Consider the following 144,179-nt stretch of genomic DNA (forward strand, 5'->3'; position numbering starts at 1 on the left):
AAGGCCCACTTGACTTCACATTCCAGGATGTCTGGCTCTAGGTCAGTGATCACACCATCGTGATTATCTGGGTTGTGAAGATCTTTTTGTACAGTTCTGTGTCTTCTTGCCACCTCTTCTTAATATCTTCTGCTTCTGTTAGGTCCATACCATCTCTGTCCTTTATCGAGCCCATCTTTACATGAAATATTCCCTTGGTATCTCTAATTTTCTTGAAGAGATCTCTAGTCTTTCCCATTCTGTTGTTTTCCTCTATTTCTTTGCATTGATCGCTGAAGAAGGCTTTCTTATCTCTTCTTGCTATTCTTTGGAACTCTGCATTCAGATGCTTATATCTTTCCTTTTCTCCTTTGCTTTTCGCTTCTCTTCTTTCCACAGCTATTTGTAAGGCCTCCCCAGACAGCCATTTTGCTTTTTTGCATTTCTTTTCCATGGGGATGGTCTTGATCCCTGTCTCCTGTACAATGTCACCAACCTCATTCCATAGTTCATCAGGCACTCTATCTATCAGATCTAGTCCCTTAAATCTATTTCTCACTTCCACTGTATAATCATAAGGGATTTGATTTAGGTCATACCTGAATGGTCTAGTGGTTTTCCCTACTTTCTTCGATTTAAGTCTGAATTTGGCAATAAGGAGTTCATGATCTGAGCCACAGTCAGCTCCTAGTCTTGTTTTTGTTGACTGTATAGAGCTTCTCCATCTTTGGCTGCAAAGAATATAATCAATCTGATTTCGGTGTTGACCATCTGGTGATGTCCATGTGTAGAGTCTTCTCTTGTATTGTTGGAAGAGAATGTTTGCTATGACCAGTGCATTTTCTTGGCAAAACTCTATTAGTCTTTGCCCTGCTTCATTCTGTATTCCAAGGCCAAATTTGCCTGTTACTCCAGGTGTTTCTTGACTTCCTACTCTTGCAGTCCAGTCCCCTATAATGAAATGACATCTTTTTTGGGTGTTAGTTCTAAAAGGTCTTGTAGGTCTTCATAGAACTGTTCAACTTCAGCTTCTTCAGTGTTACTGGTTCGGGCATAGACTTGGATTACTATGATATTGAATGGTTTGCCTTGGAAACAGAGATCATTCTGTCGTTTTTGAGATTGCATCCAAGTACTGCATTTCAGACTCTTTTGTTGACCATGATGGCTACTCCATTTCTCCTAAGGGATTTCTGCCCACAGTAGTAGATATAATGGTCATCTGAGTTAAATTCACCCATTCCAGTCCATTTGAGTTCAATGATTCCTAGAATGTTGACGTTCATTCTTGCCATCTCTTGTTTGACTACTTCCAATTTCCCTTGATTCATGGATCTGACACTCCAGGTTCCTATGCAATATTGCTCTTTACAGCATCAGACCTTGCTTCTATCACCAGTCACATGCACAACTGGGCATTGTTTTTGCTTTGGCTCCATCCCTTCATTCTTTCTGGAGTTATTTCTCCACTGATCTGCAGTAGCATATTGGGCACCTACTGACCTGAGGGGTTTCTCTTTCAGTATCCTCTCATTTTGCCTTTTCAAACTGTTCACGGGGTTCTCAAGTCAAGAATACTGAAGTGGTTTGCCATTGCCTTCTCCAGTGGACCACATCCTGTCAGCATTAGCAATAAAAAGCATTAGCATCCGTATTTGCAGAGTTGAGGGTCCGTGGCCTAGAAAATCTAGGAGGTCAGAAGGGGGCACTCTTGACCTCTAAGAATCAAAATGTTAAAAGCAGCCAGGTAGTGGAAGGTCACTGATGTATTTAAGCAACATCCCTAAAATAGGAGTGAAGAATAGGCTCCTTGTACCTAATTACAAAGTTGGCCGGATTGTTTTCAGCTCTTCAGTGGATCTGGAAAGACAGGAGGAGGGGAGGGGAGAAGATAAGGTAAGACGGTTTGCTTAAAGTGCCCAAACTGACTGAATCAGAAAGAGATTCTGAGGACTGGAAGTTAAAATGTAAAGAAGTTTCAGGAATACCTGCTTTTCCTTCTTCTGTATTGCTGTGATATGATTTTTTAAAAATTCATCCTTCTATGTTTTAATAGGTTTTAGGAAGTTTAAGACAAGAATCTTGGGTAATGAAAAAGCATTGTGCTATAGTTTAATTGACGGTGCTTTTTCGTTTCTTAAGTGGGCTCCCCTAATAGATGGGCTTTGCTGGTAGCTCAGCTGGTAAAGAATCTGCCTACAATGCAGGAGACCCCGTTTTGATTCCTGGGTTGGCAAGATACCCCAGAGAAGGGATAGGCTACCCACTTCAGTATTCTTCCTGGAAAATTCCACGGACAGAGAGGAGCCTGGCAGACTACAGTCCATGGGGTCGCAAAGAGTCAGACACTGAGCAACTTTCATTTTCTTTTCTTAGGGGTACATAAAACAATGGGGCAAATTATAATTAACGCATCTTAAATTTAATGGAACATAAGGTTTCTAAGTTCAAGATCAAGTGACCTCTAAAATACAGTAATACTAATAACTAATATTTCCTAGAGCACTTATCTAACACACTATACTCAGAATTTTATGTTTACTGCTTATTGTCTCTCTGTTAGATTTCACATTCCACAGAACAGGAATTTTCATCTATATTGTTCTCTGTTGTCTCCCAAGCCCCTAAAACAGTGCCCAGCACACAGTAAGTCCTCAGTCAACATTTGTTGAGTGAGTGAATGAATGAATGAAATCTTTGCATGTGCTATTCTAAGTGCTTTGTTTAGAATAGTCCATTTAACTTTCACAAGAAACCTAAGTAGATATTCTAATCATCCACATGTTCAGTTGAGGAAACCCATGTGTATATAAGTTCAGTAACCTGTCCAAGGTCCACAGCTTGACATTACTGGCAGGGGGAGTGGGTAGAACTCAAGCCTAGTCACACTCTTATCCACTGAACTTCTGACAATGCCTGTGTTTCCTTTCTTGATTTAATTCCTATTCCAGGCTCCCACTGTAGTTGGTGCATACCTTTACCATAGCCCTTAATACTCTTTATTAGAGGGAAGTATGGCTTATGTCCTCCCCAAGACTGAGCTTCGCAAGGGCCAAGATCTATCCTTATTTATCTTTGTATCCCCAAGGCCAATCACGGTGCCTGGCACTGTGCAGGTGCTTAAAACCTGTGAAGTAATCTGGCTATGTAAGTACAGAACAAGGAGCATGAAAGAAGAGTCAACAGTTTCCAACTAGAAGCCAAAGGACTTACAGAACTGATGAAAAGAACAGCTTATGAGCAGAAGCTGTTCTGGAGAAAGAATACTATGTGTTCCAATTTTAACCTTATTGGAGTGATGGAAGAACAAACAGATGGAGATGAACCTTAGAGACTTGGAAAGAGAGAACTGGCACAAAGGTTCTTTTAGGACTAAAACACAGACTTGCAAGTCTTTCTGGAAAAAAAAAAAAAAGCAAACTAGAGCTATGATCAGCTCACCATGGAAAACAGAATGCAAAGAAAAGAAAAAGAAAAAAAAGGCAACATCTTGGAGCATCATCATGTCGCGAAGTTGCTCAGTCATGTCTGACCTTTTGTGACCCCATGGACTGTAGCCTACCAGGCTCCTCTCTCCGTGGGATTCTCCAGGCAAGAGTACTGGAGTGGGTTGCCATTTCCCAGGCAAGAGTACTGGAGTGGGTTGCCATTTCCTTCTCCAGGGAATCTTCCCAACCCAGGGATTGAACCCGGGTCTCCTGCATTCCAGGCAGGTGCTTTAACCTCTGAGCCACCAGGGAAGCCCCTACCTACAGTTAAGCATACCTATAGTTCATAGGAGGAAGAAGACAAGGATTCAGCACAGAGATCTAAAAGAATTCCAAAGGATCTCTGCAGCAACACTGAAGTCAAAGAAATCTTTCTTGTTTGTGTCCCTGAGTAGGAGTCTGTGATGACTGCTTTGTAAAACAGTACAGATTATAAATAAAAGTCAGTGGGCAGCAACAGAAAAACAACACATACATTTTCAGTGCTACTGGATCTGTCTGGCCCTGCCCACCACTGGTTTGGGGAGCTACTTAGTTCAGACTGGAGAACGCCCACACGAAGCTTCTCTCGATGGTAATACGACATGCCTTCTACCTCTTCACCCTGACTTCTCTTCGCCTCCTCTCTTATCCAAACATAGGCGGGAGATTACACTTCCTTTGGGTCAAAACAGCACATGTGAAATCATTTTATGGCACCCTTATTCTTTTACTTGCCCACAGTCTTCAAGATTTTTTAAGTGAATCTGGCCTCTGCAATTCTTATCCTGCATTATTGTTTTTATTATTTACCATATCAACACCTCAAAATTTCTCTCTTCTAGTTGTTTTTGCTCTTGGCTAGACCACAGAGCTTCTTGAGAATAAGCAGGGGTGGGGGAAAGGGCATTATTGCAATTCATTGAATCTCTTTGGTAATATTCTCCTTGTCTGTGCACCAGGCATGGACTTCCCAATGTGTTGCAACTGGTAAAGAATCTGCCTGCCCATGCAGGAGACACAGGAGACCCAACTTCAATCCCCAGGTTGGGAAGATCTGGAGGAGGAAATGGCAATCTACTCCAGTATTCTTGCCTGGAAGACTCCATGGACAGAGGAGCCTGGTGGGCTGCAGTCAATGGGGTTGCAAAGGGTCAGGCACAACTGAGCACATGCACAGGCACTGTGCCCCAGGCCTACCAGCAGGAATTGCTTGGCAGCCCAAGTGGCAGTTAGCACTGTTGACTTTTGACCTAGAAGAGCACATAAGATGGTAAAGTCATTAAAAACTTAGTAATCACACTATAAATATTCTGAATTACCATTATTTTTACCTTTCTGTGACTCAAATGTACTAAAGATGACCTTTATCTGGCCAAATAACTACTCTACTTAAAAGTTATATATGACATATATTCATTCTTACTCACAGAAGAGTGTATAAGATATATTGTACAGTTCAAAGAATAAGTATAAAACAACATCCAGTTTTAGAAACAGAACATTGTCAGCGCCTCGGAAGCCCTCCTTGGTCACATCCTGTATCTCTTAGCAGTTTTATTATTTAATGTATGTATCCTTAACAGTAGAGCTGAGTTTTGCATTTTTGAATCTGATGTAAGTGGAAACGTATTTAGTCTTTTTTTTATATATTTTATTTTTTAACTTTACAATATTGTATTGGTTTTGCCATATTTGCCTCCTTTACTCAGCACTGAGATTCATCATGTTATTATAGATGGCTATAATGGTTGTCAATTTTCATTGGTGTATTATATTTCACTGTATGACCACATCACAATTTATCCATCCTATTATTGATATGTTTGGATTGTTTGTTGTTTTTAGCTATTACAAAGATGCACATATATGAGATTCTGAACAGAATTGCTGTCATAGTGAATGTGTATCTTCAACTTTACTAGATAAAGTCACAGTTTTCCAAAGTGATTGTATCAATTTACACTACCATTAATTAGTGTTCGAGAATTCTCTTTGCTTTATCCTGCTTGAAAGTTTATTACTGTCAGACTTAATTATTCTTTGGTCTGGTGGGTGCGTACTAATATGGCATTGTGATTTTCATGTTCATGTCTGTGGCTACTAATATGGATGTGCATATTTTCTATTGTCATTTATATTTCTTCATAGGTGCTGTGCCTACTTAAGCTGTTTGCCTATTTTTAGTATTAGGTCATCTGTTTCTTATTGATTCATAGGTGTCTATATATTTTGGGTACTAATTCCTCATTATATGCTTTGCAAACTTCTCCCATATTGTGGCTTTTCCACTCACTTTATGGTGGTATTTTGTAAACAAATGTCCTTAATTTTAATGTAGTTGAATGTATCGATCTTTTCCTTTATGGCTAAAAAAAAGTTATTCTCAAACCTAAAGTCTTAAAATCATTCTCCCATATAGGTCCTAATTTACCTGAAATACTTGGAGTCAGATGTGTTCTGGAATACAGACTTTTCTGGATGTTGGAAAGGTACCACAGAACATGCAGTGTACACTATATGAGAAGAAATGGGACAGTACCTATGATCAAAAATACCAATATTTCCACAGCAAAACATATCATCAGCTAAGTGATATATAAGTGATTATCAGGTCACTAAGTCACATTTTTTTTTTTTTTTCACCAAATGAGTTCCAAAGAGTTGGGTTTTCAAAGTTTGGAGATTCTGTAATTAGTACAAAAGTTATGGTAGCCTTATATAATAAAAAATGGAATTTTTCAAAGTTTGGAGGAATTAACTGGTGGAAACATGAACCTGGAATTTGTGTGTGAGTTCTTTACTACTGATTCAAATTATATACTGGTTTGGGACTATTCATATTTTCTTCTCTTGAGTGAGCTAGTTGTTTTTCTTGAGATTTGCACAATCATCTAAATTATATTTGCATTAAGTTGTTTATAAGATGTTCTCTTTTGATTTCTAAAATACAGTTTCATTACTGGTATAATTTGTTAATATCTCTCCTTTTATTGCCCAATCCCATTAAATTTTTGTCAATGTTATTAGTCTTTTCCCCCCAAAAAAATCAACTTTGGATTTTAAAAATCTACTGTATGAAGTGATGTGCTAGTGCACTAAAACAAAACAAAACACTATTGAACAGAACAAAACACTATCTTGTTTGATTTCCACAGTGTGAAGATTCCCATCAGAGGCAATTTCAAGCTAGCAGTATGATACTATTGATCATGGAATTGGTAAGATTTCTGCTTTTAGCATTAAAAGATTTCTGCTTTTAGCATTATTTCCCTCCTACTTTCCTTAACTTTGCTCTCCTTTTTCTAACTTCTGGAAAGGGGATGTTTAGCTGAAGATCTTTCAGCCTCTTTTCTAGTATACTTACTTAAGATTGTAAATTTTCCTTAAGTACTTCATTAGCTTTATTCTACAGGTGTTCCTATTGTATTTTATTGTTTGGCTCAAAGTAATTTCTCATTATTAGCATTATGATTGGCTATGGGTTATATGGGCTTATTTTTAGAATTCTTTACTGATTTCTAGCTTAACTAGAACATGTGCTTAAAAAAACACATGCCGATTGACCTTTAAAATTTGTTGCGAGTCACTTTACAGCTAGGTATGTGGTTGATGTTGGCAGTATGTTCGCTTTCCAAAAAACCTATGCTCTGACTTTGGTTGTTTTTCTGAGAGTATTCACTAGGTCAAATTCACACATCATTTTATTCAGATTTTCTATATCGTTTCTGATTTTCTTTTGCTTAATAGTCACTGGGGAAGGCTTGTTAAAAATCATCTATAGAAGAAAGCCGCAAGAGTTCAAACAAGGAAAAGGTGATGGATGATGTTAAGAGATGTAACCGGATCAAACCTGAATCTGGAAACCGGGAGTTTGGTACCCTGGATTCTCAGCTTAGTCACTTATTTGCCATGTGTCCTGGGGCGTCACCGCCTCTTTCTGGGGGCCATTTCTTTTTTTTCTTTTAATCTAAGAAGCGAGGAGTTAAGCCCTTACAGCTCTTTGAGGTTTCGTCTCTTTCTCGCCTCAGGTGCCAACTTCCACACAAAGTCGCCGTTTCCGGCAGGGCTTGCACATGAAATCTTCCGGCCGGCGCTTGGCGCAATGTGTATACAAATTTAGATTCACGAAAGGAGCACAGTTCGTTAAAATCACGAAAAACTGTAGGGTGACAGACCCTGAGATATTAATAAAGCCAAAGCCACTCTGAGGAGTGACCAGATCCCACCCACTTTTCACCTCCACGACCGCTAGGACCCGGTGCCCTAGCTGGGGCAGGCACGGAAGTCACTCCGACACATAAGAGAAGGGAACCGGAAGTCCCGTCCTCCTGGACCAGAACGGTAACCTGTAAGGGTCATTCCAAGGCCAGGGAATTCGCTAAGTGAATTGTTTCCTTGAGGTGCTGGGGTCTACGTGACTTGCCCAAGCGGGCGAGGCGACAGTGCGGCGCCAACTCGGCCCCACGCCCTTCTTCCCGGGTTGTTGGGCCGCGTGATTCTTTCCTCCCGTCGGCGCCGAAGGGAACCTTGTTCTGGGCGGGCGGAGAGGTGGGCTTGCTGGCGGGGCCGGGTGGGGCGCGCCCGAGAGGCTATGGACCCGGGAGGTAGCTGACTCTCCGCGAGCCTCGGGCTTCTCTTCTGTCAGACGAAGTAGCTCTCCTTGGCCTGCCTGGTGATTTTGCCCTCCTGCATTTTTGTACAGCACTTTGGTTCGAACAGCAACCCTTTAAAATGGGTAGTGCTACCCTCGTTTTACCAATGGGGAAATAGTCTCGAGAGAATACACGCACTGGCTTAAGCGACAGACCATGTGGGAGCCAGGAATCTAACAGCGGCTTTCTGAGGCCAAGCTGCTACCTCAGCAGCGGAGCAATTACATGGAGTAAGAGATAAGCTTCCCCTGCGAGTGCTCTTATGATAACGTTCCTGTAGAACTGATTAGTTGTGGTCGCATCATTAAAATCCGGAGGCAAAGCTTTAAAAAGAGGGGGTCGGAGGGAACGACAGTATCTTTTTCTTTGGCTTGCCTTCTCTGGTATTATAAGTCCCTTGTTAATATCACATATTTTGGTTGACAGCTTGAGTCCGCTAGGAATGGCAGCCCCAACTATGAAAGAAAGGCAGGCTTGCTGGGGAGCCCGCGATGAGTACTGGAAGTGTTTAGATGAAAATACAGAGGATGCTTCTAAGTGCAAGAAGTTAAGAAGCTCATTTGAATCAAGTTGTCCCCAACAGTGGGTAAGTTACACTTGCACATGTTGCTGTTCACTGTCAAAATACATAGAGCTTATAGTGAGTGGTGAACTATGAAATGAAGGACCCTCTGAGGTGTATCAAGTCAACAGTTTCTGTGAGCAGCAGAGAAAACCTTGTCCGGTAATACAGGCTTGTTTTATGTACATATCGCGCAGACCTTTGGCAAATGTCACCAGACTCTTTAAAGTTCCTTGAAAAACAAACTGCGGTCTGGACTCAAGACTACTGTGATAAATAACCAAAAAATTCCAACCCCCTAAATTGGTAGATTTTTGCAGGATCTTCTTCTTTTTTTTTTTTTTTTAATATTTATTTGGCTGTCCTGGGTCTTAGTTGTGGCATGTGGGATCTAGTTCCATGTTGTTGTTAGAAGGAAATGGCAGCCCACTCCAGTATTCTTGCCTGGAGAATCCCATGGACAGAGGAGCCTGGCAGGCTATAGTCCATGGGGTTGCAAAGAGTCCAACATAACTTCACTTTCACTTTCTTCTTTACAAGCCCACGGATTGTAGCCCTTCAGGCTCTTCTATCCATGGAATTTTCCTCCTCCAGGAGATCTTCCCCACTTAGGGATCAAACCTACATTTCTGCATCTCCTGCATTGCAGGAAGATTCTGTATCTCTGAGTCACAGGGAAGCCCTCTAGTTCCCTGACCAGGGATCAAACCCAGGTCCCCTGTGTTGGGAGCACAGAGTCTTAGTCACTGGATCACCAGGGAAATCCCTTTCCAGGATCTTCTGAAAGGATAGTATTTAATCTTGGGCAAGAGTTGGCAGGTTCATCTTCCTAGAGCTCCTGTCAGAAATAAAGCTTTCCCTGTTGGCTGCTCAAAATCATGTGATCATATACCTGAAACACAAAGGAGCTCAGGGAGTAGAAGAAACAAAATGATCGCATGGGGGATTCTGCCACCAGCCCCTCCAGACGCCTCGCTGACACATGCTCATGCTCTGTAGGGCCTGTCCTTCAAATGGGATGGGGTGGAAAAGGCACCTCCCATCACCAGGCTCAGTAAGTGCTTGATGCTCTTCACTAACACCCTTTGAGTTGCATGTTATTGCTGTCAGTTTCTGGATCAGACAGCAGAAGCCCAGAGCATTGCAATAACTTGCTTGCTCTGTATTGGTCAGTAAGTGGCAGAACCATAGTTCTAAGTCAGGTCCAGCTGGCTACTGTGAGGTTTGAACTTTGATTTGATTTCTTACCATCATGCTCCTCCAAACTTTACCAAGCAGTTTGAGAACAGATCATTTTAGAGATGAGATGGATTTACGACCTTCACCTTTTCACACCTCAAATGTTTAGATGAAGAAGCTGAGGCTTGAAGACCACAAGAAGGCTGTGATGGAGGGTAGGGATGATGGCATTGAAGAGATAATTGCTTTAGATGAACTCTCTGTGTGTAAAAGCAGCACAGTGTAACCTGTCCCATGGGATTACTACGACAATCAGATGTCTAACTTGCCATATAAACTGAAAAGTGATAAATCAGGAGCTTGGTGGTTGGGTAGATAATGACTTAGGCAAATATTATACATCTCTGGTTTTCCCATTAGATAGATGCACAGAGACTTAACTCCTAGTTTACAAAGTAGGTGGAAAATGGGGGAGTTTGGGCCAACATCCAATTCCTTCAAGGCCTGGATACTGTTCCTGCCTATGCAACAGGCCCTTCTTCTCACTCTCTGCTCACTGGCTCTGTGGTCACTTAGAAACAGGGATGTAGGATGAGAGTGATGAAGCCATTTGAGTTGAGTGTTGGCAGGTTCCATGTCCACCCTTCCCTACCCGACATTTTCCCAGGAGAACCTCTTCACCCTGAGACATGTCTTTTGACAGCCTAGCCAGGATTTTCCACTCCAGGTTTACATGTCAGAATCATGTGGAAATATAAAAAAAAAGACAGCTATGTCTCAGACCTCATCTCAGATCTGCAAACTTCTGGAAGCTTCTTTTAAAAGGGCTCTGGCTCAACCGGTGATTCTGGTGGATAACCACAGCTGGAATCACTGTCTTAGCCCCTTTGAAAAGTTGCACTTCAGTCTTTTTTTTTTTTTTCCTCTTTCTCCCCACCAAAAGACACTGCTTTTTCTCCATCCTAATGGCTAATGGACCTTCCCATCTCCCTGATTTCAGGACAACTTCTGTTCTCAGCATCATAAAGGGTTTTTACCATCAGCCAGTGCTTCTTTATTGATGTCTCCTCCACTCATACATAGGCCGAGTGCCATGGCATGCAGGCCCACCCTCTGTCCAGGTTCCCGCATTCTAGTCACAGCTAACATTTATTAGTACAGGCTCTAGGCACTTCGGGTGCATCATCTATATAATTTATTCCTCACAGTAGCTCTGTTACCCCATTTTACTTCTGAGGGCCCAGGTCATGTGTAAGTGCAGAGCCTGCATTCAAGCTGAGTAGTCTTGAGTCCAGACCTCATGCTCTTCTCTGATCCACATCCTTCTTTTTGTCCCTGTCATGCAAGAAAAGAACCCGTGGATTAGACTGTGCAAATCTCATGTTCTGGAAACTTAGTCATAATGCAAGTTTATTTAAATACAAAAGCATTACCTTCTTGGTGGGCTTCCCTTGTGGCTCAGCTGGTAAAGAATCCACCTGCAATGCTGGAGACCTGGGTTCGATCCCTGGGTTGGGAAGATCCCCTGGAGAAGAGAAAGGTTACTCACTCCAGTATTCTGGTCTGAAGAATTCCATGGACTGTATAGTCCATGGGGTCGCAAAGAGTCGCAGACAACTAAGCGACTTTCACTTCACCTCCTTGGTGGCGTTCTTCCTTCATAATTCACTCCCCTAGTTTTCCTTGTCTCCAGCAGCCATAGCTTTTTGGCAGGCTTTCTTGTGTCTGTTAAATCATACCCTGTAGAGTTCCCTTCTATGCTGCTTAACTTTCCCAAGCCAGTCTTACCTGCAGCCATGGCTTGAAGTACCACTTAGGTGTTGAGGCCCAAATCTACATCCTCTCTAACTCCAGAGCTCTCTATTTGGATGTTCTCAAGGACCAACCTTGACCTCTGCATATACACGAATGAATTCTTCCTCATCTTGTATCCAACAGGCCCCTCCTCACCTGCTCCCCATCTCAGGCAAAGATACTAACATCAATACAGTCCCAGAAATGAGTGTCAGGCTCCACAGTGGGAATTGTTGAAGGACTGGTCTCAGGAGTGAAGCAGGGTAACACAACACCCCTGCAATAGGGTCGGATCCAGTGTGCTTAAGGAATAGCAAGGAGAGAATAGAAGTTAGGATATTCAGCACTGAGAAGCCGGGGACAGTGGCTTTTCCTCTGAGTGACAGGGGAAGCCACTGAGAAGCTTTGGGTTCAGGGTAAGGAGACAAGTGAGGGTATGAGGGGGATGATGGTCAATGAAAAGGTAGTGTGATCAATGGATTGTTGGCATCAGGGTCTTAGAAAGTGAAGAGTGGGCGTTCAGAGAACAGAAATGTTCAGAATTGGGGTTATGGCATGGCTATGTTTGTTGGTAAGGACGAGGGCTAGGCTTTGATCCTGGCAGTGAGGTAGGTTGGAGGAAAAGATCATTGAAGAAAGAGGTCAAGGAGCTGAGAGGCCAGGGTGTTGAAAGGATCAACCACATGGATACTGAAACCATCTGAGTTATGACATGAGTGTTGTTAGAGAAAATGACAACAACCTGAAAAGTTATAGATACCTCCAAGAAAAAAGGGGTGTGGGCAAAGTAGTCAAAGTAACTTCTGCTGCATTTGACAGGGACACACACCCCTGGAAAACCTTTGTCTTCTGCAGACTCAGTCCATAACTGAGCTGTTTTCTAGCCTGTGCCCTCAGGTTTTTGCTCCCTTTTCACCTTTTCTTTCTACTCAAGACTTGTTGAAGTCTTACCCAATTGCCATAGAATAAAAATGAAAGATATTTCCAGAGATGTGTATGAGAAGGTAGAGAGGGTGACAGGGAGGGAGGTGATGGGGTGTCCTCTGAGTGCATTTTATGCAAGATGTTGTGTTTGCATTTGCTTTAATTTTCATTCAGTCTTGTGAGGTGCCATTGTATCTCTTTTATATAATAGGAACTAAGGCTCAGAGAGGTGAAATAATTTGTTCAAGATCAGCTAACCAGTAAAGTGGTGGGGAGAGGATTAGAACAGAGGTCTCTCCAATTCCAGAATTTATATTCTTTCACTTAGCTGAAGTCACAGATGAATAGTAAAGATAAAAGTAGAACCAAATAGAGATTTACAGTGAATGCTTCTATCGTAAAACACTAAAAAAACAAATTTGTTACATAATATGTAGGCCATAAAACTAATATGTCATCACAAAACCAAATTACTTTTCCCTCCCTCCTTGCTTTGAGCTTCCCTGGTGGCTCAGTGGTAAAGAATTTGCCTGCCAAGCAGGAGACGTGGGTTCGATCCCTAGCCTGGGACAATCCCCTGGAGAAGGAAATGGCAAACCACTCCAGTATTCTTACCTGAGAAATCCCATGGACAGAGGAGTCTGGTGGGCTACAGTCCGTGGGGTTACAAAGAGTCAGACACAACTTAGCGACTGAGCAAGCATGCTCACCCCCTTGCTTAGCCCTTCCATCAGTTTGCCTTGTATTATGGTCCCACTTAAAGTCTCCTATTGGTTCTTTAACCGAGGAAGTAGCAGGGATCAGGTCTGTCATTCTAGCATCATCCAACGCAGGCTTCCATGAATAGAGCAACTGGACAGCGATATCTGTCAATTTGGATGGCATCACCAACTCAGTGCACATGAGTTTGAGCAAACTCCGGGAGATAGAGAAGGACAGGGAAACCTGGTGTGCTACAGTCCATGGGGTTGCAAAGAGTTGGACATGACCTAGTGACTGAACAACAACGTCAACTTTGGATATTATCTTTTCCCTGTCAAGCTTTGAAATGTCTCAGAAATGCCAGTATTTTGGCATTCATGCTACTATACTGCATCTCATTTAATGGCTTAGAGGACACTGGCATTGTATGTACAGTGCTTTTCAAGGAATGCCTGTTGATTTGTTAGCCTTTTTGGACATTAGCCTCGTAAATGTGCCTTCCACTGTTAACTGAATCAGGTGGTAAAGACTAGAGAGAAAAGATTTTCAAGCAGAGTATGACATATGAAAGGCATGGAAGCAAGATGCATGAGAATCAGCACACTGGGGAAATGGGGTAGCTCTGGGTGGCTAGCATTTCAGGGGTTGGTGGTACGCCCAGAGGATAGCCAGGTGGGCAGAGATTTAGTCTTGAATGACCTCGTTTGTCTTACAAACAAGGAGTTTGGATGTTGCCCTTGAAGGCAATGAGGATACCTTGAAAGATCTTTAAACAAGCAGTGACATGATCAAATTGAGATTTCCAAAAGATACTTGGCAGTGGCGTGACAGGTGGATTGAAGGTGGAGAAACCAGTTATAGAGCTGTTACAGCAATCCAAGTGAGAAATGATGCCGGCCTGTATTGTAGCGATCAAGACGGGGAAAGAGATCGGAGCATTTGGGTGGATAGTGATGCAGTCACTGAAATAGGGGACAGAGGAGGAAAAACATGTCTGTAGAGAAGTAAGTTCTGGACAAGTTGGGAGTGAAATCTAAGTAGGACCATTAAGTGGAATTATCCCTTAATTCCATTTGAAAATGTAACAGGAGAAATGCAAAGATCTATTGATCTGCCACAGAAATGTTAAGGACATTGTCTACTTCTTCATCTGATATCCTTTACATATGACATCCGTCCCAGCTCAGTCAGCCTAAGGCCACCAGAGGTATGTAGTCTGACAGTGAGATTTATTAGCATGCTGTGACCAGGGAGCCCATGCATTGGAGTTGCTGTGGGCCACTCACCAAGTGGAAAGGAGTTATCAGAGGGCTTGGGGAAGGATAGGGTTTAGGTGAAATTGAAGTGAAGTGATGCTTTGATGGGCTCTGTGTATAAGCAGGCCGTCAACTCCGGACTGAGAAGTGGACCCAGGGTCCTGTTTCCTACAAAGATAAATGCTGAATGTCATATGCTCACAAGTCCCTTACTTGCAGTCCTGCACCTGAGCTGGCGATCAGGACTACTTCTTTGTGTCAAAGTGCCAGCCAGATCTCTCAGGTAAAAGTGGGGGTGTTTTATTTTTACCAAAGTAACTTCAAAGAACAAATTTCTGATAGTTTGATTTTGGAAAACAGTTTTTTGGTGAATAAGAAAGCAGGCGTCACTCAAAGGGGTTTCTTAGGACAGTCTTTGCCTGTAGTACATCCTCTGGAGGAATGTTAACATCTTTTATCCCAGCTCGAGACAGGGCAGGGCAGATTTTTACATTCTCAGTCTAAGCTCATTTTTACTTACTTGGGCTCCACTGAAATATTCAACAATTAAATCCTAAGAAAAGTTTTTCTATTCTGATAGTGAAAATGTGTGTCGTATCCTGCCTTTGCCTTGTCTGCAGAACAGCTCAGATAAAGACTATGAAGATTTTGTGTCTGGCCTTGGTTTTCTACTTCTTTGATTTTACTGTTTCAGGATATGGGGCTTTACGATACTCCAGACTACCTGTGGCAAGAGGAGGATGTAAACAGAAATAATAAAATGAAATCTTTAAGTTATTAAAGCTTTACCATCAGTTTCCTTATTCATAGTTCATACATATAATTTTTAATTATGTGTGTCTCCTTAAATGTATGTTTCTGGATAAGATAAACTTAATAAAAATATCATGACTGATTAGGTATTCCCTGGTGGGCCAGTGGTTAAGACTTTGTGCTTCCACTGCAGGGGGTTTGAGTTCAATTCCTGGTTGGGGAACTAAGATCCCATATGCCATGTAGTGCGGCCAAAAATAAATAGAAATACCATGGCTGGTGAATTATAAAGCTTATTGAACTCATAGTTGATAGGAAAAACTTGTACAGTGCCTTAAATCATGAAGTCTTATGACCTGAGCGTTCTGTGCACCCTCGTGGCACATTTTACATGTCTAAGCACAGATACGCTTCTTGAGAAAGGTGCACAGCACACTCAAATTCTCAGCAGGGTTCATAACCCAAGAAGGGTTAGAATTCACTGGTCTACACTCCCTTTATAGAGACTCTAGAATATAAATTACTTAGGCTACTTACATAATTTATATTGAATAATTAATTACATTTAAGTCTGTTCCTTGTGTTTAATCTGTATAGCTTACCCTTATTTCAAACCCTTTTTTCTCAACAGATAAAATATTTTGATAAAAGAAGAGACTACTTAAAATTCAAAGAAAAATTTGAAGCAGGAGATTTCCAGCCTTCGAAAATGACTGCAAAGTCCTAGGCTGTTCTGAACACTTCAGAAAGGTTGAAATTACTTTTTCTGGACATTCAAAAATGCTTTGACTCTGGGACAATAGTAGTTTGAATGATGGCAGACACCAAAGCCTGTTTCATATATCTGGTTCTTAATTTAAATGATCAAGTAACAAGATTGCATTATTCAAAGTATGAAGAATTGAAGTAAAATGATATGAAATATGCTTAATTTAGTAAATATATATTTTAAGAAAAAATTAAACATAATTATAAAAACGTGTACCTTTGTGCTGTTGGAGGGTGGGGAGTAGCCAAATACCATTTTAGAGATATATACTGAAAAAAGTAGATAGATTTCCATTGTCCTGGGAGTTAGCATTTTAATACAGCCACCAAAAAATGAGGAATTGAAGGTTCAACTTCAGATATACAGGTAATATAATCAAGACCATCTACAAAAGAGCCTTACAGCTAATATAGTTAACGATAAGACAATGAATGGCTTCCCAGGTGACTCAGGGGTAAAGAATCCTGCTGCCAGTGCAGAGATGCGGATTTGATCCCTGAGTTGGGAAGATCCCCTGAGGGAAACGGCTACCCACTCCAGTATTGTTGCCTGGGAAATCTCATGGACAGAGGAGCCCGGTGGGCTGCAGTCCATGGGGTTGCAGAGTTAGACATGACTTGGTTACTAAACAACAAGACAATGAATGCTTTTTCCCTAAAATCAGCAACAAGGTAAAAATGTCCCCACTTGTCCTATTCAACACTGTATTGGATTCCCAGCTACTTCAGTTAAGACAAAAAAAAGCATACAAATGGGAAAGAAAGAAGAAATAAAACTGGCTCTATTCATGGACAATATGATTATCTCTATAGAATATACCAAAGAACCTACAAAAAAAGCACCTAGAATTAGTGAGTGAATCTTAGAAAGGTGGCAGGAAACAAGGTCAATATACAAAAGAAAATCGTATTTGTGTATACCACCATGAAAAACTGGAATCTAAAACTTAAAATACACCATTTACAATAGCACTAAAAAAACAAAGGAATACTTAGATATAATCTAACAGTATGTGTAGGACCTACATCCTCAGAACTAAAAAACATTGAAATCAGAGAACAACTTAATTGGAGAGGTACTGTGTTCATGAATTAGAAGATTCAGTGTTGTTAAGGAACTGTTAAATTCTCCCCAGTTTATTCTATGGGTTCAAATTAACCCCAGTAAAAATCTCAGGATTTTTGGTATATACTGACAAGCTGATTCTAAAATTTGTATGGAAAGGCAAAATAATTCTGAAAAGAACAAAATTGGAAGGTTCACATTAAATGATTTTAATGCTGTAAAGCTCCAGTAATTAAGGACAATATGGTATTGGCAGGATAGACACATGGTTACAGAACAGAAGAGAGTCCAGAAGTACAGCCACACAGACGCAGTCAACGGAGCTTGGACAAGGGGGAAAGGGGGTGTCCACGCACAGTAAAATGAACGCCGGAACAAACTGCACTTTGTTAAATAGATACAAAAAAACCTCAAAATAGAGCACAGACTTAAATGTCAAATATAAAACTAACAGAAGAAAGTATAGAGAAAGTCTACATGATTTTGGGTTTGGAAGTGAATTTTTAGATGATGACCTCAAAAGCACAATCCATAAGAGGAAATAAAGCTAAGTTGGACTTTATCAATATTAAAAATTTCTGCTCTGTGAAAGACACTATTAAGAGAATGAAAAGATAAATTACAAACTGGGAGAGAATATTTGCAAGTCATAAATATAGAGAATTTGTATCTAGAATATTGAACGCTTATTTTAAAAAATCACCCAAGTTTAAAAAATGGGCAAATTGTGTGTTTTCAGGAATCTATTCAGTGTTATAAATAATACTATGAAGACACTCCCTATTATTTGTAGAGTAATGCAAACTAAAGCCATAACAGTTTATCACTACATACCTATTAGAACGGCTTAAAAACATTGATGGTACCAAGTGCCGACGAAGACGCAGGGAAACAGAACTGGTATTCACGGCTGGTGGAGAAGGAGGCTGCCTCTGAAGGGGTCACAAAGGAAGTTTTAGGTGTGGAAGCTGCTTTGTATGGCATTGAGGTGTGCACTTGTCAGAACCCACAAGTTATAATAAGAGTGACTTTGTGCACACTAAAATCCAATAGGACTTTGGGAGAATTCTAGTTTGGAATGAAGACTGATAAATCAGTCTAACTATTACAAATATATGACATAAACTCACTGAAAGGAATGGCTAAGAAAGGAACTGACCCACGTAACTTGGTCAGACATTGGAGGAGACTATGGCGTAGAACCAATACAGTATCCAGGATGCCAAGGCCAGTGCTCCTGGGACAGAAAAAGGATCAGTGCTAAACGGGAAACCTGGACATGGGTCAGAATCGTTTGCTTAGTCAACAGCACCATTATCAATGTTAATTTCTTAGTTTTGATGAATGTCTATGGTTATGTAAGATCCTATTAGAGGTATCTGGGTGAAGTGCATGTGTACTATCTTTGCAACTCTAATGCAAAACAAAAATTGTTTTAATAAAGCTGCAGAAGAAAAGCATATATACAGGTAACAGATTCTGAAATCTAAATATTATTTAAACCGACCCAGACAATGATTATGTTCACTGCTGGAAGGTGATAGTTACCATTAAATAATAAAGTAATCCTAATAACAAAACCCTCTGAAGAATAGAAACAGAAAATCAACACTTGAGGGTTCCAGTCTTACTTTTGGTAACAATGAGCAAAAGTCACCTCCTCTGGGTCCTTGTAGAAACACTGAGAATACAGACTACTATCTAGTCATTATTTGAACCCTGAGGTGACAGAGGAAAGGTGACAGAGGAAAATTCCCTAAAAACTTTATCTGAATGATTATGGCAAATAGATGGGGAAACAATGGAAACAGTGAGAGACTTTATTTTGGGGGGCTCCAAAATCACTGCAGATGGTGACTGCGGCCATGAAATTAAAAGATGCTTGCTCCTTGGAAGAAAAGTTATGACCAACCTTATTAAACCAAGCATATTAAAAAGCAGAGACATTACTTTCCAACAAAGGTCCTTCTAGTCAAAGCTATGGTTTTTCCAGTAGTCATGTATGGACGTGAGAATTGGACTATAAAGAAAGTTGAGTGCCGAAGAATTGATACTTTTGAACTGTGGTGTTGAAGACTCTTGAGGTCCCTTGGACTGCAAGGAGATCCAACCAGTCCATTCAAAGGAAATCAGTCCTGAATATTCATTGGAAGGACTGATGCTGAAACTGAAACTAATACTTTGGCCACCTGATGCGAAGAACTGATTCACAAGAAAAGACCCTGATGCTGGCAAAGACTGAAGGCGGGAGAAGGGAACAATAGAGGATGAGATGGTTGGATGGCATCACTGAGTCAATGGACATGAGTTTGAGTAAACTCCGGAGTTGGTGACAGACAGGGAGCCTGGCGTGCTGCAGTACATGGGGTCACCAAGAGTCGGACACGACTGAGCGGCTGAACTGAACTGATGGCCTATTTCATGGCTTTAAAAATAAATCACGAACTTTACAGGAACACTGGTTGACACCTTGCCAAGCACATTTCCTCCCTGAGAAATGGATACAAAGCAGCAGCAGGAGGCCAGTGACTTCCTCATGGGGAAAACTTTCTTCCCACCCCACAGCCCCAGCCCCTGTGCTTCCTCCTGGCAAGGAAACAGTATTCATAGATAACTGCAGCGGCCTTAATCCTGCCTTCTCCCACCATAATCCACATTTCTGACAGTACTAGTTTCTAGGAAAGAAAAGATCTTTCTAAAACTCATTGTTTTATTTCCACAATTAAAATATTTTATTAAAGAAGCAATACAACTTAGCTAAAAAGGTTTATTAAAGGGGACAACATATATAGTAATGTAGTTAAGGCACATGACAAAGTTTTGGCATTAAACTGTGAATAAAAAAGACAAACTATCCCAGTCGATTTCAGAATCTATCTCATGAGTCCGGGTAGTTTTAAAACATGTCAGCAGCACCGACAACAACCCGTCTCAGGTGAGGCACAGGCGTCAGGCCGTGGAGACCCCCTGCTTCAGCAGCTGCTGCCTGGTGTACTCCCAGATCAGCAGCGCCCCACTCACATGGACGTTGAGGGAGCGGATGATGCCCTGCTGAGGAATCTCCACGCACACGTCCAGCTGCTGGATCAGATTCGCTGGAATCCCTTCACGTTCGTTGCTGATGAAGAGAAATGGAAGAGAAAGGTTAGTTTTCTTGTAAAAAACAATTTTTTTTCTTAGACATCCTGGATATTACTGGAAGAGACAGGTTAACAAAATGAAACAAAAATCTATGGTACCAGAAAAATAAGAGTGTAACAAGGTTTATGGGTTGATTCTGTGTTCACCGGACCATCCCCAACAGGTAAAGTAAAAGGAAAACCTGGGGAGTGGGGGTGGGGGGGGTGGCACTTTTCATAAACCTTGAAGTCAGAAGTCGGATGTGGGTGTAGGACCAGGAGCCCAGGTAAAATTGTAAATCTTATGAAACATTTTCAAGACAGAGACTCAAGACAAAGTTCTTACCCCAACAAGAGTAAAGACTTCTCAGGGAAGCAGTACCGGGTTAGGTCTAAACTTTTGGCAGTCTGTTCCACACCCACGATGGTGTAACCTTCTGCCTTTTTCTGTTGTAGATAATCGATCAGCTGAGGTGGTTTTACCTTAGTTTAAAAAGAGCAGAATATTAAATCGTTCATTTACAGCCCTGCTGGGAGTAAAAGCAGTAAAAAAAAAAAAAAAAAAAAAAAACTTCTGATGAAACTGAAATTTGTTAACAGGAAAAAGACAGAATTATACACTATAAAAAAGAATGCTCCCAACATCACATACATTTATAAAACCAGAGTGAGTTACAACAGGACACATTTTACTAAAAAGTCTACATTATTGATGATTTCTAAAAATATAATAGTGTGAGAGATAAAAAAAAGAATGGGAGAACAGAGTGGGCTATATTTTACTTTTTAGTATTATTTTTAAAATATGACAGGCTGGACTACTGCAAAAGGATGGACAGGTGAAGACAGAGTACTATAAAGAGTCTGGTGAATGAAAATTTTAATAATCATGCACTTTCCACCCACCTCCACTAAAGGAAGCCACTGTTCTGCTGAAACACTGAGGTGCTGAAACTGCTTGTCTCTGACACACTGAAGGCTGCCCATGACCAGCGCCGCGGCCCCGAACACCTCACAGGTCCGGCACAGCCCTGCACGGGACAAGCAGGGATGCTGCCGCCAGTCCAGGGCCAAGCCCACCAGGACCCGGGCATTCCTCTGAAGCTCCCGGAGAAGGTGGAATGTGGACAGGAGGCCCCAAATGGCACTGGGTTGAGTATAGATTTTCAGGATCAAAAGACCGTAAGCAAGCCCCCTGGAAAACTGCCATTTTACCTCCTAAATTGGTTGGCTTATCAATGAGTGAGGCCACTACAATCAGTCTGCTGATTGACTTTCCAAGTTTGGCAGCACGATCCTGAAATACCAGCTCCAGGTCAAAGTCTGGAACATGGTTCTTCCACGGGATAATCTTCTTCTGAACATCAGTCCACTCTGACTGGTTATCTGCTTCACCTGAGTTGGAACCTGGGAAGGAAAAAGAAAATATAAACCTCTGTTTATTTACATGCATATATATACGTGTGTGTGTATATAGAGATAAGATTTATTTTATTTGCTTTTGGCTGTGCTGGGTACTTTGGTTGCTACACACAGGCTTTCTCTGGTTGTGCTGAGCAGGGGCTACTTTCCGCTGCGGTGCACGGGCTCCAAACCGCACGGGCTTCAGTAACTGCGGCTCTCAGGCTCTAGAGCGCAGGCTCAGGAGCCGTGGTGCAGGCACCGGGGCTCTCGAGAGCTTCCTGGATCAGGGATCAAACCTGTGTCCCCTGCATTGGCAGGAGGATTCTTAACCACTAGACCTCCAGGAAAGTCTTATATATACTTTTTAAGAGCTTAAATGAACAGTTTAAAATGAGATTTCTAACTAAAGAACTTTAGCTGGATTCAGATACAATTGCCATTTTCAGTAATAGTTGCAAATATTCAAATTCAACTCTACTAAGCAAAATACAACAATTTGTGAAAATAAAAGATGCACCTTTTTTCCATGTTAGCATACCCCAAATTTGGAAGCATCTTAGAATCCATAAGGCTCACCTCATAGTTTGGTAGCATTTTTTCTTAGATATACAGAAAATAATGCTGTATTTTGCAAACAGTGTTATTAGATTAGAATTTTCTGTAGGAATACTGTATTCCAGAAAACAACATAAACAGCTTTTATCTTATTTTACAAGTACTTGGGGGCCCTTTTCTAAAATAAGGACTATTCTTTGAAACAATTATCTCTTCACCAACTCGCTGAGCACACAGAACACACTGACCTGTCTAACTGTGTGTTCAGGACTGAGATCCTCCTTCCAGGCTCTTCCTCAACCCTGTCCCACTCTGAACCTGACTGAGCAGACGGGGGCACTGAGGTTCCTGGGGACAGAAGAGACCTGAACAGGACGGTGATGCAGTCCTATACTGATGGCGTGCTCACATAGGGAGGCGTTACTAACGCTGGGGGAGGGCAAAGAGCCAGACCCAGGAGGGCTCAAGGGAGGGAGAGTTAGTCTGCGGAGCAGAGCATGGGAAGGGCAGTGCAGGCTGCGGACACAGAATGCGCACATGCAGGCTGCAGCAGGACAGGGCTCGGGCGGCGGCGGCGCTTTCAGTTTGACTGCGCTCTCACAGCAGTCAACTGATGGAGGCACGTGACTCACACCCGGTCCTAAGGACGTTGTGTATAATGATAAAGAATTTATCATATAGACAGGAGGCAGTACAGGGTTTTAAGAAGAGGTTAACAGTACTGGTTTTGTGTTTTAGAAAAATCCTCAAAAGTGATGTGGAGGAGGAGAAGCTGGGGATGGAAAACCATTGAGCGTCTTTTGCACTAGCCCAGCAAAGACAAAAAGTCTCAAATAAACAATGCGAGAGGGGCTGAAGAGGAAAGGCAGAGTTGTCAAGCTCTTATAACGGATAGACATGGCAAGGGACAACAGGAAAAGAATGACTTCTGTGAGAGCAAGCAACCCCACTGACAGAAAGGGAACACTGAGGAGGAGCCTCTGGGTGGAAAGCTAATGTGGGTTTGGATACTGAGTTTAAAGACCTTATAGAAGAGCTGGTGTAAGCATCCAGCAGGCTTAGGAAAGAGGCTGGGAGAGACAAAGATCTGAAAGGTGCAGTTACACAGGTGGTGGTTTCCAGCTGTAAAAAAAGTAAAAAATGTGCAAGGAGAGCAAACAGAATGGGAAGAAAAAATGAAGGCACCCAGGGGATCCTAGCATTTAAGTTTCAGCATAGAAAGAGAAGAGGAACTAAAAACCCTCTTGATGAAGGTGAAAGAGAGTGAAAAAGCTGGCTTAAAACTCAACATTCAAAAACTAAGAATATGGCATTTGGTCCCATCACTTCATAGCAAATAGATGGGGAAACAGTGGAAACAGTGTCAGACTTCATTTTTCTGGGCTCCAAAACCACTGCAGATGGTGACGGCAGCCATGAAATTAAAAGACGCTTGCTCCTTGGAAGAAAAGCTATGATAAACCTAGACAGCATATTAAAAAGCAGAGACATCACTTTGCCAACAGAGGTCCACACAGTCAAAGCTATGGTTTTTTTCCAGCAGTCATGTACGGATATGTGAGCTGGACCATAAAGAAGGTTGAGCGCTAAAGAACTGATGCTTTCGAATTGTGGTGCTGGAGAAGACTCCTGAGAGTCCCGTGGACTGCAAGGAGATCAAACCAGTCAGTCCTAAAGAAAATCAACTCTGAATATTCACTGAAAGGACTGATGCTGAAGCTCCAATACTTTGGCCACCTGATGTGACTCATTGGAAAAGACCCTGATGCTGGGAAAGATTGAAGGCAGAAGGGGACGACAGAGGATGAGATGGTTGGATGGCATCACCGACTAAATGGACATGAGTTTGAGCAAACTCCGGGAGACAGTGATGGACAGGGAAGCCTGGGGGTTGCCAAGAGTGGGATATGACTTACCAACTGAACAACAACATAGAAATCATGTTGCAATATCTCTCTTTACCCAAAACAAACAAACAGAAAGACCTCTGCAGGCTTTCCCCATTCAGTAACTCCTCATCCCTCTCCACAGTGGAACTCGAATCAGACGTCAGGAGGTGCTGTTGCTCCCTTCTCTCCTTCCCAGCAGGCTGTCCCTTCCACACAGAAATGGCTCTTGTCGCCAGTCTTTTGCCCACAGATCTTCACATGTGCTGATCTCTATTTTAGGGAAGCTCTTCCTCCAGGCTTTGCCTCAGTTGTTCCCACTTCCTGTCTGCCTCTGCTCAACTTCAGCTCCTTGGTGGTGGTTTAGTCACTAAGTTGTGTGGGACTCTTGCAACCCCATGGACTGTAGCCCCCCAGGCTCCCCTGTCCATGGGATTTTCCAGTCAAGAATGTTGGAGTGGATTGCCATTTCCTTCTCCAGGGGATCTTCCAGACCCAGGAATAGAACCCGGGTCTCCTGCCTTGCAGGTAGATTCTTTACTGACTGAGCTATGAGGGAAGCCTGAAAAAGGTCTTTTTAATCCTCTGTCACACCATTTCTTTACTCTGCTTTATTGTCTCCACAGTACTTTTTTGCTGTGGCATCTTATCCATTTGTGTGCGATGGCACCCCACTCCAGTACTCTTGCCTGGAAAATCCCATGGATGGAGGAGCCTGGTAGGCTGAAGTCCATGGGGTCGCTCAGAGTCGGACAGGACTGAGCGACTTCACTTTCACTTTTCCCTTTCATGCATTGGAGAAGGAAATGGCAACCCACTCCAGTGTTCTTGCCTGGAGAATCCCAGGGACAGGGGAGCCTGGTGGGCTGTTGTCTATGGGGTTGCACAGAGTTGGACACGACTGAAGCGACTTAGCAGTAGCAGCAGTGCTCAAGCAGGAATTAGTGCCCTGAGGGCATGGCCTTTGTCTTAACTTTCAGCCTGTAGCAGGCAATCAGTAAATCTTTGTAGATTGAGTAAATAAATTTAAGGTGATAGTATTAAAATGCATTCATGAACATCCACAGTATTTGATTAAACAATGCACATTCCCAGAACTGTCCTCCAGAGTTAAAATCTAAGGGCAGGATTCAAGAATCTGCACTTTTAACATGTTATCCAAGAGATGCTTAAAAACACTCAAATTTCAGAGAAGTATAAATTTAAGGGACAAGTGGGAGAGCTCAAGGAGCGGAAGAAAAGTCAGACTGAGAAGGAAAATCAGGATAGCAGGAAACAAGCAAATAAATGCTACATAAAGTCAGGTATAGTACAGAAGTAGATGAAGACAATTTCTGCTTTTCTGAAAGAAGCTGCAGGGATGGTCCTGGGTTAGGGGAAGTGAAGAGGACAATGTGCGTGACAGAAATTCTGAGAACACAGATCATTACTACACATCTCTTAAGGTTCATTGTGGTTTTAAAAATGGGTGGAGGACTTGATCCTAGGTTTTGGAAGGGCAAGCCTGACTGAGGGGAAGAAGGAGCAGGAGGTGAACAGGGAAAGGCAGGTCCTAGAGAAAGCTGCAGAGAAGTGGGGCGTGGCTGAGGGCTGGAGCCTAGGCGAAGATGTAAGAGTAAGTGATGTCCAGTCAGAGAATGGGACGCAGAGCTCGGCTTCATTCCCAAAAGGGACGAGAAAAGAGACTGCTTAATTTGGCCCTTAAAAAAAAAAAAAAATCTCTTTTTTCAGAAATATATAGTAGAAGGCAAAGAAGAGAGAAGACTTTAGCTTTACATAGTAAAGCAGATAAGGCTCTCTTTGGCTTTGAAGAGCAAAACCAACTGACATTGGCTAGATTAAAGTACTAGTCAGGGGACTTCCCTGGGGGTCCAGCAGTTAAGAATCCACCCTCCAATGCAGAGGACATGGGTCTGATCCAAGGTTGGGGAACTAAGATACCACATGCCTCTGGACACCTAAGCTCCGTGAGTCACAACTAGAGAGAAAGCCTGAGTGCCGCAACGAAGACCCAGTGAAGCCAAAAATAATAATAATAAATAATTTTAAAAGCCTACTTCTAAAAAGTAAATGAATGAATAATACTGTACTTCTAAAACTAGAACAGAAGTACTAGTCAGAGTGACACCACACACTCTGTCTTTTCTCTCACAGGGGGAGATGAGGTCAGCACATCAATGAAAAAGTGACCAACTATCATTTCTGAGTAACACAAATCAGGCAATCAGGCAACAGGGGGAAAAGATAACAAAAATGCTTACCTGCGTCCTGCTGGGACCAGTCACCTGGCTTTAGTTCACACAGATGAGTTGTAGAAAGGTACCACTGAAACCCTGCACCTAGAGGAATGTCAGTGAACCTGGTAAATTTACCAATGGCAATCCATTCATCCTCAGTAAGGCCGGAGAGGCGTGGAAGGGTGTAAAATATCGTCTGAAAGGAGAATTGTAAACTCTAAAATTTTTGCCCCTTAAAAATAATAAAGAAATACATGATAAAATGTTTGAAGTACAACTTATTATTACTGATGTATCCTCCCAAACTATCATGTCTGGTCAGATTACATACTTTCATTTAAATCTTATAGCAATTGTCTTATCTAAATTTATTATCTTCTCTAAGAAACTAAGGGATTGATTTGGAAATCCTTGAGAGCAGGCAGATCTTCCGCTCCAGTATTTCTTACTGTATGCACTACACACCATGCCGTTAACACAAGAAGAAAGTGTGTGGGAACTAACCGGCATTAGTGTTGGAAGGTATTTGGATACATACTCTTTATCGACAAACAAATACCTCCACAAGCAAACCAATTCAAGGTCCTGTGATGCCAGATCTTTACCCTCACTGTCATTATACAGATTTGGACTCCGGATTTGCATCAGCTGTATCTTAGCTGTGTGATGTCAGATAGGCCATTAGCCTTTCTTAGCTTCAACTTCCTCATTGATAAAATGAGGGTAAAATCAGGTTAAAACAGCACATGGAAGTGATTTGTAAACAGCAGTTATTCATTCATTACATAACAATCCTCCTTCCCCTTTCTTACCTACCACAAGAAAAGTGAGATCCAGAAATCCTCAAAGGTGACAAGGCGCGTAAGAAGCAGAAGCACAACAGGCAATTTAAAAATGAAATAACAAACTTCTAACATTGTGCAAGTCTTCATAAAAGCTTTTAGAGTGAATACGGTTTCTTTGTTAACAATATTCATGCAAACTTTAACTGGCTTGGATGCAGCTAAGTGTTTATTAAGCAGCTACTAAGTATAGCTCCAAATGCATAAACAGACAAGAGTTCTCATGAGCCACTATTTTATTTACACGTACACGGTTATGATTCATATAATTAATGGACAATAAAATATATTAAATATATGAGGGTGAGGCAGTCAAAGTCAGGATGAAGGAAGAGGGGAAGCAAGGGACTTACTCCTGCTGGAGAAGTGAATAGAAAAGGCTGACTTAGCACTACAGAGTTATTAAGAGTCCTTCAGAAAGATGTCAAACAAAGCATTCTGGGTGCTAAAGGACATAGAACAGAGCATGTTAAAATATTTGAAAACTCCTAAATAATTTTTGCAATTAAGCAACAGAAACCACACAATAATGTTCTATGATGAATATCTCACAATAAACAAATCTCTATATTTCTTTTTTAAAAGGCCAGCTTATTAGTAATCCACACACAAAAATAACCCAACAGCAACAACAACTCTTATGCACAGTAGCTTAAGTTACTGATACTTCCAAGTTCCTTAGAGGAAAGGTCCCAGGTTGTGTGTGTGTGTGTATTTAAATTTAGGTCACACAGTTAAAAATCAAAGGCAAAACATGATAATTACAGTTGAAAAAGGAAGAAAGTAGTAATCATTTACATACATTTTAATAATCTCTATATTGTTAATTTCACATGCTAACTGTAATAAATAAGTTTATGGTTCTTAAAATTACGTAAGCACATTATCTATTATGATCAGTGAGGTGATAGATCATTTGCTATACAATTTCAATCATCCAGAACCTAAAATACGCACTTAAAAGAGTAGATCTTTTTGATCTTTCATAACAATGGGCTTCATACAACAAATCTCACCTGCACAAATGTTTTCACTCATTTCCTTTTAATGTCAGAACAGATTTCTGTTCAGAGTTAAATATTCCCCCTTCCAGTGTTTACAAGCCAGACACTGCCTGAGAAACAGAAAGTGAAAATGACTAGCCAATTTTCACTGCTCAAGAGCGGAGCGCGAGCAAGCCATCTGCACACGGTGACAAAGTACACTGAGAGCTTTACGACGTGAAGGCGGTGCTGCAGGGACGGTTATTATGTAAGGACGGCTGCAGGGACGGTTAACCTCATCATACAAGGGAGAAAATTCACACACGCTCTTCTCTGCTCACCTCCAGACAGTAATCCTTCAGCGGGTGGAATGCTGTGAAAAAGAAATGCTCCTGGATGCGTTGCCAGTTCTTCTTCGCGCTCCTAGGGGTTAAAAACACGTCTGAGGAACAGAACTAGTGAATCGCCTCCGGTAAGAGTGAAAACCAGTTAGGTCTTTTAAGCAGGCACTTCGGAATTTAGAATGTGTAGAAAATCTGTGAATTTCGCCCCAAGATTTGTACACCTCTATCTTCAAGACTGAAGTCTTTTAACAGCTGATCCTAAATGCGATATTTTGAAATAAAAACTGAAAAACAGACAAAGAAATTAAACACCTCTCTCCCAGTCCTACAACAACGATTCAACAAGAATGAAAACCAGGTCTCTGCTTCCTCAAAGAGATGGTGGTCAGTGGATTAGAAAATCGCATGATAGCTACCACAGGTACACCTCACATGCCGGGGGAAAAAGAATCCTTAAAGGGAACTGTGTAAGAAATCTAGGCTGGGAGTCTTACATCCCCCTCTGGCCATAGAGGCTTTTAAATTTTTGTTCCAGGAGAAAAAATCATTACATAGGTCACTTTTTCTACTCTGAAGATTCATGGCACACAGCCAAACAGTAGCAGTATTAAGGCAAACAGAAGTAATACAAGGGTTTACTTTCTTAACTTTAACAAGCACACACACAATACAACAAACCAAAACTCTGACAAGGCTGAAAAGGCAAAAGAGGTAGGAAAAAAATGATAAAACATGGCCACCAGAAGGTTTTGGGTTAAATTCATGATCAACAAACCCCAAGCTAAAGCAGGAATTTCAAGACGCCTTCTCCGCTCCCACCAATGTGCCTTCTTCACCCCTGAGTTCCAGTCCCTCTTGTCACTGACGACCAGGCCTCAACACCAGTGGGGTAACAAACAGGAGATGTGAGATGGGAGATCAGCCCCCTCCTTACACAGCTGCTGGCTTTGCCCCTTGGCTTTCCAAAGCCTCTTCAAGGGACAACACCCCAGTACATGTCCAAGCTCCCATCCCCTGGGTTCTGCTCTGCGCTGTGCACCCCTCCCAACTCTATCCACCACAGCAGTGTTTTATCTCTTTGATATCAAGCATGTGAGTAGGATTTTGTTTGGGGCACCAAGGAGTTCTCTTAGAAAAGAAAAAGGACAAGCTCCCAGCTTTAGCGGGGACACTGGAGGGGTGACGAGCACATGGCTTTGAAGTCAGATCATGCTGCTTCTCAGTGGTTCTTTGATGGTAGAGGATGCTAACATTCAGCTGCACTGAAGAGAAACAGCTCAAGATAAAGACCAAGAGTTAAAAAGGCCAAAAAAAGTCAATGATGGAGCTGATGGCACTTAGAACTGTAATTAAACTGCACATCAAACAGTGAGCGGCTTAAATGCTCCCTGACCCGGGCTCTGCACACCTCAGCCAGTTATATGCTTAAGAGAAGCTGCTATGGCCGGGCACCCCGACACCTCTCCACACTCTCTGCTGGACCAGGCACCCCCGACTCCTTGGCTGGGCACCCCCGACGCCTCTCCCCATGCTCTGCTGGACCAGAGACCCCCGACACCTCTCCACATGGTCTGCTGGCCAGGGGAAAGGACAAGGCCTGCTTACCCTGCTCCGTGCATGTTTTCCACTTGACTCAGACTGGATTCAATAACAGAAGTTAAAGCTGCAAGTTCTTCAATGTGTAACCCCTTACACATGCTCCAGATTTTCTTAAGAGCGACTAACGCATATAGTCGAATGCTAAAATTGTGATTGAAGCACCACTGCAGCACGATAGTAAGGGCTTGCTTCAGAATTAGTTTCTGAAAAGAAAGAATCATTCTTCATGTATAAACCAGGACCATTTGACCCTCTACTGTAGGACCAAAAACAAGGTTACAGACGGTGAAAATGCTACACAGTAATTATCTTTCACTGGCTTTGCATTGTCATTCTCAGACAGGTTAGAGATACACTGGCCTGGCCCTTTCCTCAAGAAGGAAAGGATCCTCCCAGCTCCTCAGTTCTTATTTATGATGCTGCCACACATTTCCCCCACACTCCAGTACCAAGGTCAACCTGAACAAAGCACTTTCATGCTAACTGTAATATAACCCATATTTAAACAGTCTCCCTCACTTATTACCTCACCATGGGCTGAAAAAGTTAGACATATTCTTCAAGAGCTCTACTTCAGGTGAACCGGAAACTACTTCTAAGGCAAGCTATCCCATCAAAGTGCTGTTTCCCCTGGTCTTTGGTCTGAACCACCGTTTTCCCTAATGGTGACTTTGGACCCACATAACATTGATTGGTGGCAGGAAAATTAAGAAGTGGGGAGAAGAATAGTAAGATAACTTAAACTTTGCTATAGTCTTTTTTAGTGAATTCACAGATTTTTCCATCTTCACAGCCCAGAGATTTTACCCAATAATAGTCCCTAATCTGTAAAACCACACAGTTCAATAGATACTGAATAGCAAAGGAAGTGATGTGAAATAATGTGGAAGCCAGATGGAGTCAAACATCTGATAAAATATCAGGAGCTACCTTAATGTTCCTACTAAATGGCTCACCAGAAAACGCTCCTGGCTGCACCAGGCGAACAGCCCGGCAACAGTGCAGTTTTTTGTCTATCTTATTTCCCTCAACAGACTGTAAGCAAATCTCTTCCCTGCACATATTTAAAGCAGAAAGATAACACAGGACAGTATCTGATGCTAGCGTTCCTTACTCTTACCAGAAGGTGTTAGCATAAATTTTCACATGACTGCCATCTGGCTGCCAGACACTGTAACACACCATTGATTTTAAGATATTATGATGGTTTTTCAGGTTAAAATGTGTTGGGGAGACAGGTCTGGCTTAAGATTGATGAAAAAAGGTTAACCACAAATTTGACTGTGACTGTGTTAAAGACCAAGACTTTGAAAAAAGTCTAGGAAACATATTCCCAGAATATTTTTACCTCACTTTCAAACCTACACAATATTTATTTCAGACAGCTGACTGTTGAACAACAGGGGTCTGAACTATGCAGGTCCACTTACACATGGATTTTTTCACTAAATGCTTACTACAGTGCTACCTGATCAGCAGTTGGTTGAATCTGCAGATACAGGTGAGTAACCCTGTATTATGGTGACTGTAAAGCTGTGTGCTGATCTGCCACTGGGCAGAGGGTCAGTGCCCCTAATTCCTGTGTAGACTGAGGGTCAACTGTATTTTCCCCCAGAGTTTACAACACTGCAGTGCATTCTCTGCAGATTCAATAATACAGAATCCTGCTCTAAATCTTAGTTAGTTAGTTCAGTTGCTCAGTCATGTCCGACTCTTTGGACCCCATGGACTGCAGCACGCCAGGCTTCCCTGTTCATCACCAACTCCTGGAGCTTACTTAAACTCATGTCCATTGAGTCAGTGATACCATCCAACCATCTCATCCTCTGTCATCCCCTTCTCCTCCCACCTTCAATCTTTCAAGCATCAGGGTGTTTTTCAATGAGTCAGTTCTTCGCATCAAGTGGCCAAAGTATTGCATTTTCAGCTTCAGCATCAGTCCTTCAGTGAATATTCAGGACTGATTTCCTTTAGGATGGACTGGTTGGATCTCCTTGCAGTCCAAGGGACTCTCAAGAGTCTTCTCCAACACACCACAGTTCAAAAGCATCAATTCTTTGGCACTCAGCTTTCTTTATAGTTCAACTGTCACATCCATACATGACCACTGGAAAAACCGTAACTTTCACTAGACAAACCTTTGTGGGCAAAGTAATGTCTCTGCTTTTTAACGTGCTGTCTAGGTTGGTCATAGCTTTTCTTCCAAGGAGCAAGAGTCTTTAATTTCATGGCGGCAGTCACCATCTACAGTGATTTTAGAGCCCAAACAATAAAGTCTCTCACTGTTTGCATTGTTTCCCCATCTATTTGCCATGAAGTGGTGGGACCAGATGTCATGATCTTAGTTTTCTGAATGTTGAGCTGTAAGCCAGCTTTCAATCTTCCTGGCAGGCTTCCCTGAATTTTTCACAGTTGCCACAGTGATGAGCCGGAATTAGCTGGGATCTCTACTTATCTAGGGAAGATGCTCTAAACCTGAGGAAGATGGAAGAGCTGGCCTTCACACTTTGAGTAATGACAGCATTTCATATAAACCTTCAAGAACACAATGGCTTGTAAATACTCTGACCATAAGTTTCTTTGTACAAGCATGTGTTAAGTAACTCCACTGGCTAAAGAACAGTTACATATAATGAGGGAAGTCTTATTTAAATAATTTTACACAAATGCTTATATAAAATTAAGAACCCTATCATTACAAGCTGCCCATTAACATGTGCTGAGGCAGACCTCAGTGTGTGTGTGTGCCTGTGGGCGACACCTTAGTATGCCTCTGTGTCAAAGCGCATCTGTCATTAGTGGGAGGGTGGAAGCAGAGAAGCTGCAAAACACACAAGGAATACGCCACATGCAAAAAGTTCATACAGATATATAAATTCTATTCTGATGGTCAAGCCTGAGCTCTTCTTATAGACAATCGATACTCACCTTTTCCAGGATGGTTTCAGTAATGACGTCCAAGTGTGACAAAACTGATAAAAATGTACAAATGCTTGTTTTAAGGTTTTCTTCACCCTGAAAATATATCAGATACACCAAACCGTCATTCACAGCTGCAGTGAACCCACGTCCCTCAAGGCACCAGGATGGATGCCATGGGGTTGGTGATGAGAGGCCAGCTCCTCTCTGATGCAGCCACAGCTTAGAGGGGAACAGACGAGCACAAGCAAATAAAGGACAGGAATGACCTAAAGCCAAATGCCCACAGCGCAACCCTCGGCAGACACAAGGGCACCAGACACTCCACCAAGGGTTAAGCAAGGGCGGAGGTGAGGGTGAGCTCTGCAGAGTCGGAAGGGTGGGGTGTGGCATGGGAAGCAGGAAGGAAAGGGAACAAGTGCAAATGAAGACGACAAACAAAGACACAGGCAAACGGGAGGCAAAGGTCCCCAAGCGGAGTGGGGGCAGCAAAGGTGAAACACGGGACTGTGCAGGCGCTTTAAAAAGTCACGAGGAAAAACTGCTTGTAAAAGTGTTAACCCGGAATTTGGAAACCTTCTCGGTAAGTGATTTGGAATTACACATTATTTTTAAGAAAAACTGATGAACGCCAGGTAGACTGCAGACTATAGACACTACAGTTCAGAAACTGCTCCAAGAGGAACATTTGATGATTAATAATCCCTTTATGTAACAAGTAGTTACTGAATGTCTTCCATGGACCAGTAACTGTTGCAGAAAGAGGGGAAAAGGAAAATAGGTAAGATTCTTGCCTTCATGGAGATTAGAGTCTTATGGGGAAGAAAGATAAAATCCAATCAAACAATAAATTAAAATTCCCATTATAACAAGAACTATTTCTGTGCTTCAAAAACCCACACTAAGGAGATCCAAAGTACTCAGGGAGATGGCTTCCTTTAAGAAAAGACACAAAGCACATGTGAACTTCAATCTGGAAAACTTTGCTATGCAGGCAGAGATGAAAAAGAAGACCATTTCAGGCTGGAGCATGGTAAAACAGCCTGGTGATGAGGAGGAAAGGTACTCAGGTGATGAGAGGGCTACTCAGTCTCCTAGGGGTCCCCAGTGAAACAAGCTTCCCCAACACTCATGCCCTAACCCAGACCCTCCCCAGGCTGGGGGCTTGGTCATGCATCTGCTCTGGGCTGATGAGCCATCAGAAAGCAGGATGTGATCAGAGGCCGGGGGAGCGTGAGAACACCGAGACGCATCCTCCAGAAATGCTCATTCTTGGAACCTTGTGCACCAGAGAGAGGTCTGGCCTCCCAGCCGGAGACATGCTGAGAGAGCGGTGCCTGGCACCTCGGCTGGCCCCACGACTGCGGCCGAAGTGAAAACACATGGGGGAAGAAGCCGTTTGCAGTCCCCAGCCCAACAGACACCACATGCAGAATCACCCAGCCTGGCATAACCAGGAAAAACAGTCGATAGGTGGTTACAGGAGAGGAATGAGCAGCTCAGCATCATTACCAACAGGGGATGAGAAATCATTTGGTTAAGGAGAGACTGTGTATAGAAGGCAGACTCATCGTTCTTATCTCTAAGATCAAACAAAGACACCGCTCGGTAAATAAAAATATAGAAGGCACCCATTTCCCACATGTTTTAATAACAGAAGCCTTTTCCATCTTTGTTTCATTGGAATAGAAAAACTCTCAAATAAAAATTATGCTCTACTCAAGATAAATGCCAGAGCTTTCTGTCTCCTAAATTAATTCAAATCCTGCGAACACAATTTAGGATGTCAGTATATTAGGGGCAGGGCAACGGAAAAAATCTATAAAGTGAAACAATCTCCCAACATAGGCCAAATCTTTTTTCATTTAAAAAACATGAAAACAATTCCTCTACTTACATAAGAAAAGCAGTTCCAGAACTTCGGAAGAAATTGAGGGAATTTATGAAGAATCAGTATAATAATCCATTCTATAAAATATTTTATGGATGCCTGATTATTGATGAAGCCAGCCTGGAAAATCTTGTCAATAATTTTATTCAAGAAATTCTGAGAAAAATAAAGTTGACAAATTAAACTGTTATCATTATTAATTTTAAAATTTGAGCTATAATTAACATATAACAAGGGGAAGGTTTACAGAATGTTGATGCAATGCATTTATTTACCACAGTATGACCATCTGCTAATGGTCATTAGCAGACCATTAGCTAATGCCTCTATCATGTCACATAATAATTTCTTTTTTTGTGATGGGAACAATTCAAATCTAGTGTCTTATCAACTTGGAAATGGCTATTAATTTTTTTTTTGGCCATGCTGCATGGGTTGTGGGATCTCAGTTTCCTGAACAGGGATTAAATCCAGGACACAGTAGTGAAAATCTGAAGTCCTAACCATTGTGAATGGCTATTAATTTTAATTAAGAAACAGTCACTATTAAAAAAAAAAAAACACAGCTTAAAGTTTTATTGTGGCATAAATATATGTTAAAATATTATAATAAAATACTAATGGAAGAATATATTAAGTGGGACCATTTAAATCAGTTTCCAATTTACTTCCATGACACCTAACTGTCTTAATATTCTATTTAAAAACTTCTGAATAACTTTAAGAACTGAAATACCTATTTTAAGCAGCTTACTTTCTCAGTTTTAAAGAAGCATATAACAGGTTCCATATGAAAACATTACGCTTAGAGGTACAAATACACTTAACGTTATACCTGATCAAATTTGGGGAAAAGTACAAGCAGAATCTGCCAAATTCGGTTTTTCACTCTGTGTTGTTGAGAGTTGACATAGTATCGAGTTCTTGATTTGGACACCAGTTCATCCTGGGAGGGAGGGAGGGAGGGAGGGATCAATGTTAAACTATCCACTGAATCTGTAATGAAAACAAAATCAATGACAACTTCAAGTTTAAAAGGTATAAACTGGGCATAGGAGCCTATTATTTGAAAGGTAGAAGGATAAAAAAGACACTTTCTTATGACACTTTTTATTTTTTCTTATGATATTTTTTAAAGTTTCCTTTCAAAACAATGTATTTACCCACTTTTGTTTTTTTTAAACTTCTTTTAAAATTAGAAAAGGAACCATACACCTGTGCTTAATCTGAAAAGTACTTGGAAATGTCCTTCTCTCTCCTCGTGCCCAGTTAGGGGAGGTGGGGGGTCACGTGGGCGAGAAGAGCCTGAGATGTTAGCCACACACTGAAAGCGAAAGCGTTAGTTGCTTAGTCGTGTCTGACTCTTTGCGACCCCGTGGACTGTAGCCCGCCAGGCTCTTCTGTCCGTGGGGTCCTCCAGGCCCTTTGACTACGTAAGTCTGGAAAAATGGGACCTGCACTGTGACGCAAACAGCACTAAGACAGGAGTAAATGAACAGGTGAGGGCAACACCGGACACGGGAGAAGCGCAGCAGCGAGCCCTTCTGCGCCATCAGAGCCCTCTCCTGCTTTAATGGTCCGTTTTGCCTAAACCCAGTCAAATGCTACGTTTACTTTTGCTATGTCACTGCCAGTGCTTTAAGTAAGTTAAGATACTTAAAGGTAAAACAAAGCATATTTACTTTATCCAATAGCTTGATTGCAAGATCTTCCATAAACAACTTATGAGACATATTTGAGCCATCTAATAAACACAGGAATTTGACAGCACAAATTCTCACATAATGGTCTTCTCTTTTGGTACTAAAATATATAAAATGATAGATGATGTTAATACATCTTCAAAATTAAAAAAAAAAAAACATGTAAGATGTTAGTTTTGAAATATCAAAACTTTAAGTAGCTTCATATTTAATGACAATTTAGGATAAACATTTAGGATAAATGTAAATTTAGGATAGACAGTGGAAGATAAACAAAATGCATTAACAGGAGTGCCTGTACAAAAAGTCTGAAAGAACCCAAATTTACCCAGACTTCTGGTAAAACAATGCACACACTGATACTGGGTCAATAATATCTTGTCTGTGGACAAAAGAGATCGCAGCTCATGACACGGCTCCTGGAGGACCACAGACACCTCCTGCCCAGAGGCCAGAATGCACATCAGCATCATGCTGTTCTCACTTTGTGCTGTGAATGCACGTCTCTAAGTGAACGGCAAACTCAGGAAGCACTGTGTGCTGAGCAGCCCAGCATTTTCAGTATCCAAATGTGGAAAGATAAACTCACTGAAATTCTTAGTGAGCATTTCCAAGTCCATTAAAACTGTTATAATGTGAACAAGTGTTATTTTAAATTAACTATGCCTGTCTAGTAGAAATCAAAATATTTTGGAACCATCAACTGAAAAATTTTACTTATGTTATACTAAGGCAGCCAAGAAAACAAAAAATTAATTAAGACAATGAGCAATGACAAATGTATATATTTAATGAAGAGTGGCAGACGGTTTAAAACACAGGTATGACTCTCAGAATAATTAACACGTTTGGTAACTAGACACAATTATCATTTATTGTCCTAAACTCTAAACTCATGACAATACTATTTATAAACACCTACACACACACAGTTTTGAAAATTACATGAGTAAATAAAAACTTTTTAAAAACCTCAATGATTTCAGCGTTAGATCATTGGTTTATCCCAGACATCAAAAGTTTAGAGTCTATTTCAACTAGTTTTATTTTTGCGTGAGCATAGGGACTGTTAAATAGTGATTTTTAACCCAAAAAGAATAAACTTGTGCTCTGATGATCAATCTTCCACCCAGAGAAAGAAGGGAATAGGGATTGTATGCTTCCCATAGTTATTTTCTTATTTATGCTGGACTTCTGCACTAATTTTTAAGTTTATCAAATTTCAGTAAACAGTGACAGATCTGAAGAAAATATATTAGCAAGGGAATATAATTTCTAACAATTGTGAAGGCTCATGCAATATCTTACACAGAATATCTCTCATATGTTACATTTTGAATATTCCAATTATAGCAAGATGGGAAGACCCACCACACTTACTTTTCAATGACAACATTTGCTGCGCACTCATGTCCAAGATTTTCTATGAACGTCTGTACATCCTGAATAAGTCTTTCCATAAAAAACATGCAACAAAGAACAAGTTTTAGAGGAAAAAAATTAAAGTCCCAAATAAAAAGTTAAGTAATATTTTTCTAATTGAAAATCTTAATATAAAGGCACTGCTGCTGCTGCTAAGTCGCTTCAGTCGTGTCTGCCTCTGTGCGACCTCATAGACGGCAGCCTGCCAGGCTCCCTCGTCCCTGGGATTCTCCAGGAAAGAACACTGGAGTGGGTTGCCATTTTCTTCTCCAATGCATGAAAGTGAAAAGTGAAAGTGAAGTCGCTCAGTCGTGTCCGACTCTTAGCGACCCCATGGACTGCAGCCCACCAGGCTTATCCATCCATGAGACTTTCCAGGCAAGGGTACTGGAGTGGGGTGCCACTGCCTTCTCCGCTAATATAAAGGCACAATTCTACCCAAACAGATACTTAATATAAAAAATTATGAGAGGCTGCAATAATGGCACCTTTTACCTTTGATCACGCCGAAACACGGTTCCAAATATACATGCCTCAAGGACAAGTTCACTGTAATTTTTAGCAATTGATAAAGACACATTTGAAGCAGAAACTACCCAAGATCTGCAGCAATAACTTATCAGTATATTGAAGACTCCAGTTTTTATAGCAGACATTTCAATTATCCTGTACATAACCTGGAATGAAATACAATAGTTACTTTATCATTTGATCAATCAAGTTTTTTCTTTTTAATCTGTGTTGCCAAAACTTGTTACTTGAATGGCTTCAAATGATAGTTTCATCATAATCATAGTCTAAAAAATTAAAAACTTTATCGTTTGAAAGATGAAAACCAATCACAGAATTCTAATTTTTCATTTCTTAATACTAAAAGTAAGTGTTACTGATACTGATTTCACCCAGAACTTTCCCAGAGGAACAACTGTCCAAAGTAAATAGAATGAAAGGCAGAAGAAACACCTCACCCTTGACATGTTCAGTTTTCTTTACACTTGCCAAGGCTTCCCTTTCCCCAAAGCAAAAGAAGCCACCATCTCTGAGTGTGCACTGTGTGGCAGGAAAGGACAGAGGCGGCACAGTGACGGCAGGGCAATATACAGACTTATTTCCCATCGGCCCCTCTGGATCGGGAGTGTATGTGCATCCCGGGCACGATGCAGTCCCATTGCCTCGTGTCCCCTCCTGTGCATCAGTGATTGTAAACACAGATGGCTCCAGAAACCAGAAAGACCTTTCAATAAGGTTATATTCAAAAAAATATTTCTTTGTGCGAGAAAAGCAAAGGCACAGATGCACTGACAAATGGCACCTGGATTTGCCCTCAGGGTCCAGAAGAAATCAAGCCGAGGTTGGGGTGAAGCAGCAGAAAGGGTGTGCCCACCTGGATGAGTCAAGTACTAGGCAACACCCAGCCGCTGCTCTCATGTAGAAATGACCAGGGCTGGCCAATCATGCAATTTTCCAAGAGAAGAAGAAATAGAGATTTTTGTGCAAATTTCCCAATTCTTAAAAGCTGGCAACTATTTAAAATTTTTTAACTTGATTAGATGAACCAAATTATTTGGAAGGCAGATACGGTGCATGGGCTACCATTTTGCACCTACTCCTTTACATCTAACAGATTTTCTTGTTCTTACGTATGACACTAAAAGAGATTCAAAATATTTACTGACTGAATGAAAAAATAACAACAAACTAATATGGAGTTACAAATATACCTCTCCTCTTCCTCATGTGCTACAGGCTACACAAATTAAAATGAAAACAAAAAGTTCCCTCTTTTCTCTAAAGTGATTAGATTCATGGAAACCAAAAGTAGAATGGTGGCTTGCCAGGGGCGTGTGGGGAGGGATGGAAGGGGGAGATGTTTAACGGGACAGAGTTTCAGTTCCACAAGATGAGAACATTCTCGGGATCTGTCACAGCTATGCAAATAAAGTTAACACAACTGAAAAACAGTACACCTGAAAACGGTTAAGATGCTAAATCCTATGGGCGTTTTCATCTCAATTTTTAAAAAGTTACCTCTTTTATTTTGAAGTATGCCTGGCCCTTGATTTTCGCAGCGATGGTAAGAACTTTGGGATCAAAAACAAACTGAACAAAAGCTTTAAAATTAGACCAGAATATCAGCTGAGTGTTGCTTAAAGAGGCTATGATTTTCCATGCCATGTCAAAAGATTCTATGCAGAGTGATTCAGAGGTGGTCAGAAGCTGGTAGGGGAAAATAAAAAGAAAGAAACACACGATTTATCACAATTTCAGAAACTGATGTCTGTTCCAATGGTTATTCTTCAATTTATGTCTCACTATATCTTACCTTGGGAACCAAGATTTTCATACAATGGAACACAGGTAAGACCTGCTCAGAAGGAAGAACTGTGAGGGCTTCCAGTGCAGACTGCAAAGTCCTTACTGCCATTGGAACAGCAGGTAGAGTGGGTTCCAGAATTTCACCCTCTGAGGCTGGTATAAGGGTGTGACATTTTCTCAACAAGAAAGAGAGGCAGACCCACTGATCATGAATATATTGTGCAGCTATTTTCCCCCATCCTTGGGAAGATGATGACTCTTCAAAAAAACTGAGACAAAAAAGTCAAGTCACAAACCCCATCCTTCCTTAGGTCTGTCTCAATTTCTTTTGCATGCAGTAGTACACTATCCTTACAAGCTGCTGCTACTGCTGCTGCTAAGTCGCTTCAGTCGTGTCCGACTCTATGCGACCCCATAGACGGCAGCCCACCAGGCTCCCCTGTCCCTGGGATTCTCCAGGAAAGAACACTGGAGTGGGGTGCCATTTCCTTCTCCAATGCATGAAAGTGAAAAGCGAAAGTGAAGTCGCTCAGTCGTGTCCGACTCTTAGTGACCCCATGGACTGCAGCCCTCCAGGCTCCTCCATCCATGGGATTTTCCAGGCAAGAGTACTGGAGTGGGCAAGGGGAGAAATTAAACAGCCATTATTAAATCATTCTGTCTACCAAAGAACAAGGAAACCGCAGAAAACTCAATTTCCTAACTACTCTGAAAGCAGGTGTTTTCACTCACTTTAAATGATTCACTGAAAAGGAAATGCGTAAAAATTAATGGGTTTCCACTAATAGAGATAAATAATGCGATAATATATTATCATCTGAATGAAGCCTGTTCTCAAAGCTTAAATAATTCTTTAAGTAAGGGTGAGCGACCACTAATGACCTCAATGACCGAGACAAAAGTGGATTTTTAAACATGAGCAAAAAGCAGCCTTTAGTGTACATGCTGCTGTCCAAGTGGTGAACGTACCTGCTCTCCTCCTCCGTGTGGGGCTTCTGCAGAGTTTGATTGAGCTGCAGTGATGAGATGAACGTTTCTGGGGGACCCGCATCCAGAGAGTCCAGCTGTAGCTCTGGCTTCTGGCTGACCTCACACACCATGGCCAAGGCAGCCATGCTAACGGCTCTCTGAATCTGTCTACCCAGTGTGGGCTCCTGGGGAGGAAATGGGACAACCTTTTGTAACCAGTACAGACGTGAATTCCAGTCTGCCGGAATCTCATGCCCACCTTTTCTGCTTGGTGCCTGCTGCTGAATATCAGAGGAAAGCAAAGGAAATCCAACATACGCCACTTGGTTGTACCATTTCTGTACAAACTGGTGGTGAACAAACAAAGTGGGAATAAAAATTCAGCAGTGTGTGAACCGAGAACTTCCAGATATACAAGCTGGATTTAGAAAAGGCAGAGGAATCAAGAGATCAAATGACCAACATCTGCTGGATTATAGAAAAAACAAGGGAATTCCAGAAAAACATCTACTGCTTCATTGACTATGCTAAAGCCTTTGACTGTGTGGATCACAACAAACTGTGGAAAATTCTTCAAGAGATGGGAATACCAGACCACCTTTCCTGTCCCCCAAGAAACCTGTATGCAGGACAAGAAGCAACAATTAGAACCAGACATGGAACAACAGACTGGGTCAAAATTGGAAAAGGAGTACCTCAAGGCTGTATATTGTCATTCTGTTTATTTAACTTATAATGCAGAGTACATCATTCAAAATGCCAGGCTGGATGATTCACAAGCTGGAATCAAGATTGCAGGGAGAAATATCAACAACCTCAGATATGCAGATGATATCACTTTAAAGGCAGAAAGTGAAGAGGAACTAAAGAGCTTCTAGAAAAAGGTGAAAGAGGGTGAAAAAGTTGGCTTTAAAACCCAACTTTCAAAAAATGAAAATCATGACATCCAGTGACGTCACTTCATGGCAAATAGATGGGAAAAAAGTGGAAACAATGACAGATTTTATTTCCTTGGGCTCCAAAATAATTGCGGACAGTGACTGCGGCCACAAAATGAAGACGCTTGCTCTTCGGAAGGAAAGCTATGACAAACCTAGACAGCATATTAAAAAGCAGAGACACCACTTTGCTGACAAAGGTCCACACAGTCAAAGCTATGAATTTTTCCAGTAGTCATGTACGGATGTGAGGGTTGGATCATAAAGAAGGTTGAGCGCCAAAGAACTGATGCTTTTGAACTGTAGTGCTGGAGAAGACTCTTGAGAGTCCCTTGGACAGCAAGATCAAACCAGTCTAAAGGAAATCAACCCTGAATATTCACTGAAAGGACCGAGGCTGACACTCAAGCTCTAATACTTTGGCTCCCTGATGCGAACAGCCGACTCACTGGACAAGACCCTGATGCTGAGAAAGAATGAAGGCAAGAGGAGAAGGGGGAGACAGAGGATGAGATGGTTGGATGGCATCACTGACTCAATGGACATGAGTTTGAGCAAAGTCAGGGAGATAGTGAAGGATAGGGAAGCCTGGTGTGCTGCAGTTCATGGCGTCACAAAGAGTCAGACACACCTTAGTGACTGAACAACAACAATGGCAATTCAGTAATTCACACTAAAAGACAATTCGGATACAACTTTCCTATGAGTGAGTCTTATTTCAACTGTTTGGCTGAACTAGAATTAAAAACAAAAGGTGCGGGGACTTCCCTGGCTGTACAGCAGTTAAGATTCTGCACTCCCACTGTAGGGGGCACAGGTTTGATCCCTGGTCAGGGAACTAAGAACCCACATGCCACATGGTGCCGCCAAAAAAAAAAAAAGAGAGAGAGAGAGACATCCATTCATTTAAAAAGGAAAAAACCAGGCTCCTTGCACATACATACACAATTCCCTCAGTCAGCTGTATTCTGCTTTTGGCAAGGTGACGCAGCACAGCAGTTATTGACAAGAGCTGGATTCATGAACCGCACAGCCTAGGTCTGAACCCTGACTGTGCACTTACCACCAGCTGACTGTGGACACACACCACACCTTGGTTGACTCTGCTGTACTGTGGCGACAGTAACAGAATCTAGTTCACAGAATTATTGTGAAAATTAAATAAACTGGTTATTTCACATAAAGCGCTTGGAACTCTACATGTAGGAGCTCAAAGGAAGGAGACCAAGATAGCCTGGCTTTGTACGTACAGAGAGAAAATCAATCTCTAACTAGAAGTGCAGGCAAAAACCTGGACAGGTTCTTTGAGAGATCAAAGCTGTTCTCCCCAGTACTGTCCACCACTAACACCTCTACAGAAAGGAACCCTCTAGTACTTATTCCATCCCACACCTGCCCCTGCCACCCCCAAAGTAAACTGAGTATCTCTACAGATCAATTTTACTCAGCAACACTGCCAATACAGGAAATAAAATTCAGGGTTACTTTTGAGTTGCATAATATGGGCTCTATTAACCTTCATGTAATTCAGTGAATCACTAAAGAAAGCAAGCCAATCTTTAAAAATCACTGAGGTCTGGTTCACAGTTCTGGTCCACATTCAGAACTCACAATGTCCCTTCATTACACTAATATGCAGTGGATAGGATACTGAAGGATTAATCAGCCCTCCTTATAATTTTCTTCTAGGACACTTCTTGAAAACTACTTCAAAAATTAGATTATTAAAGGAATTAAGGAGCTATTTTAATTAGCAGCCCAGACTGGATTATGATTCAGCTCAACTTTAAAACACCCTTACCATGTGTTAATTGCCAAGAGCTAACATTTATCGATGACTTTCCACATGCCAGGTACTGTTCTAAAGGTGTACCACCAATGAGCTAGCTTTAATGTTCATAGCAACCCTATAACCCTCATTTTGCAGGTGCAGTAAATGAAGCACAGAGAGGTTAAGTAAGTTCCCCAAGGTCACACAGCTGGTAAGGATAAAGCCAGGATTCATAACCAGGAAGTCTAATTCTAAAGCCTCTGCTCATAACCACTACATCTTATTATGTATCATGTTAAGAACTGCCTCTAGGTACTAAAATCTAATGGAGAAGACATATACACATAAATTATTCCAAAAACAAGTAAAATGGAAATAAGTACAAAAATGAAGGCATAAAAAGCAATAGATAAATGAAGGAAAGCATGAGACACCAATCCGAGGCCTTTAAGAGAAAGTGTAATTTGAGCTGGGACATTAAGGATGGACCAGCTACCGGCAAGTGTATGCTGAAGGGACGGCATTCTCAGCGGAAGGACCAACATGGGGAGGCCCAGATGAGGCAGGATGCGGCGCGTGCCTGTGGTCTGGGAGGCCCTGTGCTGGCCTAGCAGGAATGCAGCACAGGTGTCCTGTGGGAAGGAGGGGGAGAGGCTATGCACGACTAGGCTAGAAAATGAGGGAGAAGGCTAGGTATGGAGGCTCCGACACCACACTGCTGCATGTGGACACCTTAAAGTGCCCCTGACGGGTACCTGGGAAAAAGACCTAGTGAAAATCCACTCAAATGATTTTAAGACTGACTGAAGTCACTTCATGGCAAATAGATGGGGAAACAATGGAAACAGTGAGAGACTATTTTTCTGGGCTCCAAAATCACTGTAGATGGTGACTGCAGCCATGAAATTAAAAGACACTTACTCCTTGGAAGGAAAGTTATGACCAACCTAGACAGCATATTAAAAAGCAGAGACATTACTTTGCCCACAAAGGTCCGTCTAGTCAAGACTATGGTTTTTCCAGTAGTCATGTATGGATGTGAGAGTTGGACTATAAAGAAAGCTGAGTGCAGAAGAACTGATGCTTTTGAACTGTGGTGTTGGAGAAGACTCTTGAGAGTCCCTTGGACTGCGAGGAGATCCAACCAGCCCATCCTAAAGGAGATCAGTCCTGGGTGTTCATTGGAAGGACTGATGTTGAAGCTGAAACTCCAACAATACTTTGGCCACCTGATGCGAAGAGCTGACTCATTGGAAAAGACCCTGATGCTGGGAAAGATTGAGGGCAGGAGGAGAAGGGGACAACAGAGGATGAGATGGTTGGATGGCATCACCGACTCAATGGACATGGGTTTGGGTGGACTCTGGGAGTTAGTGATGGACAGGGAGGCCTGGCATGCTGCGGTTCATGGGGTTGCAAAGAGTCAGACATGACTGAGTGACTGAACTGAACTGAACACCATATCTTTGCTATATACCTATTATGACAGGAGTTGTTCCACTATTATAATATAATGTTATATATTATGACAGGAGTCTTAATCTTCATCAAATATTATGAACAAAGGGTATTATTTTCAAAATTAAATTTTGGCAGATGCTTTTTGTGTATCAAAATATTGTCTAATAGTCAAGTATGTATTCCATGCATGCCTTATTCAACATAACTATAAGCCTTGAAGCAAAGAGGATTACCTGTCCACGGTCCATCTCCTGAAGATGCCGAATGGATGCATTTTTCAAAGGAGAAATAACTCTCCAAATAGGGTTGCCTCTTTTCCACCCAACATTCAAGTGGAGATTTATAAGCTCAGTTAACACCATCAGGTACAAATGGCAGCGATCCAGATCTGAAACCTAAGACACACAAAAAACACTTAACAAGCAGGGTCCACGATTTTCACAAAACCAGGAGAGTTCAGACAGGAAATAAGTTTATCTAAAAGTACTGAAAGATGGCACTCAAGAGGGGAGAAATCACCTTCTCCAAGAAGCCTTCCATCAACTCTGCAGGCAGAGCTGAGCACACCCTCCTCTGTGCTTAGACAGTGACTCTGCCTTCAGCACAGTTACAGCACACATCACGACTCACTCAGCACGCAGCTGGCTCCCCACCTTGATTATGAGCGTCCTGGAAGGCACGCTGGTCACCCACTCCAGTACTCTTGTCTGGAGAATCCCATGGACAGAGGAGTCTGGCGGGCTACAGCCCGTACAGTCGCAGAGCTGGGCATGACTGAAGAGACTTAGCATGGATGGCAGGAACGAAGCCTCCCAGGCTGTGTGTGTGCTGTTGCTCAGTCGTGTTTGACTTTTTTGCGACCCCATGGACTGTAGCCCACCAGGCTCCTCGGTCCACAGGATTCTCTAGGCAAGGATACTAGAGTGGGTTGCCATTTCCCACTCCAGGGGATCTTCCCAAGCCAGGGATCGAACCCACATCTTTCAAGTCTCCTGCACTGGCAGGCAGGTTCTTTACCACTAGTGCCAGCTGGGAAGCCCAGCACACACACACAGCCTGGGATGCACAGCTCCGCCCTCCATGCTAACACAGCATAAATAATCACAACAACTATAGCAACCGCCATTTCCTTTGCTTTCAGCACTTGTAACACTCCATTCTTACAAGGAATGGTCACTGTCCCACTTGCCTAAGACGACGACTAAGTTCAGAGAGGTCAAACAACCTACCCAGCATCTCAGAGCTAGTAAGCAGGGCAACAGAATTAAATGCAGGTCTTCTCAACTCCTACACATAGGCAGACTGGTTTCAGTCTAGCTCTGTGACCTATGACAAGAGACCTAATCTCTTTGGGCCTCAGATTCCTTATTTGTAAACTGGGGAGGGTGTATCTCTCCATCACAAGGTTTTGGTTTGGAAGAATTAAGTGAGAGAAAGCATGCTGAAGAGATGGGCCCTGAGTGGTGGCCTTGATCACTATTACGGTGCCAAGTACTCTACCCTCGGGCTCCCATGGCACACAGGAAGCACAGGATTCCTTCAGTTTATCAGTGTTTACTGAGCAACCACTAGATGCCAGGCACTTTGCCAAGTGCTAGGATACAGTGCAGAGAGAAGTGACAACTCCAGGGCGTGGTGACAGACTGAACACAGCGGGGGAGAGTGATGGGTAAAGGTACCAGGGAGGGTTCCCAAGTCTTAGGCTTAAAGAAGCCTGTTGGATCACACACATCCACTGAGAAGCGAACCTAGGGGTGTGGGGGAGGGTGGATAACCTCCTACAGGAATGATAAGAGGTTCCATTTCAAACACTGTATGTGTGAAAAGTCCAGCTCAAGGTATCAAACAGCAGTTGGCTGAACGGCATTCAGCCAGAAGGACAGGCAGAGGTGGACACGGGTGTGAGGTGCCTGGCACAACTGAATGTGGGGATGCAGATGAGGCCACCTAGACAGGAGGAAGTGAGCAAAGAAGGGACCCAAACACGCCTGAAAAACGGACTTTTACGGCTACACATCAGAGAATGGACATTTGCGGGAGAGCCTGTTGTTAAATATTGACTATCACGCTGCTGAGGGGAAGGAAAGTGGGGAAGAGACTTTTATTAAACTATAATAAGTTATCAAACAAATGCACTTATTTGGGAATTCTAATTCCAAATGTATTACAGAGTGGATTTACATAATAATTTAAAGTTATTTTGGAAATGAGTTCACTTTCTAAAATCTGAAAGACAAAATCACATTAACTTTCCCCTTTTTAAAACTATTTTTAGCTTCAGACTCCAAACAAACAAAAATATTATTTCTGTCCCCCCTTGGGGACAAGGAGGTTCACTATACTTTTGTGTACGTCTGAAAACTTCTAATAATAAAATGGAAAAGTAATACTGATAACAATAAAGTGATAGGGGAACGAAATATGAAAAGTTACTTCTTTATTAAATGTCTTCTTGGAAATTTAGGTGTAGCAGAACTACTGTTAACAATGGTTGAATAAGAAAAATGCTAAAGATAAACACACTCCCCTCCAGAGGAGTTTGTTCCTTGCCTTATCAAAATATCTCAGGTGTTTTTGTATAAAACTTGCCTTTTTGTATTTTCACACTGCTTATCAGCTATCAAACAAATGTCCTTAATTGGATGTTCTAATAAAAGCTGTTAAAATAGGTATGCTTTCTCACTCTATTGACAATGTAATGATTGTAACTATTTCAACATCTGCCCTGCTGCTGCTGCTAAGTCGCTTCAGTCGTGTCCGACTCTGCGCGACCCCATAGACAGCAGCCCACCAGGCTCCCCCGTCCCTGAGATTCTCCAGGCAAGAACACTGGAGTGGGTTGCTATTTCCTTCTCCAATGCATGAAAGTGAAAAGTGAAAGTGAAGTCGCTCAGTCGTGTCCGACTCTTAGCGACCCCATGGACTGCAGCCTACCAGGCTCCTCCATCCATGGGATTTTCCAGGCAAGAGTACTGGAGTGGGGTGCCATTGCCTTCTCCAACATCTGCCCTAGAGAATGTCAAACCCTCCCAAATTAAGAATTATAGCCATTTCTATAAAATTAATATTTTCAAAATATTCCCAAAGAAAAGGAGAAAACTTTGTAATTTTTTTTTCAGATGTCCTAGAAAGAACAATTATGCAGTGAGCCACAGACAGAGAGGATACCTATCTTCATGGAGCATCCTCTTCACCTCAGGCTGCTGCTGCTGCTGCTGTTGCTAAGTCGCTTCAGTCATGTCCGACTCTGTGCGACCCCATAGACAGCAGCCCACCAGGCTTCCCCGTCCCTAGGATTCTCCAGGCAAGAACACTGGAGTGGGTTGCCATCCTCAGGCTAGTTGTTCCCAACTCTAACTTCATTTGAAGATCACATACAGACATAAAAATATATTATGTGTACTGACACCCAGTCCCATCCCAAACCTGCCAAGTCAGAATCTCTGGATCCTGGGGCCAAATACACATTGACTATGCTAAGTACTTCAAATATGTTATACCATTTGGTACTCTCTAAATTCTAGGAAGCAGATATCTTATCTCCACTTTGCAGATGAGGAAACTGAGGCTCAGAAAAGCTATATGATTTTCCTAGGATCAGTTACACTGATTGAACTGGAACTAGGAGACTCTAAAGCTTCAATTTTTTCTGCCACTCAAGGCCACTTTTCAAGAAAATATCACATTAATTTTTCCTTTCAACTTAATAACAGTGCCTGCCAGTCAGTAATCACTCAAAATACTGAAGAAAAGACTGAAGTTACTCAAGTAAATACTTACAGTACTTAGTTCATTCATAGTAAGTCGTCTGAGAATAAATTCAGAAATGCTCTCTGTAGTAGACATGATAAAGTTCTGAAGAAGAGTAAATACCTCATCTGTATGGAGGAAAAAAAGCATGCAATTAAAATTACAGAAATAAGTTATTTGATACAATGCATCTCATATATTCTAGCAAAAGTTCAACTCTGTTAGGTATATGTGTGACTCACTTACCAAAAATGAATTCTGATAACATAACAGTTGGGATATCTACAATTAATCTTAAAAACCATTGAAGAGCTTCAGTTCTGGATAAGGTGCAGCAAAGGTACACTGCCCTCTCTCACTGAATTCAGCTACAAAGCCTGGACAGGATATCTAAAACAGTCACGTGAAGATTCTCAAAAGTCAAAAGCAGCAGATGGATTTAGCAAGTAATAACCCTGAACAGTGGTGAGTTTGCTTTGGTCCCGCTGTAGACTGGACCCTCTGATGGAGGAGCAGTCACGAAGGCGGGCAGCAGACTGAGCCCCCACTTTCTGGTCAGGAAATTAAAAAGGAGAAACTCAGAGAACTAGACAGTGAGTAGTTAGGGGATTCCAAAGACGGACGTGATCAGGAAAATAGCCCCAGCAAGTGGTATATGGAGGGTGGCTAGGCTCACCCCTGAACTGCTGGCCCTGGATATGATGCTACTCAGAAGGTCAACCATGTTCAGCACTGAACAGACAACCACACAGGTGCCAGCCTGGCCGCTGGATGCAGCACTCAGGGCACAGGTCAAGACAGCACTGCAAAAGGCTTGAAAGCAAAACTGACCGTGAATCAGCACCCACAGAAGCTGGAGCAACAGAAACTGAAGCCTGAACCAAGCCAGTCTGGCTGACTGCCACACAAACGTATCAACACTGTCCACAGAGCTAGACAAGATCCAGAGTCTCATAACACAATATTCAAAAGATCTAGAATACAATCCAAAATGACTGGGTGGATAAAGTATGAGGAAATTCCTAGCTCATATGGGAAAAGAATCTACAAACGACGACACCAAGATGACAGTCATGTTAGAATAATCTGACAAAGACTTTAGAGCAGCTATTAAAACATGCCTCAACACTCAATACTTATTCTTGAAATGAATGGAAAAACAGAAAGTCTCACCAAAGAAATAGAAGACTTATACACAAACCAAATAGAAATTTTACAATTCAAAGTACAATAACTGAAAATTTTAAAACTCACTGGATGGGATCAATAACAGAAAAGAAATGTAAGGGAAAATTATCAGTGAACTTGAAAACAGATCAGTAAAATATGCAAATTGGGCGATGCCCTGGTGGTCCAGTGATTAGGACTCCATACTTCTGCTGCAGGGGACACAGGTTCAGTTCCTGGTCGGGGAACTAAAATCCTACACGGCATGTGCAGCATGGCCAGGTTTTAAAAAAAAAAAAAAAGGCAATCTGACATGGTACAGCCAAGCTCCCCAAAACTGAAAACAAAGACATAGTACTGAGTGCACAGAGAAACATCTTACTACCTGGGGAGAAAAGGGTGTGAATGATTACAGAGTTCTAATGAGAAACCGTGGAGGTCAGAAACAAAGGGAACGTTTTTAAATTGCTGAAGAAAAGACCTAGCAAACCAGAATTTCATATTCAGCAAAAATATTCTCCAGAAGGCAAAATAAAAACATTTTCAGATGGAGGGAAATTAAGAGAATTCATTGCCGACAAACTTGTTTCCAAAGAAATATTAAAAGACATTTTTTAAACAAAAGGTATACAGTGCCACAGGAAAACACGGAATGTCGAGGGTGAAACAGCAAAAACTGTAAATGGGTAAATACAAGAGACTCTTCCCTTGAGTCTTTAAAATGTGTTTGATGGTTAAGAGCAAAAAATACAACATTGTCTGGTACTGATTTTAACAAATGTAGGTGTAAGACAACTATAATAAATGAAGGAGAAGAGATTAAGGGACCTATAAAGTAGTAACATTTCTACATGAATTTCAAGTTGGTAAAATGTTAATTCTAAGCTGACTGTAAAAATGTATGCACATCATAATCCCCAAGGCAATCACACAAAAAACTTTGGACATTTAGGAAAAAACACAAAAGATAATGAAAATGGAAGACAAAACAATGTTCATACTCAAAAGAAGCCAGAAGAGGGAAGAAAGAAATGAAAAACAGGAAAATAAACAGAATACAAAAAATGACAGCTCTAAAACTAAATATGTAAATAATTACATTAAATGCAAATAGTTTCGGAGAAGGCACTGGCACCCCACTCCAATACTTTTGCCTGGAAAATCCCAAGGATGGAGGAGCCTGGAAGGCTGCAGTCCATGGGGTCGCTAAGAGTCAGACACGACCGAGGGACTTCACTTTCACTTTTCCCTTTCATGCATTGGAGAAGGAAATGGCAACCCACTCCAGTGTTCTTGCCTGGAGAATACCAGGGACGGGGGAGCCTGGTGGGCTGTCGTCTATGGGGTCGCACAGAGTCGGACAGGACTGAAGCGACTTAGCAGCAGCAGCAGCAAATAGTTTAGACCAAATAAAAGACACAGACTGTCAGAAGAGACAAAATATCAAGCTCCAACTATATGCTGTCCATAAGAAATTCACTTTAAATATAATGTTCATTAAATAGGCTAAAAGTACAAAGCCAGAAAAAAAAAGTACTATGTAAATTCTAATTAAAAGAAAGTACAAGTGGTTATACTACTATCAGACAAAGTAGGCTTCAGAGTGAAGAAAACAATCAGGGACAAAAAGGGACATTACGTAATGATAAAAGAGTCAACTCCCAAGAAAAAGCACAACCTACCTAACAACAGACCTTCAAAATACATAAAGCAAAGCTGGCAGTAGTAAAAGGAGAAGGAGACAAATCCAAAATTATAGTTGGAGTTCAACACTCCTAAATTCCAAGAATATAAAACTGAAAAACAAGAAACTCCTGCATATAATTGACATCTATAGAACACCACATCCAATAATAGCAGAATACACATTCTTTCCAAGTGTACATGGAACATAGTCCAAAATAAACTATACCCTAGCAAAATAACAATTCTTAAAAGCTGAAATTGTACTAAGTGTGCTCTCTTGACTAGAACAGAATTAAAACAGAAAGCAATAACAGAAAGATAACAGGAAAATCTCCAAATACATTTCTAAATTCATGGGTAAAAGAGAAAGTCTTAAAAAAAAAATTCTGAACTAAAGATACAACATACCAAAATTTGTGGGATGCAGATAATACAAAACTGAAGAAAATCCATAGCATTTGATGTCATTTTAAAAAAGAAGATCTAAAATCATAATCTAAACTTCTGCCTTAACTTCAGCAAAAGGCAAAATAAACCAAAAGCAGGCAGAAAGATGCAAACAACAGAAATCAATGAAATTGAAGAGAGAAAAATCAACAGAGAAAAATCAATGAAACCAAAAGCTGCTTCTCTGAAAAGGTCAATACTAGCCAGTCTTAAAAAGAGAGAGGGGATCACCACCACCAGTCAGGAGTTACAAATGAATCACTTCAGACCCCAGATTCTAAAGAAATTTAAAGGATAAACCATGAAAAACCCTACAAATGTAACTGTCCTCATTCACAAATGACATCACTGTCTACAAAAAAATCCCAAGGATCTTAAAAAAAAAAAAAAAAAAAACTTCAACTAATAAGTACACTTCAGCAAGGTTGCAGGATACAGGTCAACACACAAAAATTAATCACATTTCTGTATACTAGCAACTGCTGCTACTGCTAAGTCGCTTCAGTTGTGTCCGACTCTGTGCGACCCCATAGATGGCAGCCCACCAGGCTCCCCAGTCCCTGGGATTCTCCAGGCAAGAACACTGGAGTGGGCTGCCATTTCCTTCTCCAATGCATGAAAACTTAAAGTGAAATTGCTCAGTCGTGTCCGACTCTTAGTGACCCCATGGACTGCAGCCTACCAGGGTCCTCCATCCATGGGATTTTCCAGGCAAGAGTACTGGAGTGGGGTGCCATTGCCTTCTCCGTATACTAGCAAAGCCCAATTCAAAACCAAAAAATTAAAAAATATATCATTTACAATAATCTTTCCCCCAAAGATATGTTACATAAACCTAACAAAACCTGCACAGGATATAGATGCTGAAGACTTAAAAAAACACTGATGAAAGAAATAAAAGGCAGCCTAAATAAACTGGGAGATAAACCATATTCATGAATTATAAGCCTCAATAAAGAAAGCAATTCTCAAAAAAAACCTGATCTTTATATTCAATTCAGTTCCAATCAATTCCAGTAGGATTTTTTTTTTTTGTAAATACAGACAAGCTGATTACAAAGTTTATATTGAAAGGCAAAGGCACTAGAAGAGCTCAAAATACTTTTGACAAAAAAGAATAAATGTGAAAGAATCACACTACCTATTTAAAGACTTATTGTAAATCTACAGTAACCAAAATAGTACAGTATTGGTAAAGGGACAAAAATAAAGATCAATAAAACAAGCCAGAAACAGATCCACAGAAACATGGCCAATTGTTTTTAAACAATTTTATTGAGCTATAAATGGCATATTTTACAATTTACCCATTAAGAATGTGTACTTCAGTGGTGTTCAGTACAGTCAAGAGATATGTACAACCATCACCAGTCAATTTTAGAACATTTTCATCACCACAGACAGAAAAGCCCATCCCCTTGAGCCACCACCCCATAACCCTCCTCCTCTGCCTGCCCTAAGTCACTGATATACTGTCTGTCTCTCTAGATTTGCCTGTTCTGGATGCTTCATGTAAATGGAATCACATATTACATGGCATTTTGCAATTGGCTCCTTTCACTTAATATTTCCAAGATTCATCCATGTGTCAGTACTTCTGTGTTCCTTTTTACAGTCATATATCGCTTATCTATTCACACATCCATCTATTTTGGGTTGTTTCCACCACAGCCAACTAATTTTTGACAATTCAACAAAAAAAAGGAAATCTCATCAACAAATGGTCTGGAGCAACTGGAAACTCATAGGCAAAAACCAAACCTCAACCTCACCTCCCACCTTAACAGATTACCTCTGCTTACATCCTAGATCTAAGAATTAAAAAACCATAAAGCAGGGGCTTCCCTGGTGGCTCAGTGGTAAAGAAGCTGCCTCCCGATGGAGGAGACAGGGACTGATCCCTGACCTGGAAAGATCCCACACGCTAAGCCTGTACCACGACTACTGAGCCTGTGCTCGAGAGCTTGTGCCCCACAGAAGTCCGGGCACTGCAACTGGAGAGCAGCCCCTACCTGCTGCAACTAGAGGAAAAGCCCATGCAGCAATGAAGACCGAGCACAGCCAAAAAGAAAGAAATAAAATTATGTAATAAATAAAATGCACTTCATCAAAAGAAAAACTTCTGTTCTACAAAAGATCCTGTTAAGAGAGTGAAAAACAGAAACTCCAGATTTGGGGAAAATATTTTTAAATCACATATTCAACAAAAGACTTGTATCTATTAATAGAATATATAACAAACTCTCCTTATTATATACAAGATTACGAAAACAACTCAATTTAAAACTAGACAAAAGATTTAAATAGGTATTTAGCAAAATGCTGCATCTATCACTCACAGATAAATTTTTAAAAAGATTACACACCACATTAAAAATCACAGTATTAATTTTAAACATTCATGTTACCTATTATAAAGACAGCCCTATTATGGCCTCTGAAGTGTCTCATGGATGAGTCACTTGCCAGTTTAAGCAGCCACCAGCAAACAGTCGGGAATTAACGTTTTTTATGAACCCAGAAAACGACCGATGAATATAGTAAGAACAGAAAACTCCTCTCCTCTATAATCTCTGCCTTTTATTTCTCAACTCATATCTCAAACTTATAGCATAAAAAAATATCTACTTTTCACAGATTCATTCAAACCCATTAGACTGAAAGAAAGTTAATTTGAGATTACAAGTGAAGGTTTAGGGCTTGAAAAAGAGAGAACAAAGTGACATGAAGAAGTTGGTGCTATTCATGTTTCCAGTGTTCGCATTGCTGTTACCATCGTGTTCCCTGTCAGTTACCACAGGACTCAAGAACCTCTCACTTAGACCCCCAGTCACTGCCACATCCTCAAATTTAACACTGCATCACAATATACAAACTGTGCAGAGGTTCAGAATGATGTTTAGGGTTTTGTTTCCTGTAACTGACAGTCACAACCTGAATCCCAAAAGCAGTACCTAAACTGATCAAAAAGCTAGCTCAGTCAAAATCATGATACTTCATACTCATGAGGACAGCCACTATCAAAAATAAGAAAAATAAAAGATAACAAGTGTTATCAAGGATGTGGAGGAATTAGAGCCTTGTGCACCACCAACTGGAATTCTAAATGGTACAGCCACTATGAAAAACATGTGGTTCCCCAAAAACTTAAACACAAAGGGAATTCCCTGGCTGTCCAGTGGTTAGGACTTGGCGCTTTCACTGCTGGGGCCCAGGTTCAATCCCTGGCCGGGGACTAAGATCCCACAGGCCTCACATCACAGTCAAAAAAAAAAAAATTAAACACAGAATTACCATGATTTTAGAGGAACTGAAGAGCCCCTTGTTGAAAGTGAAGAGTTAAGAGTGAAAAAGCTGGTTTAAAACTCAACATTCAAAAAACTAAGATCATGGCATCCAGTCCCATCACTTCACAGCAAATAGGTGGGAAACAACGGAAATAGTGAGAGACTTTATTTTCTCAGGCTCCAAAGTCACTACAGATGGTAACTGCTGCCATGAAATTAAAAGACGCTTGCTCCTTGGAAGAAAAGCTATGACAAACCTAGACAGCATATTAAAAAGCAGAGACATTACTTTGCCAACAAAGGTCCGTCTTGTCAAGGCTATGGTTTTTCCAGTGGTCATGTATGGATGTGAGAGTTGGACTGTGAAGAAGGCTGAGTGCCGAAGAATTGATGCTTTTGAACTGTGGTGTTGGAGAAGACTCTTGAAGAGTCCCTTGGACTGCAAGGAGATCCAACCAGTCCACTCTGAAGGAGACCAGCCCTGGGATTTCTTTGGAGGAAATGATGCTGAAGCTGAAAACTCCAGTACTTTGGCCACCTCATGCGAAGAGTTGACTCATTGGAAAAGACTCTGATGCTGGGAGGGATTGGAGGCAGGAGGAGAAGAGGACGACAGAGGATGAGATGGCTGGATGACATCACTGACTCGATGGACATGAGTCTGAGTGAACTCCGGGAGTTGGTGATGGACAGGGAGGCCTGGAGTGCTGCGATTCATGGGGTCGCAAAGAGTCGGACATGACTGAGTGACTGAACTGAATCCAATGTAACAAGGGGAGAGTTACAATCTGACTAATGGTATGTTTCCTCAAATATAAAAATAAACATTGTACAGTTACTGTGAATAAAAAAAAATAATCATTGGAACATCATTTATTTAGAGCTTTAAGCTGACAGACAGCAGACACCATTTCACCAAGGTTATTAATTAGGTTTTAGTTTATTTTGAACATTTTAAGACATCTTTTGGGGGAGTTTTAAGTAAAATGGGTTTTCCCACATAAGCTGCTATGGCTCGTAACTAGGTGAAAATGTGTCTGCATTTCCCAGGAGTGTGTTTTAACGTTACACATTTCACAGCAGATCCAAGCTTAGCCAAGGTCTGCTGCAGAATGTGCTGAAGCATGGGAAATTCAAGTTTTGCTTTTTGGAACTTTCTAGAATTTTTTTCCCTGAATATTTTCAGTCTATAGTTGGTTTAACCCATAAATATGGAGGGCTGACTTCACCTCGTTATTTCTGACTTTACCATTATGTGTTCATTTATCCTAGGACTTGCAGTTAGTTGCTAGATTATTTGCTAGATCTATTTTAATTAAATAAGTCTAAATGAGCAGACGTAAGATATTATATATAGGACACATAAATAAGGTCCTACTGTATAGCACAAAGAACTACATTCAGACAAAGTGAAAGTGAAGTTGCTCAGTCGTGTCCGACTCTGCAACCCCTTGGACTGTAGCCCACCAGGCTCCTCCGTCCATGGGATTCCCCAGGCAAGAATATCGGCCTGGGTAGCCATTTCCTTCTCCAGGGGATCTTCATGATCCAGGGATTGAACCCGGGTCTCCCGCACTGTAGGCAGATGCTTTACCGTCTGAGCCACCACCATAATGAAAAAGAGTATTTTAAAAAAGCAAGTGTGTGTGTGTGTGTGTGTATAAACTGACTTTGCTGTACAGTAGAAATGAATACACACTGTAAATCAACTAGACTTCAATTACAAATAAAGTTAACTAAACTAACATGTTTTGCCAGTTATCTGGAAGTCAACTACTACCAAAACTAAATGTGGATTTCCTTGGCTCTTATTCACAGTATAATAAAAGAGATGCACGAGGAGCAATGGGAACTTATATTCTGCAAGGGAGAACACAAAATATGTACACAACTACTCGGAAAAACAATTTTGTACTATCTTAAAAGCTGAATACACACATACCCTAAGAACCACTCACTTTGGTCCTGGGGGTACATACACTAGAGAGACACACACAAGCTGTAAGAGACATGTAGACAAGTGTTCAAATCAGTACTGTACACAAAAGCAGTAAACTAAATGCAATCCAGCGTCCAGCAATAAGAGAACACTTAACTGTGGTGTCATCACACAACAGAAGGTAACACCACTGGGAAAATGAGGAAGTATTTATATGAAAGGACATGGATTAATCTTAGAAGAGCACTAAGTGGAAAAAGTTACAGAAGACTTCTTACAGTAGAGTACCATTTCTATAAGGCTTAAAAGCAAGAAAATGAGATAATATACTGTGAGAAAACTGATTTATGTGGTAAAATCACTTTTTAAGTATATGGAAGTGACACAGATAAAAACCAAAACGAGGAGGGAAAAGGCAGAGACTGAGAAGTTATGGGCAAATTCGTTCTCAGCAACAGATGCAATGGTGGTGCATTCACAGATATATAATTATTTTGCATCATAATTTATATACAACTATCTCATTTTCTTGCGTGTATCAAATATCCCAATAATTTTCCAAAAGGCACCCGTGACCCAGTCTTGGGCTTGAGGGTACTGAGTCAAGTGCTTTCAACAGTCGAGATGTGTCAAACGAACACAAGTTTATGCCCTAAAGGAGTAAGATCTTATAAAAAGTTACTGCTATGTGCACAGCATTTGGCTCTGCTATCATTATCACAAGTATCAGAACTCAGACACTAGCTTTTATAATATTTCACAAGTCTATATGAAAATCTAACCTTTCAATATTATCCTCCAGTTTAACCTGATACCAAAGCTTCTCTAGAGTATTCTTTCCCAAATGGAAAATTTCTAAAATTCCAAATGAAATTCATCAGAAATATTGGGAACCAAGGCTTACCCACTGATAATTCTAATATCTAATGTCCATGGGTTTTGAAATACTGTTTTACATAAATCTTAGTTTAAGGAAGGAAGGAAGTGCTCAGTGCTTCCATCTACCAACAATGTACTTCCTGGATGAAGTATTTTCTACACAGAGGTGCTTAAGGACACGTGTGTGCCCGCGTGCTCAGTTGCTCAGTCGTCTCTAACTCTCTGCGACCCCACGGGCTGTAGCCCTCCACGCTCCTCTGTGCACAAGTAATTATAAAATTATTGCTATTCTCACGCTTTAGTTTATTTTCTGTAACCTGTTACACAGTGTCAATAAGAAACAGATCTAGGCTTAGAACATATATGAAATAGTGATCATTTTCAATAGTCTAGAAATCAATAAGAACCTATAGAAACAAACAAACAAAACAAGTAAAAGCAAATGAAATCATATTCCATCAATATGGAATCAACAGTGCACAATGAATGCAAATGCTAACATGTCAGCTCCGGACGGGCAGTCTGCTCCTTCGACGCTGCCTCCCCAGCACCACGCAGCAAATATTTGCTGAATGTATGAGGCTAAAGAAAAAGGTCAGGTATTTCTTCTCATTCTGAGTACCAACGATATACCCTGAGTACCAATGATATACGTGGCAAAACACCAACAGAAGCTATTGATCCTCACCATCTTGGGTACCGGAACCTTTCAACAAGCAAGTGTGCAGTAACTTCAACAGCAACTGCAGGCATCGGTCAGTTTTCAGCAAGGGCATGTAGGCATTTGTACCAAACTTCACAAGGGCATCCAGGAGAGGATCTAAGAATATCCTTAATACATTCTGTGTCCTCCGCTTTTCACTAGACATTAAAAGACATGCCCAAATCAAGCATTTCAAAAGCATGAAGAAACTGTCTTCCACCTACAGTTTGGTTAGCTAAAGATTCCACTGGACGGAATTACTCTTAAGGACGACCTGTTAGGACGGGGCTTTCCACTCATGCTTTCCCAGTGACTGCAGCAATTCACGGGAGAAGAAAGCACAAGAACAATACATGTCCTTGGTTTTGGGCAGAAGTATGAACAAAATCCTAGATCCAACTTATCAGCAAATTAAAATGCTGAGACCTCGCTTCCATATTTCAGAAAAAAAAAACAAAACAAATATATACTAGTCAAGGAAATGAGACGTGCTAACAAAAAAATATAAAGAACTAAAGATTTGTGAAAATCTGTTATAACCAACTTTAGTACTGAAACTTGGTCTAGAAAAGAGATTTATAGTATGTGCAAAGACATTACCTAAGGAAGCTGCTTTTTGCAATAATTATAATCTGGTGACAATCTGCTCATATTTCTCAAAATATAAATGGGACTGTTATCATTATTACTTTATTTTTTAAAATTTACATATTTTATAAAGGGGTAAAATCCAGTAACTGTCTTTACTTAATCTTACGCTAGGACCTTACAACCCATCCTTCTAATATTCTTATACAGAACCAGTGATTTGTGCATACACAGTTGTGTTTTTCACTTCTGAAGTTCAAAACTCTGGCATTATTCATTTATTGTTAATTTTAAACATTTCTTTAAGTATGATGCCATATTCTAATTTCCTCCTTTAATAAGCTGTGATCAATTCCATACCAATCACTGAAAAGTCTGAATATGGACTATAAACAGGATTAGCCTTTTTTTTTAAAAAAAAAAACACCTTTTTTTTCAAGTTTAGAAACACTTACCTATATTGACTCTTCATTCTTTCTACATCTATGGCCAGCAACACCATCAGAGCAACAAGCTTAGCTTCAAACCAATCAGGCATACAGCTGTTTTCTCCTCCTTAAATAACAATAATTAAGGTTTGCAAAGCATTAACAAAATCCTTCAAAGATGATGTATCAAAATAAAACAGTTAAATGAATATGTTTTATCAGTATTACACGAGAGAAATACAGCTGAGAAGAAATATAGTAGAACACCCCACAGCATGGTTCATTTTTATACACTTAAATGTGAACACAAAGACATCTCTGCATGCCGAGTGCATGCCATGCACTGGCCTCGGACCCAATGGCTCCTATACTCGTGGAATTCACAGTGCAGAAGAGAAGAGCATTCATCAAAGAACGTACAGACAAATGTAGAATGACAGTAGCAGGAAGTGTTCTAAATCGTGCAACTAGAGAGTAAGACAGTCACCCTGAAGCAAGGACAACTGGGCTGGGTACAAAAGCTAGGAAAGAATGAGGTAGGGGAAGGGAGACATGACCCTCCTGGGCAGAAGGAAGAGCATGTCCAGGCTCTGAAGCAGCAGAGAGCATGCCATATTCCAGGTAAAGGACTGGGGTATAAAGTGGGAGGGAGCACCAAGGATGACCTTACAGGAACAGGCAGGAGAGACCAGGGACTTTATAGGCTTGTAAGGGGTTTCTGTCTTCACCCCAAAAGCAAAAGGAAGCCACTAGAGGTCTAAGTGAATGGATACAAAGACAGGGAGGAGACTTCTGTAAGATCAAAGTTTCTATATTAAACAGATTTTTCTAGGTATAATGTGGAAAAGAGATTGTAGAGGAAGCTAGATGCAAGGTAACCGGTTAAGAGGCAATTCTGGCATCTCGGATGAGAGGTGAGAGTTCCCTAAAATGGAACTGGAAAGGGGATGGGGTGGATACAGATACAAAGGCTTTGACATCTCAGACTCCTGTCTGAACCTCAGGTGCACTGCTTGTTAGCTATGGGAGCCTGGGACCGCCGACTGTCCTCTCAGAAAGCTTAGGTCATCGTCTACAAAAGTAAACTAAATAAACCTGTGACTTTTCTTGGGTTTATTATAAAAATTAAGTAATATATGCAAAGTTTCTAGAACAACTTTTGGAAGAACGTGGTTAAATGATAAAAATCAGTATTTTCCTATTCCTGAAAGCCAGGTAAAGTAAAGTAAAACATAGCTAGAGCTCCTTTTCATTCTATCATAAGATGATACTCTTTGCCTCAACTTCCAAGAAAGATTTAGTTAATCTAGTTTTCCAGACCAGAGGTTCAAATACTTAAAACATATTTTCAAATATTCTAATATATATTGGGAGTAATTTATTTTGATACAAATGTGTTAGACTAGTACAGAAGATAATACTAAAAACACACTTGCATGGAGGATAACTTAGTTTAAAAACATAACAAAAGAATAAACTTTATTGTATATTATTCTTTAAAATGTTATAAATACCATTTAGTGGCCAAAGCCTTAGACTGTGTGGATCACAATAAACTGTGGAAAATTCTGAAAGAGATGGGCATACCACACCACCTGACCTGCCTCTTGAGAAACCTGTATGCAGGTCAGGAAGCAACAGTTAGAACTGGACATGGAACAACAGACTGCTTCCAAATAGGAAAAGGAGTACGTCAAGGCTGTATATTGTCACCCTAATTATTTTTTTAACTTATATGCAGAGTACATCATGAGAAATGCTGGGCTGGAAGAAGCACAAGCTGGAATCAAGATTGCCGGGAGAAATATCAATAACCTCAGATATGCAGATGAAACCACTCTTATGGCAGAAAGTGAAGAGGAACTAAAGAGCCTCTTGATGAAAGTGAAAGACGAGAGTGAAAAAGTTGGCTTAAAGTTCAACATTCAGAAAACGAAGATCATGGCATCTGGTCCCATCACTTCATGGCAAATAGATGGGGAAACAACGAAAACAGTGAGAGACTTTATTTTTCTGGGCTCCAAAATCACTGCAGATGGCGATTGCAGCCATGAAATTAAAAGATGCTTACTTCTTGGAAAGAGAGTTATGACCAACCCACACAGCATATTAAAAAGCAGAGACATTACTTTGCCAACAAAGGTCCATCTAGTCCAGGCTATGGTTTTTCCAGTGGTCACGTATAGATGTGAGAGTTGGACTATAAAGAAAGCTGAGCACCTAAGAATTGATGCTTTTGAACTGTGGTGTTGGAGAAGACTCTTGAGAGTCCCTTGGACTGCGAGGAGATCCAACCAGTCCATCCTAAAGGAGATCAGTCCTGGGTGTTTATGGGAAGGACTGATGTTGAGGCTGAAACTCCAATACTGTGGCCACCTGATGCGAAGAGCTGACTCATTTGTAAAGACCCTGATGCTGTGAAAGACTGAGGGCAGGAGAAGGGGACGACAGAGGATGAGATGGTTGGATGGCATCACTGACTCGATGGACATGGGTTTGGGTGGACTCCGGGAGTTGGCAGTAGACAGGGAGGCCTGGCGTGCTGCAGTTCATGGGGTCTCAAAGAGACGGACACGACTGAGCAACTGAACTGAACTGAACTGAAGAAATGTGTATTTTTAGATAATCTAAATGTTGGTGCTTTCCAAAATAATTTAGTAGGTTAAATTTATGTGCTTTTTATAAGAGTGAATTTTTGAAACCTGCTCTCTATCATTCTATCATAAGAATGATAAACCCTTTTTACTCACGTTAAGTGCTTTATATCCCACATTTACATATAAAAACTCATCGTTAATAAAGACTAAACTGAAATACCAATACGCTATTCAGTTCCTTACATTTTCTAGCAATCATATAATGAGATACCTTTTGAGGCCCTTCTAGGAGATGGGAGTGGGGCAGGGGTGCTATTTGAGAATGTTTCCAATCACAGTGGCACTTTTTGAAGTCCTAAACAACTTTTCACTTTGGATAAGTGAAAGGGAAGGTTATAAATCAGAAGTTTAATGGATTTTTAAAGATTCCTGATTTTAAGGAGAGTCACAGGACTAGGTCAGTAACAACAGAGTGCCTGACTACTCCAGTGGAGGACACTCTAGCAGAGATTTTTGCTGTAGGGCTGCTTCCTGCGTCCTCTACTGCCATACTAAGAGAAATCCAGGCTACAGAACAATGGGTGTCAAACCTCAGCATGTGGTTTAGAATTCCCCCTGAGGGCCTCTTAAAATACAGAGGGTAAACCCCACACCCAGAGTTGTTTCAGCAGGTGTGGGATAGAGTTTGAGAATCCGCAGTTCTAAACAGTTTCCAGGTGATGTTGATATTGCTGGTCTGGAAATCATGCTCTGAGAACCACTGGCAAAGAATTCTTTACACCTTCTCCCCCTTCTCTCACTGAGGCTGGAAAAGTATAGGCAAGAATGGTTTTAAAGAAACGAAAGGTCACTGGCTATCTTTAGTCATCTTAATGCCAAGTTAACCCTGAATTATCAGTCAAATTTTGCTACTACGAATTCTAAAAACTGACTGTAATTCTAGAAAATGCAAACTAGTGTCAGAAAGCGTGTCAAGGTGGTCTGCGGATGCAGAGGAACAGGCAGGAGCAGGAGCCACAGGTGGCAAAGAGGCACGAAGACACTGGGGAGTGACGGCTACGTTCATTATCTTGCTATGCTAATGGTTCATACGCAATACACAGAGGTCAAACCCATCACACTGTATAAAGTTTAAATATGTGCAATTTAATGTATGTCAGTTATATGTCAATAAAGCTGTTTCTAAAATTGTTGTTCAGCTGTAGTATATACTACTTTGGGATTTTTCCTCAGGTATCTTGGTTACATTTTAAGTAGGCACCCTTTCTGATGAACTGTGTAAGTATAAATTTCTTCAATATATTTCACTCTTTGGTTAATTTCAACAATTCCAAGCTCTGACCCACTGTTACTGCTGTTTGCAAACTGTCTCACTTTCTCTGATTCAGAAACTCTGCTCTGAAAGTGCTCCCACATTTTTGCTTGTTGATGATGCTGGTTTTGTGTGGTTTTGGTTGTTGCTGCATTTTTTGTACACATCATATATATGATGTGGTACATATATAGCTACCGAATATATATCCATCCTCTCTTAACCACCTCTTAACCATTCCAACCTGGGCTCCATACTACAGACAGACACTGGTGGAGGTCTATCTACTTTCAAGCTCCCTGGATGTAAGTGCATCCAAGCCTTGCAGGATACTCCTCCCTTTCCACCTTAATTTCTGTTCACCTCACCCAGCGACCTCTCCTGATCCCCCACAGGTCTACAAGTTCTGATCAGGAGCCCCGACCCTGGGGCCCCATCCTAGTGCTTATGGCTTTCAAGGCATCGTGTTAAGATTAGCTGTTTACTTATCAATTCCCTTGTTGGCCTATGTTCTCTGAGGGTAGAGGACATATCTTTTATCTCTGTAACTCCAGTGTCTGGCACTTCGAAAACACTTGACGTACAGTTGCTGAATAATCAGTGTAAAATCTGTCTGTACCGATCATATGAAACCCAAAGAAAAAACTACTTTAGGTGTAGAATTTGATTAAAAAATGTTTGAGCTGATTTTTTTTTATAAAAACAATCTGAGTGTTATATGTATTTTATGCTCAAAAATTCAAGCTAAATCATGTTTGCTTTGGAATTTATTGCCTTGTTCTGAAAACTGCCCAGTAATTGTCAAACTAAAATTTTATAAAGGCACTTAGCCAAGGGCATTAAGAGTCAAACAAAATATTACACATACACACACACGCCTCCTTTGCACTTGAGATCAGTTTTTTAAAAACTTATATTAAACAGTTTAAGTCCCAGAAATGTTAAGGAAGAAACTCTAAAAATCTTATTTTATCCAATTTTGAATGATTTAATCAGACCTGATGCTGTTATAGACTGAGTTTTAAGACAAGTTATATAGATATTTCAGGGAGTTTAATCTATGCTCCCTCCAATAGGGACTAAAATTTATTTACTTTTATAGGCCTAACACGGAGAAGGCAATGGCACCCCACTCCAGTACTCTTGCCTGGAAAATCCCATGGACGGAGGAGCCTGGTAGGCTGCAGTCCATGGGGTCACTAAGAGTCGGACACGACTGAGCAACTTCCCTTTCACTTTTCACTTTCATGCATTGGAGAAGGAAATGGCAACCCACTCCAGTATTCTTGCCTGGAGAATCCCAGGGACTGGGGAGCCTGGTGGGCTGCCATCTGTGGGGTCGCACAGAGTCGGACACGACTGAAGCGACTTAGCAGCAGCATAGGCCTAACAACAGAACCTTCCAAGAAACAGTAAATTTACTAGACAAGAGAGACAATAAAACACAAAAGCAAAATGTTCCAAAAAGGACAAACAGATAAACTCATGTATTTTGGAAGGATAATTATCTGATCATTTAAGACCTATTCCATAATCAGATTAGAGAAGTCAGGAGATAAAAATGACTTGGTCTGAGACAAAGCCAGCAAATTGAAGACATGTTAAATTCAAAGACGCAATTTACCCAAATTATCACTAATGACTTTAATGATGAGGAAGCGTTAGAAATGTAGAAAGAATCCTAATTAATGAATCTACTCATAGTTCTTCCCTCACTCAGTGCATTTGATGTTCTCCTAAGTATCTGGTAAAAAAAGAAACTAACAAAACCATTCTTTCAAATACAATTTTTCTCTAAAACTACTTTTCATAATCAGCTGACACTAAATGTAACACTTGGAAAACAAACAAAAGATAAACAGATTTATCTACAAATATTTCCACTACAGAGGCTCCAAACACACATCTGCAAAATCTAGCTGACAAAGATTCAGTAACTGTAGAATAAATTAATAAATGTATTTGTGTTCAATTCCTTCTCAGACAACTTACTAGTTTCTCAAAACATTTAAGATGGTTTAAAATCTCAAGTTCTAGAACAGATAAAGTGCAAGTTAGGAAACAGTATTTTTACATAAAGTTTATTCACATTACTTGGCTGAAATACAAGTTTGACATCCATAAATCAGCATATATTTGGCATATATTTTCAATTTGAAAAACCAATAGAAAGTTCTTAGAAAATGTTTTGGTTACATCAGTCCATAAAAATGATCTCAGACTTACCTTCCCAGGCAGATGACCTAATATACTCTTGCACTAGGTTCCTGACATAAGCATTTAAAGAAGAAGTCTCGTGAAGTCCAGTGGAGCTACAACTTGAGGATTGCTTGAAATAGCTTTCGTTAATACGCAACCAATCACAAAGCTGAAAAAGAAAACAGTTATCACTTATTTTGAAAGTCTAACTGAACAAAGGGCTTCTAATTTCCCTAATTAATTTTCTTTCTTCCACAATAAACTGAATTTAGATAACTGAACACAACAAAGGAACAGAATGTTTATTGTCATGATTGAGCTTCACACACAGTTCATACAGAAAAAATGTTCGTATGTATGTATGTATGTGAGTATATTCACATACGTGTGTGACTGTTTTCTAAACTCCTCAAAGAACTTATAAACTTCATTAACAGGGAAGAATTTTTAAAGCATCTAATATAAAATGTACATTTTGATAAGGTGCTGTAAAGAACATCTCTATGAATAACAACACATTATGTAAAACAAATTACAACCTTAAAATGCACTTCGTCTTCATATACTAAAACAAGGATTTATTTTTGAGAGAATGTAGAATTTGAAATATAAGTTATAAGGAAAGCTCCTACCCTCCTTGCAAGTTTATTTTCTATCATATGTGCATTTTAAAATATAGTTGACCCATGAACAACATGGGTTTACACTGCAGGTCCACTTACACGTGGATTTTTTTCAATAGTAAATACTACGGCATTTCATGATCCATGGTTGTATGGGTCCTGACGTGGAGGAATCATGGATATGGAAGGCAGTTTCTTAAAAAAACTAAACATATGCTTCTTACACAATCTAGAAACCGTGTTCCTTGAAACCAACGCAAATGAGTTAAGAAGTCACGGTCACACAAAAATCGGTATGCAAATGTTTATACCAACTTTACTCATAATCACCACGACTTTTCTCCATCCACTGCAACACACTTAGGGTTTCATGACGCACGAGATGCAAGAAGTCAGAAGAATTACAGATCACCGAAATGTCAGGGTCGGGAACCCGAGTAGATATTTGTGTCACTGTTCTCGAGTCTAACGTCATCAGTACTCCCATCAGGACTTTCAGTACTCGTATCTGGAATCGAGATCTGCCCAGTAACACTATCTTCTCTAGAATAGTTCCATCTCTATTTCACTTTCTGTCTCCCACTTCTCCACAGGAATTCTAACAGCATTATTGGTTAGGTCCACTCAAAGCAAATAAACTTTTTTTAAAAACCTCTGTTGACAGATAACAAGAAAGGCCAGTAGTGAATTCAACCAGAAACCATTTTTCACAAAGTCTTCAAAGACCTTATCATTATTTTCAGTCTCACCTCCATCCACAGTGAAGTTCCTCGTCCTAATGACTCCTCTTGTCTCACTGACATGAGAAAAGTTGAGATGTCAGAGAGTGACACTTTCTCCTGCGGGCAGGGCAGTTTTAAAAAATTACTCACTGAAAAATGTTTAACTGAATGAACATCACTGTAAAACCAATCTAGCATATTATTTAAAGTAGAATACTATTAGTTAAATCAAGAGCTATATTTTTAAAAAGGAAATATTCAACTTTCAAAATGAAGAGTTTGATTATAAACAGCTAACCGTTATATAAAATGAAAGATTACTTTATAAATCTATTTTCCTTAAAATCGAGATTACTATCTCTGAGATAAAGTGGTATAATCTAAAAGCAAAAACCAGAAACATCCTATAAGAATTACTTATTATTTACATCAAAAGTGAATCTTTGTTTTTCAAACCCACAAAAACTACCCTCAGCCTTCAGAAAACCACCCAAATCTTTTTATTCCCTTAAGGTCACACATCTCCAATTAAGACACCCTGCTCTAAGTCTAGGAGAAGGCAATGGCACCCCACTCCAGTACTCTTGCCTGGAAAATCCCATGGATGGAGGAGCCTGGTAGGCTGCAGTCCATGGGGTCGCTAAGAGTCAGATACGACTGAGCGACTTCACTTTGACTTTTCACTTTTTTGCATTGGAGAAGGAAATGGCAACCCACTCCAGTATTCTTGCCTGGAGAATCCCAGGGATGGGGGAGTCTGGTGGGCTGCCGTCTATGGGGTTGCACAGAGTTGGACACGACTGAAGCAACTTAACAGCAGCAGCAGCAGCTCTAAATCTGGGGTTGGCAAAGTCACTCACAGCCTGTTTTGTGAGTAAAGTTTTACTAGAACATAGCCATGCCCCCTTATTTGTAAATGGTCTATGGTTGCTTTGGAGTAGCTGTAATAGAGATCAAACTGCCAATATCTGCTGGATCATCAAAAACGCAAGACAGTTCCAGAAAAACATCTATTTCTGCTTTATTGACTACACCAAAGCCTTTGACTGTGTGGATCACAATAAACTGTGGAAAATTCTGAAAGAGATGGGAATACCAGACCACTTGACCTGCCTCTTGAGAAATCTGTATGCAGGTCAGGAAGCAACAGTTAGAAGTGGACATGGAACAACAGACTGCTTCCAAATAGGAAAAGGAGTACGTCAAACCTGTATATTGTCACCCTGCTTATTTAACTTATATACAGAGTACATCATGAGAAGTGCTGGGCTGGAAGAAGCACAAGCTGGAATCAAGATTGTCCGGAGAAATATCAATAACCTCAGATATGCAGATGAAACCACCCTTACGGCAGTAAGTGAAGAAGAACTAAAGAGCCTCTTGATGAAAGTGAAGGAGAAGAGTGAAAAAGTTGGCTTAAAGCTCAACATTCAGAAAACTAAGATCATGGCATCTGGCCTCATCACTTCATGGCAGATAGATGGGAAAACAGTGGAAACAGTGTCAGACTTTATTTTTCTGGGCTCCAAAATCACTGCAGATGGTGACTGCAGCCATGAAATTAAAAGACGCTTACTCCTTGGAAAGAGAGTTATGACCAACCTAGACAGCATATTCAAAAGAAGAGACATTACTTTGCCAACAAAGGTCCATCTAGTCAAGGCCATGGTTTTTCCAGTGGTCATGTATGGATGTGAGAGTTGGACTATAAAGAAAGCTGAGCACCTAAGAATTGACGCTTTTGAACTGTGGTGTTGGAGAAGACTCTTGAGAGTCCCTTGGATTGCGAGGAGATCCAACCAGTCCATCCTAAAGGAGATCAGTCCTGGGTGTTCATTGGAAGGACTGATGTTGAGGCTGAAACTCCAATACTTTGGCCACCTGATGTGAAAAGCTTACTCATTTGTAAAGACCCTGATGCTGTGAAAGATTGGGGGCAGGAGGAGAAGGGGACGACAGAGGATGAGATGGTTGGATGGCATCACTGACTCGATGGACATGGGTTTGGGTGGACTCCAGAAGTTGGTGATGGACTGGGAGGCCTGGCGTGCTGTGGTTCATGGGGTCGCAAAGAATCGGACACAACTGAGCGACTGAACTGAACTGAACTGAACTGAATAGAAATTGTATGACTCAAAAAACCTAAAATATATCAATCCAGCCCTTCACAAAAAAGTCTGCTGACCCCTGTTCTCAATAATAGTGTGTTACTGGAGCTCTGTGAAAAAAAGAATAAGGATGTTCTTTGAATGTCAAGTTCCTGGAAGATGTGCAGAAAAAATACAGAGGAAACCAGGTGAAAGATTCCAAGAATAGTCTCCCAGTATGGTCGCAAGCTTCCCTACCAACAGGTAAAATGCCTACCAGAAGGGCTCCTTAGAGAACCAGTGCCCAGCATTTTCACTGGGGCGCTGGTCACACAGATGCCCTGCGCACGGCACCTACAACTTCAGAGCCCCAGAAGGAAAGCAGTTTTCAGTGAAGATCACACTGTTTTCATGAGCCCTGCAGGCATGGTACCGGGATGGTGGGAGCCCTCCTGAAATCCAGGTTCCAGATGCCAGCCAAGGGCCAATCTTATGAACAGGGCTTTCTAATGACAGCGTCACAGGCCTGCTGTGTAAACTCTTTAACGAACTCCCACTCACTGAGAAAGACTCTCAAACTGAAGTTAAGGTGAGCAAGAAAGATCAGCTTACCACGTCTACCAGATTCATGGCGGTCTGGAGGAGATAGCACTGCGCTGCCCCTCTCAGCAGGATCTGATGTGTGATCATGGTGCACTGCAGAACGTCCCTGATGGTGGAGAAAACACACGCAGTCCCATGGGCTCAGAGAATACTGTGATCATCTGTAGCTACTGACAACTTGATTTATAATATCTGCACTTTCTAACGCAGAAAGTCACTGTCAGGAGAGCTGCAAAGCTATTAAATAAGTAAGGCCTCTAGTAGAGTACAATAAAGAAAAAGAATCTTTAAAAACTAACAAGACACTTTCAAAGCACATTTTGGAAATAACTGGTAATCAATACTGACATTTAATAAAAACACTGGCCTTATTTTTAAAGTGGTCAAAATCCAACAGTATATATTATGGCATTTATTAACATTTAAATTAGTAATTCATAAAACAAAGTTAAGTTCAACAGCATGTGGGATCTTAGTTCTCCACCTAGGGACTGAACCTGTGCCGCCTTGCAGTGTAAGTGTGGAGTCTTAACCACTGGACCATCAGGGAAATCCCCATGAATAGATTTTTTAATTTGCTTTTTGCTTCTGTAAAATTAAGAGTGAAAAATCAGGATGCCAATATTAACTAAAACCACTCACCATGGACTAAAGCAGCAGAGAACACTTAATTTACTAAGGAAAGTTATGACAAATAACCACACATGAAGATACACAAGAGAAAATTACCTGAGGGCAAGAAGTCCTTCCATACCCAAGGCTTTACATCTTGGGACGTTTGCCAAAGCCTTGGATAGAAACAAAATGGGAACAGCACACCAATGTCTGCTCGTCATCTTCTGAATAAATTTTAACAGGAAACTACCTGAAAGAAAAAGTTTTAAGACATCATTGTTGCTAACAGGCACATGAGAAGATGCTCAAATCATCAGACACTACATAGGGAAATGCAAATAAAACCATAATGAGATGCAACGTCACACCCATTAGGATGGCTCTAATCCAAAGGACAGGAGATAACAAGTGCTAACAGGATGTGGAGGCACTGAAGTCTTAGACATTCCTGGTGAGAATGTAATAGTAGCTCCTCTAAAAATTAAAAACAGAGTTACCATATTACCCAATAATTCCACCCCAGGTATATAATTAAGAGAAGTGACAGATTATATTCGTATAAAAACTTGTATATGAATAGTCACAGGAGTAATTCATATTAGTAGTTAAAAGTAGAAACAATCCAAATATCTACTGATGAATGGATAAACAGAATGTGAAGTATCTATAATATTATTATTGTATTATTATTCAGCTACAAAAAGGAATGATACATGTTATAAGAGGTTAAAGCGTCTGCCTGGAATGCGGGAGAGCCGGGTTTGATCCCTGGGTTGGGAAGATCCCCTGGAGAAGGAAATGGCAACCCACTCCAGTACTGTTGCCTGGAGAATCTCATGGAGGGAGGAGCCTAGTAGGCTACAGTCCATGGGGTCCCAAAGAGTCGGACACGACTGAGCGACTTCACTTTCACTTTCAAGCAAAAAGAAACCAGACATAAAAGACCATATATTATATGATTCTTTTTATATGAAATGTTTAGAATAAGCAAATCTATAGAGACAGAAAATAAACTCGTGTCTGACAGAAGCTGGGGGAGACGGAAAATGAGATGATTACTTATGGGCATGGAGTTTCTTTTGGGGATAATGAAAATATTCTGAAATTAGTGGTGATGGTTGTACAAATTTGTGAATATACTAAAAACCACTGAACAATTTAAAAGGGTAAATTTTATGGTGTGTGAATTATATCTCAATAAAGCTGATAAAAAAAAAATCAATGTTATTTCAAATTCATTCCCTTTTAGTAAGATGAGTATTCTAGTATATTGTACATACTCTGATAACAAGCAGTTTTATATATATATGTGTGCGTGTGTGTGTGTATATATTTTAAGTTAAGGTAAAAGATAAATTTTTTACTGTTGGAAACCATTCTTTTGTTGGAGATGTTAAAGAAAAATACCATTGGTATCTGGCCTCTGGAATCTGCAAACAGTAATATTAGCTCTTTCTCACAGGTTATTTCTTATCTATACTACAATTACTCTATTTTGAGATACACAAGGATGGTGCTCTATCCCACTTTCTCTGCTAATATGTGATGTCTTAAGGGTCTTTAAGTCACATAGTCAATGAAAATGCCTGTTTCTTCCGATCATCATTGTAGAAATCTTTTAAGAAATCACTTTTAAGAAATCCTTGGACAATCCCAAAAGGATATGACATGTATTTTGTATTTCCCAAAATGCCTAGCCCAAAACCAGATATGCTGAATATATTCACTGGAAATCACTGACATAAAAAAATTACAAAGTAAAACCTATAAGTAGACAGTTTACTTGCCCTCATTCTTGCTGGACTATTTAAGTTCCCATCTTTTGCCTAACGCCTCTCTCACGACACAAGGAAGATGGCAACTGTCAAGCTTCTATTTCTCACTCACTCACCACATAAACAAGGGTCTGTCATGCGTCTGGTACAACCACAAACACCAAGCTCTCAGACTCTGCGGGGTGCTGACCACCAACATCTCACTCACACTGTGATATACACACAGGACATGCCCATGTGGTCAGAAAATTAATCCCCAGGCTATAAACTTCCAAACTCTAGCAAACTAAACAATGGTTCTGGCAGTTACCTTCTCCACTCTAATTTTTTTAAAAGTAACCAAAACAATCAAATTTCTATAAATCTAAGGTTGCGATATACAAACGGCCATCTTTTCCCTTTCTTTCCTGACTTTTGAATACATATTACTATTGGTCACTGTTCATCCTATATGCAGATTAAATATTAATACAAAAGGAAAAAATATATATATTTCATAACCAGGGTCACTTTCTACATCACAAAGCCTAGAATGAAGAAAAGGCTTAGTAGGGGAAATCCTGCTACTCAGCAAACAAAGCAACATGGGTTCCATGCTTTGCTTACCAACGGAGCTCATCAGAAAGAAACACACATCCTCAATCCGAAGAAGTGGGACACTTCTAAGATACAAGGTCTTATAAAAAGTTTTCTTCTTGTTTAATCTTTCTAAGTCAGTATGTATAAAGCAACAATTTTGACACAATGGATATTCTGTTTATAACTTTTTCCTAAGCCCAGGTTCCTTTTTTCTTTGACTTATTTTGCTAATTTTTGAAATTGAATAGAGATACTTAGAAAGAATGGCAAACTGCAGTACATATTCCATAATCGCTTCCATGCCACAGATCCCAATACTGGTACCGTGCTATATACAAAGGTGAGAGTGTGTACTCAATTTCAAAGGACACTTGCATAATTCTGACAAAATTTGCATTATCCTGAAAAAAAGGAACTAGTTTGACAATACTGATTATAATAATCCTAGGACTCTCCTCAGAGAAGGCAATGGCACCCCACTCCAGTACTCTTGCCTGGAAAATCCCATGGATGGAGGAGCCTGGTGGGCTGCAGTCCATGAGGTCGCTAAGAGTCGGGCACAACTGAGCGACTTTACTTTCACTTTTCACTTTCATGCACTGCAGAAGGAAATGGCAACCCACTCCAGTGTTCTTGCCTGGAGAATCCCAGGGGCAGAGGAGCCTGGTGGGCTGCCGTCTGTGGGGTCGCACAGAGTCGGACACGACTGAAGCGACTTAACATCAGCCAACAGCAGGACTCTCCTAGAAGGATGGTGCTTATAATCAACATTCTAAAAAATTTTTTCAATTTAAGCTAATAAGTTAAAAAGAAATTCTTTACTGATACATACTCTTTATTTCTTCTGGAAGAAAAGAAATATAAGTGACTAAAAACTTCTGTAATTTCAGTCCCAATGGAGAAACACTTCCTATCAGCTGGCCTGGGGACCTATAGACAAAGGGGGTTAAAAAACAAATATATAAAATCTACTGACAGTTAAGCATACTGAAACTAAGTGCAATATGGCTCAAATGTCTTTCAACAATAAAACCATCTTCTTCTGAACCTGCATTTTATTTTTCAGTAAAATCTTAAGAATCCCTCCGATTACAAAAACATCAGGATATTACTGAAAAACTGATGTGAGTTAGTAATGGGTTATACTAAGCAGGCATAGATCTCCTTTTATGACACTTTATCTGACACATATGCATCAACCTTGCCAAACAGTATCATTTTAAGAAAAGTCTAGAAATGGTAGTTTAAAATTATATTTTATTATTTCTAACACATACTCCAATGATTTAATACCTTTAAGTATTAAGTAAAAGACATATGTTAGTAATAAACCACTTTTGCAGAAGCATTTGATTGCTAACATCTACTAAAGACACTTTTATTTTTGTTTCTTTTGCTTCTGCCAGGAACATTATCTGTTAACTGAACACACTAGTGTGGGAGCAAACTGAAGGCATTTCATAATAAATGTGTTTGTCAACTCTCAGAAACCACCAAGTTGGTTTTACTGCTCTCCAGCTGTCTGCTTCAGAAAGCTATTCAGTAGTAATGAGTTATTTGAAAAATAAAAGTAATTGACAAATCAAGCATTGATATGCTTTTTTGATAGTAAATAGGACTGAATATTAATGTAACTTAGCACAGGTTGATTTAAAATTTTTAAAGAAGTTGACTGTCAGAGTACTTTCTATCAGAAAAGCAAAAGTGCAAGTGTTAGTTACTGAGTCGTGTCCAACTCTTTTGTGACCCCATGGACTGAAGCCCTCCAGGTTTCTCTGTCCATGGTTTTTCCCAGGCAAGAATACTGGAGTGGGTTGCCATTTCCTTCTCCAGGAGATCTTCCCGACCCAGGGATTGAACCTGGGTCTCCTGCACTGCAGGTGGATACTTTACCACTGAGCCAGCCACCAGGGTGGCTTGCTCTATTAGAGATATATCAAACAAAAGACTAGCAAGTATAAACTTAGTTATCAGAATTAGAAATATTAATACAACATAATTTCAAAAGCAAGGGAAATTTCTGAAGATACAATTCAAGAGTACAGATAAAGCTCAAAAAATGAGGAAAGGCGCAATGCTGACACTCTTCTCAGTATCAAGCTTGATGAAGCGTAAAGGTATTAAATGAGCAACATGTAGTAGAGAATGGCCTCCACCATCTGACATGGAAAGGGAAATGTTAGAACGAACCCTGTGGTAGTGGACTAGAAATGGGTATACTGGTGTAAACGGATGGTTTTTAATATGGATGGAAGGACAGATGCTGAAATATAGATGGGTGAGTCTGCTCAACAGACAGAGCTAAGAAACAGATAAACAGAGATGCAAAGACACATATACATACATAAAGATGCCAATTAAACAAATGTGGTAAAACACTATCATTTAGGGAATGTGGATAAAAGGTAAGTCAGAATTCTCCGTATTATTCTCACAACTTTTCTATAAGTCAAAACTGAAAGTTAAAAGAAAGGAAAAAAAAGTGTCAAGTGTTGGTTAGCCAAAGCCACCATAAATTCCAAGAGGGCAGAAGTCAGGAGTAAGGGAAAGAAAGTGCCTATGTGAAGTGTCCTTCCCCAAAACCCAAGAAAGGATGGGTTCAGAGTAGGAAAGAAAAGAAAAAGAGAAACCCCAGATACAACTACTAGAAGGACAAGAAGAATCACAAACCCAGAAGGGACAACATGGTAAGAAAAAGCTGAATGTCTACGAGGCAACATATATTTATCCACCAAATGCATTTTTAACAATCTGGTCATATTTCATAATCAAGTTAAATTTATAATCAAATACATATTACTGCATTGCTGCTAAATAAAATGCATGTTTACCTGCTGTATAGAGAGCTCTCTGAAAGTGCATCCATTAATGGTCCAATGATAAACTAAAAAAAAAAAAAAGGAAAAAAAAATCTGACGTTACGCTGTAACTGAATTTTGAAAAGTCAACTTGCCCTAACTGTACATCCTACGCAGGCCTACTGAAGAGCTGTTATAAGCAATCTCTTATGCTGCAGGCTGATTTATGATAGCCTTGGAGGATACCTTAATCCCAGGTATCAAACCAAACTTTCCAACCTGATAAAAATGTATGGAATACTAAGAGAGCACATGCTGTGCTAAGAAGAAAGGAATCCAAAGAAGGGACACATGGTAGAAAATAAAGGTAGTGACTAGTGAAAAACAGAAAGATACCCAAGAGAAAACTTAAGCCCCTGTACCTGGATGATAAATGGGGAAAAGCATATCTTTGAAAACATTAGAAGACAAAAGCATGCTTTCAGGAAGCGCAAGAAGGCTAGGAGAATGTAGAAAAAGGATGCATACTAAAACACCGTACATGTACGTGGATAATTAGGGACATTTAGGTTACCTCTAAATGACAGGTAAATTACTATTCCTAAGTCTATGCTCATCCAACTCATGTCATCATAACAGGACTTAAAATCACAGCTGTAATTCCCACAGGGTCATCACTCTGTGTGATTTCTGACAAGAGGAAAAGTACACATTCTAATAACATAGCTCAAAAAGCAACCCCTGCTCAGTACAGCAGACAGTAATTCACTGACTCAGAACCGGAGGAGTAGCACCACTAGACAAAGAGCAATAATTCAGTGCTTCAGAACCATGGAGAGAGTATCACTACCATACTTCTAGTCCAGGGTTCACGCTGCTGACTTTTGTTCAGAATACAGATAACCAAGGACTACTTTTCATCACGGTAATGATGCAGCAGCCTGTCGACAAAGCCCAAGTATGAGAGCCTAGTTTAGAGATATAGGGTTTGTTTTCAGCAAATCTCTGAAGTGTTATTTGCGATTTTCAAGCCCCAGTATGTACTTTTGAAGATCACATAAGATACAACAAATGCCTTCTCCTCTTATCTTCTGACAGAGGGAACAAGGGAAGGGAGAGGGTGCCATTACCTCAGAAATTTCTGGTGAAAATGGAAGAATCCTTGTTTCATACAGTTCCAAAAAATGGGTAACGCCTTCTTTAGTCAGGATTTTATTTTCACTTTCAAACATTCTTTTATAAATGCACAGATGCCAGGATGGGTGAAAGAGCCAGCATCCTGTGAAAATAAACACCCAAAGTTGACTTTGATTCTCACATTACATGGCTCCACATAGACTATATATTCATAAATAAACACACACACAAATACATTAACTTCATTACCACAATCACGTTCAAAGGTGTTTAACTACTGAATAACCAAAATCACTTCAGTATTCGATTTTCCATTTTCAGTTTCATTTAGAAAGACTGCAAGCAAATGTCAGAGTGACTACAGTGTACAAAATTAAATATGATTCCACACACACAGGTCGGAACTTTAGGTATGGGGTGATTTCAACCAATTCTCTCACCTTACTTCAATCCATTTTTCATCTGAAACTGTCCCTCCTCTGTTTAAAACCCTTAAGTGGCTTCTCAAAACTCAGAATAAAATCCAAACCAGGCATGAAACTGCCCCTGACAACTACTCCAGCCTCAGGCCACCCCTCCAGCACCACTAAGCTGTGCCTCACTAGTCGGGTGCTCTACCCGCTGGAGCCACTCCCATCTCAGGGCTTCTGCACCCAGAGCTATCTGCTCCACTCTGAGTCAGTCCTAAGGCAGGCCTTGACTGGCTTGCCTCACCAAGGTATGGCCTTACTAGTATTTCATTGCTGTCATTTTTTTGTCGTCTCTCTAGAACTTTATAATCAAAACCATTTTTTCCTGGAAAACGGACCAAAAATAGCTCTTCTGTCTCACCACTTCACCCCAGTGCTCAGTACATACTGGACACTAAGTATGCATCTATTAAGTAAATACATGAATGAGTGATAAACAAAAAATGAAATAAGTATGTACCTTAGAGATACTCTAACTCTTTTCAAATATCCTTAATATTTTTAGGAAAAAAATTCAGCATTTTAAACTCATGGCATTCTATAAATACATCAGGCCCTTTGTGTGTGTTATTTACATCAAGATGCTTGTTCAATTCTTTGGCAGTGGTAATTTTTCAAAATCTGTCACTGCTATTTGATTTGTTTTGCCAAGAGCTGTGGGCAAAATGCGGTAATAAGAGAATCATTTTAACAGTAAATGCATAAGTGAAGTCACAACAGGATTTAATTAAATTCTAGCCCCAGGTGGGACTATAGATTCGTATGGTCTGTGAAAAATTCTAGTGTATCAGAAAACAACCATAGCAATCAGCTGAATAAAGCTCAATTCCTAAGGGGTCACACTATTAAAGTTGTAATTATCTAAAGCAGGCACTGAAACCCATTTACCTAGGTTAACTCTCATGTGTAAACACGATAATGTAGCATTTCATCATTCATATGAATACAAAACAGTTAGCCTGCATTTAGCTGTCTCATTTATCTAAACTTAATTTCGTAAGATAATTTTAGGAAGCTCCATCTTCATTTTATTTCTCCTAAAAAGCCCTCATAATATAGTACTGATTAAGGACTTAAAAACTATATTTAAAATAGTATCTTAGAATTTTCCCTTCCCCAGAAGTCTAACCTACAGAACAATGGCTGAAATACTAAGAAAGCAACTTTCACAATGAAACAGATATATTAAGAGAACAAAGCTGGAAAGCAGTTAGAATATATAATACCAAACAACACTTATTAAAAAATGAATAATACACCATACATAAAACATTACCAAAGAGTCCTTATCTTTTAAGGATATATACTGAGATAATTACAGATGAAATGATATGCTGTCTAGGAATATGCTTCAAAATCATTTGATGAAGAGTGAGCAAGTGAGGCCACATGCAATGTAAGACAGGAACTGATCACTGCAGAAGCTAGGTGATAGGGTTCATCACACAAACTCTTCTCCTTCTGTAAATGTTTGAAATTTTCCATAATCATAAGTTTATAAAATTACCATGCCTCTAAATTATAGAAAACTCTGCAGCCATTTAAAATTAAATTCTCAAAGACTATTTAAAGACATAGGTAAGTGCACTTGGATATACTGCTGAGTCAGAAAAAAACATCCACAAGGTATGTATCTGGAATATTAGCAGCTGTCTCCCGGTAGCAGCGAATTTACATATTCATATAACATTCTCCACAAAGAACAATAATTAGTTATAAAATAAGGGGGTAAATGATGCATCATAAAAAATCAAAATAGAAGCAGCCATTACCATTTTCCTCTGACACTGCATATTCAAACAGACTGTTTAGCTTTGGTAAAACTGGCTTTATAACATGTATCTGAAAACAAAAGCAAAAAGCCATAGGAAATGAAAATTCACCTTTAAAAACCAAAGTATTATTATATATTTATGTAAGTCACTCATCTGTTCCTCCCCCCACAATCTCCACCCTCCCTGACCCCACCACACCCATGTAAAAAAATGTGCAGAAGGTGCCTGATTTTTCCAGTTTTTAAATCATACAAATTCAAGACTGAGTATGGCAAAGCTAATAAATATAACCTAGAACATAATTACAGTAACATTACATTTATAGAGTATCATAAATTATGTCATGTAATCCTTAACTGTCCTGGGAAGCAGGCAGGGCTGATAATACCAGTATTACAAAAATGAAAAAATACTGAAATGCTTTCTCTAGTCACTCAAGTTGTTCAAGGCCACACATTTAGACGTAGAGCCAGCTCAGCATTCAATGCTCTTTTTTCTTAGACTCTTGCAGATACCAGCGTCTAATGTACATATCCTAGAAACTAAAGGCAACTAACTTAGAGTTTCTAAACAGTGAGGGTGTTACGGATGCACTGATTAAGGAAAATCATAGTTTATATAAATTTGGAAATGTTTTTCGTTTAGTCCGCATCCCCACACCTACATACATTTAGCACATATGAGTACTTCTTTATTTTAGTCAACAGTCAGTGCATCTGGACTGACACCTTACAGTCACTCCATGATGGCTGGTCCCACAGCAATCTGCAGCTTACATACTGGGAACTCCTATAACAAAGAGGTCTCCAAGTGTGGTCCCTAGAACAGCAGCATATGTGTCTCCTGGGAATATGTAAACTATTTCAATTCTCAGGCCACACCACAGACCTAATGAATCAGAAACTCTGCAGACCAGATCCAGCAACTGATACTTTAATAAGGCACCAGATGATTCTAATGAATGTAAATCGAAATGTTAATCTCTAAAGAGAGTCCTCCTAACTTAAAAATTCCATGTTCCTACTAAGATTAATTCAAAGTCAACTGAAAATGATTTTTCAGGTTTCTATTCTCAGAACCAAAGAATGCAAAGATGTAAGAACTGAAAGGAAGAAAAGAAAGCAAGCCTACAAAATCAAATGGTCACTATTACTTAATAACAACTGACCTCAGACTTTAAGTAACATTTTCCTCACTGTGTATTTCTTTGGAGATTATTTATAACATAGAGAAACTAAAACCTAACAAACACTTTAGAAGTAAATGTCAAGGGAAGACCAAATAAGACCAAATCTTTTGGTTGATAAATTAAGTCAACCGAAGTATTCTTTAATTTCCTGAGTTTACATTGTGTTGTTGTTCAGTCCCTCAGTTGTGTCCACTTCTTTGCGACCCCATGGACTGCAGCACGCCAGGCCTCCCTGTCCCTCCCCATCTTTCCAAGTTGCCCAAGTTCATGTCCATTGCATCGGTGATGTCATCCAGCCATCTAATCCTCGACGCCTTTTTCTCCTGCCTTCAATCTTTCCAGGCATCAGGGACGTTACATGAGAGTCAGCTATTCACATCAGGTGAGCAAAAAGTTGGAGCTTCAGTTTCAGTGTCAGTCCTTTGAATGAGTATTCAGGGTTGATTTCCCTTTAGATTGAGTGGTTTGATCTCCTTGCTGTCCAAGGGACTCAGGAGTCTTCTCCAACACCACGGTTTGAAGGCATCAATTCTTTGACTCTCTGCCTTCTTTATGGTCCAGCTCTTACAACCGTACGTGACCATTGGGAAGACCATAGCCTTGCCGATAGAGACATTCATTGGCAGAGTGATCTCTCTGCCTTTCAACACACTGTCTAGGTTTGTCACAGCTTTCCCGCCGAGAAGCAACTATCTTCTGATTTCATGGCTGCAGTCACCATCCGTAGTGATTTTAGAGCATTTAGAAGAGGAAATCTGTCACTGCTTCCACCTTTTCCCTTTCTATTTGCCATGAAGTAATGGGGCCAGATGCCATGATCTTAGTTTTTTCTTTTAAATATTTAGTTTTAACCCAGCTCTTTCACTCTCCTCCTTCCTGAGTTTACATTTAACCTTAATCTATGCTGGAAAAGAAAACAGGATTCCCTGGTAGCTCAGATGGTAAAGAGTCTGCCTGTAATATGGAAGATCTGAGTTCGACCCCTAGGTCTGGAAGATCCCCTGGAGAAGGAAATGGCAACGCACTCCAGTATTCTTGCCTAAAAAATCCCACGGACAGAGGAGCTTGGCAGGCTATAGCTCATAGGGTTGTAGAGAGTCAGACACAACTGAGCGACTTCACTCACTCATACTGGAAAACAAGGTACGCTTGCATTCCATTATGCTATATCCAAGCTGACCTTTCTGTATTGGTTCTACAGAATGTTTGGGGGAAAAAAAGAAACTGCACCTGTACATGATTTGATAAAATATGAAAACACTTACCTGATTTCCTTCAAGAGTTTCCATAATTAAAATATAGTTTTCCCAAAACTTTAGAAGCTCATCTTTTTTCTTCTCAGACCACCAAAACAGACTTGGGCCTGATATGGTTTAAAAAAGAAAATCAGTTTCTAGATTTAGTTCCTAAATAGAAAATTTTATGTTTCTAAACATAAGGAGACAACAATCCACCAACTACAGCAATAACAAAATCCAAAGCCAGCTCAGCCAGTGACTCAACCCCAACAATCTAACAGAGTACCTATCTCTAAGGCATAAATAATTCAGTTGCTACTGAAAAAAAGTAATCTCATTGCCAAGAGATAAAACAGAAAACAAAACCAGACTCAAAGATGGTCCAAAAATAGAACCTACATATACCTGTGATTAGTATGTTAAAGGATCTAATGGAAAAGGTGAACAGGCACAAACAGATGGGGATTTCCAGGAGACAGAAACTAAAAAAGTGTCAGGTGGAATTCACAGAAAAGACATAAAGGATCCTTTGATTAAATTATCAGATACTCAAGGTCTTGAAGGTAAGAACTCCAGGAAAAGAGCTTCAACACAGGAGCAGGTGAAGGGAGTCCCCCAGGTAAAAGTGAAGGCAGATCTAAGAATGTCAGTGGTGTTCACAAGGCTGAGCTTGTAATGGGACTTTTCTAAAGTCTCTTCTAGAGTCTCTTTTCTAAAAGTCTCTTCTAGAGACTTCTTCAGGAAAATTTATGACTGATGATCTCACTAGTACAGGAAAGATTTAAACGACTAAGAATCTGGGGCTGAATTAGTGGTAAGTATGGAGGCAACCAAACATAAATGACAAATACAGGGAAAACTTGCAGGAAGGAAAAAATAAATCATAGATTACTACATAGATCACTGGTGAACAGTACTTGCATAGTCATAATTTTGTTGAACTCACATTTAATCAAAATTGCAAGTAAGATAATGGGTTTTATATTACTAGATTATGTCAAGATATAGGGATAGACACCAAAATAATCAGCTCAAAGAGGTAAAAGTGGCTGCTCTTTGAAATAAAGGAAATATAGATGGGAGGCAAACATAAGACTATTGCTTATCTTTAAAACTGCAGAATGATTGATGCTTTAAAATAAATAAATTTTAAAATAAAATAAAAATGTTTTCCAGCGACAGCTCTCACTGGATGATCATCAACTTGCGGGCTATTAAAATATCTACTATCTGATGTTTTAAACGTGTATAAAAATATAATCTACTCACATCTTCAGCGGAACAAAACTCTTTTACTAGTATAAATAAATAAGTAGGCAGCCACAGTTGAAAGGATAGAAATTTTCCATCCACTGAGGCAGTTTTGACTCAATCAATTCATTTTGGACTTCGATAGATCAAAATAAATTTAAATGACTTAAGTGTATTTTCACACATTTCAGTGAACAAACTGATCAATAGTAACAAACCAAACTAAAGGGAGGCCTTGCTATTTTGTCCACTTTTATCCTGTAAAAAACTGGTAGGACGCACAGGCTCAAAATGTAAAATTAATTAACTAATACCTCATTCTATTAAATCAACTGCAAAAATACCTTCCGCCAAAGGTCGACTTAAGGCCCATATACTTAACTAATATTAATAAATCCTCCTAAGAGAACTACCGAAGGATTGTGATGGGTTTCCCATGACAAAATTCTAATACTCAAGGCTCAATTCGAAGGTCAGTACATGCAAATACTTTTCCTTTCAATTTGATGGGTGCTATCCCTTCTTTTCTATTTGAACGAGCCCACGATATAGTGCAATTTTGGTCTGTTAATATCCTGCTGGACTAGTTCCTAAATTATTCCACGAATGCAGTATTCCACCCGCTCTGGGTCAGAGAATTTATCCTAAATGGGGACTCTTCTAACAGTGCTGCAGTGATTTGCTATAGTTCAGAGAACACCCTGGAGATGAGGTTCCCAAGGTTTTTCAGGTTCTATGGGGACCACGAGAATAACCAAATTCTGTACGAATCGCGGAGACAGCACCGGAAACAGAAAGGCCGGCCTCGCAGAAAGTCAAGTAGGGATGGGCCAGGGAGCAGAGGCAAGTACCGGTTCCTTCGCCGGGGGCGCACGCGCAGTCGGTCCCCAGTTCCGCCGACACCTCCACAGCCCGCTGCAGCAGGTAGCGCGCCCGCTTGCGCGTCAGGGCGTCCTCAGACCAGGCCAGCCCGGCCTGCACCGTGCTCCAGAAGCGCCAGCAGCGCCGGGCGTCCAGGCCCGCCTCGCACGAGGCAGGCACGCTGTCTGCGCCGGGCTCTGGCAGTAGCTTCTCGGCGAGGGCGCTCAGAATCAGCAGCTGCGACCCGACGCGGCCCGGCCCCTCAGACACCCCGGGCGCAACCAGCCCGCCCCACACAGCCCGCAGCGCCGCCCCGCCGCACCGGCCCAGAGCCGGCAGCAGCCGCCCGGCAACCAGCGCCGCAGCGTCCGGGGACGGCCCCGCCTTGTCCCCACCCAGCGCCAGCGCGAGAGCGGCCCGCGCCACTCGCTCCAACAGGGGCGCGTCCTCGCGAGGCCGCAGGCAGGGCCCCACGGCCGCCAGCACCTCCACGGCCGCCTCGGCGGCCCCTTCGAGGCCGGGCGCGGGCCCCGCGTTGAGCAGGTCACATAGCGCCTCCTCGGCCAGCGCGGCCGCCAGCTGCGGGCCCCCGGCCAGGCGGGCGCACGAGCGCAGGGCAGCGCCTGCCGCCCTCAGGACGCGCCGGCGCTGGCGGGCCGCGGGACCGGGGTCATCCGCGCCGCCCGCTGGGCACCCGCGCAGGCCCCGCAGCAGCGGCACCAGATACCCGGCGGCGACCTCGCGCGCCGCCTCCGGGAGCGCGCCCGCGCCGCCGCCGCCGCCGCCGCGCGCTTCCTCATCCTCCAGTCGCTGCAGAAGAAAACACAGGGTCTCCACGCGCTCCGCAGATGCCTCCCCGCGGCACAGCGCCCCAAGCAGGACCCGGGGGTCCCGGCTCTGCGAGAGCAGCGCATCCGCCAGCACCCACTCCATTTGCCCCGCGCGCCGCCGCCCGCGGGCGCCCAAAGGAAGGCGCCGGCGTGCGCGAGTGCGTGCGCGTGCGCGGCTGTCCCGAGCACCCGCCCGCAGGTAGGAGGCTTGCAGCCTCGCCTTGGTCCAAGTCGCCGCGCTTTGGGCGGGTCCTACCAGAATGGCCTGGGTAACTTTTTAAGGAAAAGAGGCTCTCTCGTGAAACGTTAATGTAGTATCTACACCAACTCCATCGATTCTTAATTGGAGATTGGCCTGTCCGGGGGCTCTAAATCATTTTAGAGTGCCATGAGAATGGGCCAGAAGAACATTTGGAAGGTGCGCTCACCATCACCTAGATTGTTTTTAAAAAGGAGCAGCCTGGCACCACCCACAAAGACATTGATACAGTGGGTCTGCAGTGGGCTCCCGACAGCTGCATAAAAAAATAAATACTGAAAACAAGAATAATTCAGGAGCCGTGCAAAGTACTGTAGGAATGAGCTCGGGATAGAGCTGAAAACGAGATGCCCACACCAGTACTGGCAGTCAAATGCCCAAGCTGACTCTAGCATGCAGTTCTTCCCACATAATGCTTGTGCTTCCACATGCAATCCCCAAATAGTTCTTTTGTCTGTTCTGTATTTCTGACAGCGTCTACTGCTAAATACAGAAACAGAAAAACCTCACCTAAGCATGCACCATACTGGTTTGGTTTATGGCTCAATCCTAGGCAAACTGAATCAGTGAGGTGAGTTTTCTTTGCCTTCCAACCACACCACAAAGATCTCTCCCTTAGTCCATGGAGAAGTCACAGTTGCCCCTTTAAAGAGCTTTATGTGTAATAAACATAATGGATAAAGTGTAATTTAAAGTTACTTAAGTTTAAGTGTATTTTATGCAATTTAAAGTTATTTGATTTTTATATTTTATGTTTTATATAATTTAAATATATAGTTATCCAACATCATATATGCAAGATTTTTTTCCATGTTTCAGAGTCATTCGGTTTTCCATTGACCGCATGCATAAAGGTTTTTATTGTAAGGCTTCCCTGGTGGCTCAGGGGTAAAGAAAATGCCTGCCAGTGCAGGAGACAAGTTCGGGAAGATCCCCTGGAGAAGAAAATGGCAACCCACTCCAGTATTCTTGCCTGGGAAATCCCAGGGAGAGAGGAGCCTGGCAGGCTGTAGTCCACCGAGTCGCAAAAGAGTCGGACATGACTAAACAACAATGACAACAATTTAGATTGTGTCAGCAAATATCTGTTGCCTTCATCATTTAAAAAAACATCAGTTTGGGGACTTCCCTGGTGGTCCAGTGGTTAGAATTCTGTGCTTCCACTGCAGGGGGCACATGAGTTCCGTCCCTGGCTTGGCAACTAAGATCCTTCATGCCCTGCGGCAAGGCCGAATAAATAAACATCAGTTTCCTTCAACATATATTCTTTATATATCTATCAAAAATGGACAAAAGTCTTGAGCAGACTTTCAGCAAATAAAGATAGGCTAATGTAAGCATCTGGGAAGGTATGGAGAATCATTATTCCTCCCAGACATGCAAATTCAAGCCTCAAAGAGATAGTACTTCACACCCATCTGAATGGCTAAAATTTTAAAGACTGCAACTGCCAAAGGACTCTTAAGGGTTTCCTCCTGAAACCCTGTCTGTCTTCCTCTAGTTTTCACCATATACCTTTGTTCTGTTTTTTCTTTTTCTTATTTCCCCAGCTGTTTCTTCTCCATCCTTTTGGGAAGGACTCCTCTTTCTATTCCTAATCTGCTCATATGGATATTTCCAGACTTACATCTCTAGATTCCTGTTCTTCTCACTCTTTAAAATTTCCCTGAATAGCTTCATTAAAACTACAGATTCTACTACGATTTACATTGTTAATGATGAAAAAACTCTAGATGTCCAGCACCCAATCTCTCTCCCAAACTCCAAACCTATCTGCCTACTGCCTACGAAACTGAATGTCCCTCAAGACATCACTCTCAATCTCCACTTTTAAGAAGGTCACCTTATTATCTTAATTCTTTCATCCCTTCCCCCATTGTTACTATCCCCACCAATGTACTTCTTCCTGTACATTTCCTATTTAGGGGAGTGGCCATAACTCATTCAGTTGCCCAAGTCAAAAAACCTGGGAGCCAAAATGTTATCAAGCCAAATTTTGGTCCACTTGCCTGGATGTGCAGTTAAGCCAATCTACTGACACCAGGTGGCAGGGAAGTTTATTGCAGATGCCAAGCAAGGAGTCCAGGCAGCTAGTGCTCAAGAGGCCTGAACTCACTGAAGGCTTCCAGGAAAAGGTTTTTAAAGACATGTGGAACGATTTCTGCAGAGCACCTTCTGAGCGCTGACAGAAGAAGTTTTAGACTCCCCTCATTTCTTACTAAGATGACAACAATAACTTTCTGCCTGATTCACTCTCCACCCAAGGGCACATGCCACATTGCTACCAGGATGACCTTCCTAAAATTAAGCCACAGCTACCCATGACCCCCAGAATTATGGCTGAATTTCTTAGCATGTCATCCCAGATGCCTCTTGAGGTGGCCCTGCCTATTTCTCCAGCCTCCTGTCCTCATGCCCCACGTACACCTTGATTTTGAAGTCCCCAGAACATGCCATGTGCTCTCACTTTGTCTTTCAAAAGGCTTTCCCTCTTCTGGAAGACTCTTACTCCATTTGACTAAGACACAGTTCACACTGTCATTTCTCCAGAAAGTCATTTCTTTTTTTTCTTTTTTTTTTTTATTTTGGGGTGTGTCATGTGACATACAGGACCTTAGTTCCCTGACCAGGGATCGAACCTGTGCCCCATGCATTTGGAACATGGAATCCCAACCACTGGACTGCCAGGGAAATCCCAGAAAGTCATTCCTTAAACCTCATTCCCACTCCAAACACCCATTCCACCGAGGTGGTGTCCCCCTCTTCCAAACTCCCCAAACATCCTAGCATATCTCTTATGCAGCATTTGTCACACTGTTGTAACCACAGGTTTACTTCTCTGTCTCCTCCCCCCGTGAGCAATTTGAGGGCTTATCAGGGGCTATGGGTGGCTATGAGGGGCTATGGGCTTCTCTGCTAGCTGAGCAGTAAAGAATCTGCCTGCAGTGCAGGAGACACACAGGAGACTCAGGTTTGATCTCTGGGTGGGGAAGATCCCCTGGAGGAGGAAATGGCAACCCACTGTAGTATTCTTGCCTGGGAAATCCCTGGTGGGCTACAGTCCATGGGGTCTCAAAGAGTCAGACATAACTGAGCACTCATTCATATCATGTCATATCATATCATGGGCTATATCTTTTATCACACTAGTCCCAGCATCTGCACCTCTGGTTGTATCAAGCTCAAGAAATGTTTATCCCCTACTCCTCAGGGAAGACCCAAACTATAGGGCATCTATAAGAAGCCCTTCACAATGCCTTAATGGTACTTCTATCTTCCCCAAGCTTTCAATTGTGGTAATAACAATAGCTAACAGTTACTTATCATACTTAAAAAGAATATATGGTAATATATTTACCTATAATACTGTATTGAATTCTCAAAACAACTCAGAAATGAAGTGCTATTATTTTTCTCATTTTACAGGTGAGGAAACCGAGCAGGGAAGAGAGTAAGTACCTTGACCCAGTGTCACACGATGAAAAAGCAGCAGAACTGACTCAAAGCTGTGCACTCTGCTACATTACCTCTAAAACACCAAGAATGCAAAATCCGCAGTTGCAATTAGATTCACTACCTACATAATCTGCACTCCCAAGGTCTAGGAATGTGGTAGGAATGAATGAATGAATTTGTGTGCTTCTGGCATAGCTCATGATCTCCTTTTCAAATGAGGATTTCAGTTTTAATTTATTGTGTAGCCTACACACCAAATGTAGTACCAGAAGCATGGTAGCCACTGAAAAAGCGTTTGGAACAGAGTGAATACAAATTCCGTATTTTACAGTAAGAGAGTTATAAATTGATCATTCGGAAAATTTCCAGGGACACTAGTTTATAACTAGTTAGTTTCAGGTGTAGAGCATTTTGCCCTACCTCACTGTGAGATTGGCTTGCCTTTTTGGAAGTCTGAGGTCTTCTGTCAGCGCTCAGAAGGTGCTCTGTAGAAACCGTTCCACATGCTGATGAACCTCTGATGTATTTGTTGCAGGGAGCGGTGGGGGAGGGAGTCTCCCCATCTTACTCCTCCACCATCTTGAAAGTCTTCTCTGGGACATAATGACTCAAACATGAGCATTTGAGAGCTGAAGTCCTTGTTGCCTTGTTCAGCATGCAACAATATGCTGCTTTGATAGACAGAGGAGACCTGTGTGAGAAACAGCCAGTTACCCCTGTTCTTTCCCATGAACATGTGGGGTTGCACTGGAAGTCGTGTGTGAAAGGCGTTTAGAAGAGTTTGCTTTCCCAACTGCTTTCGAATTTCCTGTTTTGTTCATAAGTGATTTAGGGTTTATGACTAGTTTTTTTTTTTAACTGAAGTATACTTGACTTACAATGGTATGTTAATTTCAGGTGTACAGCAAAGTGATTCAGTGATACATACTTGTATGTGTGGTTTTTTTTTTTTTCAGATTCTTTTACCTTTTAGGTTATTGTAAAGCATTGAGTAAAGTTCCCTGTGCTATACAGTAGGAGAGATGGCCGGTCAGCTGTGAGAGCCAGAGGTGGAGGATGGAGCACATCCCAGGAATTGGTCCTCAGAGACCACTGCCAGACACTCATGTCCACAAGGCAAAGCACAGGTGGAGTTTCTCCCTCAGAAGCACACACATGTATCGCCCGAGGAAAGAGCATGGGGCAGGCTTGGGGTCCACGGGGTCCTGGAGAGAGTGGTGCATGAATCCATGACTGTATGAGCAAGAGTAAAGCAGCTCAAGAGGAGGCAGGGGTACTCTTAACACGTGTCCACACTGGCACCACACTTTGATGTTGAAATAGCAATTAGTCTGGTAGAGCCACTAAGGAGAACTGTATGGAGTTTCCTCAAAAACCTAAAAACAGAGTTGCCATATGATTCAGTGACCCCACTCCTGAGCATACATCCAGGAAAAAAACTATAAAAGATATACATACACCCTTATATTCATAGCAGCACTGTTTACAATAACCATGACATGGAAACAACCTAAATGTCGATCAACAGATGAATGAGTAAAGAAGATGTGGTGCATAAGTACAATGGAATACTTGCCATTTAGTCCCTAGGTTGTGTCCGACTCTTTGCAACCCCATGAACTGCAATACCCGAAGCTTCCTCTCCTTCAATCTCCTTGACTTTGCTCAAATTCATGTGCATTGAGTCCGTGATGCCATCCAACCATCTCATTCTCTGTCACCCCCGTCTCCTCTTGCCCTCAATCTTTCACAGACACTCATGTCCACAAGGCAAAGCACAGGTGGAGTTTCTCCCTCAGAAGCACACACATGTATTGCCCAAGGAAACAGCATGGGGCAGGCTTGGGGTCCAAGGGGTGCTGGAGAGAGTGGTGCATGAATCCATGGCTATATGAGCGAGACCCAGCATCAGGGTCCTTTCCAGTGAGTCAGCTCTTTGCATCATGTGGCCAAAGTATTGGAGCTTCAGCTTCAGCATCAGTCCTTCCAATGAATATTCAGGGTTAGTTTCCTTTAGGATGGACTGGTTGGATCTCCTTGCAGTCCAAGGGATTCTCAAGAGCCTTCTCCAACACTGCAGTTCAAAGGCATCAGTTCTTCAGCGCTCAGCTTTCTTTATAGTCCAGCTCTCACATCCATACATGACTACTGGAAAAACCATAGCTTTGACTAGATGGATCTTTTTCAGCAAAGTGATGTCTCTGCTTTTTAATACACTGTCTAGGTTTGTCATAGCTATTTTTCCAAGGAGCAAGCATCTTTTAATTTCAGGGCTGCAGTCACCACCTACATTGATTTTGGAGCCCAAGAAAATGAAATGTGACACTTTTTCCACATTTTCCCCATCTATTTGCCATGAAGTGATAGGACTGGATGCCATGATCTACCATGATTCCATGTATGCAATGGAATACCACTCAACTATAAAAAGAATGAAATAATGCCATTTACAGCAACATGGATGGGACCCAGAGATTATTATACTAAGTGATTCAGAAATAGAAAGCCAAATAGCATATGATACCACTTATATGCTGAATCTAAAATAGAACGCAAATGGATGCATCTGTGATAGAGAAACAGACTCACAGACATCGAGAACAGACGTGTGGTGGCCAAGGCTGGAGGGGTAGCGGAGGGATGGCTTGAGAGTTTGAAGTTAGCAGATGTGAACTGTTATTACAGACAGGATAAACGACAAGGTCCTACTGTATAGCACAGGGAGCTATATTCAATATTCTGTGATAAATTATAATGGAGAAGAATATGAAAAAGAATGTACATGTGTATAGCTGAGTCACTTTGCTGTCCAGCAGAAATCAGTACAACATTGTAAATGAACTATACTTCAATAAAATAAATACCTTTAAAAAGATTGGTGCACAGGGCTCAAGACCCCACTCAAAAGACTTCTTCTTAAGTGCAGTGTCTTACATGCGTGTCTGCTCTGGAATGACGGGCACGACCCAAAACTCTGATCTGTCAAGAAGCTGACATTTCTCTGGACAGAAGATGGTGCTGTTGTCAACGCAGTGTGCTTTTGCCATCTTTTCCATTTAGTGTCAGAGCTGCAAAGTGGAAGACGGCTACAGAAAGAAAGAAAATAGCAATCGCAGAGCGAGATTTCAGCTGGCGTCTTCAGTGAACCTCTGAGGATCAAAGAATGGGAGCAAGCTGCTTGATAGAGTCCTGATTCTTGCTTTGTGATGTCTCCCGTGAAAACCCTTCAGAGAATCTCCAAGGAGAAAATTGCCAACACAGTCTCGGTAATAGGTTTGTGTGAAGGGCAACATCTAGAAAACTCAAATTCCCCGTGGAGCTCAGTGTCAGACACCATCAGTTATTAACCCAATATTCATACTTTCTCCTCCCTTGCTCACAAAATTCCAGTTTCCTTTGAGATGACAATATGTTAACCCCTGGGGCAAGGTCTCATGCTCACAAGACCCAACCATCCTTACAGTTAGAGGCGAGGGCTAGCTCTGAGTCCCAGTCTTGGACAATGAGACTGAAGTGGAAGGTGGCTTGTGTAGTCTGGGAATGGTTTTTTTGTTTTGTTTTTGTTTTTCAAGAGATGACACTTTTCTTCTTCTTTTTTTAATTTTTAAAAATATTTATTTATTTGGCTATGCCAGGTCAGGTGCTAGTGGTAAAGAGCCTACCTGCCAATGCAGGAGATGTAAGAGATGTGGGTTCAATCCCTGGATTGAGAAGATCCCCTGTAGGAGGGCATGGCAACCCACTCCAGTGTTCTTGGCTGGAGAATCTCATGGACAGAGGAGCCTGGCGGGCTACATTCATGGGTTGTAAAGAGTCAGATACCACTGAAGTGACTTAGCATGCATGCTCTCCAGATTTTAGCTGTGACACTTGGGACCTTTAGTTTCTACATGTGAACTCTTAGTTGCGGCATGTGGGATCTAGGTCCCTAACCAGGGGTTGAACCCCAGGCTCCCTGCATTGGGAGAGCAGAGTCTTAGCCACTGGACCATCAGGAACATCCCCATCTGGGAAAGCTTTTGTTTTCTGATAAAAGAGACCATCGCTGCCTCATCCCTCCTCTACTCCTGTCTGCCTGAACGCAGTGTGTTCTCTGCATCTCCAGTTGTCATCTCCAAGCCACAAGAGAACAAGGAGCAAAGGGCAAACTCCACATGAAAGGCGCAAGGAAGGAGCCTGAGAAGGGGCCTGTGTTCCTTGGAGGTGCTCAGCCCACGCCAGCAAGTGTCCATTTCTGGGCTTACTCTTCTAGGAGAAAAATCGGCCCCTATTTGCTCAAGCTTCTTTTGTTGGTTTTTCTGTAAGTGCAGCCACGCATTCCTCCCTGCTAAGAACTCCTACCCAGTTGTGTGTTATTTAGTAGTATAAGCTCAGTTCATTTGAGCATCTTATTCTTTCCTCATAGACGAGCCTCTTTCTGACAAATAAGCACCAGCATTCCTGCCTTGAAACGCACACTGGCTGGACCAAGCCCTGCGAGTCCTTGTTGATCCAACAAAGAAGGAGGAGGCTACACGATTGGCTCTGGGCATCCGCTGGCCTTTTTCCTCTTCCTCAACTCATACTCAAGGGGCTGGTCAAGCTAAAGTTTGTAAGGACTGTCACTAGCATCTGTTGAATATGTACATGTTAGCTCTGCCTTTCTAGGAAAAAAAAAAAAAGGATTGTTACTTGTGTTGGCCTAACTCAGAGATTCTCATCTCAGGACCCAGTAGAATCATCGGGAATCTTTAATCCCTGGGAGCAGCGTGTTCACACAGAATGTCTGGGCCTCATCCCAGACTAGGGAAACCAGAAACTTCAAGTGCAAGGTGCAAGCCTCCAAAAAAAAATTTTTTTAACTGTGCCACATGGCATGTGGAATCTTAGTTCCCAGACCAGGGCTTGAACCTGTGTCCTCTACAGTGGAAACGTAAAGTCTTAATCACTGGACCTCCAGGGAAGTCCCATATGAATTTTTTAAAAAAGCTCCGCAAGAGGGTTGAGAAATGCTGGCCTTGCTCTAGCACCTAGTCACTCATTATAGATGTTCACAAGAATTACAGGAGAGAAAGGATAAAAACTTTCAGGACAAGCCATCCTTTCAACACTCAGAAAACCACCCTGCTATAGATAGATACTGTCTCATCTCCACTCGAGATGGCCTCACTCACTTGGAGATGCACAGAAGGAGAGGTAGGGGGTGCTGGGAAATTTACCAGCCTAACTATGAAAATGATGGGATATGACTGAGGTCCCCAGGAAGGACATGCCCATACTGGGCAAAATACATCTGTATCTCACCTGGGATCCCAAGGAAACTGCCTTGAAATCCATCAAACTTTCCACCAGCATACCTTTTAAAAACAATCTGAGAATCACCCTTCCTCCTATCCTTCCTTCCGTTTTTGATTTTTCTGCAAAGTGGTCCTGCGTGAGTGTGCTTCCCTGATGTAGTGATGGTAGAATTACCCAGGGGATGCTTCAGTCCACAGGCCTTGGGTATCACGGTTCCCATCAGATCCCCGAGTTTGGCAGGAAGGGAGTGCAGGACAAAGCCTGCTCATCCACTCTATTTGTGAGGCAGAATCAGAATTCTCAGGCTTTCTGTCACTGGCAGAAGCTCACTCTGCTGTGTCTGACTTAGGGAGGCAGTGGCAATATATTCAGGCACACGAGGATTCCTGTTAAATGATGAATTGTGATTCTGTATCGAGCAGCTCATCACTGCAGGAGAGGTTGAAGCCCAGGGAATTGTCGCCAGTGGAAGAGCCCTGGAGGGGCCTTGAACAGCTACATCTGCAATAAAGAAGGAGGTAAAATCCATTACTGGCTGTCTTTATTTTTCTAGCCCACTGATAAGCGATTGAACACTACAGAAAGCCCTTTACCTGCTTCTTTCAGCCAGACGTGGTCCTATTAGGCCAATCAAATTCTCACCAATAGTAACAGTGACTCAAAGAGCTTTTCCTGGAATCCTGGGAATTTCCTTTCCCTGCTGGGTGAGTAGGAGACCTAACAGAGGCTTTGGCACATAGATTTAAATGTTTATCCTGGGTTTAGAGCCAGAAAACAGTAAGTAGATATTGCTGATTCCTCATCTGGGGCTGTGACAAGGCTCCAAAGGTGAGGTCTTGAGACAGTTTTCAAGGTTGCGTGCATTGGTATCGTATGGTTGTTGTTTTTCCTGCTTCATTAAGACAGGACTGGTTTATACGGCACAGAGCAGGTGCCATCAGTGCCCCTCACCTCTGCAACATGGTTTTCAGGCTTGGTTCTGGATCTCGGGCAGGGTGGCGCTATGCTTTTTTCCTCACTTAAGTGTGTTCTCTATTGGGTTCTCTTTCTTTGTGAATGTGTACGTGTGAGGTGCGATGATTAACCTTATATGTCAAATTAGGTATCTATGGTTGAGACTAATCATTGGTATAAATTTGAGTGGGCTTCCCAGGTGGTGCTAGTTGTGAAGAACCCACCTGCTAATGAAGGAGACGGGGGTTTGATCCCTGAGTCAGGAAGATCCTCTAGAGGAGGGCATGGCACCCCACTCCAGTATTCATACCTGGAGAATCCCATGGACAGAGGCGCCTGGCAGGTTCCAGTCCATTGGGTTGCAAAGAGTCAGACATGACTGAAGCGACATAGCACACATGCACACATGCACACACGCATACTTTTGAGTAAAGCAGATGGCCTTCTCTAATGTGGGTGGGCCACACCCAATCAGGTTGAATAGACCAGCAACCACAAAACTTCAGACCCCTAAGTAAGAGGCAGCACTGCAACAGGTAGCCTTCAGACTTCATCTGCAGCGTTGGCTCTCTTGGGTGTCCCACCACCAGCCCTCACGGCAGACTTGAACTTGTCAGACTCCATAATTGTGTGAGCCAGTGCCTTAAAATAAATCTCTTTCTCTCTATATTCTCATATCCTACGGGACTGTTTCTCTGGAGAATCATGACCAATACAAATTCCCAAACATGTAAGTATGTCTGAGAACATTGTTTACTAAATGCAATGCTTATAAATTAAGAAGAAAAAGGTGTATTTGCTGAGTGTTTCAAGTTCATCTTAAAAGATTGTTGTGATTTTAAGTTGATAATCTCATATCTTTCTAATGATGGGTACTTTTATTTAAGTTCAGTGTTTTCTCATTGGCTAATAAATATTTCAGTGTTTGTGAGTCTGTAGGAAATAGGTGCTCTTTATTTAATTCTTCACAATCAACTAATCAATCAATCAAGATGAATTTATTTAGTATTCATCCACTATATGCTCCCTAAACTGCATAGTTTACAAATATCAGCATAACAAGGCAGATTTATCTCACTGCCCAGGCTTCCCGAGTGGTGCAGTGGTAAAGAATCCACCTGCCAATGTAGGAAATGCAAGAGACATGGGTTTGATCCCTGCATTGGGAAGATCCCCTGGAGTAGGAAATGGCAACCCACTCCAGTATTCTTGCCTGGAAAATTCCATGGACAGAGAAGCCTGGCGGACTACAGTATGTGGGTCCACAAAGACCGAGTGACTGAACATGCACACACATCTTGCTCCCCAAGTTAAGATAAAAAAGGGGGGGTGGGAGGAGGCAGACAGCCACTCAACCTATGGACATATAGGAGATATGCTAGGAGGAGGCTGATCTTTTCAGGGTGTATTGTTCTTTAAGGTCCTCTACCCAGAGAACAGATGAACAGACTTTGAAAAAGACCTTGCTTTCTCCTACACACACACACACACACACACACACACAGCATTCCACCCCATACCCAGCAGCAGATGGTGAGAGCAGAATCTGAATCTAACTTCAGGAGGTCAGATCCAAGAGGAGGACTTTGGTAGGCAGGTGGACAGGAGTTGGAGAGAGGAGAGTTATGAGTCAAAATGTTTAAAAGGACAAAGAAACAGTGGGAGGATGACAACTGTCAGGTTTTGCTAAATGTGCCCCCCACCTGCATGCATGCTAAGTCACTTCAGTCGTGTTAGACTGTTTGCGACCCTATGGACTGCAGTCCACCAGGCTCCTCTGTCCATGGGATTCTCCAGGCGTGAATACTGGAGTGGGTTGCCATGGCCTCCTCCAGGGGATCTTCCTGATCTTATGTCTCCTGCATTGGCAGGCACGTTCTTTACCACTAGAGCCACCTGGGAAGCCCTGATCCCATCCTGACCCACTCCCACCTAATTCCTTTTGCAACTGCAAAGGTTGCCTGCAGAGGAGATAAATAATCCTTGATCTTGTTTACATTCAATTTGAAAATCCAGGTATTGGTAAACTAGCATTAAATCTAGTACTTGAGCAACTTTGTAAATAATTAACAATTCAATAATTAATTGATCAGGCTCCGTGGGGTCTCATTTACAGCACACGAGGTCTTCATTGTGTACGTGGGCTCTTTCATGGCTGATTCACAGACTTTCTAGCTGTGACACCTGGGTTTCAGTAGTTTCAATGTGTGGGCTTAGTTGGTCTGAGGTATGTGAGATTTTAGTTCCCCAACCAGGGATGAAACCCACGTCGTCTGCATTGCAAGGCAGATTCTTAACCTCTGGACCCCCAGGGAAGTCCCTGGGCAACTTCTTTTTCTATCTATAACTGATATGATGGATACTTAATGTCCCAATGAATGGGCAGGGCCATGATTTTAACACATGATCACAGTTCTCTGTGAATACAGGTTCCCATTGGTTAGGGATTATGGCAGAGCTTGGTGTTGCTTACATTAGTGAACCTTCAGTTCAGTTCAGTTCAGTCGCTCAGTCATGTCCAACTCTGCGACCCCATGGACTGCAGCACGCCAGGCCTCCCTGTCCATCACCAACTCCTGGACTTTACTCAAACTCATGTCCATTGAGTCAGTAATGTCATCCAGCCATCTCATCCTCTGTCATCCCCTTCTCCTCCCACCTTCAATCTTTCCCAGCATCAGGGTCTTTTCAAATGACTCAGTTCTTTGCATCAGGTGGCCAAAGTATTGGAGTTTCAGCTTCAGCTTCCAATGAATATTCAGGACTGATTTCCTTTAGGATGGACTGGATGGATCTCCTTGCTGTCCAAGGGACTCTCAAGTGTCTTCTCCAACAGCACAGTTCAAAAGCATTAATTCTTTGGTGCTCAACTTTCTTTATATCCAACTCTCACATCCATACATGACTACTGGAAAAACCATAGCTTTGACTAGATGGACCTTTGTTGGCAAAGTAATGTCTCTGCTTTTTAATAAGCTGTCTAGATTGGTCATAACTTTTCTTCATGGCTGCAGTCACCATCTGCAGTGATTTTGGAGCCCCCCAAAATAAAGTGGACCTTGGATGTATGCAAATGTATTTACATTTTCTGGGGTCTTAGCACTTGTCACACCCCTGCAGATGGGACTGGCAGAAAGAGTCCACATTAATAAGGACAACTTGAAAACGGACTTGTTCACCCAGCAAATACTTGAGTACCCGCACTATGTGGAGGTCAGTGAGTAGTCCTGTCCTCTGGGAGCTTACAATCTAAAATTTTTTTTTTTTAATTAATAACTGTTATGACAAGCACTATGTACGAGAAGCAAGAGCGTGCTGAGAGCCTGCAACCAGAGGTCCCGGTCTGGTCTGGACTTCCTCATAACAGGTACGTCCGCTGATATCTAAAGAATAAGGGGAATTGACGAGTTCCCCTGGGGGAAACCCTGAGATGGGAGGGAGCAGACATAAGGCCTGTGAAAGACAAAAGAATGGCGGAACGTGGGGGAGAGACAAGGCTGGCCTGGTAGGCCAATGGACTAGATTAAGAGTTTCAGTCTTGATTCTTGATAGGAAATCACGGCAGGGCTTTTTGAGGGGAGAAGGGAATGTTGAAGGCTGTGATTTGCATGTTTTAAAAGTCTAGCCATTATGTTGAAAGAGCAGCACTACAAAAATACAGCTGAAATCATCCAAAAACTCCTTAACTCGGCGTTCCAGGCCTATTTCTTTCTCTTTTAAAATTGGGGTAAAATACACATGGGCTTCGCCAGTGGCACTAGTGGTAAAGAAAACCCGCCTGCCAATGCGGGAGACGGACTCGGGTTCAAACCCTGGGTTGGGAAGATCCCCTGGAGGAGGGCATGGTGACCCACTCTAGTATCCTTGCCTGGAGAATCCCACGGGCAGAGGAGTCTGGTGAGCTGTGGTCCCAAAGGGTCACAAAGAGTCAGACACGACTGAAGCAACTTGGCATGCACGCACACAAAACATACATAACATAAAATGTGCCCTCTTCATCATTCTTAAGTGGACAGTGCAGTGGCATCAAGTACATTCACACTGCTGTGCAATCGTCTTGCAAAACTGAAACTCTGTGCCTGCTAAACAACTCTCCCTCTTTCCACCCCGCCCCGACCCAACCTACCCCAAGCCGGCACTGTGCGTCTGTGTCCATGACTGTGACTTTCCTAAGGATCCGGTATAAGTGGAATCACGCAGTGCTTGTTGTTTTCTGACTGGCTTATTTCACCGCACAGTGTCCTCCAACTGCATCCGTACTGTAACGTGCGTCAGAATTCCCTCCCTCTTAAGGCTCAGTAATATTCCTTTGTATGGATTTAACACACTTTGTGTATCCATTCATCTATTGGCTCTTGTGAATAATGCCGCTGTGGACATGGATGTACAAATGTCTCTTTGAGTCTCCGTTTTCTTTTTTTTTAATTAATTTTTTATTGGGGTATAGTTGATCTACAGTGCTGTGTTAGTTTCAGGTGTACAGTAAAGTGATTCAGGTATGCCTATACATATATCTTCTCTTTTCAGATTCTATTGCCATATAGGTAGGTCGTTACAGAGTGTCAAGTAGAGTTTCCTTTGTTATACAGTCCATCTTTGTTGATTGTCTATTTCATATATAGCAGTGCGGATGTCAATCCCAATCTTCCAGTTTACCCCTTCCCCACTTCCCTTTCCCCTTTGGAAACCATAAGTTTATTTTCTACATTTGTGACTCTACTTCTGTTTTGTAAATAGGTTCATTTGTAGCATTTTTTGAATCCCTACTTTCAATTCTTTTGAGTATATACTGCAAAGGCTATTTCTTGAATACCTTTTACAGGAATGGCTCTACACTAAACACTATGGGGGCTTCAGTTCAGTTCAGTCACTCAGTCGTGTCCGACTCTTTGCAACCCCATGAATCGCAGCATGCCAGGCCTCCCTGTCCATCACCAACTCCCGGAGTTCACCCAGACTCACGTCCATTGAGTCGATGATGCCATCCAGCCATCTCATCCTCTGTCGTCCCCTTCTCCTCCTGCCCCCAATCCCTCCCAGCATCAGAGTCTTTTCCAATGAGTCAACTCTTCGCATGAGGTGGCCAAAGTACTGGAGTTTCAGCTTTAGCATCATTCCTTCCAAAGAAATCCCAGGGCTGATCTCCTTCAGAATGCACTGGTTGGATCTCCTTGCAGTCCAAGGGACTCTCAAGAGTCTTCTCCAATACCACAGTTCAAAATCATCAATTCTTTGGCGCTCAGCCTTCTTCACAGTCCAACTCTCACATCCATACATGACCACAGGAAAAACCATAGCCTTGACTAGACGAACTATGGGGGCTTAGAAAAATGAATATGACCCACACCGTTCTTGTCAGCCCAATGTAGACAGGAAAATGCCTCCTCTTTCTCTCTGCAGATTTTGGTGGAGAGAGGAGGCATTTGGTGAAGTAGATAAAGAAGAGGTGGCTGATGTAGTTAGAAAGACAGGGCCGGGTAAGGGTATTAGGTTAATTCAAGAAAAGGTAGTGATCATTGAAGAATTTGGGGTTTTTTGTTGTTGTTTGCTTGGCTTATTGGTTGTTTGATTTGTTTCAAGTTAAATTAAAAATAGAAAAATCTGAACTGATTTGGGGTACAGAAACATGGTTTTGGAGTTCATAAGTAGAATGAATTGGAGTGGCCTAAACTGGAGATAGAGTGCCCTGATCAGAGGATATGGCAGATGGCCCAGGTAAGAAAAAAAATCAGGGCTTTAACGAGAGTGATATCGGTGGGGATGGATAAAGACATTTTCCTTTAGAGTCTGTGTTAGTGTGTGCGTGCGTGTGTGTGTGTGTGTGTGAGTCGCTCAGTCGTGGCTAAGTCTTTGTGACCCCATGGACTGTAGTCCACCAGGCTCCTCTGTCCATGGATTTTTCTGGCAAGAATACTGGAGTGGGGTGCCATTTCTTCCTCTGGGGGATCTTCCTGACCCCAGGGATCAAACTTGGGTCCTCTGCATCGCAAGCAGATTCTTTACCGTCTGAGCCAACGGGGAAGTTAGTCATGGCCAAAGCTCATGTGCTCCTGATTGATTTCAGAATGGTCTGGTCTCCGCCCACATGGTGCTTCTCTCTCAGAACCATCAGCCTCTGTCAGAGGGAGAAAGTCTTCTTCCTTCCTTCAGTTAAGAAGCATCTCTGTCTACTCCAGCCCCTGCTTCCTTGTGGCCGGATGAAAGGCAGCCCTGGAGAGAGCCCCACACACGCAGCTATCGGGGCTATTTGGAGCAGCATCTTTGAAGGACAGATTCTCCAAGCAGGAACTCCCACTGGGCAACTCAAGAAGCCTCTGGGCAGCTCAGTCCCTTCAGCTATTTTTAGTGCGCCTTTTAGATTTAGAAACAGCAGCTTTCTGTAAAAACTCATTTTTTTCTGCTTCCTTCAGGCAGAAAATTTCAATCCCAAACCTTCACACTAAATGACACAGCGTTTGAGCATTCAGCTGGCTTTCTTCCTGCTTTGTTACCTTGCCATCATGCCTTGAAGGATGTTAAAAGCTCCAAATCTTACAGTCCCAACTCAAGCAGCAGACAATTGCAATTCATGGAGTCCTTAACCATATTACGACCATGATGGCAAGCTGAGGGGAGGGAGGGCAGTAATTGTACAGCAGTTGAGAGATATGAACCTCAATGCCCACCCACTCCCAGAAAGCTTGTACATGAACATGCTCTAAGTGGTCCTCAGATTCTGGGTTCATCCTAAAAGATTCATTTCCTTTAAAAATACTCTTGGGGAGTATGAGAAATCTAGTTTAAAAAATTCTACATTATCCTGCTCACATGGTGCCGTTAACTTTTTTTGTTTCAAATGGAGGACTTCCATGGTGATCCAGTGGTTAGTATTCTGCAATTCCACTGCAGGGACTGTGGGTTCGATCCATGGTTGGGGAATTAAGATCCCACATGCTCTGCAGCGTGTCAAAAAAAGTCTGAAAAAAATGGAGGCCTATGACAATAGAAACATCAATATTTCATTTACTTATTCTTATTTGTGGAACCCACTGCCAAGAGTCAGATGGCTAACAAGTGTCTGTAATTGGCTGCTCTCTGAAGTAAAGGACATCCATAAGTACAGGACACAGGCCAGCTACACACTTAGCTGGGAGCAGGACACAACTTTACTCTTCCAATTTTTTTTTTAATTTTTGAAAATTGTCAAATCTATGGAAAAGTTGAGTAGTACACCACTCAAAGACATCATATGGCTTTCACTTGGATTCACTGGTTGTTTATATTTTACTATATATACTTTCTCTTTTTTTTCTTTTTCTATATATATATATAGTATGTGTGAGAATTCGTGCACACACACACGCCAAGCTGTGTAAAAGTAAGCATGAGTAAACTACAAGCATGACACTCCACCCTAAATGCTTCAGTGTGTATCTTTTAAGAACAAAAAAACATTGTCCTTTATAATCCCATTGTTATGAGCACACCCAAGAATAATGACATCAATACATTAAGGGAAAGTTTTCAAAGCAGGAAAATGATGCCTCTTATCCCAATATAGAATCAACATGTGTTAAAGATTTTATTGAAGTCATGATCAGTGAGGGAACTGTTAGGATGTCACAACGAGTTCAAAAGAGAATCTAAAGAGCAGGCACATTTGTGGCTGAGGAAGGTTGAAAGGAATGAGCAAGTGGAGGCAAAGCTGGCTTCCTTGTGTCTAATGTGTGTGCGTGCATGCTCAGCCACATCCGACTCTTTGCAACCCTATGGACTGTAGCCTGCCAGGCTCCTCTGTCCGTAGGATTTTCCAGGCAACAATACTGGAGTGGGTTGCCATTTCCTCCTCCAGAGAATCTTCCCAACCCAGGGAAGAGATCGAACGGGCGTCTTTTACATCTACCCCCATTGGCAGGCGTGTTCTTTACCACTAGCGTCACCTGGGAAGCCCCTCGTTGTGTCTAAGGGAAGGATTATTTTACATTGCTCTTCATTTTCTACAACCTAATAAGCTGTAAAATAGCTCAAAGGCAATGAAAGATGCAGAGTCCCTATAGAGTCAGAATTAGATGACCCTGAGGTATATACTCACCTGGGAAACTTGTTCTATAAAGGGTCAGGTAGTAAATATTTTCAGTTTTGCAAGCCATGTGGCCTTTGGTATAACTACTCAACTCTACTGTTAAACAAAAAGTAACCATAGATAATCCAGGAAGGAATGAGTATTGCTTTGTATCAATAAAACTTTATTTATAGACCCAGGTGGCAGGCTATATCTGGCCCACTGACTGTAGTTTGCCGACCCTGCTCTAAAGAATGCTGTTTTCCACTGAAGCACAAGTTATCTCCAACAGATACAAAAATAAGATGGTCTTATCAGTTGAACTGTGTCCCCCTTAACATTCATACACTGAAATCCTAACCCCACCTCCACCCCTAGTCTCGCAGGATGGGACTGTATTTGGAGATAGAATCTTTAAAGAGGTAATTAAAACGAGGTCATTAGGGTGGGCCCTAGTCCAATATGACTGGTATCCTTGTAAGAAAGGAGATTAGGACATAGACACATTCAGAGGGAAGACCACATGAAAATACAGGGAGAAGATGGCCGTCTACAAGTTAAGGAGAGAAGCTTCAAAAGAAATTTCAAGAAAATAAATTTCTGCAGTTTCAGCCACCCCGTTTGTGGTGCTTTGTTATACAGCCACAAGAGACTACCAGAAATGAATCACTTTTAAAATAAGGCTATCTAATCATGAGTCAAGGAATAGGCTAGACTAATTTCTTGCTAAATTTGCTGTATCAAATGGATTATTTTCAAGATACAGTTGAAGGTGGAGATGGGGGAAATTTTTGATGTCAAGTGTAGAAACTAAAAAAATCATAGTTCTTTCTTAAATACTCCCTACAATGTCAATATATCAATGTTCTTCAGATGTCCTACAATAATTCTTATTTTAATTCCAGAGTTTCTCAAACTTGGAATGCCTTTTTTTTTTTTTAAAGATACAGTTCTCTTGTTTTGTAAATAAGTTCATTTGTATTATTTTTTTTTAGGTTTCACATATAAGTGATACCATATGATATTTGTCTCTGACTGACTGACTTCACTTGGTAGGATAATCTCTAGGTTCACCCATATTGTTGCAAATGGTATTGTTTCATTCTTGTTTAATGGGTGCATAGTATTCCATTGTATATATTAATATGTACCACATGTTTATCCATTCCTCCCTTGATGGACATTTACGTTGCTTCCATGTCTTGGCTATTGTAAATCGTGCTGCAATGAATATTGGGGTGCATGTATCTTTTCAAATTAGGGTTCTTTCCAGATATATGCCCAGGAGTGGGATTGCCAGATGTTTAGTTTTTTAATGATCTAAACAGACATTTCTCTAAAAAAGACATACAGATGGCTATAAAGCACATGAAAAGATGTTCAACACTGCTAATTATGCAAGGAGAGCCAACCGGTCCATTCTAAAGGAGATCAGCCCTGGGTGTTCTTTGGAAGGAATGATGCTAAAGCTGAAACTCCAGTACTTTGGCCACCTCATGCCAAGAGTTGACTCATTGGAAAAGACTCTGATGCTGGGAGGGATTGGGGGCAGGAGGAGAAGCAGACGACAGAGGATGAAATGGCTGGATAGCATCACTGACTTTATGGGCATGAGTCTGAGTGAACTCTGGGAGATGGTGATGGACAGGGAGGCCTGGCGTGCTGCGATTCACGGGGTCGCAGAGTCGGACACAACTGAGCGACTGAACTGAACTGATCTGAATTAATAGAGAAATACAAATCAAAATTACAAAGAGGTACCACCTCACACTCTTCAGAATGGCCGGCATCAAAAAGTCTACAAACAATAAATGCTGGAGAGGGTGTGGAGAAAAAGGAACCCTCCTACACTGGTTATGAGAAGATACAGTTCTGAATAATAAAACCAGTATTCTTGGAACAGGCTTTGCAAACACTAGTGTGCACAAAAAATGAAGCAGATATCCTGAGAATGTAGAGATGCTGTGAAGCAAGCCTTGGGAAATGTTGGATTCTGAAGGCCGGAGAAGAGAACCTAAGCATGCTCCAGGCAGTGGAAAGAAGGAGACTCTTGTGTCCAGGTCTGTGTGATCATGACAGAGACAGGAAGACCCGAGGACATGAGATGCTGGATGGCCCAGAGCTGAGTGCTTCCCAGGGATCATTATTTCTGTTTCTAGGAGAATCTGAGACATCAAGCATCCAGTTGTAGAAGAACAAACGGAATTTAGAACACCTGGCCCTTGGTGTCTTCCTTCAGGATCCCCTATGATCACTCCCAACAGAATTTAAAAGCCCACAATATACTCCTTTAATGGGAATACCAGACCACCTTACCTGCCTCCCGAGAAACCTGTATGCAGGTCAAGGAGCAACAGTTAGAACTGGACATGGAACAACAGAATGGTTCAAAATTGGGAAAGGAGTACATCAAAGCTGTATACTATTACCCTGCTTATTTAACTTCTATGCAGAGTACATCATGAGAAATGCTGGGCTGTAGGAAGCACAAGCTGGAATCAAGATCGCCGGGAGAAATAGCAATAACCTCAGATATGCAGATGACACCACCCTTATGGCAGAAAGTGAAGAAGAACTAAAGAGCCTCTTGATGAAAGTGAAAGAGGAGAGTGAAAAAGTTGGTTTAAAACTCAACATTCAGAAAACAAAGATCATGGCATCCAGTCCCATCACTTCATGGCAAGTAGATGGGGGAACAATGGAAACAATGAGAGACTTTATTTTCTTTGGCTCCAAAATCACTGCAGATGGTGACTGCAGCCATGAAATTAAAAGACGCTTGCTCCTTGGATGAAAAGCTCTGACCAACCTAGACAGCATATTAAAAAGCAGAGACATTACTTTGCCAACAAAGGCTCCGTTAGTCAAAGCTATGGTTTTTCCAGTAGTCAGGTATGGATGTGAGAGTTGGTCTATGAAGAAGGCTGAGTGTCAAAGAAATGTTGCTTTTGAATTGTGGTGCTAGGGAAGACGCTTGAGAATCCCTCGAACTACAAGGAGATCAAATCAGTCAATCCTAAAGGAAACCAACCCTGAGTATTCATTGGAAGAAATGATGCTGAAGCTGAAGCTGAAGCTCCAATACTTTGGCCACCTGATGCGAAGAGCCACCTCGTTAGAAAAGATCCTGATGGTGGAAAAGATCGAAGGCAGAAGGAGAAGGGGACAGCAGAGTACGAGATGGTTGGATGGTATCACCGACTCAATGGACATGAATTTGAGGAAGCTCTGAGAGAGGGAAGCCTGGCGTGCTGCAGTCCAAAGGGTCGCAAATAGTCGGACACGACTGAGCAACTGAACAACAAAAATGCTCCTTCCGTGAAATTACTGCAGATCAATGGTGTAAAAGCCCGGATGGTGCCCGCAATGTCAGCTCCTGGCCACCAGATGGCGCGCGGCATCCACAGTGCACTTGCGCGGCCTCTGCCTGCCCCAGCGCTGGCCCGGGGCCCAGAGGAAATGTGTTTGTGTGTCTCCTCTTACGGAGCGCCCTGCAACGTTTTTACACTTTAGAAAGCTCATCGGCAAAGGAGCATGTGAAACAGCACACGGCACAGCTGTGCTCTTCCTGTCCTGTCCCTCTCGGGGACACGTCAGCAGCATTTCCCCTTGTCTGTAGAATTTCAGAGCCTTCTTGCCCATTTGTTCTCAGAACTGGAGCTAGACGCAGGGAGGACTTTGCTTCCATTTTGAAACCCACAATCCTGCTGGAAAAGAAGTGGAAAAAAATATCCCAAGATTGTTTATGAGGGCAGGCACGTTGCTGGCGTGAAAACAAACTGCCAAAACTTCGTTACTCTGGTATTCTGTCAGCTAACACAGTGGGGTAGAAGATTTTGACGTCATCCCAGACCTCAGCCCCGAAGAATTAATGATGTTACTCACGCCACTGGGGCCGGGAAGAAAGACTCGCATTTTTGGGTGGTTACTGCTTGCCCAGAGCTGTGGAATGAGCTGTGAGGCTGAAGGCCAAGGGACCTGGGCCACCCATGCAGTGAAATAATCCCCTAGAAATGCGCTGCCTGGAGTGGAAATGAACAGTAATTCCAGGGCATTTACTAAATATTACGGACAGTCATTCAGGCTACAGTTGGTTGGACTCTCAACACTGCAAATCTCACATTTGGGATACATTACGCAGATACCAGGAAATAATCAAAATCAAACAATGGTCAAGTTCTGGGTCATAAGCAGTGAGGCCTCTTCTGATTTTCTGTTCCAATAGCAATGTATAATTAATAACCTAGTTTTTGACTGGAAGGGATATTTCAATACATGGGTGATGCTTTCAGAAGGGCCTCAGCGAGTCAGTGTTTATTTCGTTCTTTCTTTCTCTTTCTGAAGTAGGGCCCTGGAAGGGAAGACAAAGACAATATTCAAATATGACCTACATTTTTGACCCAATCAGAAATTTGTTTGAATCAAGACAAGCAAAACCTTGGCACCTACTCTTTGTCTGGCACCCTGTCCCATGTCTGAAAAGTACTTTATTATTTCATCTTCCTGACAACAACTTAGTATTTGGCATTGGCCCAGGTTTTCAGATGAGAAATCTAGGCTCAGAGAGGTTAAGTAGCTCTCCAGAAGTCACACAGCCTGCCAGAAGTCACACAGCCAGTAAATGTGAGAGCTAGAAAATAGACACAGGTAGTTTTGACTTGAAAGCCTGGGTTTGTTCTTCATTAAGGCATTTCATAGACTCACAGAACCTTTGAGTTGGGAGAGGTCTGGGAGGTCATTTAGATAAACCCTCTAAATCATTCAATAATCCCTTCCCCATCATTCTCCATAAGTTGTAAATACAAATGTGCCTGGAATCAGAATCTGAAGCTTGGAAAGAAATAAGAGCAAGACTTCGGAATGCAGACAGAGGGCCTAAATAAATGGAATAGATTTTGTTTCAATTTTATTTAAAATTTTTAAAAAATGGATATATACACACAAGTGGGATGGTCATAATATTCTCAAGTGCCTGTGTGCTAGAACTAAAAAGGATGCAGAGGAATGCTACTATCTCAAAACACCTTTCTGAACCAGAAAGATAACGCTCCGGTAAAGAGCTCCCCCTCTATACTGGAGACAGGTAACTGGTGGCGTGAGGGTAGGGAACTGGCCTCAGGCCACACAGCAAGTCGGTGGCTGAGCCAGAAATAGAACTGATGGCTGTGTGTCCTAGCTGTGCCCTGCCGCCTCACACTTAGTCCCTTGTCATGACCAGCCCTGTGTGAATTTGGTAAGGAAACCCAACACTGGGTTTCAGTTTTCATTACACACCGGAAACTTGGCCTGAGATCACTAAAAAGTTCACTGTGGTTTGTGAACCTTTCAAGCAGATGGAGCCAGGTTTCTGCCATGCGCCTGCCCCCGCCGATGCCAGGGGGGGATTTATGGGGCTGAGCGGGAACCAGGTACAATTCCATAGCCTCAGCAGTGCCATGTTCCAGGTACGGGCGGCCCGGGGTGACACTGCAGGCCAGGAGCCTCTGCAAATCACAGCTGCTACAGTTTCTCTCCACTCCAGCTGGGGAGAGAGAGAAAAGGAGGGAATGATTTAGGAGGTGTGCATATTCATTTGCAAACAAAGTTATGGAAGTTGCTAGTGAGATTTATATTGGTAATTAAGTGATAATGGCTGTGTAAAGCTGCTTGAGTTGGATTCCTGGAAAATACTGGAGGGACTGAGGCTCTTTTGAGAAATGTCTTATTGTTTAGCATTTTCAGAAACAATTTAGGTTTCTATAGTACTTAAAAAAAAATTATTGAATGTTGCTTTACAATGTTGTAGCTTCTGCTGTATAGCACAGAGAATTACCTACACATATGCATATATCCCCTCTCTTTTGGACTTCCTTCCCATTTAGGTCATCACAGAGCATTGAGTAGAGTTCCCTGTGCTATACCGTAGATGCTCATTAGTTATCTATTTTATGCATGCATGCTTAGTCCCTCAGTCGTGTTCAACTCTTTGAGACCGCATGGACTATATCCTGCCAGGCTCCTCTGTCCGTGGGATTCTCCAGGCAAGAATACTGGAAGGGGTAGCCATTCCCCTCTCCAGGGGATCTTCCTCACCCAGATATCAAACCCAGGTCTCCTGCATTACAGGCAGATTCTTTACCACTGAGCCACCAGGGAAGCCCATCTATCTTACACGTAGTGTCAACTGTGTATATATGTCAATCCCAATCTCCTAACTCATCCCACCCGACCTCTTGCCCCTTGGTGTCCATATGTTTGTTTTCTATGTCTGTGTCTCTATTTCTGCTTTGTAAATAAGATCATCTATATCATTTTTACAGAGTCCACATATATATATTAATATGCAGTATTTGTTTTTCTGACTTCTTCACTTTGTATGACAGTCTCTGTGTTGCTACAAATGACCCAATTTCATTCCTTTTTATGGCTGATAATGTTTCATTATTTATTTGTACCATATCTTCTTCATCCCTTCCTCTGTTGATGGATATTTAGGATGTTTCCATGTCTTGGTTATTGTAAATAATTCTGCAGTGAACACTGGGGTGCAAGTATAATCTCACTACTTGGGGTACATTATACTCATATAGCATTTTACATCCACTAACTAGTAACTCCTCAAAACACCCTTGTGAGGCAGGCCACTGGGCCAGCCTATATTGGCATATCCCAGGGATGGGCTATCCGTACATGAGGCCTGCACCTGCTCCTGTCCCAGGCCAGGGAAGGAAGGTCAAGAAGATGTCCTTCAAGTGACGTGGCCAAGTAGGGAACGTCTTGTTTTGGTTTAAACTACAAAGACCCTCCATACAACCAACTTGAAATTATCCAGTTTAATTGAGGGAATTAGGAGAACTCTGAAGAAACCAGGTTCCAAGACCATCCAAAGACCTTGCAAGAATTCAAGTTCAAACGACTATGGAAGACAGAAATGGTTCTCTTCCCTTGCTGGCTGGAAATGGTGGCCTGAATATCCATGAGGCTGGGGAAGGGGAATAAAGGAAAGTATTCTCTAAATATTCTCCAAAAAATTAAATATATTATCAAATATATATAAACACATATGACATACACTTTTATATATTATAATTATGTTTTAATTGTATATTATGAGATATATGATATGTGTTATAAATTTGTGTATATAATTTATGTCAATATAAATTATATGTAGAGAGACGTTCGCTTGTGAGAACACATGTGTGCTCTGTAATGAGTTAGATCTCTTTCAGAAAACTGGACTGAGGTGTTCTTATTTTTCTCCTTTCCCTTAATGGTGGAAGTCTAAATAAATATTCAGTTCCAGGACTAAGAGTGGAAGAAACAGTCCCCTACTTATGCTGGTTTAACTTAGTGATTTTCCAACTTCGTGACAGTTCAAAAGCAACATGCAGGACTTCCTTGGCGGTCCAGTGGTTAAGACCCCACAGTTCTACTGCAGGGAGCACGGGTTCAATACGTGCTCGGGGAACTAAGATCCTGAAAGCTGAGCAGTGCAGAAAAAAAAAACCAACAACAACAAACCAATAGGCATTCAGTAGAAAAAGAAGTTCAGATTTTGAATTGTGATCTCTCCCCAGGCTAGCGATTTGGGTCGAGACTCTCCATCCTTGCTGGTGATGCTGGGCAACGAGCAGCAGCTCCCGATCAGCCTCGTTGTCATGCGTGTTCACAGTTAATACATTTACAACCATCGAGTCCCCAGATAAGTATTTTGTTTTCCACTCTCAGTACAGTATTCAACCAATTGCATGAGCTATTCAACACTTTATCATGAAATAGGTTTCGTGTTAGATGATTTTGCTCAACTGCAGGCTCATGTAAGTCTTCTGAGCACCCTGGAGGTGGGCTGGGCTAAGATACGATGTTTGGCAGGTTAGGTGTGTAAATATAGTTTCTACTTAGAGCATTTTCAATTCCCGATGGGTTTAAAGGGGCGTGACCCCATCATGAGTCAAGGAGTACCTTTTGAATATTCAAGGTGAAGCTTGCTTATAGGAAATACTGAAAACCCCATCTTGTCACAGGTTTGTCCCCTTTCAGGGTTTTAAAATGCTCCTTCAATTCTTGCGGCCATACGAGCAGGCTTGCAGGTATATATGTTTGTAAGCTGAGGACAGGAACTTCCAAGGACTGGTTTTATTACAGTGCACCTTAATTAAGTGAAGGAGGGTCAGTGTGACTCTTCCCATCCCATCTTTGGGGTATGTATCTCTTGCTAGCATCTCTGAACAAACCCCATAGTGCAAGACTGGAGAGGGACTTCTTTTGGAGGCTGTGACAATTTGAGGAATGTTCAGTGGAAAGAGGAGGTGGTCTTGCTGGATCCTGAGGCAAACCTAGAACTAAGGTCATGGGAGAGAGGGAAAGGAGTCCAAGAATCAGAACTCAAATGAGCAGGCTGATGCCCTATAGATTTGCCCATTCAACACTTGGTAAATGCCAACATGCTCAACTGACTCAAGATGATACTCATTGTTCTCAAAATATGAAGTGAAAATTATATAAACTAATAACTGTTTCATCACACGTCTGAAAGTGTGACATGCTAATGTCCCAACAGTGACTGCCCTCAGCTCTTATGTCGTCATCCGTCAGGGTGGAAGGTGGGAGCTTTGAACATGCTTTATTAAGCTGGGGAGGGGGTCTGGGGTCCATGAGGGCACCATACAGCCCTGGGCTGATAGAAAGGATGACTGAGAGGATAAAGGCATTTGTGTCAAGGTGTTAGGAAGGATGACTGAGGTGATGAGCTGTAAAGAGAGAGAAAATTGGGGAACTGGGAAGTTATTTTGTTTTAAACAACTACTTTCTGAAGATTCATGCTCTGTTCAGAATGTTACTGCAGTACACCTTCTATTTTCGGGGGCCCCTAGACTCTGTCCTCTACAAATATAGGTCTCCTACACCCAGATGATTTAGTCCATGTTCTCATGGACTTTACTCTGCCATTTCCTGGTTGTCCTATTGTTTTCTTGGGACTAAAGCCGGAGCCCCTGGTTCTATTCCTGAGTTGGAGAGATCCTCGGAGAAGAAATAGGCTAACCACTCTAGTATTCTTGGGCTTCTCTGGTGGCTCTGTAAAGAATCTATAAAGAATCCGCCTGCAATGTGGGAGACCTGGATTTGATCCCTAGGTTGGGAAGATCCCCTGGAGGAGGGCATGGCAACGCACTCCAGTATTCTTGCCTGAAGAAGCCCCATGGACAGAGGAGCCTGGCAGGCTGCAGTCCGTAGGGTCGCAAAGAGTCGGACACGACCAAGAGACAGGACTGAGCAACTAAGCACAGACCAGCACAGCAAAGAGACGTTGGAAAGCTTGAGGGTGATGGAGATGTAACCAAGGCCCGTTGGTTAGAATGTGAAGCATAATTTGGACGTGACTACTTCCCAGGAATTTCCAGAGGTGACCTGAATTATCATATTATGTTTAGTATAGTTACATTTTTCCTATATATTTTTCCTTCCCTTGATAACGTCCTGGTTCTTCCCAAAGGAGGTTAATCTGAAAAATCGATGACCAATGTTCCAAAAAAAACAGGTCAAATCTTGGTTTCTGAAAGACTGTACAGCAAAGTTATCTTTCAGGATTATCCAAAGACATATGACAGAAGACAGGAGACAAGGATGTCAACTGACCATATAAGCTCACACTGACAATGGCGGCCACTCGGTGGAAATTTACCAGGTGAGTGACCCTTCACTGTACTGACTGCACATGTGCCTGTGTTTAATAATGGAATAAATGAACAGTCACCCAGATGACTTGCAGTGATTTGATTGCTGGCTCCTTTTTTCTCCCTCACCCCTGGCCCCTACTGACTGCTTTATGCTCTATTTTAGCAAACATGTCAAAGAATCAATATCAGGTTTTTGCCAACCCCTCCCAAATTTCATTATTGTCTATGTGATTTCTCCTGTGTCTACAGGGTAGGTTTACCCAATTCATTCATAGTGTGAAAAAAGAAAGAGCGCTTTTCCCGCCAGAGGGCTTGGTAGCTTGGGTACATCGCTGCATCTCCTGCCCTCAGTTCCCGGATCAGTTAGATTTCATTCTCTGGGTTACATTGTGTCCCCCACCAAAAAATACGGTGCAGTGCTAACCCCCTGTGAATGTGAACTTCTTTGGAGATAGGGTCTGAGCAGATGTGGTCAAGGTAAGATGAGGTCATGAGGTGGTAGGTGTGCCCTTGATCCAGTGTGACTGGTGTCCTCGTAAGGGCAAAAGAAACAGCCACCAAGACAGACACAGTGACTGAAGGCCACGTGATGACAGAGAGCGGTGAAACGTTGCAGCTACAAGGTGAAGATTGCCCCACCAGAATCTAGACGAGGCAGGCAAGAGTTCTCCATAAGCCTTGCCTGATCTTGACCTCAGACTTTGAGTTTCTAGCTATTCCTGTCATCTAAGCCCTCCAGGGTGGGGTACTTTGTCAGGCAAACCCTTGCAGACTAATCTTGGTGAGAGTGCTATGGGAAAGCAGTTGAAGACACTGTAGTTTGAAATCAACTCTGAACTTGAGTCAAGGTTCAGTTACTTACTTACTAGTTGGTGGTTTGGGGCACATTTCTCATTAAGCCTAATCCTTTTCTGAGACCTAAGTGGACCAAGAAAGGGGAATAATAAGACTAATCTTGCAGGATTGCTGTGACAATTAAATGAGATACGTATGTATGCCAGAAAAGTTGTTTTAAAATTTATTTTATTAAAATGTAGTTGAGTTGCAATGTTGTGCTAATTTCTGCTGTACAGCAAAGCGATTCAGTTTCAGTTCAGTTCAGTCGCTCAGTCATGTCCAACTCTTTGCGACCCCATGAACTGCAGCACACCAGGCATCCCTGTCCATCACCAATTCCCGGAGTTTACCCAAACTCATGAGTCGGTAATGCCATCCAACCATCTCATCCTCTGTCGTCCCCTTCTCCTCCTGCCTTCAATCTTTCCCAGCATCAGGGTCCTTTCCAATGAGTCAGCTCTTCGCATCAGGTGGTCAGAGTATTGGAGTTTCAGCTTCAATATCAGTCCTTCCAAAGAACACCCAGGACTGATCTCCTTTAGGATGGACTGGTTGGATGTCCTTGCAGTCCAAGGGACTCTCAAGAGTCTTCTCCAACACCACAGTTCAAAAGCATCAATTCTTCGGCGCTCAGCTTTTTTATAGTCCAACTCTCACATCCATACATGACCACTGGAAAAACCATAGCCTTGAGTAGATGGACCTTTGTTGACAAAGGAATGTCTCTGCTTTTTAACATGCTGCTCCTGCTCCTGCTGCTAAGTCGCTTCAGTTGTATCCAACTCTGCGCGACCCCATAGACGGCAGCCCACCAGGCTCCCCCATCCCTGGGATTCTCCAGGCAAGAACACTGGAGTGGGTTGCCATTTCCTTCTCCAATGCATGAAAGTGAAAAGTGAAAGTGAAGTCACTCAGTTGTGTCCAACTCTTTGTGACCCTATGGACTATGGCCTACCAGGCTCCTCCGTCCATGGGATTTTCCAGACAAGAGTACTGGAGTGGGTTGCCATTGCCTTCTCCATAATATGCTGTCTAGGTTGGTCATAAAGGAGTAAGTGTCTTTTAATCTCATGGCTGCAATCACCATCTGCAGTGAGTCAGTTTACTATATATATATTTATATATATACTTTTTCATATTATTTTCCATTATGGTTTATCACAGGGTATTGAATATAATCCCTGAGGTGGTGCCGGTGGTAAAGAACCTGAATGCCAATGTAGGAGACCTGAGACATGGGTTGGATTTTTGGGTTGGGAAGATCTCCCAGAGTAGGAAAAGGCAAACCATTCTGGTATTCTTGCCTAGAGAATCCCGTGGACAGAGGAGCCTGGTGGGCTTCAGTCCATGGGGTCACAAAGAGTTGGACATGACTGACGTGACTTTGCACACATGCACGCAACCTTACAGTTATTTTCACATACTTTAGCCCTAAACTCTTCTGATTGGACCCAAGTCTAGACACTAAGCAACCTGAGGGCAGGAGGCCAGCCTTATTGGTCTCTTAGATTCCCTCTGTTGTTTAGCATGCTTCCAAGTGTTAGGAACTGCTGGGCAGTGGCCCTGAACCTGTCCCATCCTTGTCAGCTCTTTGGGGGGGTAGCAGGGTGCTGTCTGCAGGCTGCCCCTCCCTCCATCCACCTGGAACTCCAGAGAGGCTCATGATGAATAGATCGGTATTTCTATATAGCAAACAATGAAAATTATTAGGGGAAAATGTGAATACACATAAAAACAGAGTAGTATAATGATTTTTTCCTTTTATTTTTTTTCTTTTATGGATCATGCTAACAGTTCTCCTAAATGTTTTATAGTTTTACACTTTAAACTTAAGTCCATCTGTTTTTGAGTTGGGTTTCCCAGGTGACTCAGTGGTCAAGAAACTGCCTGCCAAGCAGGAGACCAGGGTTTGATCCCTGAGTCTGACCCCTGGGTTGGAAAAATCCCCTGGAGAAGGAAGTGGCAACCCACTCCAGTATTCTTGCCTGGAGAATCCTAAAGACAGAGGAGCTTGTTGGGCTGTGGTCCATGGAGATGCAAGGAGTCAGATATGTCTTAGTGACCAAACAGCACAGGTACTTTTGAGTTAATTTTTTGTGTAAGATATAAAGTTTAGAGCAAGAGTATTTTTCTTTCTTTTTTGCCTATGGATAGTTGTTAGAAACCAGGATATTTAGACAGAGTTGTTACTCTTCTAGTTCTGAGAGTTGTCTCACCCCAAATAACCTCAGGAAGTAACCAAAGTCATGTATGTGTGCCCCGTTTCAACTCCAGTCTGTTGGAATTTCTGTCTTCCTGAGGTCTGGGAATCCATCAGCCCTTCCCTAAGCCAGTTGGGGGTGCCTGAAGCATGTTTTCTACCATCTCCCTAGTTTAGTCTTGCTCAGGAAGCCTGGGCAGGCCAAATGGATGCCTCACCCCTGGGCTGATACTGATATGGATGGTTCAAATGGGGCATGCGATGGAGAAGCTTCATTATGAGGACGGCAAATTAGGACCTTTAACAAGAGGAAAAATAGATGCTTTTGAGCTGTGGTGTCGGGGAAGACTCTTGAGAGCCCCTTGGACTTCACGGAGATCAAAGCAGTCAATCCTGAAGGAAATCAATCTTGAATATTCATTAGAAGGACTGGTGCTGAAGCTGAAGCTCCAATCCTTTGGCCACCTGATGTGAAGAGTCAACTCATTAGTAAAGACTCTGGTGCTGAGAAAGATTGAAGGCAGGAGGAGAAGGGGACGACAGATGGTTGGACGGCATCACCGACTCAATGGACATGAGTTTGAGCAAGCTCTGGGAGATGATGAAGGCCAGGAGAGCCTGGTGTGCTGCAGTCCATGGTATCATGAAGTGTCAGACACGACTGAGTGGCTGAACAACAAGAGGAAGCAAAATCTCGCCTGGGAAAGAAAGAGCATGTCTTTGAGGGCAGAGGCCAGGACACAGCCTGGCAGACCAGGCCTTTGGAGACCTTCAACTGGAGAAGGCAGGTGGGCCCATCTCCAAATGTAACTTCATATAAGACAACATTAGGGACTTCTCTGGTGGTCCAGTGGCTAAGGCTCTCGCTCCCAATGCAGGGGGCCTGGGGTTCGATTCCCGGTCAGTGAACTCGATCCCTCATGCTGCATCCCTGCATGCCATACCTAAGACCTGGAAGAAGAAGAACACTAAACCTAAAATACAAGGTGTTCAGGTATGCTGAAATTAAAGTAGCTTCTTGCTAGGTTTTCCTGTCAATTAAACGCTGAATACATTCATTGAAGTTAAACTTTTGTCTTCTCTCTGCCTCTTTTTCATTTATCCTTTCTTCCCTCCTTCCCATCTTCTTTCTTTTTGTCTATGTTTGTTATTTCCCTAAGTGAGAGCATGAGCAACTTATGGAGAATGTTAGAAAAGGATTTCTTGCATTTTTTTCAGAGGGTTCTTCACCTTGACCTTTCAAAGCCCTCGCAACTGGGAGATTCTTAAGTCTGTGAAATGCCTTGGTGGGGAAAACAAATCCCGGCTTTGAAGCCAGATAGATCTGGGTTCATCTCCTAGCTCCCACCTGTGCTGGCTGTGTGACTTCAGGAAAGTGACTTAACCTCTCTGAGCCTCAGCTGCTCATCTGAAAACCTGGGCCAGTGTCAACCACCAAATCATGGCTTTAAGGATTAAATAAAAATTTGTTTATAAAACATACAGCAAGGATAGAAATGAAAGGATGAGTCAGAAACTGCTGGTGGCGACGCTGGGAAGCACCTACCTCAGGAGAGAAGCTGGGGGCGGCAGGGTGTGGCCCATATGTGGACAGAGAGGGAACAAGTTTCCTAGGCCGCTGCCCAGAGGGTTCAACACCACTGCTCAGAGGAGCTCCTCGGCTCCATTCATTTTCCAGGACCTGGCTGCATTTCTGTCTCCCTGTCCGTCTGTCCCCTAGAACCCAGGATAGGAGCTGAGATGACGACAGTAAGTCCCCTACATGTGAACCCGCTTGTTTACTTTCAAAGATGTGAACATGTGCTCCCATGCCACCATCGGGCTGTCCCTTTGAGGCTCCACACCCTGGCATGTGGTCATTTCTCCTGGGCTTTGCCACCTCTGACTTGACTGGATTTATCTCTCCACTCCATTTGGACCTTCCTTCTTCTTTTTTTTTTATTCATTTATCCATCTATTCCATAAATATTTTGCGGCGTCTACAGGGTGCCAGGCTCTGTGCCAGGGCTCTGAGAATCCCGAGCACTTGTATCATCTATCTGCCCCAGGGATCCTGCTGCTTTCTGTCAGCTTGGGAATAGCCCCCACCCTCGGAATTGCCCCTCGCTTTCCAGAGGCTGCCTGCTGCGCTGCAGGAGGCCGCCCCCCTGCCAGGAGCAAACACTGACATTCAGTTATTTGTTGATTAAATGAACATATAGACAAGAATTTTTTTTTTAATTACCACCCCTTCCAGCTCCGCAGCCCCCTTCCCAACTGATGTCACCCAAATTGCTCTGCATCGTGATGAGTTAAATGCTGGCGGCTTGGGGATGGTGAAGAAGCTGGTTCCCCAGCTCTCAGGCAGCCATTACCAGCAGCTCTGAGAGTATCTGATTTTCAAGTGTCCCCAGGGCTTAAAAATGCTAATGCAGGCTCTTTCTCTATTACTATAATAATACTTAGCAGTCACGTCCTGCTACAGATAATCAGTTCAAGGGTGCCCACAGTCCCTGGAGGTGGGTCCCCTTTTAGCACCGTGTTGTAGATGGGGTGATAGGGTTTAGCTAAGGCACCTCGGCTCTTGTGTGAAATACATTAAATCCCTTACGTATGGACTGGTTCCATTCCAAGAGCTCGTTCTGAAGTCCAGTTTGTTCGTAGTTAGCCTAGGTACCCAACTAACACAATCGACTATATAGTAGTGTACTGTAATAGAGTTATAATACTTTTCACACAAAATACATTAAGAAAAGCACAAAAAGTTAAGGAACGTTTTTCATCTTACAGTCCAGTACCTTGAAAAGCACAGTGGTATAGTACAATAGCTGGTGCTCCTTAGCACTACCGGCCATATCACCGCTGCTTTTAAGCCTGCATTCGGACACCCTGGGCTTGAAATAAGGATACTCCCCTACTGTACTCTACGCAGTACTGTAAAGTACCCAAAAGCACAACCACTTATAGGCAATGCAAGTGCATGTACACCAGACATGTGAACTAACTTACGTGATTGGACATGGAAACACATGTTCGCATCTTTGAAAGTTCACAAAGAGAAGGTTCACGTGTAGGGGACTTACTGTAGTCATCTTGGCTCCTGCCCCGGAGGTATGCCCGGTGGAGGTTTGTCCCCTCAGAAGAGCGAACATGAAGCATCTCCCCAGGGCCTTAGCCCACAGTGGTCTGGCAGGAGGTGACTTCCCAGAGGCAAAAAAAAAAAATCCTGACAGCGATGAGACAGAACAATCCACTGTACGTGAAATTAACCAGGTAAATGGTGAAATACTCTGTTACGGTTTTATGGACTCAAAATAGTAAAATTTTCAACCATGTTGAAAAAAGTTGATGAACATTGCAAGGTTGGGGGGCAGGTCTCAGATTAGGAGAAGCAATCTGCTCTAAGCAGGGATGTGTCTAAATCACCAAGAATGGTCCAGAGCACCTGAAAAGCTATATCTCTCACCTGGTGGCCCCAGGGGGGAATTGAGAAACCCCATGTGCCCCAAAGCATCCCCCATACTGTTCTCCTCATTACGCATAGGCTGAAAGACAGATTAGTTTCAGGGAGAGAGGAGAGGCAGGAGGCACAGAGAGGCAGAGTGTCCGGAGTGACATCCAGGGAGCCCTTGGTTATGTTCTCATCAATCTGTGAATGGTCCTGCCCCAAGCCCACCTAGGTCCTTCAGAACTGTAGCGTGTAGACATTGAAACAACTAAAAATATTCTAACCTGATCCGGAAACTGATGTGCAAAGCGTCTAAATGCCTTGTGGGAGGTCATCCACCTAATTAGTACCAGAGCTATATTTTTTGTGTTAATATTATCAAGATTATTAATAAAGTTGCAATGGATATCAGCATGGCTGCTGAATCAGCCAGTGCTCTTTGGCTAAAGTAATACAGATATGGGAGTATAGGGGCAAGAAAGCATAAAATTAGTGGAAAAGCAAAAACATGAGAAGTACAGGAAAGAAAAAGAGGGGGAGCATTCTGACCCAGAAAGCAGATATTTCTCTTGTCCCCATGTGTGTTTGTAGGATTCTGGGCAATTCAACATAGTGTGAGCTCCGAGTGTGTTTTGACCAAATGGGACTTAGGATTCCTGTATAGTCCTTGAAAACTTTTGGCACCGTCTTATGTAAAAACAGCAAAAAAAAAAAAAAAATCCTTATACCCTTTGAATTTGCACTGCCTGACTTATTTGCTTAGAAACTGGAAACTTCATCTCATTGTAAAGTTGCTGGTCATGGCCACAAAATGCCAAAACCAGTGTGTGGAACAGGCGATGCTGGCGAGTCTCCTAGAGAATGGGGCAGGGCTCTTCCCAAAGCCAAGGCTGATTTCCAGGGGTCTTCAGGGTAAAAGGACGAAAGTGCTTCTCCAGGACTCCACATGCCCTGTTCTAACTGGGAGCTGCTCTGAAGATGCTCTATGGCTACCTCCGTGTCTGTCTAAAATCCTCAAATGGCAAAAACTAAGTGCTCAGTTTGAGAAAAATAAAAGTTCCCCCGCTGAAACTGCCTGCCAGTTATTCCGGGGACATTCTTCCTGTCAATCTTTTATTAATTATTCAGGGGAAGTGATTCTGTAAAGCAACACACAGGGAAATGATTCATCTGACATAACTTCCTCCGTTTTCCATCCAACTGAAACAATTCCAAAAGCTTCAACTAACCATCAAGTTTGGAGAAAACTAAACTGAATGTCTTCCAAACACACCACCACTTCCTGAGTTGAGCTCCCCAGCAGAAGCTCTGGCCTGAGTGCAGGCCCTGGGTATATTCTGTGTCCCTTCCCCTCCTGTGGTGTTTATAGTAAGCATGGATTCTATAAATACATTCTAATACGTGACTGAATCCATTTTAATAACCAGTGACTCAGGTTATGAGTAAGAATACCCCAGAGTCTTAAGTATTTATTTGAAAGATTTAAAATGCTGTAAATTATAGATGTTTGAAGTGTAAACCACGATTACATAAGAAACTTAAAATATTAACAAAAATTGGCTATCATGCTATCATGAAATTACACAATTATTATAAATTCATGTCATCTTGCTACAATCTATGCCTACTATAGATTACCTATTACATCTTATCTTAACTATAGATATAGGTTATCTCACTATTTCTTTCTTTTTGTGTGTGACCATGCTGCGTGGCATGTGGGATCTTAGTTTCCGGACTGGGGATCGAATCCACACCCCCTGATGTGGGTGCACACAGTCTTAACTACTGGGCCACCAGGGAAGTCCCCTTACTCATTTATACCTGAGAGGTTGTGCCCTGTTACTAACCTCTCCCCATTTCCCTCCCCAGTCCTGACAATCACCATTCTACTCTGTTTCTATGTAATCAGTGTTTTTTTTTTTTTCTCTCTCTTTAGATCCCATATATAAGTGATCTTATGCAGCGTTTGTCTCTCTCTGTCTGACTTATTCCACTTAGCATAACGCCCTCAAGATCCATCCATGCTGTTTCAAATGGCAGATTTTCTTTTTTGAAGCTGAATAATATTCCATAGTGTGTGTGTATACATTTTCTTTATCCATTCATCCAAGCACATAGGTTGTTTATATACTTTGGCTGTTCTGAATAATGTTATTGGCTATTATGCAAATGGGTGTACAGATATCTCTTTGAAATAATGATTCTGCTTTCTTTGGATGTATATCCAGAAGTGGGATTGATGGATCAGATGGTAAGTCTATTTTTAATTTATTGAGAAATCTCCATACTGTTTTTGATAGCAGCTGGTCCAGTCTCCACCAACAGTGTATGAGGGTTCCCTTTACTCCACGTTCTCACCAGCATTTGTTATCACCTGTCTTTTTGATAACAGAAAACAAATGTGAAGTGATATCTCACTGTGGTTTTGATTTTTGACGATTAGTGATTTGAGCATCTTTTCATGCACCTGCTGGCCATGAGACTATCTTCTCTGGAAAAACATCTAATCATATCCCTTTCCCATTTTAAAAATTGGGTTATTTGGCTTCTTGCTATTGAGTTGTGTGAGTTCTTTGTATAATTTTGATGTTATTATTTTTTGGATATATGGTTTGCAAATATTTTCTTATTGGATATATGGTTTGCTAATACTTTCTTCCATTCCACAGATGACTTTTCATTTTGTTGGTGGTTTCCTTTGCTGTGCAGGAGCTTTTTAGTTGGATATAGTCCCACTTGTTTATTTTTGCTTTTGTTGCCTTTACTTTCGGTGTTAAAAAAAAAAAAAATCATACCCAAGACAAAGGTTAACAGCTTTTTCTATAAAATTTATTCTATAAGTTTTATGGTTTTGCATCTGATACTTAAGTGTTTAATCCATTTTGAGGTGATTTTTGTGTATGATGTAAGATAGGAGTTCAGTGACATTCTTTTGCATGAAGAAATCTAGTTTTTAGAGCACCATTTTTTGAAAAGGTTATCTTTTCCCTGGGCTTCCATGGTGGCTCAAATGGTACAGAATCTGCCTGCAATTTTGGAGACATGGGTTCGATCTCTGGGCTGGGAAGATCCCCTGGAGAAAGGAATGGTTACCCATTTCAGTATTCTTAAAAGTCCATGGACAGGGGAGACTGGCAGACTACAGTCCACGGGGTCGCAAAGAGTCACACATGACTGAGCAACTCAGCACAGCACAGCATAGGTTTATTTCTGAGCTGTCTATGCTGTTTCTTTGATCTATGTGTCTGTTCTTAATGCCAATACCATGCTGTTTTGATTATAATAGCTTTGTAATATACTGGTGGCCCTTGAACAACAGGAGTCTGAATTACATGAGTCAACTTAAACACAGATGTTTTTCAATAGATATGAATTGCAGTAGAATGCAATCTGATCCCTGGTTGGTAGACTCCAAGGCTACTGAACTCTGGATGAAGAGGAAGGCTGACTGTAAAGCCACATGCAGCTTTGCAGTTGTGTAAAGGGCTGGCACCTTGTGTGTTGTTCAAGGTCAACTGTAGTTTGAAATCAGGATGGATGGTGCCTCCAGATTTGTTCTTCTTTCTCAAGATTGCTTTGGCTATTCAGGATCTTTTGTGGTTCCACAGAAATTTTCAGATTGTTTGTTCTAGTTCTGTGAAAAATGCCATCAGTATTTTGATAGGGATTGCACAGAATCTGTAGATTCCTAGGTTTAAAAATAAAGTTTAAATAAATTTTAAACAATATTAATTCTTCTAATTCATTTATTTGTTTCTCCCTTAATTTCTTTCATCAATGTTTTATAGTTTTCAGTAGACAGTTCTTTCACTTCCTTGGTATTTTATGTTTTCTGATGCTATTGTCAAGGTAATTGTTTTCTTAATTTCTCTGAAAGATTGTTGCTGTAGAGAAATTGAACTGATTTTTGTATATTGATTTTATATCCTGCAACTTTACTGAATTTGTTTATTGGTTCTAACAATTTTTGCTGGAGTCTTTAGGGTTTTCTATATATAATATAATTTCATCTGCAAACAAAGACAATTTTACTTCTTCCTCTTGGACAAAAGTATTCTTTAAATGCGCAGGCTGAATTCAAGGAAAGCACAGGGGTGAAAGAGCATGGCACCATACCCACATTACAAGACTAAAAACTTACTGCCACTTCTTCCCAGTTGGTTGCTGGGCATACTGAGTTTTAGGAGCATTTGAAAGAGATTTCATCAGTCATTCAAAGGCATGGATTTTAAATGCAATTACTGTATATAATTAGCTGTTTCATCTTCGGGTGCCAGTGAATTTGGAATTTAATCTCTGATTGCACAAAATAGAATACTAAGCAGCTTACTCTATCTAAGGGCTGGTAGAGTTGTTTATTGGTGTATGGATCATGCAGCCAAATTCCTTACAGCTACCATAGACAAACATCACAGAGAAAAGGACAGTGTGGGACTCCCCTGGTGGTCCAGCGGTTAAGACTCTGTGCTTTCAGTGGAGAGGGTGTGGGTTTAATCTCTGTTTGGGAGACTAAGACACCACATGCCATGCAGCAAAGAAACACAAAAAAAGACAAGGATGCGGAAAAGGTACCAGCTCTTAAAAGAGGCATCTTTAAAAGTGTGCTGAAGACACTGTTGAGATGTCTTCTTTTGATGACCCTCCCACTGCCTTGCTCATGCAGGGTGGACTCCATCCCCACTCTCACCTCAACATAGCACCTACTAGATTGCTTCCATGTCTGCTTTTCTTACAGGATTATAAGCTTCAGGAGGGCAGAGACCATGTCTTATTATACACTTCGTGTTTCTGTCATAAAGCACAGTGCCTTGGTATACAATAAATGAATACATGGATGAGCTGCCAATTAAAATCAGCAGATTCACAAAATCAGCAGTCTATTTAAATAGCTGTTTTCTATGTCTCTAAAGAAAAACGAACTGTTTAAATGGTATTTACTTCTAAGTCCTTTTCCAAGATAAAGCTTCAGCAAAACCCATTTTTTTTTCCCACAGGTTGGGTGGTCCCTTTTCAACCTTGCACCTAAGCCTTTGTCATCACTGTAGGAGAATTCACAGAGTCCAGAATTTTCAGTGACACAGCTCCCTCTCCCTGCAACGTTCGGGGGATGCCTGTTGTATATCTATGTACACTAGTAGGTAGGTACCTTTAGTCCCTAAGTCGTGTCCAACTCTTTCCGACCCCATGGGCTGTATGCTGCCAAGCTCCTCTGTCCAAGGGATTTCCCAGGCAAGAATACATGAAGTGGGTTGCCATTTCCTTCTCCAGGGGATCTTCCCGACCCAGGTATGGAACTTGGTCTCTTGTATTGCAGATAGACTCTTTGGCGACTGAGCCACAAGGTAAGCCCCTGTGTACACGAACAATGACTTGAGAACAATAGTTAGATATATATTAATAAAGGTAGGCCATTAAGTTTAAGTGGGTCTTCATCTGGCCTTAATTCTAGTTTCAGTTCATAGCATATCTGTGAAGGTTTTTTAGTTATTACTGTGATGTAAGCTTCCTGAAACCAAGAAATGTATCAGTGTTGTTCAAAGCTATATACTCAGCAAACTCAGGCAATGCTCAAAAATACTTCCTGAGTGACTGAATTTGTATACGTGGCAGGCACTGGGATAGAAGGTGGCTATTGAAAAATCGTGAGCTATTTTGTTTCAAAAAATTTTTCAATAGACTAACAGCCAAAAGCGGAGAAGGCAATGGCACCCTACTCCAGTACTCTTGCCTGGAAAATCCCATGGACGGAGGAGCCTGGTAGGTCCATGGGGTCGCAAAGAGTCGGACACGACGAGTGACTTCACTTTTCACTTTTCACTTTCATGCATTGGAGAAGGAAATGGCAACCCACTCCAGTGTCCTTGCCTGGAGAATCCCAGGGACGGGGGAGCCTGGTGGGCTGCCATCTATGGGGTCGCACAGAGTTGGACACGACTGAAGCGACTTAGCAGCAGCAGCAGCAACAGCCCAAAGAGCAGAAATACCACAGGCGTCAAAAGTTTTGTGGGTTTTTCTTGTAATGATTTTTATCCCCAAGGGGGTAAAAGAAACCCTTAAAATCTGTGTAGGGAACACAAAGCAAGAAAATTCCCCCTTAAAACATGCCTATAGTAAAAGCTTTCTCCTGACCCCACAGGAAAGGCCCTTCAGAGGACCGTAGCAGCACCACCCCCCATCTTGGGTGTGGCCGGGACAAATTAGTACAACAGAGACCCAAGAGGCAACACACAAAAGAACCTGTAATGGCAGATGGAAAGGAACATCCGGGGTCCTCCAGGCCGAAGGCCGTGTATACATCCGCAGGTGGGATGCATGTGCGCGGTTGGTGTGCGGTTTGTGATTCGTCTGTATCCCTGCCGCTGCGGAAGTGGGCTCAACAGCAAAACAAAACAAAACAAAACAGAAACCTTGCTGTGGTTTCTGAAGACTGGGGTTTCCATAGGTGACCCTAGAGGTTTTGTAACTTCCACATGAAGCTATTTGCCAAATGACTCATTCCAGAGCCAGAGAAAGATTGATCCACTCCCGTCAGCCCCCTTTCTGTTGTCATGACCGCCAGAGAGACACTGGGGAAGGAAAATGGGGACATTCCGGTTTTTCCTGTGTTCCACTCGCTCAGCCCCAGTCCCTCTGCAGGGAAAGGAAAACTCTGGGTACCAGGTTCATTTAGCTGATCCTTGGTGCAGTGAGGCCAGTCCTCGCCTCTTCTGTCACTTCTCCAGGTACTAAGGACCCCAGGGAGCTCTGACCAGCATAGTATAGACCCACAAATGCTGGGTCCCCCCGCCCCTCGGTCAGGCACCCTGTATGCACGTCTGTGTCCGTGAGTGTGTGCACGAGGAATGTTCGAGGAAGTCCAGGCGTGACTCTAAAGAGTTTCTCACTCTTAATTGGTAGACCAGTCCTTTAGGGACTATTCTCCTGCCCGAGAATATGTTTGCATCCGGAATATAGTGATAGTGAAAAACACTAGGTCCTCTTCTCAGAGATCAGTCAAACCCTCTCTGCACCACAGCCATGAGAATGCCACCATTCCTTTTTTTATTTTTATTTTTGGCTGTGCTGGGTCTTAGTTGCGGCATGCAGGCTTTTCTCTAGTTGCAGCGCCTGAGGTTCTCTTGTGGCGCATGGGCTCAGTGGTTGTGGCTCCGGGGCTTAGTTGCCTCCGGGCGTAAGGAATCTTAGTTCCCTGACTATGGATGGACTCCACGTCCCCTGCATTGGAAGGTGGATTCGAACCATTGGATCACCAGGGAAGTCCCCCATTCTTTTGTGCTGCTTCTCTCTTTTCCCTGCAGTCATGCCCTATGGTTGGACTGCTTGCTAGACCTAGGTGCCCCCAGCTAGGGCTGTAGGTCACTGAAAGCAGAATTTGGGGTTCCCCAGCTAGGACAGGCTGGCTCCACCCTCTATAAGGGATCAATGTTGATATGTAGCCCCATCAAGGTGTAGGTCCGGAGAAGGCAATGGCACCCACTCCAGTACTCTTGCCTGGAAAGTCCCATGGATGGAGGAGCCTGGTAGGCTTCAGTCCATGGGGTCACTAAGAGTCGGACACGACTGAGCGACTTCACTTTCACTTTTCACTTTCATGCATTGGAGAAGGAAATGGCAACCCACTCCAGTGTTCTTGCCTGGAGAATCCAAGGGACAGAGGAGCCTGGTGGGCTGCTGTCTATGGGGTCGCACAGAGTTGGACACGACTGAAGTGACTTAGCAGCAGCAGCAGCAGCAAGGTGCAGGTTATCTGTATTGTTTCCACCAGTCGGTCTCCTTGTCTGCAGCTGCCCTTCCTTTTCACCAAGACCAGATGTTGATGACTGATGCAGTCTCACTTGCTAACTGCAAAGATCTGTCCTTCTAAATTTTCTCCTGGGACTTCCCTGGTGATCCAGTGGTTAAGATTTCACCTCCCATTGCAGTGGGGGCAGGTTCAATTCCTAGTCACAGCAGCTGAGATCCCACATGCCTCTTAGCCAAGAAAACAAAACATAAAAACAGAAACAACATTGCAACAAATTCAATAAAGACTTTACAAATGGTCCACATCGAAGAGAACGCTTTAAAAAACAATAAAGTAAATTCTCTTATGAATTCTGTCTGGTGAAGTTCTCTATGTGCTAACAGCAACAGCAGTTGAGGTGTACCCATCACTTTCATGCCAGGCACTTAGCCAAATCCACTGCAAACTTCCTCTTATTTAAGCCTTAGGGTATTTCTTAAACTAACTGGCATGGTGTCCATTTTCCAGATGAGGAAACTGAGGCTTCCAGAAAATAAAATCCTGCTCGAAATCACACAGCGCTCAAGTGGCAGAGGCTAGGTGGATACTCAGGAGGTTGGACCTCAAAATCTTTGCTCTGAATTGTAGCCACCAGGCTTGGCCAGCTTCACAGCATCTCAGCCCATGGGGGATGTATGGAGTTTGGCAAAAGGGAAGAAAAGGATGAGAAAACTGATTCTGGATGTACAAGCTCTGGGTGAGGGTTAACACATCTTTTTTCCACTGCCTTATACACAGTTATGCTATTTTCCCGCTTGGCTCTCAAGGGAAAGAGAGTGAGAGTCTAGTTCAAGGCGGTCTCAGCACCACCCAGGTTCTCTGTCTCTGGCCCTGTGGTGACTGCTGGGCTCCCTTGCTGCCTCTCCAGTCCTACCAGGGGACAAGTGCAGTCTGGGGACCATGGGCTCCTGCTGATCCAAGTGGAGTGCAGACCAGAGAGCTCTTCTGTGGGTACCCAGTGAAGCAAGGAGGAGAGAGATGTGGGTGCAGATGACCCCCGCCCCGACCCCACCCGGAGTTGAATTTCATCCTTACTGCTCACATCCACACTGCCCATAGCCTCAATGGTCCTTGGGCTTCACATTCCACTGGACAGGGCACTGCACTTGGCAAAGAGGACCATGGTCTAACCCCTGGACTGACCCCGGAGGAGAGCAGGCAGTCATGCTGAGAAAGACACAGACCTGGGCAGTGAGACCAGTTCTTAGCCCTGACACCAACTTGGCTGTACCAGCAGAGTCATTCAACTTCTCTGGATTTCGTATTTCTCATTCTCAAAATGAATGAGGAGCTTGGGTTTCACTCAGTCTCTAAAAATTCCTTTCAGTGCTAAGACCCAGTGATTCTAAATGTCTCCCCTCCTGGGCAGCCCCATTTCCATTCTTTTCCTGTGAACCAGGGGACCTTCTTCAGTGGGGATGATGGCCGAGTTCCCAGGAGGCTGTGCACCAAGGGCACAGGGATTATAGAACAGAAGGGGGATTGTTCCATCCACTGGCAGGAGGAAGTGGCATCCTCCACAGCCCTGCTCAGAGGCAGATTTCAGAGCCACAAAACTCTCAGGGCTCTCAGTGCATTTCCAGAGGACCAGACCTACGACCTCCCCGGGAGCTGGTGATGAAAGGCGCCCCTCCACGGTGGAGACTGATGCTCACACAAGCGGAAGTGGCTTTTCCCCCAAATCCTCCAACATCGTCACTCACGATTAAGTGAACTTAATAACAATGCCCCTCCCCACCAACCAAATGACTTCTCTCCAAATTTACGATGTTCCAACTATTGACCGTGATTAACTGCTATAGCCACTGCATAACAATCTGGAGGGTTATTGTGCAGGGGAAGCTCCTTGAACTTCAAGGAGCTCTGCTCACTTTTCAGAAAGAGAGAAGGCAGGGGTGTTAGCTGGAGGCTCTCTTATCCACTTGGCTATTTGTTGTTGTTGTTCAGTCGCTCAGTTGTGTCTGACTCTTCGCAAACCCATGGACTGCAACATGCCAGGCTTCCCTGTCCTTCATTAGCTCCTGGAGCTTGCTCAAACTCATGTTCATTGAGTCGGTAATGACATCCAACTATCTCACCCTCTGTTGCCCCCTTTTCCTCTTGCCTTCAATCTTTTCCAGCACCAGGGTCTTGGCTATGGTATTCTTCAAAGTAAAATATTCCAGGATGAAAGTGGAGATCAAGTTACCAGATCAGCAAATAATGACGTGGGGAAAATGAGGAAATAGGTATCACGTGGGCAGTGGTTGACACATCTTTCTTATCTGTGGCTCTCAGCATGCAGGGGCTGCTCAAGGTCACTGCCCACAAGGTCTGGCTGACTTTCTTAAAGCAAGATCAGAGAGCAAATCACAAATGGAGGCAAATTTCAGCTGGGTCTTTCAACCAGCCATTTTGCTCTATGAAAGGTCACAAGGTCACAGGGTAATTGGAGGGTTTGGATAAGCTGGTGAGGGAATAAAGGCTTTTCCCAGGGATGATAAAAGCAGAGAAACAGCTCTCTGCCCTAAACTGGCTGCCCTGTTTCTTCAAAAATAGGTTCTCTAACGTGGAGAAGCAGAAATCGAAACCTTCCTAAATCCCCCTCGAATGTTTGGAACAGAACAAAAACACCTATTTCATGAAAAAAAAAATTACATTTTGAAAGATTCCAGCAACAGGAGGCACCAGCTGCTGGGTCATCTAAGTGTTTTTGGAAAAGGAAAAGAACCATTCGGCATGAAAGATTCAGGAATGTCTGTTGACATATTAAGGAAACAACCTCAGGGGACAGCTGACAAGGCTCCAAGAAGCATTACCAAGGGATCAGTGACGCAAACGCGTTCCGTTTTTACAGGCGGGCCGGCTGCCAGGCTCCCTCGCCGGGCGGCTGATGTAATGCTAATCCCTCTCTGGGTTAGCGTTGCTTGGATATCAACTCAAGCGGCTCAGTCAGCTGCAATCAATAGCAAGCTCCTTTTATAGAAGATAGTAAAGGAAAAAATATGTATACAGAGACTGAGACAGAACCCCAGATTCTGGTGTGCTGAAAACCTATACATTGTGTCAAAAACGAGGGAGGCAAAGGAAGGAAAGACCAACACAAAGCTAAGCAGCACCTAAAAATGCATTCAGGTGTCTTTCCATAGAATAAGGCCAGTTGTCGACAAAAGATACTATTATTTCATACTATTAGTTTTTTTAAAGCATAACTAAGGAATATGCCTAATTCCCAGCTGAGCTAAATGAAGATGGAAGAAAACAGAAGACATTAGGTGGGAATGTGAAAATAATGATTTTTTTCATTATCGAATAAATGGGCTAATTCCTTTTAAAACCTCTGCGTAAAATACTGCTTTTGAAAAATTCTATCTTCAAGACCACTGCTTTTCAATTATTTTAGAATAAATAATAAGATGAATTATGCAAATTTTAATCAGCCTTGGATTGAATGCTTATGTCAAGTGTCCTCTATAATGGGCTAAGGGGCCACTTTTGCATTTTCTCTTTCTCAGGCACGGCAATTTTAACTGTCCAAGAGTGATAAAGAAGAACCCATTTTAAAAGCTCAGTTCAATTATGCACATTCTTCTTTATTTTCTAGGTCATACTTAGATGGAAGGAACTGATGTGAAATCTTACACAGAAGACCAACAGCAAAAGCTTCCCTCATTCCAAGACTTTCAGAGTCTAAATAATAATAAAAATGGGGGTGGGGTGAAAGGGAAGGATGAGCACCAATGGAGATAGAGTTGTTTTTTAATAATAATGAGATGAATATAATGATGATGATACAGCACATTAGACTCAGGAATCAAGTCCACTCGGATGGCAGTGACGTGATAGCAATGACACATGATTCACCTTTGACATATTTAAAACACTTTCCTTCTAAGATAGTGAAGCTTTTTTTTTTTTTCCAACCCAAAGGAAATTTAAGCTCTGGGGAGTCAATAAGCCTCATGAATTTATATGAAAAGTTTATGGCTATATACGTATTTTTCTGGAAGTCTCCCACCTTTCATTAGATTTTCAGAAAAGTCCAAAAGCTCCTCCAGTGTGAAAACTGATGAATTCTAAGGAGTTAAACATCCTTCAGGAATTTGATCTCAATTATCCTTTAGCTCCCAGGGAGATCATTTATTTACAGGTAAAGAAAGTGGGAAATTGAGAGGCTAAGTTGATTGCCCAAGGTCATGAAGTGGCCTGGTCTATTATTATCAGTGACACTAAGATCAGATGGTCCCCTTGTATGAGTTTCTGTGGCATGTCCATTAGTCAGGAATGTTCCTTTAGAGCACTGCTTACAAGGGAAGGACCAGAGGAAGCTTGGGATGCCTGCTGATGAGGTCAATTTCAACTCAACTGACACCGCCCCTCCCCCCCATCCTTTCCCATGCCTGCCCACTCTGCCCTCTCGGGCCCCCCTCCTGCTACCCAAAATCTCCTTTCAGTGAGGCCAAGGCTAAGCAGAAGACTCAACTGCAGAATTTCAACATTTTAACAGTCTCACATAAGAATGTAATTTTAGCATCACCTTTCTTTGATAAAGCGATGTTTGCTTTGGAATCTTGAAACACTTCCTATCTGGCAGAAAGGATACAGAACAGGAAACTAGGGCACACAGATAGGAGGGAACTTCCCAGCATTGTAGAAAATAGGATGCAAATTTAGTTCTCCATACTCACAGGCTGGTCTGTTCTACATTGACTAACACCAGCTCAGCCTAGCAATCAAGACCTGCATTTTGAATCGAATTCTTCCTGCCTGTGGGGAGGGTCAGCCATGGATGGCACAGAAAGTCCTCAAGTAGGAACGCAAGAAAAGAAAGTGGACTGGAAAGCATGAGAGTAGGGATTTTAATATAAATATTTAAAAGTGTAACATTTAATGTCATTTTACCATTCTAAAATCATATTTGTTCATTGTAGGAAATTTGGGAAAAACAAAAGTAAAGAGAAGAGGAAAGAAAAAAATATCTAACCCCATCTCTCCCAGGTATGATCCTAAAAGAATAAACATCCTCATTGTTAGGACTAGCTTCTCCTCTTTCTAACCATGACCTTGAAGTCACAAACTCTTGGTTTCTTTGGGAGGAAAAATGCAGATGATAAAACCTTTCTTGCAGGCCTCCCAGACTTGCTACACAGCTCAAATAAGATTATGGATTTGAAAATGAGAAAACTCATTTGAAAGCACAAATATCTGTATTAGCAATAGAAGGAATTCATACTATTACCCTTAGAGGTTGCTTTGTCACGATTATACTCAAAACTGCTAAAACTATTCCCTTAAAAACACTGCTTCTCGGGACTTCACCGGTGGTCAAGTGCTAACACTCCATGCTCTCAATGCAGGGGGCCAGGGTTCAATCCCTGGTCGGGGAACCGGATCCCACATGCTACAACGAAATATCCTGCTTGTGGTGACTAAGACCTGGTGCAGCCAAATAAATAAATATTAAAAATTACTGCTTCTCATGCTAATTCTCTGCTTTAGAACTTACCAGGATCCCTTTGGCCTGTTATTCAAATCCAAGTGTCTGGTCAGACTTTTCTTAATTCAGAACCCAATCTTGTCCTTGGTGCCAACCAACTATGCCTTCTGATGCCAATTTTACTCCATCCAAGGAAATCTTAACAACATTGACCCACAAATTGTTTTATATCCTGAAACTTTCCATAGGCTTTCCCTCATGTCTCACATTTTAGGCCACCTTAAAATGCAGATCACTTTTAATGCTTTATTGAATATCATTTCCATCAAAAGATGGCATGCTGAGGAAAGTGGGTAACCTACTCCGAGCTAGTTTTATACATGATCATTACGTGACATGTCATTTAAATTTACATCCATCTTGTGATTTTTCTCCTGCAAACTTTTGTTTTCATTCCCTACATCCTTTTCTAAAATGCTTAAAAAATAGATTTTTACAAAACATGGGATATGAATGTCATTTGTTGTGTATGAATTTGCTAAGAAATTGGGTGTGCCACAGCTGTTATTTTTTCCACATATCCTACTCAATCTGTCATGCATTTACTATGTTTTATAAATATGTGACATATTTGGAAATATATTGTTCACATATCTTTCATGTTTTCCATTCAAGGCACGCTAAAAATACAGTATCAGTTTGTCAACATGGCTTAAGACGACAAGATCTCCTCATTTGAAAATTCTAAGAGAGTCCAGAGTCCAGACCAGGCAGTTATTTCAAGAAGTTTAGCTTCCTGTTTCTTACTTTGCCATGTTCAGATATGGCCCTGTGTCATGTAGAAATTCTGTTTTAAGCATCTCAGACACAAAAATATCTGAAGTGAGGAAAGTTACTCAAATTGCTTCGTGTCCTAGAATGCTGTTTAACTTGCTACAAGTACACGAGGAGTAATAATCTGGGTTCTCACACTTTCTTTCTGAGGAGTCAGCAACATCACACTGAGATAAAGCTGTTAGGACGGTTCCATGAACTGAATGCTCAGAGGTGTGCAAATCATAAACTGAGCTGGCTTCCAGATCATTAAAAATGCTTCTTTGCTTTTCCATGCTTGTTTTGTTTGGCTTGACCACAGCCCTGGATGGAGGTTAAGTCATGTCACTTCCCAGAGAGTTTAGGACCCAGGCATGGCTTTGTGTGTCTGTAATGTTGACTTCCCACTCCAGTACTCTCGCCTGGAAAATCCCATGGACAGAGGAGCCTGGTAGGCTGCAGTCCATGGGGTCGCTGAGGGTCAGACATGACTGAGCAACTTCACTTGGGTTGCATTGGAGAAGGAAATGGCAACCCACTCCAGTGTTCTTGCCTGGAGAATCCCAGGGACGGGGGAGCCTGGTGGGCTGCCATCTCTGGGGTCCCACAGAGTCGGACACTACTGAAGTGACTTAGCAGCAGTAGCAGCAGCAATGTTGACTTGGGGGAACTTAGGGATGGAAGACATGAAAAATACTCTAAATGTGTGTGTGTGTGTGTGTGTGTGCGCGCGTGCTCAGTCATGTCCGCCTCTTTGCAACCCCATGGACTGTAGCCCACCAGACTCCTCTGTCCATGGGATTTCCCAGGCAAGAATACTGGAGTGGATTGCCACTTCCTCCTCCAGGGAATCTTCTCAACCTAGATTTTGAGCCCATGTCTTCTGCATTGGCAGGTGGATTCTTTACCACTGAGCCACCTGGGAAGCCCTGGACTCTAAATATCAGTTCTTAAAAAACAAAAATAAGCATCCTTTTTCAGTCAAAAGAACAAGGCAGTGGTTAAACTGGGAAAAATGAGTCAGTATTCAACTCTTTTAAAATTTCCTTCCGTTTTATAAATTACATATGTCAGTTTCTTTTAAATAAGAGCAAGATAAGCCTAAGAAACCTATCCTCCAGATCTCATATTTTCAACTGATAGAACCATTGCAATGACAACCATGCTTATTACACTGTTATTATTTATTATATGTTTATTTCCTGCATTAATCGAATCTTAACACATTAGTAGCCGACTCTTTCCTTGGAGAAGGGAAGCCTGCTCAGCGGGCCCTTACTCTGCAAAGCTGTCTTCCCAGACAGGACTGTATGTGCATTGGTTCTGTGCAGCTGTACCACTCGGGCTGGCCTCCGACTCCCCAGTGTCTATCTCCCTTCATTAGTGTGCCAGGTCCAGATACACAAAGGACCAGGGGACCGTGCAATCTGGCTGCGGATGCTGTGGAAGAGAGTTTTTAAATTTAATTTTTATTTTATATTGGAGTATAGTTGATTTACAATGTTCTATTAGTTTCAGGTGTCCAATAATGTGATTCAGTTATACATATATCCATTCTTTTTCATATTCTTTCCCCATATAGGTTATTATTATTATTATAAAATATTGAGTAGAGTTATCTGTGCTATTCAGTAGGCTCTTGTTGATTGTCTATTTTATACATAGTAATGTGTCTATGTTAATCCCAAGCTCCTAATTTATCCCTCCTCCCCTACTCTCCCTTTGGTAACCATCAGTTTATTTTCCAAGTCTGTAGTTTTGTTTCTGTTTTATAGATAAGTTCACCTGCATCTTATTTTTTAGATTCCACTTATACGTGACATCCGGAGAAGGCAATGGCACCCCACTCCAGTACTCTTCCCTGGAAAAATTCCATGGATGGAGAAGTCTGGTGGGCTGCAGTCCATGGGGTCGCTAAGAGTCGGACATGACTGAGCAACTTCCCTTTCACTTTTCACTTTCATGCATTGGAGAAGGAAATGGCAGCCCACTCCAGTGTTCTTGCCGGGAGAATCCCAGGGACCGGGGAGCCTGGTGGGCTGCCGTCTCTGGGGTCGCACAGAGTCGGACACGACTGAGCGACTTAGCAGCAGCAGCAGCAGTATAAGTGACATCATATGGTATTTGTCTTTCTCTGTCTGACTTACTTCACTTAGTATGATCATCTCTAGGTCCATCCAGGCAGAAGAGGTTATTGATTTAGAGCTCAACTTTGAGGTAAAACTTTTTCTTATTTGTTTTTTTCACTTGGAGTATAATTGATTTACAATGTTGTGTTAGTTTCTGCTGTACATCAAAGGGAATCAGCTATATGCATACATTTATCCCTTCCTTCTTCAGCCTCCCTCTGCCCCCCGATCCCATCCCTCTAGGTCATCACAGAGCTCCCTGTGTTATATAACAGCTTTGGGGTAAAACTTTGAAGGAAGTTCAGAAGGGGTTCCAACGTGTGCTCAGAGAGGGGATCCCCCAGTTTCTGGGAGACACTTGGGCTGTCTCTTGAGAGTGCCTCCCTGCTTATCATTAAAAACAAAGGAAAAAAAAACCATCTTGGTTATGTGATCACACATCCACCTTTTGAGATAACAGTGTATTATTAATCACCAGTTCCATAGCAATCTGCGTCAGGACAATAAAACCTTTGTACCCACAGCTTGTTTTTTCAAAGCCCTCTCTGCCCAGCGTCATTTTGCCTGTTCAGCAACCCTGCCAGGGAAGGCGGGTACTATTTCCTCCACTTTCCAGGCTGAGGAAGCACTCACAGCTTTCAGAGGAGGAGCTGGAATGAAGCCTCACTTTCCCAGCTCATTTTTCCTTCCTTTCAACTACAGACGCTTTGGATCGGTAACTAGTCACACTTCCCTCCATCCCAACCCGTGAAGACCTATGGAGGGAAAAAAGGACCTTTTCCAGAGTGTGCTCTGGAAGAAACTTCGTGTCTTAAAAATATGAACCTATTTTCAGGGCAGGAATAGAGACACAGTTGTAGGTACTTGGAGACATGGGGAAGGGGTTGGGGGTGGGTAAATTGGGGGATTAGGACTGACAAACTGTGGTGCTGGAGAAGACTTTTGAGAGTCCCGTGGACAGCGAGGAGATCAAACCTGTCGATCCTAAAGGAAATCAACCCCGAATATACATTGGAAGGACTGATGCTGAGGCTGAAGCTCCAATAATCTGGCCACCTCAAGTGAAGAGTTGACTCACAGGAAAAGACCTTGATACTGAGAAAGACTGAGGACAGGAGGAGAAGGGGATGACAGAGGATGAGATGGTTGGATGACATCGCCAAATCAATGGACATGAGTTTCAGCAAACTCCAGGAGATAGTGAAGGGCAGGGAAGCCTGGTGTGCTGCACAGTCCACGGTGTTGCAGAGTCGGACACGACTTAGCGATTGAATAACAACAAATATACACCATGTGTAAAATAGACAGCTAGTAGGAAGCTCTGTGTAGCACAGAGAGCTCAGCCTGGTGCTCTCTGATGACCTAGAGAGGTGGGATGATGGGGGTGTTGGAAGGGAGGTCCAGGAGGGAGGGGATATATGTATATATATAGCTGATTCATTTCATTGTACAGCAGAAACTAACACAACATTGTAAAGCAACCATACCCCAGTTTTAAAAATATGAATTTATTATATTCATATATTTACTATCTGAATTTATTGTCAGTCGCTAAGTTTTCAGTGTCCATGAATTACTGTGTGCCTATCACTCTGCTAAATGTAATGCCACATCAAAAAACGTATCACAACCTTCCTATACTCCGGTAGCTTATTGTTGGAGGCAGATTCGAAGATGACCTTTAAGACCCCTTGCTCTTGTATAATCTCTCCCTCTTGAGAGTGAGAAGGACCTTAATTTGCTTCTAGCCAATAGGATCTGGCAAAGGTGATAGGATATCATTGCTGTGATTTCATTATGTTATGTGGCAAAGGTGAACGGATTTTTGCAGATGTAATTAAGATCTCTAATCAGTTACTGTAAGTTAATCGAAAGACAGATTATGGTGGGTGGGTCTGACCTAATCAGACAAGCCGTTTAAAAGAAGGTCTAGAGGTCAGAGACTCTAAGCAGCATATTCTCTATCTCCCTGGCTGGCTCTGAAGATGTAAACTGCCAGGAGAGTTACAGCTTCATGGAATGAATTCTGCCCTGTGAACTTGGGTGAGCTTCCCTGGTGGCTCAGTGGTAAAGAATCCGCCTGCAAAGGAGGAGATGCAGTTTGATCCCTGGGTCAGGAGGATCCCCTGGAGAAGGAAATGGCAACCCACTCCAGTATCCTTGCCTGGGAAACCCATGGACAGAGGAGCCTGCCGGGCTACAGTCCATAGGCTTGCAAAGAATCGACACGACTTAGCAACTAAACCACCACCACTGTGAACTTGGCTGAGGACCCTGAGCCTGGCTGAGACCCCAGCTCCAGGTGACAGGCTGATGGCAGGCTCCTGAGACCTTGGGCAGAGGACACAGCGCACTTGTGGCAGCTGTGAGATCATAAATATGTGTGTCTTTAAGCTGCTAGATTTGTAGTAATTTGTTACAGGGCAATAAAAAACAAATACACTCATGATCTAGGAAGGAGTTACTGGGAAACAGAATTCAGTATCTGTCAAACCTAAGGTTTGTAAAAAAAAAAAAAAATTAACTTCTTGAGTATTATTGGGTAGGCCAAAAAGTTTGGGTTTTTCTGTAATGTCTCACAAACCCAAGGTATAAGTAAAAGAGCCAACTCATTGGAAAAGATCCTGATGCTGTGAAAGATTGAGGGCAGGAGGAAAAGAGGGCAACAGAAGATGAGGTGATTGGATGGTATCATCAACTCAATGGACATGAATTTGAGCAAACTCTGAGAGCTAGTGAAGGACAGGGAAGCCTGGCGTGCTGCAGTCCACAGGGTCGAAAAGAATCAGACACAACCGAGTGGCTGAACAACAAGATGTAAATAAGATGTAGAGGTGATATGTAATGCCAATAATTACACCATGATAATATAAAATCAGTCTTGTCATTTAGAAACAGTAGTGACAGCTGTATCGTCTCCCTCTGTCTGTCCTTTTCTCATACACACAGTAGCTCAACCAGTTGCTTATAGGAAGGACTGATTAATGCCATTAGCAATCACATTTAGAAACATCGGATAACCATTCCAAGAAGGCATTTTAAATTTCTCTCAGGGTTAGAGCCATCACCTTGGAGAGGAAAAGTTGGATTCTGTGCCAAGTCACAGGAAAAGATTTCTCTGAAACGCTGGGATTTCAAGGGGTATCTAATCCTATTCTAAGCATTGTGGACACTTCAAGGCAGTGCCTGAAACAGTGTCTGGACTCTTACGAACATAGTAAGCACACAGTAGGTACCCAGCGAATATTGAATACTTGAAAATGGCATCAGCTCTGGAAAACAGTCTTCACTTTAAAAATGTCAGATGGCATAGAGAGCTGACTTGTGCTTGCCAAGGGGGAGAGGGGTGGGAGAGGGATAGACTGGAGTCTGGGATTAGCAGATGCAAACTTTTACCTATAGAATGAATAAGCAACAAGGTCCTGCTTGTAGCACAGGGAACAGTAGTTAATATCCTGTGATAAACCATAATTTGGAAAAGAATATGAAAAAGAATTGTATACATGTGTATAACTGAGTCACTTTGCTGTACAGCAGAAATTAACACAACACCGTAGGTCAACTGTTACCTCAAGAAAAAAATAAATGAAAAAACAAGTCAGATGGAATGGTTTATGTATTCAACACTGACCCATGGATCTGACCCGAAAGGTGACATTTTAGTGATCCTTTCTCCTGTTAACCTGATTAGGAGAAGAGCAGACTTTTCTCATGGTGGTGATGATGCCTAGTGAGTGGAATGAGGGAGGGAGGGAGACGAAGCCTGGCCAGGTGGAAGGTGTCTCAGACCCACTCTGAGAAGTCACCATGCAACTGGGAGACGAGGCTGGTGACATGACACAGCGCTCAGCTGACCTCACGTGTAGGAGGAACGAAGGATATGCATCTCTGCGTGTATCCCTGTGGGGAGACCATTCTGACATCCAGGGCAAAAGCAGTATTAATGAAACAGGACAGGGGTGAGACGTGAACAGCGCCAAGCCCCAGGCACTGGTAACACAGTGACTTTCCAGGCTGCCCCACACAGCACCCCCACAACCGACTACAGCTTGTGAGCTTGGCCAGGCCACTTCACCCACCCAAGCTTCTGCCCCCTCATTTGAAAGTGAGGGATAATTATGTTGCCTACCTCATTGCAGAATGGTGATAGGGCTCCCACGAGAATGAAGCTACTTCACATTGACGGGCCAAGAGAGGAGGGATGCTCCATGAATATTTATGATTATGATTCACAGAGGTGAACCTCAAAGGTAAACGACAGGAGTGACTGGCTGGGTGTTACAATGTCAGGGGAATGCTTCACAGTTTGACTCTGGTTTCAGAAAACTCCATGCTCATCCTGGTGACCGTACCAACACTGGTGCCCACTGGTTAGAACGGGGAGATGGTACCTGGCCTCTTGAGTGCTGGGCGGGCAAAGCCATCTTGGTGCTATAATGAGACGTGCGCCTGCATGGTGTCACTGTCCTTGCCCAGGGTGGAGCGGCTGGCATGGCTGTGCCTTCCTCCCCGCCCCCTCCCCCAGCCCCAGCCTCCATCCTCTCCCTCTGCAGCGGCTGAACAGTGGCCTTCTGTGCTCCTTTCTGTCCACACTTCCGCTTTGACTGAACTCAGACTGATTCACAAGCTCTGGATCTTTGCTGGGCAGCCCCAGCGTACAGGGACCAGGCAGGCCTGGTTTCCGGGGGAGCTGTGTGTGTGTATGTGTGTGGTGGTGGTGGTGGTGACTGGGGGACTGTCTTCAGACTGAGAAAGGAAAAAGCCCTTGAACTAATCAGAATTTAAAAGCCCTGAATGATGGCCATCGAGAAGAAAACAACAACCATCACGGGGGAGAGGAGGCCGGGGCCAAGGGGAGACAGGCGCCGCGCACACGTGGTGTCTGAGATGGGGCCTCAGACCTTCCCGGGAAGAAAGAGATCCTTTCTGGCTGACTCCCCTGACTCTGTGTTTCCTACAATTCTACAACAAAGATCCAGGAACATGAGAAAAGGAAACTGAGAAAAATGTGTCCTGTAATCCAAATTTAAGCAAGAACAGGACAGACAATGTGAGCCAAATAGAAATGAGGCCAAGACTGCTTTCTTGGGGCCCTGGCTCTTTCTTTTTTTTTCAAATGCCCAAACCTGTTTAACTGCTTCGTGTGAGCGATGGTTCTGGGATACAGTTCACGATGGGAAAGGAAATCTAATTAGCAACTGGCAGCCTCACCTTCAATCTCAGGTCAATCTAGTCCAATGGGACATTAAGAGTGATTGCTACCAATTGATTCCTGAAAAAAAAGAAAAAGAAAAGAGAGAGGACAGGAGGGAGAGGGAGAGGAAGGAGGGGACACACTTTAACGAAGAGTTATACCGAGAGAGGTCGTCCTGTAACGGCTGCAGAAAGCGAGCATCTCTTCTCACTGACAGCCCGATAAAGACCCGGGTTCCATTGCTCATGTGCATGGACTGCTCGGACCCCATCCTCCTCCCTCACCCCACTACAAGTCTCTATGTCACTTCCCCAGTAACGTAAGTGATCAAATTTCTACAATTAGGACTTGAAAGATACTATGAACAACTCACATTTGTATACTGCGCTACAGTTTACAAAGAAGTTGTGTAATTATGACCACACTTGGTCCCTCACTGTGGCGCTAAGAGAAAGCTGGTACTGGCCCCATTTTAGAAAAGAGGATGCCATGCTGAGACTTAAGAGATTGCGGCTCAAAGGAGGTCACAGAGTGACAAAAATATGAGGCAGAGACCGATGTCCAATCACATGACTTTTCCCCTGCCCTGGGAGAACCCACAGCACACAGAGAGGGAAACTGAGGCACGCTAGAGTAGCTAATTATTCATTCACTGGGTCAATGACATCGTGGGGACCATGGGCTTTTTGAAGGCCATAGAGTTGGGACTTAGTGAAATTGACACCATTGTCTAAGACAGACAAAAAGACCTGCAGCGACCTTACAGTTCTCACGAAAAGGGCTGTGTATGGAGAAAGCGTCAGCCCCAGTGGGAGTCGGAAGGATTTAGCTGTACTCTCTGTCTCATTATGGGCTAATATGATTATCTCATAGTAGCTATTATGTGTGTCCTATGAAAAATGTCATCCCAGCGCTTCTGGAGAATAGGAGTGGAGCTCCAGGCCCTTGACAACAATCCCGGGCAGAGTCTGAGTAATCTAGTACCTCTGAATCACAAGCAAGAGGCAAGTCTCAATTTGGAAGCAGAAAAGAAATGATGCAAAGCTTTTTAAGCCTTGGGAGGGAGGGAAGCCCGGGCAGACCCAGGATCTGACTAGAAGTGTTGGCTGTACCTCTCCTGCTTGCCTTCCCCCTGGCCAGCTGTGGCTTGTCCTCCGGGGCCCACCCTCTGCTTCAAATCCTGCCCGGATGATTGATAGGCCTGCCAGACCTCAAGGCGGACCCAGACATCTCCAGGCAGGGCCGCAGCCTCCATGCCGAAGAAATACATTCTGCTTAAAAGGTTTGCTCCCTGGTCTGATTCAAATCCCAATTAAAGTCCAAGCCCTGGTGACGGGACAGGCTGAGTAAAGGGTGTATATGTTTTTCTCCTTCCAAGTTCTTCTGTTACTCTGTGTTTCCCACCTAGACATTAGGCTGTCTCCACGATGCGAGACATCTTTCCTTTCTAGAATTTCCAGGAAGCCCAGTTGTCTCCCACGTGTTAGATTTAATGTAATTCAACCCGAAGTTTGAGGCTATTTCTCCTAATTCAGGAAAAGTTGTGAGCTTGGCAGCCCCAATGGAAAGAGATTTTTTTTTTATAATGATAGTGGATTTGGGGGAGGGTGTTTTTCTCATTTTGGTTGTGTGTGTATGTTTCATAAAGTGCATAGGAGAATTAAGCTCAAAAAGCAACTGCTTGGAGAGATAGAAAGTCTTGTAATTCATGTTGTGCATAATGGATTTGGCAGGCCCAAGCACAGAAATTTCCAGAAGTGTTTGCGTGGCAGCAGTTCTTAGCCAATTCACATTTTTTAGCTGTCCTGGCCAGCCGCCCGGCCTACAGAAAAAGTCTTGTATCTCCGCAAGTTTGGCTGGCCTCTCTGACGAGTTTCCAAACTGCATGGCAACATTGGATGAGCTTATTTTCAAGTGCCAAAAAAACTCCTGCTACTTATATTGTTACTAAATACCAGATGTGCTTAATGCCGAGCAGGCAGAGCCAAACCTAGGGTAATCAAATAACCTATCATTAACATTTTCTAAAAACAAAAAATGCAATTGGAACACCAGATTACTGTTTTTCTTTGTTTGTTTTACGCCCTATTACTGGAACCCCTAGGGTGACGGGAACAGGACTGGGGTGGAGAGGCCGTTCTGGCAGCAAGGGAGACGCTGTTTACCATTACACCCCAGCACATCTGAAACATGGGTGAGAAAGTCAAGGCCCCAGCAGATCCCCTCCCTCCCCGTGCTGCTCACAGCCCCGCCCCCTCACCCCCCGCCCCCGCCCCCGGGACACTCAGGGCTGAGGCTCTCCCTGAAAAGTTGAGGTGCACTGGGATTCGACCTTGAAGGAGATAAACAGAAGGAGACGAGTGGGTAGGGTTGCGAGCTGGCAAATGAGAGGCTGGGCCAGGTTTGGCAGCAGCTGCTCCTACTGCTGGAAAAATGCAGAGAAATTCTGAAAGGCTTGAAGAGACAAGAGGATGCTGTGTGGCTTTGTCGGAGGCCCTGGCTGAGCTTCAATTGGTAGAACTGGAAGCATTTCTTGATGCAAAAATATCCAGGCCTATCCAACATCCCCCCTCCTCATACCCCTCCCCCCCAACCACAGCTATAATTTCTCTTCTTTTCTTTCTCTTTCCTTCCTTCTTTCTCCCATCTCTCTTTCTTTCTCTTTTGTCTTCCTTTCTTCTCCTTTTCTTTGTCTTTCCTTCTTTCTTTTCTTTCCTTCTCTCTCCATCCCTCCCTCCCTTCTTCCCTCCCTTCCTTCATCCCTCCTTTCTCTCCTTTTTCTTTCTTTCTTTCTCTCTTGTCCTTTTCTGGAATCCAGTGGGAAGGGCCAAGCACTGGGCTCCTCTTGCTCTATCCCAGGCCATTCCTACCACTGCGCTCCCTCTTCACAACTTCCATGCCCTGGGCACTCGATTTTCCAAACCTCTATGCCTTCCACCCAACCTCACACTTCTGGAAGGATGAAAAGGGTTAGGGTTAGGGTTAGGGTTAGGGTTAGGGTTAGGTGCTGACCCCCACCAGATAGATGGCAAGCCTGAGTCATTAGAGGTGATTAGAGAGAAAGATGGAATATTGCAAAATAAAATTTTATGGATGGAAGTAGGATCACCACCATAAGAAATTTGATAGTTAATAACTATTCTGAAAATATTGGTTGTCTGCATTAAGCTGCTGCTGCTAAGTCACTTCAGTCGTGTCTGACTCTGTGTGACCCCATAGACGGCAGCCCACCAGACTCCCCTGTCCCTGGGATTCTCCAGGCAAGAACACTGGAGTGGGCTGCCATTTCCTTCTCCAATGCAAGAAAGTGGAAAGTGAAAGTGAAGTCGCTCAGTCGTGTCTGACCCTCAGCGACCCCATGGACTGCAGCCTTCCAGGCTCCTCCGTCCAGGGGATTTTCCAGGCAGGAGTACTGGAGTGGGGTGCCATTGCCTTCTCCGTGTCTACATTAAGACAACTGTGTAAATAAAGGAATCAGTGACTCAGCCTAGGATGGTTGTTTTAGGAAACCTGTGACTAAAATTGTATTATAATCCAACTGTGCCTTGTATGCCGTTTTGCCAAGCCAAACTCAGCGAGAAGACTGCAGGGTTTCTCCACTGCATGGAGTCATTAGGAGGATAAACCATGAGTCTGGTCTAATGAGCGATGAAACGCTTTGCAAATATTTGTTTTAAGGGGATGCAAATAGCAAAATAATGTGGAGCTGATGTTTGCAATACCTTTTGAACT

The 144,179-nt window shown here is 42.3% G+C and overlaps 2 protein-coding genes, 1 long non-coding RNA gene and 1 other non-coding gene across 12 annotated transcripts; 1 reads left to right on the top strand and 3 right to left on the bottom strand.

Annotated features, from left to right (window-relative positions):
* Positions 1-3,647: 3,647 nt before the first annotated feature.
* TRNAS-GGA (transfer RNA serine (anticodon GGA)) lies at positions 3,648-3,719 on the bottom strand. The gene has a single exon. It is a non-coding gene; the product is annotated as a tRNA-Ser (tRNA).
* A 3,939-nt stretch (positions 3,720-7,658) lies between these two features.
* Positions 7,659-16,253, top strand: COA6 (cytochrome c oxidase assembly factor 6). 5 transcript variants are annotated; one of them, XM_019954240.2, is made up of 3 exons: positions 7,659-7,797; positions 8,528-8,687; positions 15,903-16,253. In XM_019954240.2, the coding sequence occupies exons 2-3, from the start codon at positions 8,544-8,546 to the stop codon at positions 15,996-15,998; spliced, it is 240 nt and encodes a 79-aa protein (XP_019809799.1). In that variant the 5' UTR covers positions 7,659-7,797; positions 8,528-8,543; the 3' UTR covers positions 15,999-16,253. The 5 variants fall into 5 exon arrangements, with proteins under 5 accessions (XP_019809799.1, XP_070638059.1, XP_019809798.1 ...); XM_070781958.1 differs by having other exon boundaries at positions 7,767-7,790; XM_019954239.2 differs by lacking the exon at positions 7,659-7,797 and adding an exon at positions 7,815-7,997.
* LOC139180359 (uncharacterized) lies at positions 11,015-12,947 on the bottom strand. The gene is made up of 2 exons (XR_011564633.1): positions 11,276-12,947; positions 11,015-11,177 (listed from the first exon to the last, which is right to left on the bottom strand). It is a non-coding gene; the product is annotated as an uncharacterized lncRNA (long non-coding RNA).
* Positions 16,254-19,858: 3,605 nt separating the features above from the next.
* TARBP1 (TAR (HIV-1) RNA binding protein 1) lies at positions 19,859-85,153 on the bottom strand. Of its 5 annotated transcripts, XM_070781955.1 has the most exons (30): positions 84,160-85,149; positions 82,085-82,182; positions 79,628-79,697; positions 77,379-77,527; positions 76,282-76,334; positions 74,283-74,380; positions 71,211-71,346; positions 70,491-70,587; positions 67,819-67,908; positions 66,474-66,615; positions 60,366-60,465; positions 59,308-59,480; positions 49,245-49,342; positions 45,698-45,859; positions 41,295-41,479; positions 40,333-40,594; positions 40,038-40,226; positions 38,505-38,686; positions 37,968-38,039; positions 36,567-36,687; positions 35,720-35,830; positions 34,891-35,040; positions 33,003-33,089; positions 30,081-30,277; positions 28,473-28,554; positions 26,331-26,502; positions 21,440-21,631; positions 21,131-21,255; positions 20,571-20,707; positions 19,859-20,223 (listed from the first exon to the last, which is right to left on the bottom strand). In XM_070781955.1, exons 1-30 carry the CDS (start codon positions 85,100-85,102, stop codon positions 20,055-20,057), a joined length of 4,842 nt encoding a protein of 1,613 aa, XP_070638056.1. In that variant the 5' UTR covers positions 85,103-85,149; the 3' UTR covers positions 19,859-20,054. The 5 variants fall into 5 exon arrangements, 2 of the variants coding, with proteins under 2 accessions (XP_070638056.1, XP_070638057.1); XM_070781956.1 differs by lacking the exons at positions 19,859-20,223; positions 20,571-20,707; positions 21,131-21,255 and having other exon boundaries at positions 21,439-21,631; positions 26,331-26,408; positions 84,160-85,153; XR_011564631.1 differs by lacking the exons at positions 19,859-20,223; positions 20,571-20,707; positions 21,131-21,255; positions 21,440-21,631 and adding an exon at positions 28,165-28,262 and having other exon boundaries at positions 26,336-26,408; positions 84,160-85,153.
* Between the last annotated feature and the right edge of the window lie 59,026 nt (positions 85,154-144,179).

Source organism: Bos indicus, chromosome 28 (genome assembly GCF_029378745.1).
Source record: "Bos indicus isolate NIAB-ARS_2022 breed Sahiwal x Tharparkar chromosome 28, NIAB-ARS_B.indTharparkar_mat_pri_1.0, whole genome shotgun sequence".
Lineage (NCBI taxonomy): Eukaryota > Metazoa > Chordata > Mammalia > Artiodactyla > Bovidae > Bos > Bos indicus.

Bases quoted from the DNA above. Each gene is read 5' to 3' on its own strand.
- COA6 (XM_019954238.2), top strand. The intron at 8,688-15,902 runs GTAAGTTACACT...TTTTCTCAACAG, and splicing joins CAAGTTGTCCCCAACAGTGG to ATAAAATATTTTGATAAAAG.
- TARBP1 (XM_070781955.1), bottom strand. From the start codon at position 85,102: ATGGAGTGGGTGCTGGCGGATGCGCTGCTCTCGCAGAGCCGGGACCCC. The intron at 33,090-34,890 runs GTAAGTAGAGGA...ATATATTTTCAG, and splicing joins TCTGGAACTGCTTTTCTTAT to GGTGAAGAAAACCTTAAAAC. The intron at 21,256-21,439 runs GTAAAATGGCAG...TGTCCCGTGCAG, and splicing joins TAAGCCAACCAATTTAGGAG to GGCTGTGCCGGACCTGTGAG.